This window comes from Vigna angularis, chromosome 2 (assembly GCF_016808095.1).
Source record: "Vigna angularis cultivar LongXiaoDou No.4 chromosome 2, ASM1680809v1, whole genome shotgun sequence".
Taxonomy (NCBI): Eukaryota; Viridiplantae; Streptophyta; class Magnoliopsida; order Fabales; family Fabaceae; genus Vigna; species Vigna angularis.
This window is the reverse complement of record NC_068971.1, coordinates 14739798-14883976: the sequence shown is the minus strand read 5'-3', so window position 1 is coordinate 14883976 and position 144179 is coordinate 14739798. Positions and strand designations below refer to the sequence as shown.

General features: G+C 33.1%; 5 protein-coding genes, 1 long non-coding RNA gene, 2 other non-coding genes and 1 pseudogene across 9 annotated transcripts in view; 5 read left to right on the top strand and 4 right to left on the bottom strand.

Moving 5' to 3' along the window:
* Positions 1–4328, bottom strand: part of LOC108327300 (receptor-like protein 6) — a 6843-nt gene extending 2515 nt beyond the window's left edge. Inside the window, exons 1-2 of the mRNA XM_017561019.1 lie at positions 4014–4328; positions 1–686 (exon numbers count right to left, since the gene is read on the bottom strand). The exon at positions 1–686 is cut by the window's left edge and continues 2515 nt beyond it. Of these exons, the coding sequence (XP_017416508.1) occupies positions 1–686; positions 4014–4328 (1001 nt within the window). The remainder of the gene's footprint in view (positions 687–4013) is intronic.
* A 10092-nt stretch (positions 4329–14420) lies between these two features.
* LOC128195290 (receptor-like kinase TMK4) lies at positions 14421–43866 on the top strand (annotated as a pseudogene).
* A 3605-nt stretch (positions 43867–47471) lies between these two features.
* Positions 47472–48784, top strand: LOC108329282 (uncharacterized). The gene is made up of 2 exons (XR_001832221.2): positions 47472–47746; positions 47852–48784. It is a non-coding gene; the product is annotated as an uncharacterized LOC108329282 (long non-coding RNA).
* A 332-nt stretch (positions 48785–49116) lies between these two features.
* Positions 49117–51504, bottom strand: LOC108329281 (ferritin, chloroplastic). The gene is given in 8 exon segments (NM_001329818.1): positions 49117–49166; positions 49293–49356; positions 49657–49722; positions 49810–49871; positions 49992–50079; positions 50186–50246; positions 50345–50428; positions 51212–51504. Coding segments are annotated over 8 exon segments (768 nt in total).
* A 23154-nt stretch (positions 51505–74658) lies between these two features.
* TRNAG-GCC (transfer RNA glycine (anticodon GCC)) lies at positions 74659–74729 on the top strand. Its single transcript has one exon. It is a non-coding gene; the product is annotated as a tRNA-Gly (tRNA).
* Positions 74730–75202: 473 nt separating this feature from the next.
* Positions 75203–83375, bottom strand: LOC108329331 (transcriptional repressor ILP1). 2 transcript variants are annotated; one of them, XM_052872785.1, is made up of 7 exons: positions 82074–83375; positions 80318–80485; positions 77706–78370; positions 76725–77013; positions 76456–76520; positions 76231–76321; positions 75203–75872 (listed from the first exon to the last, which is right to left on the bottom strand). In XM_052872785.1, exons 1-7 carry the CDS (start codon positions 83163–83165, stop codon positions 75795–75797), a joined length of 2448 nt encoding a protein of 815 aa, XP_052728745.1. In that variant the 5' UTR covers positions 83166–83375; the 3' UTR covers positions 75203–75794. The 2 variants fall into 2 exon arrangements, with proteins under 2 accessions (XP_052728745.1, XP_017418988.1); XM_017563499.2 differs by having other exon boundaries at positions 76231–76520.
* A 13503-nt stretch (positions 83376–96878) lies between these two features.
* On the top strand, positions 96879–96949 carry TRNAG-GCC (transfer RNA glycine (anticodon GCC)). Its single transcript has one exon. It is a non-coding gene; the product is annotated as a tRNA-Gly (tRNA).
* Positions 96950–97495: 546 nt separating this feature from the next.
* Positions 97496–101165, bottom strand: LOC108326784 (uncharacterized protein At5g01610). Its single transcript, XM_017560346.2, has 3 exons — positions 100949–101165; positions 98746–98800; positions 97496–98021 (listed from the first exon to the last, which is right to left on the bottom strand). The coding sequence occupies exons 1-3, from the start codon at positions 101033–101035 to the stop codon at positions 97651–97653; spliced, it is 513 nt and encodes a 170-aa protein (XP_017415835.1). The 5' UTR covers positions 101036–101165; the 3' UTR covers positions 97496–97650.
* Positions 101166–129448: 28283 nt separating this feature from the next.
* LOC108327862 (abscisic acid receptor PYL4) lies at positions 129449–130461 on the top strand. The gene has a single exon (XM_017561585.2). The coding sequence runs from the start codon at positions 129616–129618 to the stop codon at positions 130171–130173; it is 558 nt and encodes a 185-aa protein (XP_017417074.1). The 5' UTR covers positions 129449–129615; the 3' UTR covers positions 130174–130461.
* The last annotated feature ends 13718 nt before the right edge of the window (positions 130462–144179 follow it).

Here is a 144179-nt window from a genome sequence, read left to right as displayed (position 1 = left end):
AAATGGCCACTCAACCTGCAACTGCTAAGCTCCAAAACATTCAAATTGGAGAAATTTGCAAAAAATTCTGGCACAGAGCTTGAGATACTGTTTTGATTCAGTCTAATGACAGTGAGTCCCTTAAGAGTTGCCAATGAAGAATCAATTGGCCCTGTGATATCACATGATGACATGCTCAACACTTTAAGCTTTTGAAGAGAAGACAAAGCATGACACCACTCCTTTCCCACAGCAGATACCCTTACACCATCAAGATATAGTTCTGAGAGTTTGGTAAGATTCTGCAAGAACATGCTGATATTTGGCTTCTGCAGTTTGAAAAAATGTTGCCAGACAAGTGATGTAGACAAGTCAAGTGTCGTCAAATTTGTCAGTTGAGAAATCTGGGAAGGAATCTGTCCATGAAATCCAGCATTTGACAAATTCAAAGACCTCAAATTCTTGAGCTTGTCAAACTTGAAAGGAATAGAAGAGTTGAAATCATTGTAAGCTAGATTCAAATGCAGCAAATATTGCAGATGAAATAGAGTGGAATCATGTAGTTTTCCAGAAATAGACTCCTCACTCAAGTCAAGACCAGTTACATGGCCCTTGCTGCATGTTACTCCATTCCATTGACAGCAATCACTACTTTGGTTCCAGTGAACCAATTTGTTGGAAGTGTTTGGGTTGAATACAAGATTTTGCTTTAATTGGAGTAACAAGAATTGGTCATGGTGTAGACAGTGGCATGTTACTATGTGGGTGTTGAAATTCAAGCATATCAGGCAAAAGGGTATGAAGATATTGAAGAAGATTTGATGGATTCTCATTGAAGATGAGTATTAGAACCAGATGGTATAGATTTGGTGTTTGAAGTTTGAAAACACATACTCCATTTATAGACACTATGAAACTCACTCATTGTTGACTATATTATGTATTACATAAGCATTGCACCAGAGTGAAAGTTCTTAACTTACCATTATTATTCTTTTAATTTCTATGATTTACGTGATTGATACACTCATAAAATTAAAGAATGACTATTTTTTGTCCAAAGAAAAAGTATATTATAAGGATTATTAACAGGATGTATCAATTATGAATGAATTTCAATAAGTTTTAAACAAGGACAGAATAATGCGTGGTTTTGGCTATTATTGGCGGGTGATACAAGTTAACAAGCATGTAATATAAAATCGAAAAACGGAAATAGTATTTCTCCAAACATTAATTAAAATTTTCTCTGCCAATAGGACTAATTTTATCGCTAAGGATATTTTTAGTCAATAATGATAAAGGGTTATTCTTTGGTTGATATTACTCTAATTTTTACGTGTTAAAATTCGCGATCTAATCACAAATTGGAGTTAGATTGAGGTAAATTTTTTTTTGTAAATTTTGGTTCATAATAAAAATGAATCTGGTTAACTAAAAATCTAACTCACCAAGAGTTTAACTCAGTAAACTCAGGTTGACTCGTTAACCCACCCATAAATTTTAAATATTAAATTATATTAAAAAATGAAAACTCTAAATATGTTTTTATATCTAAATGTATTTGGATTGTATTGCATTTTTGTTATTTTTTATTATATTCGGAGTTTAACGAATTTTATTTAAATTTCAATTAGAAAACAATGGTAAATTTTTTGGGGATTGAAGAAAAAAAATTGTAATGAGGTGAACCAATCCGTTTAATCTACCAACCCATGGTAGGCTAGGCCGGGTGAATTTTTTGGGCTCGCTAATAAGTGAATGAGCGTTGCTTCCTCCACCACCACGACATGCTCATATATCTCCTCAAATTCTTTTATTTTCAAAGCTATCCTTAGGTTAAAGGTTAAAACTTTTTTTACTTTTACCACAAATTTTTAATTTATTTTCCAAACCCTAATTTTACCTTATTCATATTCTCTGAATGCAACAGTTGCACCCCTGTCAACTCAATCTTCTTCTACCTAGTTGTATCCACATCAGATGTGGATTTTTAATTATCTATTGTTGATGAAGTACATAAAAATATAATGTATTCAATTATACCTAATAATTATTATTGAATTTTAATTAATTAATCTTTTAAATTTGAATGATGAAAATAAAATTAATAATGAAAACCTATAATCATATAAGAATAATTTAAAATTTGTGTTCACATATTTCTATTTTTTTATTTAGACCTACAAAATTGAATTTATTTTGTAAGAGATTAAATTTTTTGAATTTATATTTTGATGCAATTCATTTAAATTTAATTTCTAAAAAAAGTTAAATTTATTTGCACTAATATTTCATATAATTTGATTTGAATTGTACTTAAGTTTTTTTAATCTAATCTAAGTTTATATTTTATTTTTTAAAATTAAAAAATATAAAATATATATGTGGATATCCAATGATATAAAAAAATACTACAATATATTTTTAGATACTCAACCAATAACATGATGACTAACGGATTTGTTAAATTAGGTACAACTAGGTAGAAGAATACTGAGTTGACATGAGGGTGGGGTGCAACTAGTACGTTTAAGGAATATGAATGAGGTAAAATTAGGGTTTGGAAAATAAATTAAAAATTTGTTGTAAAAGTAAAAAAAAATTCACATTTAACCTAAGGATAGTTCTAGAAATAAAAAAAAATTGTGGAGGTGCAGTGAGCATTTCGTGGTGGTGGAAGGAGCAACTCTCTAAGTGAATTGTGTTGGATTGACTCACGAAATAATCAACATGTGGTAGACTGGATCGGGTTGGGCTAAATGGTCCGTTTTAACAGCTCTATATTTGTCAATGTTAGAAATATGTATTTCTTGATTAAATTTTGGGTTAAGTATGTTTTTGATCCATCAACTATAATGCGATTTTGGTTTTAGTTGAGTTAGAATATATTTGAGTATGTTTTAAACTATCTTTCATATATATATATATATATATATATATATATATATATATATATATATATATATATATATATATATATATATATATATATATATATATATATATAATATCTTGGCTTCCTGTAAAGTTGAGTCAGAATACCCAATGATCTTTGATTGGTCAGACCTTTTATACGTGAGTCTATAATCCTTTGTTCTCTTGAAATACCTTATAACTCCTTTGGCTGTTTTCAATTGATCCATTCATGGATTGCTTAAATATCTGCCTAAAATTCCAACTATGTATATTATATCCAAGCACATACATACTTTGATCAAACTCCCTACCTCTGATGCATAGAGAATTTTCTGCATTTTCTGAATTTCTAAATTTTCTTTTGGACATTGATTGAGAATGAGCTTGTCTCCCTTAGAAACATGAGAATCCCCTTATGTACTATCCTTAATGCAGAATCCTTTAGGTATGTCATCAACATACAATATCAGGAAAATATATTTGCTCCCATTGAAATTTGAGATACACACAATCATCAACAATATTAATCTCGAAACCTAATGAGATATTACTTGATGAAATTTTTGGTACCATTGACGAGATATTTGTTTTAGCCCTTAAATGAATTTTGTCAATTTGAAAACCATATTATTTAGGTCTCCTAACACAAAGTTTTTTGGTTGCACCATATAAATCCTTTGGTCAATGTTGCCACTTAGAGAAATGTCGTCTTCACATCCATTTGATGAAGCTCCAAATCATAATGTGAAACAAGAACCATTATTTCTCTAAAAGAGTCTTTCAATTAAACTAGAGATAAAGTCTCTTTAAAAAACAACAAACCCTTTCCTTTTGAGCATAACCCTTCGCCACAAGATAAATACCTTTCTACATTATCATTAGAATCCCTCTTGGTCTTAAATATTCACTTACTACTAATAGGCTTCAGACATTCTGGTAATGAGACAAGTTCCCAAACATTATTGTCTTGTATGGACTTTACTCCTCATGAAGCACAAGTTTTTAAGGATCTTGAGTATTTTCTTGTAGAGATTATGAACTTGCTAAAGGTTCTAAACTGCTTCATCATAAGCAACTGTATGAATTGAATCACTTTCACCAATTCTTCCTCTAACCTTATTCTTCCCTCCAAACTCAATATCCTCAAAAAATGTGGTGATTCCTGTCTCAAAAGATATCTTTAATTTGGGATCATAGAATTGATAACCCTTGATATTTTTGTTTAGGTCTATGAAGCGATCATTGAACGTCGTTGGAGCTTCATGCGTCATCACTACCTCATCAAAAAGCGCAACTTGCGAATCAGATCTGCATTGAGCCACTACAACATCATTTGAAAGCCACCTCGCCAACAACGAACCTGGAGCCAAAATGCAACAAACCAGCATCTTGCCATCGCCAACCATCATTGGAGTAGATGTGACCATCATCGTTAGCCACTACAAACCATTGCAGTAGTAGATTTGCCAACAATGCAACAAGTATGTGGAAACCACATTCGAAAATGTTTTTTTTTAATTAAGGTATTAGATTAGTTGTTCCAAAACCGATGTAATATTTTATTATATCGGCTCATTAGATCAGTTGTAGAACCGATCTAATATATCATCTAGAACTGATATATTATATTTATTTTGCACTAGTGAAAAGTATACACAAAGTTAAATACAAACTTAAAGTGTTCTTGACTTGGGATGACTAAAACTATTAACTTAGAGTCTATTATATAATCACTAATATTTACTCATTTGCTTATTTTATATGATATCAGACTTTTCAAGATGTATTATTTTCATCAACCTAATATATATATATATATATATATTAGTGTTTCGGTTACATTTGTATGGGGTCGGTCGTCCTTCTTTGCTATGCTCCGATCGACCAACTCTTCAAGTAATCCTTCCCGACTGGTGGTTGATCTGTAGAAAACACTCCGACGCTCAAGTCATATATGTTTTATAAAGAGGTCTATATTTTATTAGGATAAAAGAAAATGATTATACCTGGACATCCGTTATCTACTTATAAGGCTTGTGACAGCCACGTCTCAGTGCAGTATAATTTTAGGGAATCAAACCCAATAATCAATAATTAATATCGTATATTTGTAGAGCATAAGGTAATATGACCTATTAATACCTGATAATTGCTCATGAATGACCATTAACTCCGATCGATATAATTCATATAGTACAATTAGTAATAATATTCTATATATATATTAGTAATATTCACTAATAATGTTTCTTATGGTAATAATTAAAATATTTTATATAAATAAACTAATTAAAATTTAATATATTTCAATAGTCTTAATTAAATAAAATATTTAAATTTTGATGAATTTATAATCAAATCCAATCTTTTTTTTTTGGAATGGTAAAATTTGGTATTCAAATAAGAGAAGAGGTTAGTATAGAAAAAGAGATGTATAAAATTGTTTTTTTAAAAAAAGAAATAGGGAAATTAAAAGTGAGGATATTTAGAAATACAAAATAAGAAAATATAATATTATATAAAAGAGATGTAGTTTTTCATTTTTACGTAGGCGACTGGGTCAACCACCTCCAATATTTCAATAGTTTTTGCATTTTGACGTGTTCAAAGGGGGAACTTACTCCATTTTCTCTTTCAATACTTTAATTCACTAACAATTAATTATTTATATTCCTTTTCAAAATATATTAAAAGAATAAACATTATAACATAACGAACTTGTTAAACATAATTTCTTAAGGGAGAATAATTCATATGTATACCTAACGTCTGGTTTACACAAGAGAAAGAGAAAGGAAAATTATATGATGATTTATAAAAGAAAACATATTAAAAGAATTACCTGAGTCTTCTAATATCAGGTTGATTATTCCGCTAATGTATTTGTCAAAAAGAAAAAATATTTTTCAGAATTCTTTCCTAGATTCGGAAGAGAATAATAACTAAAAAGTACATCATACCTTAATTTAATTGGGGTTTGAATGATGGAGGATTTAGATAAAAAAAAATAATTATTATAACGATAACATATCTAATAAAATCATCCCTTGAATTGAGATTAGTCAATATTTTCCATAGTAAACTTGTTAATTGGCAATTTTTCTCCAATCATCTAAAAATAAACATATGTTTCTCATTTATGTTTCTACATTATTTTTAATCCAATTCAAAGTCATTTTTATTTTTATTAAATTTATTATAAAATTGTGAATATTACTTATTTTATAAAATAAATTTATAAATCTTATTATTTTAATTAGTTTAATTAAATAAAAATAAAGTTATTAAAATTGTTCACCTAATATTTTATATAGAAGAAAAAGTTAAAAATAATTACTTTTTTTTGGGGCTGCATATGTAAAGACATGTAAAGAACTGATTCATGTGTCATGTTTTAGTTATGTACTTCATCCGTACTCGCATATTCTAACGTAAATCAAATTTCATGCATAAATTTTCTATCTCAATATTTCTATAAGATTATAGTGACTGTTATATGGTTAGAATTGTCCAGTTAAATAATCTTATAGTGCGGAAACTTTAGGTTTTCGATTCAAACCAGCCAAAACTCTGAAGTCAAGCAAACAAGATTAAAACATTGTAGAAGGAGAATATAAATAGTTGGAGATTAGAATTGCAGAATAAAAACAGACATAACATGACAATTAACGTCAGAAAACAAACAACGACAGGGGATCGTATATCATACGATGAACCATTAAATCAACTAAGAATTCTTATGAGCTTTTAATTTAAAAGTTTTCTTCATGTTTACAGGATTTTAAACATAAAATCATAATGTGATACAACTCCTAATACATTATCAATCAAGCTAATTAATTATACCAACAATTAGCCGCGATGGGAGAATGTGAGAGAATATTTCTTGAATCCAGCTTTTCTCCTGTTTTTTTCTTTTTCTTTGAGCATTAAAAGTATATTAATAATTTTTTTGATATATTTTAAAACATTCAAATCAATATGTTCATCAAGTATTTTGATTTTGAAGACATATTAGAATGATTATGCCAAAAACTTATCAAAAGATTCAAATTCAAATTCCAGTCTGTTGACATTTTAGACAGATTCAAGACAAATGAATTTTAAATAATTTCATGTTAGACGTTTAAGACAATCAATTTGTGAATATATCTTTTTATATATTATTTATTGTATTCATCTTTATCTAATTTTACATTTGAATTTTTTACTTGTTTAATTTAATCATTTAATTAGGTTATTATTAAAAAGCTAACGAATTAAAATGGTCAAGATCGTGTCAAAATAATAATAATAAAGAGATCAAACAAGAGGATGGATTAATTTAAGAGATTATTTTAGTAGAAATAATTATTTTTAGAAATTATGTTATAAATCTTTTAATGATAAATTTTAGAAACAGTCTTGATAATTCTTTTATAATAAAGTGCTTAATAAAAGGACAAGAACACTATGAAAGAGACGAAGGAAAGAAGAAAAAAAGAAGACTATAAGATATTTTTCAGAGGTTCAACTATCCCTTAACTTACATCCCATTAATCTCACATATAGATTGCTTGATTATTCTTAAAAATTAATTAATTAAATTTCATATCTACAGCACAAGCAATATGCAACACTCAATGATAACTGTGTTTTTTTTGAAAAAAAAAAAACTATGAAGAAAATATATAACCATTGTAAAAACTTACTATATGAAGATGCTATAAACCTAAGGGCGAAAAACAATTTAAAAAACGAGAAAAGATCTAAAAAAAATACTACTTGATGAGTGAATTAAGAGTAAAAACAAAAAGAACCCTTTCCTAGAGAACTTGTACATGCAACTTGGTTCAAGAGAATTTATTGATTAAGCACAAAAGATGCATCTAAAATAGAAAGAATATGGAAGATTTCTTGAAAAACTTTCTGTAAAGTGTTTTTATTTTGATCATTTCTCTTCTAATATCAATTAAATTTAGGTTTCATTAGTATTATTTTTCAATGAATTTTTTATTCACTAATATTATCATAACCGATAATTAATCTTAATAATTGATAATTCCTAAATTGGACATGTACCTATCAAAAGATCATACTTCAACTCATACAAAAGCACAACGCGAGCACCACATATAATGGTTATAAGTGCCTAATTCAAAGCTATTTCATTCTCTCAATTAGATGACTTTAGAAAGAAAAGTATAAAATAAAATCATGACTGTCTCACACTTTCTCTAAATGGAAGTCTGAAAATGTTGAAAAGTATGATGTATCATCTTACTCAAATGCACATTTCAAGACATACTTAATCTCTACATTTAGGATATAATCTTTTGTTTTGTGTTTTTTTTTTCTATAAACGAGGTTTTCTTTTAGTTTTTTGTTATTAAGGATGCTTTCATATTACTATTGTTGAATAGAAGGTTAGGTGTAAATATGGAATTGCGGCTGGAAATTGGACGGGTTTGGTGGAAGAAAAAGAAGATGTTGATGTTTAAAGGAAGTTCGGTTAAGCAGCAATAAGGAAAACAAACAGAGGATTCCATACGAAGATAGAGGTTTAAATTAATAAAATGATCATTTGGCACTTCTATAACATAAAAATTCAATTCAATTTTTTAAGACAAATTACTATAATTCAAAATTTAAAACCTTTGTATAATTTATTTTTACAGGATATTCAAAATAAAATTGATAATATATTTATATATTTAAGTCTAAATTAGACCAAAGTAGCTTGTTTATTGACTAAGCACCAGTATATGACAAGAGTAATGATTTATGATGAACTCATGTTTAAAATTCTGTGATTCTTGAAAGAGAGGATCTTTATTATATTAGCTTACAAACATGTAAAATCATTTGGATACATGAGATCGGTCAAAGTTTTACATACATATGGTTTTCTTTAAAAATGAAATTTATATAAAACTCTTGGATGGTTTAATCTCTCTGATAATACAAATTCTATAAAGGAATAATAAATCTATTTATATGTCTTAACACCTGATTTCGTACGTAAATAAGATTTATTTTCGAAATTTGTAAAAAAATAGGTATTGAATAAAAAGAAATAAAAATAAACTTTTTATAATATATTTTGAAAACAAAATGATTTAAAAAAGATTTTTTTTTAAATTTTTTTTTAGAATAAATTTTTGACCAATTTTTTGTTGGGGCTAAATCGACTGAATTTCATCGACTTTCAGTCCAGATTGTCTAACCCATTCGTGGTCGTCACAACTGAATTTCACTAATTTTCAACTAGGTTAGGACTGAGTTAACCGAGTTTCGACCATGGTTATTCCAATCTAATTTGGTTGATTTTTTTACTGGGACTGAGTTGACCGAATTTAAGTTGAAACTGACATGACAAGTTCGTCTGTGACTTCTTGGCCTAATTCGATCAATTTTAGGTCGAGGCTTACTCGATTGAGTTTCAACTATGACGATCCTGAGACCAAATTTTGATCTCAACCTATTTCGACATTTTGCCCGGTTTAACCTGTCTCAATCTTAGGCCTGACCAACTTGTCTCAACTTTTTAATTTTGTTATTTATAAGAGAACCTATGTTTTTGAGTAAAGACAAATCTTTCCTATTTACTTAGTTAACTTTTCTTTTTTTTCTCAATAATTTTACATAATAGTTCAGTTCAGTTTGTTAGAACAAAAACTTTTTTAATTCAGTTTATCTAAACTAATTTTCAATTCAGTTCAGACAAACTATTTTTTGGCTTAATACATTTTTAACAGTTTAGTGCAGTTCAATTAGTTTTGTCCACATTTTAGTTTCTCTGTCATCTTTCTCTCGTCTTCATCTTCACTCGATTTCAACCAACACCCATTCACTACACCCTCAATCTTCATGTCACATTTCTGGACTCATCATACCTCTCTAGAACCATATTACTACGTCTCTTTCAATCACCATTTTCTAACAAGAATTCATTACCTCCATCCACCCATACATAAAAAAACAAAAAACACAATTCTTGGGTGTTGTTCACCTCATCCATCACTTCCATTGAATAGACACCATACATAGGACAACCAACATTAAAAAATAAATAAAAGAGGAAGGAGATAATAATTGCCAGCGAGTCGGAGTTTCAATCGGAGACACAATGTGATGGTGGTGAGGAAGCAATAACCTTGGATAATGTAGCTCTTGTTGGTATCAAAGATAATTCTATTATAGAAAACGTAACAAGTTTTTGAAAAACCAAAAATACATAAACACAACACTAACTCTCAAACTCTCAATATCATAAAAAAACAACACAGATACACCTCACAACACAACACATCCTCTTTATTTTTACTTCTTCACCGTGCTAGAACACACATTATTTTTCTCTCTTCTCGGCACACATACTCTCTTGACAATGGTGGTATTTATAATAGCAAAACATCCCTTATCTTTGACATGACATCACAACAATATGTATCACCATCACATCAAGGATGCACCAAAGTCTTGCAAGGTACAAAAGGCGTGTCTACCATCATGATAAAGAAACAGTATGGTCCCAATAACTTTGGTGACCCACATGATAAACCTCGCCCTCACTAATTAATTGGGACCATGGTCACAAACACCCTCATAAGCTTAAATGTTTTTCTTGTCCTTCATTCCAATCATCTTTTTGTTATTTTGGAACAAAATAGTTGGCAATAGTTTTGTGAACATATATCTAGCTTATGCTCAACTTTCTACGTACTCTAACTCCACGCTTCCCTCTTTTTCTTGTTCTCAGATGAAATGAAATCGCACATCAATATGTTTGCTTCTCTCATGGTTGACCAGATTCTTTGCTAACTTGATGGCTGACTTGTTGTGAATCTGGATCAAGGTCCCTCGTTCTTGTTTCATCTCCGGTTTGCTTAGAAGATTTCTAAGCCATACTAAATGATATATACTCCAGGATGTATTGCAACATACTCGGCCTCACAGGTTAACAATGTCACTATAGTTTATTTCTTAAAAAGTCAGTTGAATGTCATGTTCTCGATAAGGAAAACATAGCCTGTCATGCTCTTTCGGTCATCCGTGTGTCTGCACCCATCATTGTCTGAGTACCCACTAAGATGATAATTATATGTCTTAGTGTAAAACAAACCAAGTGATAATGTTCCTCTTACGTATCTCAAAATTCATTTCAACGCCTATTGAGACTTTGGCTACCAAATCGTTTCAAGTAATAAATTGGTAAAACCGGATATCGTTTCCCTAGATACTCGTGTCACCAAACAATCGTATAATTTCTAACTAATTTAGACTAAATAATGATTCCATAATTTGGGTTTTAGTGCAATTAAAGTAAATATAAGACAAGAATGATAAAAGTGAACTTTGGTAACTCAAACACTTAGGAATGGAAATATTAGAAATGGTATTGTTGGGGCTATGATTTCACCTACTTCACTCTTATGCATGGAAAATCACTTCCTCTTCATTAATATGCCAATGTCAATCTACTAATTTACTCCAACCTAATCCCTTGGTAGAGAGAGCCTACACTTCCTTATTAGACTCCAATCCCTTGGAAAACCTAACAATTATTTCTACATTAAGAATGGAGATTCAAGACAATCAAAGGTCCTAGTTCTATCTCTAAATACAATTTTCTTTAGGTGTATAATCCAGTTCTAGATTCATACAATATTTCCCAATATCAAGCAAACCCTAAAATCATCCCATGGATAGCAATTTCACAACAAGCATTAAGAGAAGGAATTAAACACTAACAATCAATGAAAGAGACATATAATCATTCAAATCAACTGTAATATACATAAGAGATTCGTGGTTACATCAATTCCCAACAATAATGAAATTAGCTCTGCATTGTCATAGAGAGCTTAAGCTTACAAATGGTGAAATGGAAGAAGGGAGAGAACCCAAGGAAGAAGAAGGATTGTTCCCACAGCTCCTAGCTCGCCTCCAAGTGCTCCAACAGAGAAAAATAGGGCAAATATGTCATGTCAGCAAAGTTGGAGCTCAAGCGCCCAGAAGGAGGGGCGCCCAGGCGCACGTTAATCGTGGTGCACTGGCACTCAAGCGCCCTTGAGCTAGGGGCGCCCGGGCTTGACCTTGTTGTTCTACTTCTTTTTCTCATTATTGTGAAACTCTACTTGCTTCTGTTGTTGATTCAGTTCTCTACATTGAAAGAGGTTCTTCCAAGCACAATTTAGCAACAAAATAAAGAGATTAAAGATGAAATTATATCAAAGTAGCCCAAAACACAATTATTCATAAAACTGAGACAAAAGAGATAATTAAGCAAGCTACAAGCTAGAAAAGAGTTGATTTTGCTACTAAATTGATACTTAGATAATGTAAGAATTAACATTATCAATTCCTTTTAAGGTTTGTTCACTTCTACAAAAACTACTATTCACTTAAACTTGTGAAGACGAATTGAAATTAAAAGTCGTGTTCGTTTCGATTGATTTATGAAGAATGAAGGGCGAGTGAATGTGGGATTGATGTTTTCTTCAATCATCCCATAAGAGGTATTATTTGCAGGGATGATGAGAAATTATGATGTCTACCTTTACTACAATTGATAATTCTCAATGTGAAACAAAGTTTCAATGGTGTTTCTCTTTTTTTATTTGCTCATTCTCGTCTTTTATAATAATAATAATAATAATAACAATAATAATAATAACAACAACAATAATAGTAATAGTAAAAATAATAATAATAATAATATTAATAACAATAATAATAACAATAACAATAATAAAAATAAAAATAATAATGATAATATTATTAATAATAATAATATTATTAATAATAATAATAATATATATTATTATTATTTCAATTTACTAAATTACCATTTTTTTACATTTTAAAACTTAATTTTTTTTTCTTATAAACATTTTTACAATGATATAATATAACATTAACAATTATCATTTATATTACTTTTAGAACTACTTTCACAAACTTTACTTCCAAGTCCACTTTCACTCATTTACAAATCCATTCAAAAAAATAACAATCAATTTCTATTACCTATTCCCCAAATCCCTCTCTTAAACGCACACGCCCTTAAGCTTTTCACTCTTAAGGATAGGAAATTTAAATTGCATTCTCTCGATTTTTTAATAAAAAAATTAGTAAAATAAATTAGGTTTAATATAGAATTTTATTTGTTAAAATATTACATATACAGACAATGGTGGACGGACACACTTATAAAGAACATAATTTTATAATAATAAAATTAAAAATATTATGTAAAATAAGTGTTTGACACAATTTTATAATAATAAATAAGAAATAATATGTAAAATAAATTTAGTAGTGTGTCAAATATATGTTCTCTAAATAAACTTTTAATTCATAAAATAATGATTTTGAGATTATTTTTTTAAAATTTAAATGCTTTTAATCCATAAAATAAATATTAATTATATTATTACAAAACTAACAACTAAACTTTGGATCTATAAATCTACTATAGCAAAAACTATATATTTTATCACATTTTATTTGAGAAAAGTTATAGATTGCTTTTCTAAAATATCAGCCATGTATTTATTGTTTTCACTCATTGAAATAAGTTAATTTTTTTTATTTCTTTCATATTTATTTTTATCAATCCAAGGGATATATATATATATATATATATATATATATATATATATATATATATATATATATATATATATATATATATTATTACCCGTAAAATAATTATAACAATCATCGGTTCTTCCCTTAAGATTTTCACTCTAAAAGATAAAGGAAATTTAAATTGCATTTTTTACTTCAACTTTTAAATAATATGAAACTATTAAGTATAATAAGAAAATTTTGTAGAACTTTATTTGTTAAAATATTAAATGAACCAGTGGATTGACACACTTATTTATTTGACATAATTTTTATATGACATAATTTTTATAATTTTTATAATAATAGAATGAGAAATAATGTGTGAAATTAGTGTAACAGTGTGTAAAGTATATTTTCTCTAAATAAATTTTTAATTCATAAAATAATGATTTTGAGGTGAAAAATCATTTTTTTAAATATTAAATATTTTTTTAATCCATAAAGTAAATATTAATTATATTATTACAAAACTAACAACTAAACTTTGATGTATATTTTATTATTACAAATCTACTAGGGCAAAAACTACATATTTAATGCAGAAATAAGTGTTATTCTTATTATTCGGTGAAATCATGTGGATACGAGGACAAAAGGTTCCACAAATAATGGGTCTATTCATGTGTTCTTTCGAGTTATAAGAAGTTTTCCTATTCTTATTATGTTTTTCTTGCATGTTATAGTACGTATGTTAAACGGCATAAGTGTGTTCCAATCGAAGATTTTACTGCTGTGTTTTTTGTCACGGTGGTTGTTCTTGTCTTTTGCATGTACCATACCAAAACTAGCATTGGACATTGAGAAAGGTTAAGAATCTAAAAACGAAAAGAAAGTTGTTCTGAGAATTGAGGATCAACGTATTACCATGTCAATTGAATTTCTTCGGTAAGTAATGGAAAATTTCAATGAAGAAAACATTTTGGGTAGGGGAATTTGGAGTGGTTTACAAAGGAGAATTGGATGTTGGAAGTAAAATTGCTATGAAGAGAATGGAATGTGATTCTTGTAGAATGGGAACTAAGAGAATGAATGAATTGGAAGCAGAAATTACAGTTCTGAGTAAAGTGAGACACATGCACTTGGTGGCATTTTTAGAAAATTGTATTGATGGCGATGAAAAGCTTTTGGTATACGAGTATATAAATCAAGGGACTTTAACTCAACAGTTGTTCTCTTGGCACGAAAATAGCAGTGCTCCTTTGACTTGGAAATAAAGGGTAACAATAGCTTTGGACGTAGCACGAGGAGTGGAATATTTGCATCGCCTACCTCAGCAAAGGTTCATTCATAGAGACTTAAAACCTTCACACATACTTTTGGGAGATGACATGATACCCAAGGTTGCAGATTTTGGTTTGGTTAAAATTATTGCACCAGACGGAAAGTAGTATGGGTGTACGAAAACAGAACGTAACAAACTAACAAAAAGTAAACTAAATTTACATCTAATAGTGGTTGTGCTTGTCTTTTGCATGTGTCATATAGAAAACTGGCATTGGACATTGGGAAAGGTTAAGAATTTAAAAAACTAAAAGAAAGTTGTTCCAAGAATTGAGGGTCAACGTGTTACCACTTTAATTGAATTTCTTCGGCAAGTAACGAAAAATTTCAGTGAAGAAAACATTTTGGGTAGGGGAATTTGGAGTGGTTTACAGAAGGGAATTTGATGATGGAACTTAAATTTTTGTAAAGAGAATGGAATGTGGTCTTGTAGAATGGGAAGTAAGGGGATGAATGAATTAGAAGCAGAAATTACAATTCTGAGTAAAGTGAGACACATGCACTTGGTGGCTTTTTTAGGACATTGTATTGAAGGCAACGAAAAGCTTTTGGTATACGAGTATATGCCTCAATGGACATTAACTACACATTTGTTATCTTGGCATGAAAATGACAGTGCTCCTTTGACATGGAAACAAAGGGTAATAATAGCTTTGGACGTAGCACGAGGAGTGGAATATTTGCACCGCCTTGCTCAACAAAGCTTCACCTCACAAAGACTTAAACCCTCAAACATACTTTTGGGAGATGACATGAGAGACAAGGTTGCAGATTTTGGTTTGGTAAAAATTATTACACTAGGCAGAAAGGATTCTGTGTGGACGAGTGACGGGAACATTTGGATATCTGAAACCTGAATATGCAGGCATATAGAAAGCTTTTGAATATATGTTTGTCTTTATTTGATTTTATTAATTAATGTGATGTTGTTGTTCACAGCTACTTGAAGAGTGAGGAAAAAATTGGATGTGTAAATAATGGATGAAAAGTGGATGTGAGGACTTAATTTTCTCCTTATACCATGTTATGAGAAAATAATTGATGAAAAGTGTAAATTGCATTGAATGTTAAGCAAAGTACAACTTATATACAAGGTAGCTTTAGTTATGTAAACCTATGCAAAATTGTACGAAAAAAAAATGTAATAAACTACCAAAAAGTAAACTAAATTTACATCTAATAATAGTTGTGCTTGTTTTTTGCGTGCATCATACCAGAATTGGGCATTGGACATATGGAAAGGTTAGGAACCTAGAAAACTAAAAGAAAGTTGTTCCAAGCATTGAGGGTCAACGTGTTACCATGTCAATTGAATTTCTTCGGCAAGTAGCGAAAACTTTCAGTGAAGAAAACATTTTGGGTAGGGGGATTTGGAGTGGTTTATTGAGGGGAATTGGATGATTGAACTAAAATTGTTGTGAAGAGAATGGAATGTGGTTCTTGTAGATGGGAAGTAAGAGAATGAATGAATTGGAAGCAGAAATTACAATTCTAAGTAAACTGCGACACATGCACTTTGTGGCTTTTTTAGGACATTGTATTGAAGGCGACGAAAAGCTTTTGGTATTCGAGTATATGCCTCAAGGGACATTAACTCAACATTTGTTCTGTTTGCATGGAAATGGTAGTGGTCCTCTGACTTGGAAACAAAGGGTCACAATACCTTTGGACGTAGCACGAGGAATGGAATATTTGCACTGCCTAGCTCAACAAAGCTTCATTCATAGAGACCTAAAACCCTCAAACATACTTTTGGGAGATGACAAGAGAGCCAAGGTTGTAGATATTGGTTTAGTTAAAATTATTGCACCAGGCGGAAAGGATTCTTTGTGGACGACTGGTAGGAAAATTTTGACATCTAGAACCTGAATATGCAGGTATATAGAAAGTTTTTAAATACATATTTGTCTTTATTTGGTTCTAATAATTATTGTGATGTTGTTGCTCGCAGCAACTAGAAGAATGACGAGGAAAGTGGACATGTATGCACTCGAATTAGTTTTGATGGCACTAATTAGCGGTACAAAGGCATTAGACAATAGTTTGCAGATAACAAATTAATAATTGAAACTGGAAAAGATAGAAGATTGATCTTATTTTTTTGAATCATCGTGGTAGAATTATATATATATATATATATATATATATATATATATATATATATATATATATATATATATATATATATATATAAAAGGAAGTAATAAATTTTAAAATAAGAAAACAAAATAAATAACAAATAAAGATAATCAAGTATTGTAATAAATATAAATTAGTTAAAATCTAATTTAACTAATATGACGTGCATTAGCCTACTCAAGCTGGAGAATGTATATTAAGCATTCCCAATTAAAAAAAAAGATCTAAAAGGTGCAGGCATCAAAGATTTTATATAAATGTCAGCCAATTGTTGCGATGAAGGGACATGCAGAAGATGAATATGGCCTTGGTTGAGTTTTTTCGAATAATGTGACAATCCAACTCAATATGTTTTGTACGTTCATGGAAGCTGGGATTATGAGAAATATGAATTGTTCAGCGGTTGTCAATAAAAACTAACACAAGAAAAAGTTCACCAACTTGTAAATCCTGCAAAAGATAAGAGATCCATTGTACTTCACACATTATTGCTACAAGTGTGCGATACTCAACTTCACATGTGGACCGTGCTGCACTAGTTTTCTTCTTGTATCTTGCAAGGATGCGAGAGTAACAGAGGAAGTATCCATAGAAGAAGAAGAAATTGCAGGGAAGCAAAAAATGATAGTTAGAAGATGAAGATCGTGGCAATAACAGAATCGGTTGCAGAAGAACGTGATGAAGAATTAATTTTCTCTTGATACCATGTTATGAGAAAAGAATGGATGAAAAATGTAAATTATATTGAATGTTAAGCAAAGTACAACTTATATACATGGTAGCTTTTTAGTTGTATAAACCTGTGCGAAACTGTACGAAAACAGAATGTAACAAACTAACAAAGAGTAAACTAAATTTACATCTAATAGTGGTTGTGCTTGTCTTTTGCGTGTGTTATACAGAAAACTAGCATTAGACATTGGGAAAGGTTAAGAATTTAGAAAACTAAAAGAAATTTGTTCCGAGAATTGAGGGTCAACGTGTTACCATATCAATTGAATTTCTTCGGCAAGTAACAAAAATTTCAGTGAAGAAAACATTTTGGGTAGGGAGATTTGGAGTGGTTTACAGAGGGGAATTTTATGATGGAACTTAAATTATTGTAAAGAACATGGAATGTGGTCTTGTAGAATGGGAAGTAAGGGGATTAATGAATTGGAAGCAGAAATTACAGTTCTAAGTAAAGTGAGACACATGCACTTGGTTTCTTTTTTAGGACAAATTATTGAAGGTGACAAAAAGCTTTTGGCATACGAGTATATGCCTCAATGGACATTAACTCAACATTAGTTATCTTGGCATGAAATGACAGTGCTCCTTTGACTTTGAAACAAAGGGTAATAATAGCTTTGGACGTAGCACGAGGAGTGGAATATTTGCACCGCCTTGCTCAGCAAAGCTTCATTCACAGAGACTTAAAACCCTCAAACATACTTTTGGGAGATGACATGAGAGCCAAGGTTGCAAATTTTGGTTTGGTTAAAATTATTACACCATGCGGAAAGGATTATGTGTGGACGAATGGCGGGAACATTTGGATATCTGAAACCTGAATATGCAGGCATATAGAAAGCTTTTGAATATATGTTTGTCTTTATTTGGTTTTATTAATTAATGTGATGTTGTTGTTGACAGCTACTTGAAGAGTAACGAAAAAAGTTGATGTGTACGCATTCAGATTAGTTTTGATGAACTAATTAGCGATCAAAAAGCATTGGACAATAGTTTTCTAGATAACAAATTAATAATTGAAAATGGAAAAGATAAAAGATTAATCTTATTTTATGAAATCATCGTGCATAAATGTGCATAAAATTATATATATATATATATATATATATATATATATATATATATATATATATATATATATATATATATATATATATATATATATATATATATATATATATATATATATATATATATATATATATATATATATATATACATAAAAGGAGGTAACAAATTTTAAAATAAGGAAACAAAATAAATAACAAATAAAGATAATCAAATACAATAATAAATATAAATTAGTTAAAAACTAATTTAACTAATATGACATGTATTAGCCCCCTCAAGCTGGTGAATGTATATTAAGCATTCCCAGTTTGAAAACAAAAAGCTCTAAACGGTGCAGGCGTCAACGATTTTATTTAAATGTCAGCCAATTGTTGCGATGAAGGAACATGCAAAAGATGAATATGGCCTGGGTTGAGCTTTTTCGAACAATGTGACAATCCAACTCAATATGTTTTGTACGTTCATGGAAGCTGGGATTATGAGCCATATGAATTGTTGATCGGTTGTCACAAAAAAATGACACGGGAGAAAGTTCACCAACTTGTAAATCCTACAAAAGATAATAGATCCATTGTACTTCACACATTATTACTCGAAGTGCGCGATACTCAACTTCACATGACGACCGTGCTACAACAATTTGCTTCTTGTATCTTGCAACGATACGAGAGTAACAAAGGAAGTAGCCATAGAAGGCGAAGAAATTGTAGGGAAGCAAAGAACGAAAGGTAGAAGATGAAGATCGTGGCAGTAACAGATTCGATTGGGAAAGAACGTGATGAGGAATTAAATTTCTCCTTATACCATGTTATGAGAAAATCATGGATGAAAAGTGTAAATTGTATTGAATGTTAAGCAAAGTACAACCTATATACAAGGTAGCTTTACAGTTGTGTAAACCTATGCGATACTGTACGAAAACAGAATGTAACAAACTAACAAAAAGTAAACTAAATTTACATCTAATAGTGGTTGTGCTTGTTTTTTGCGTGTATCATACCAAAACTGGGCATTGGACATTGGGAAAGGTTAGGAATCTAGAAAACTAAAAGAAAGTTGTTCCGAGCATCGAGCGTCAATGTGTTACCATGTCAATTGAATTTCTTCGGCAAGTAACGAAAAATTTCAGTGAAGAAAATATTTTGGGTAAGGGGGAGTTGGAGTGGTTTACAGAGGGGAGTTGGATGATGGAAATAAAATTATTGTGAAGAGAATGGAATATGGATCTTGTAGAATGGGAAATAAAGGAATGAATGAATTGGAAGCAGAAATTACAGTTATGAGTAAAGTGAAACACAAGCACTTGGTGACTTTTTAAGGACATTATATTGAAGGCAACGAAACGCTTTTAGTATACGAGTATATTCCTCTGGGGACATTAACTCAACATGTGTTCTCTTGGTGTGAAAATGGTAGTGCTCCTTTGACTTGGAAAGAAAGGGTAACAATAGCTTTGGACGTAGCACGAGGAGTGGAATATTTGAACTACCTAACTCAACAAAGGTTCATTCATAGAGAGTTAAGACCCTAAAACATACTTTTGGGAGATGACATGAGGGCCCAGGTTGCAGATTTTGGTTTTGTTAAAATTTTTGCACTTGGCGGAAAGGATTCTGTCTGGACAAGTGGCGAGAACATTTAGATATCTGGAACTTGAATATGCTGGAATATAGAAAGCTTTTGAAAACATGTTTGTCTTTATTTGATTTTGTTAATAATGTGATGTTGTTAGCAGCAACTAGAAGAGTGACGAGGAAAGTGGACATGTACACATTCATATTAGTTTTGATGGAATTAATTATGGTAGAAAGGCTTTGGACAGTAGATTGCCAGATAATAACTTAATAATTGAAACTGGAAAAGATAGAAGATTAATCTTATTTTATTTAATCATCGTGCATAAATGTGCATAGAATTATATATATATACATAAAAAGAAGTAACAAATTTTAAAATAAGGAAACAAAATAAATAACAAATAAAGATAATGAAGTACTATAATAAATATAAATTAGTTAAAAACTAATTTAACTAATATGACGTGTATTAGCCCCCTGAAGTTGGAGAATGTATATTAAGCATTCCCAATTTGAAAAAAATATATCTAAAAGGTGCAAGTGTCAAATATTTTATATAAATGTTAGTCAATTGTTGCGATGAAGGGATAGGCAGAAGATGAATATGGCCTTGGTTGAGTTTTTTCGAACAATGTGATAATCCAACTCAATATGTTTTGTACGTTCATGGAAGCTAGGATTATGAGCAATATGAATTGTTGAGCGGTTGTCACAAAAAATTGATACAGGTGAAAGTTCACCAACTTGAAAATCCTGGAGAAGATAAGAATCCATTGTACTTTGCACATCGTTGTTGGAAGTACGCGATACTCAACTTCACATGAGGACCGTGCTGTAGTAGTTTTCTTCTTAGATTGCCACGAGATTAAAGAGGAACCAATGTATAAACAATACCCCGTAATTGTTTTTCTATAGTCAATGCAACCAGCCCAATCAGAGTCATTGTAAGCGGTGAGGTTCTGAGTGTTTGATGATGGATAGAAAAGGCCACTCCCAGGTGAGCCTTTAATATAGTGGAGTACTCTGTGAGCAGCTGCTTGATGTTGATCTGTAGGGGAAGATAAGAATTTACTAAGTTGATTCACCATAAAAGCTTTGTAGTTGTAAGATAAAGAAGTCTTCCTATCAATCTTCTATAAGGGTGGATGTCTGAGAGTGATTCGCCAATAGTAGCTCCCAACTTAACAGAGCTATCCATGGGTGTTGTTACTACTTTACAATAGAGAAGACAATAATCTGATAAATGTTCTATGGCATATTTGCATTGGTTGACCACTATGCCTTTGGAAGACTATAAAATTTCTAAACCCAAAAAGAACTTGGCTTCTCCAAGATCCTTAATGCGAAATTGTGCATGAAAAGACTGTTTGACCTTATTGATTTCAGAAATGTCATTTCCTCCTAACAAGACATCATAAACATATAAAAGTAAAGTTGTGAATGATTTCTCTATTTTCTTGTGTCGCAACCGGAATCGTGACGGGACGACGATCCAAAAAAGAAACGGGTTTGGAAAAGAGATTTTGGAGTCGCCACCATAGTTTATTCTGGAAAACTACGGAAAAACCATAAAATAATAAGACACGGTCCACGAAAACCAGATTCTAGGTTCGGGAGTCGGTTACGCGTAGGGAAGGTATTAGCACCCTACAGTGCCTACCCGAAGGCAGTACCTTTAACTAAATGCGCGAATGTGATGTGGTTTTCAAAATGTTTAACTATCCCCTAAAATAAAATTCTAAATAAACAAAATATATTTTTTAGGTTTTTGGACCCGACAAGGATTGACCTTGCTCCTACGTATTCTCATTCAAAATGAGAAATCAGGGTTACGTAGTTCTTTCGGAAACTGTTTGAGAAATTTGTTTGGAAATGATTTTGTATTTTTGGGAAATGAACCTGACAAGGACTGGCCTTGCTCCTACGTATCTCCATTTTTGATGAAGAATCAAGGGTAACGTAGTTCTAGCTGAAAGATTGTTTGTTTGTTTGAAAGTGTTGATGTTTTTAGCTTTTGAAGATTTTATATATTTGTTTTTGACATTTTCGAGAAAAAGAAGGTAATGAGTACTAGGCCGACGCGAACGGTCACACGAGTACTCATACCTTTAGAATGGTATTTAAATATTTTTAAATATTTTTTTTAAAAGAGAAATAACGATATTAAGCACTAGGACGATGCGAACGATCACACGAGCACTCATACTGTTATCTACTTATTTAGGAAGACTTAAGAGTATTAAGTGCTAGGCTGATGCGGACGATCGCACGAGCACTCATACCATTATTTAATTTTTTAGATTGAAGATATTAAGTACTAGGCTAATGCGGACGATCACACGAGTACTTATATCATTATTTAACTATTTAAATAAGAGAAAAAAGGTATTGAACACAAGGACGATGCGAATGATCTCACGAGTGTTCGACCTTTAAAACATATTTTTGTAAATTTATTTAAGAAAGAAGAAAAGGTTTTTAGCACAAGGACGATGCGAACGATCACACGTGTGCTTAACCTTAACCTTTGAAACATAGTTTTTTTGTAATTTTATTTATAAAAGAGAAAAGGTTTCTTGCACAAGGACGATGCGAGCGATCACACGTGTCCTTAACCTTTAACCTTTGAAACATAATTTTTTGTAATTTTATTTATAAAAGAGAAAAAGTTTCTAGCACAAGGACGATGCGAGCGATCACACGTGTGCTTAACCTTTAAAACATATTTTTTGTAATTTTATTTATAAAACATTTATAAATTTTAAAGTCTTATCTTTTTTCTTATTTTGTAATTTTTTATGTAAAACAAAAAAACAAGTTTAATAGATATAAATAAAGCAAAGGGGTGGGTTAATTTGGGCCAAAATCCTCTTTTCCAACTTTGCATCTGCAAGGGGGGCAAGGACGAAAATGGAGGTGCATCCTGAAATAGCGTGCTCAGCCCAATTCTTTCTCTCCTCCTTTTTTTTTATTTTTTTTTGCACAAAATGGGCTTAAGCCTGAACGAAAATGGAGTGTGAATGGAATTGTGCATGTGGCAGGAGGAAAAGGACGCGACCCAATAGCTAGGTCCAAAGACTCTTTATTCAGAATCCCATTAGGGGTCTGCTCACACCTTCTTCATTCTTCCATTTTCCATTTGCCAACTACGAAACCAAATCTCTCTTTTCCCAGCCAGGAACTCCGATAAAGGGGCGTCGCCTCCGCACACACACTGCCGCCTCCACCAGATCGGCCGCCGCCAGCCGCAAACCAGGACGCCACCAGTGCGCTGATCGCCGCCACAGACCCCACTGGTTGCCGCGCCAAGCTTCTTCGAACCAGACCACCGTGAACCGCCTTCGTGGCGTCACCGGTAACCACGCGCACCGCCGGAGCCAGCGTCAGCCCAAACTCCAGTCCGTCAGTTCCTTCTCTTTCCGCGTGGCGACAGCCGTCCGTCGAGCTAACGCCGCTGCTCCCGGGAAACGTTCTCTCCGACACCGACGAGGTCTACTGCCGTTGATGTAGGGATGGTTTCTGTGAGCAAGTTGTTCTGTAAACTAAGGATTCAGAGCTGGTCCAGTCGCGTGAGCGTATTTGGGGAAGAAGCAGTGGTCGCCGAGAAAAATGATAGGTGGGAAGGCTTGGCCGGAGAGTAAGAACTCGTAGAAGGGCGCGACAAGGAGCGGCTCACGGTGGCTGGCGAGGGGATCGGTGGATTGGATGTCTCCGAGCTTGGAGGCCACGAGCGGTGGCTCCCTCTTCGTCTCTCTCTGTGATTTGTTTTGTACTTGTTTTGTTTGGGAATGAGGTGTGTTGTAATGGTGATAGGAAGCAGGGAAGGGGTTATGAAGTGAGTGAATTCTTCCTTATTTTTCCAATTGTTGAAGAAGAGGAAGATGTTTCTCTATGCGATAAAATAGAGGAGTTGAGAGTTGTGGCGTGTGGCCAATGATGGATGATGGGTGTTGGAGGTAAGGAACTTGGAGTGAAAAGGAATTGTGGTTGGGATGGTTACGGGTGAGGGGAGTCAAGGATTTTGAGGTTAGGCCGTGGTATAAGGTGTTGGAGATGAAAATGAAGAGGAAAGGGATGAAGATGATGGACCGTGGGCATGAGGTTATGATGGATGATGATTCAGTGAGTGTGGGGAGGGTGACGATGGTGTTTGGTAACAATGGCCCGTATACAAATAACCATGACACAATCATATGCAAATTTAACAACAACTTAACAGAGGTATATTCATGGGAAAGTAACCAACTCAGTAGAACATGGAGTGCAAGGCATTACTTACCTCCTGAAGATCCGATTGCTACTGCCAACCTTGCGCCTCCAATGAATCTCTCCTTTCCCTTTGACTGGCTTCTTCCTCCATTTCCTTGTTGAATGGTGTCTCTTGTTTTGCTTTGCAGGTGCCAATGTCTCCTTCTCGGCAATGGATGATGATCCAGTGAAGATGAAAATCCCCTGGAGCTCTCCAAAATCCCCATTTCTCTATGCTTTTCTGTGCTTTTTGTGCCACTCTCTGCCACTCTCTATGCCCCCCAAATCGCTCGTACCCCCCTTCCGTATCCTCTAAAACAGATTGTACTAGTATCTGCAACCCGCCTCTGCCATCCCCCTTTTACTGCAGAAACGGTTTTCTGCCCCTCACTCCCCAACACACGCACACATTTTTCTTCTTCTTTTTTAGTTATATTAATTATATTAAAATAAAATAAAATATAAAGAGGTAAAACAAAACAAAATAAAATAAAATAAAATAAAAATAAAAAAAACGAAAATAAAAAAAAACAACAATATAAATAAAAATAAATAAATAATAAAACCTAGGAGAATAGACTACAGTAAAAATCCAAAAATGATCCGGAAGAAATTGGGTGTTGACAGCTGCCCCTCTTTACTTAGATATTACCGGGTAATACGAAAATTTGATATTTTCGTATTATCTGAGTAAAAGCTAAGTAAAGATTGAAACACTAATTTCGTCTGGATTTCCAAAAGAGAAAGATGGAAGAATAAAAAAAACTTATCCAAGCAGAGACGATAATTGAATTCAAAGAAAAGTGTCTTGATGCAACACAGAGGGTTCGACCATTGCATAGCAAAGGGTCGATTTACCAAAAGGAACCTAGATTTGACCATTGCCTACCAGAGGGCCAAAATCAGATAACAGAAACTTGGATTTGACCATTGCCTCGCAGAGGGCCGATAACAGAAAACTAAAACCTGGATTTGACCATTGCCTCGCAGAGGGCCAAACTCACAGAACAGAAATTTAAATCCGACCATTGCCATGCAGAGGGCCGATAACAGAAAATTAAAACCTGGATTTGACCATTGCCTCATAGAGGGCCAAACTCACAGAACAGAAATTTAAATCCGACCATTGCCATGCAGAGGGCCGATAACAGAAAATTAAAACCTGGATTTGACCATTGCCTCGCAGAGGGCCAAACTCACAGAACAGAAATTTAAATCCGACCATTGCCATGTAGAGGGCCGATAACAGAAAACTAAAACCTGGATTTGACCATTGCCTCGCAGAGGGCCAAACTCACAGAACAGAAATTTAAATCCGACCATTGTCATGTAGAGGGCCGATAACAGAAAACTAAAACCTGGATTTGACCATTGCCTCGCAGAGGGCCAAACTCACAGAACAAAACTTTAAATCCGACCATTGCCAAGCAGAGGGCCGTTACAAAAAGAAGAAACTTGAGTTTAGGGTGCCAGGCGAAACTGGGCTTATGGGCCAGTATGGGAACTGGGCTTTGTGGGCCAGGTGAAACTAGGCTTTGGGGGCCAGTGTGAAAACTGGGCTTGGGGGCCAGTGTGGAAACTGGGCTTGGGGGGCCAGTGTGGAAACTGGGCTTGGGGGGCCAGTGTGGAAACTGGGCTTGGGGGCCAGCGTGAAAACTGGGCTTTGAGGGCCAGTGTGGAAACTGGGTTTGGGGGCCAGTGTGAAAACTGGGCTTTGGGGCCAGTGTGAAAATTGGGCTTTTGGATTTGAAAATTCTTGAAACTTGTAGTTTTGTGAAATAGTTTTTTTTTTTTTTTTGTAATTTTTGACAAAAAATTGATTTTTGAAAAGACATTAGTGATCATTTCCAAAGAGAAGGTCCTAATATGAGGATAGGAGAAACAAAGTGTAAAGACCATGGTAGAATGTTGAAACACTAACTTAAAGGCGGTGAACAGAGTGTAAAGATGTGGGTGTCAAAACCCCAAAATGAGAGAAAAAACATGATCAACATGAAACAACATGACTTGAAAGGGAAAACCATAATGTTATTCTTTTTGTATTTTTGAAGAAGGATTCGACAACCATTCATATCAATGAAGAGGGTTTCGATCCAAAAGATTTTCTTTTGATGGATGAATGCACACATATGGAAAACATTTGCTTTATTTTGTGTTTTGTCTCTTTTTTTTTTGCTTGAGTCATTCATCTTACTTGCAATCATCATCAGACTGATATTTATTTTCAATGTTTTGTGAAAGTGAGAAATGTCATACATTCGAGGTCTAATGTTTGATATGATTACATTTTGACTTTTTCTTTCGTGACATCAATGCACGCATGCTTGAATTTACTGGCAAGTGAGAAAAATGATAGATGTTTAGGATGGTTTGAAGAAGACTAGGACAACCACGTGGGCACATCATTCCTCATACACTCCTTGCCGAAGATGTGATATGTGAATGTCAAAGTGAAACGGGATATCCCGAAAGTTGCCCCAGTTTGGTGCTTGGGAAAATGAGCATAGGGTATGGATCTTTGAAAATTCGGGTGAAAAGTTCAAGTGAGATTCGCAAAGCTGCCCCAGTCTTGAAATTATGGGTTGATAAATTTCAGGGCGAAGATGCGTGGTGAGATCTACAAAGCTGCCCCAGTTTTTTGGCCCAGGGTTCAGTTTGGAAGAGGTAGTGGGCATGAAAAGGATCGGTTAAAAGGATGACCCCAATTGGTCTGATTTTCTTTTACATGCTTTTGCCTCGTTGGCAAAGAGATCCCCTCTTCCTGAGACATTACTTTTTTCTTTCTTCTCTCTTTTTTCATTCATTTTCAAATTTTTTGTTCTTTTTGTTTTATTTATTTTTTTTTTTGGGCACATTGCAAGTCATTTCGTCTTATCGTAAAATTAAGCTTTATGAAAATTTGAGCAAACATTATTTAATCTGTGTGGACTTTATTAGGCTTGTAATGTGGCTAGGGCTAGAAGGTATTGGAAGAAAGGGTTAAAGGCCCAAATGAATGCTTATCAGATACATTTTTTGAAACAAGGGTTTTAATCTATCACTGTGTCAACTATTTGACCTTTTGAGCACTTTGTTTTTCTTGAACTCCATTTTTTCATTTTTTTTCATCATCACTTTGTGATTTTTTGTTCTTTTTTGTTTTTTCTTTGTTCACTCTTCTTGATGAAATTTCTTCGTTTGATCATTGAGTGCTCTTCATTTGCATCATGAGTTGACTCCTACCTGATGACAACCCTTGCTTGGGGATAATTTTGAAAAATAGTTTATTTTTTGCTCAAACGGGGTGACAATGGATATATATTTTTTGCTTTTTAGATAAAGAAAAGATGGCCACACATCATTTCAAATTCTGATTGCTTTATTTTCAAAAGATTAATTCTACGACTAGATGACCTCAACATGAGTTCTTTTTTTTCTTTCTAGACTGCCCTTTCGGGTTTTCAATCTAATGGGCTTATTCTCTTTTTGAAAATTCTTCTGTTTGTCTCAATGGATTCAGGGATCACCCTACTAGCACAAGCGAGAAAACTTTTGGCCAGACCAATCTGCCCCAGTGTAAAGGTTTTTGTTACTGAGGGCAGTGACAGTGTTTGTTGGGGAAAATCCTTTATTTTAGAGAAAGTGAAGGGTGAAGGCTTTCAAGCAACACGTGCACAAACATCTCAAAAGGAAACATCAAATTGTTATTTTTAAACATTTGACCTCAGAAAAACTTGACATCCCAATTTTCTTTTTGATTATTCATCATTTTTCCCTTTTTTTTTCTATTTTCGAAAAACAAGAGTTTGATGATTCACAAGAAAGACAAGTGACTCAAGATTTCCTTCATTTTTTTGTTTTTTCAATTTTGTTTTCCTTTTTTTTTTCGTAATACCCTTTCAGGACTCGATTTCTAGCACTACTTGGAGAAACCCTGTAGTGAATGTTTGCATTGCAAGTCATGGATGACAGTGTGATATCAATGAGCATACTTCTCCATAGCAAGACACTTCACAACATCGAATTCACTTGTACAATGACTTATGCTTTCTTATGCGATCTTAAAGCCCACTTCATTTCTTCATGGCATTTGTAGAGGCATTCACAAGCCTTGCCTTAGTGTCTAGTTGACTTTCTTCATACTTTAATCATCTTGAATGTATCAAAGTTTGCCTTTGCGCTTGAACCACCAGCACTTTTGGTGGAATGATCGATAACCCCTTCATGATAATCACCTTTTGTATATGATGCATCACGAGTCTTGTGGAAATGAGGCTTTACAGGCTTCATGTAACAAGTAAAGACCAAGCTTTTTATGCAGAAGACTTGGAAGAAATGTTGCATAAGTCAGAAGGTTAGGAGTGAAACTAATAAGCCCTTTGTCTTGATCAACATGTTTGCCTAACAATTTGGTGGGAAATTGAGTTTGGGTCGAGTCCAATTTTGCCTCAAAGCAGTTTCAAAGGGTAGGCCAACGGTATTTGAGCAGTGGGATGTGATTGAGCTCTTTCTTCTCTCCTTATCCCAGGCTTAGACCAGACTTGTTCACATTTGTTATCATAGTAGAACCTTGTGCGATCTTTTCAGTCTTCACACCAATTTCAATTCTTTCTTGGATTATCACCAAGTTTGAGAAGTTTAGGGAAACACTGCTCATCATGGTCTCACAGAAGGGTGATTGCAGAGTATTTAGGAATGTGTCAACCATCTCGTTATCACTCATAAGAGACTTTCCTTGAGCAACAATCTCTTTCCACCTTTGGGCGTATCCTTTGTATAATTCATACTCCTTCTTCACCATGCTTCGTGGTTGTAATCAATGAGATGCCACGTCCATGTGGTATTTGTACTACCTCAAGAGAGCATCCACCAAATCTTCCCAAGACCGGATGCACGAAGATTCAAGATGAGTGCCCCAGTTTGGTGTCATGCCAGCTAATCTACCTTAGAAGAAACGAATTGACCACTTTTCATCATAGGAACGCACAACCATTTTCTTTCTGTACATCATGAGATGGCTCTTGGACAAGTGGTGCCTCCGGGTAATTTAAAATTTGGGAGGTATCAACATATCATCTGAGACTAAGCATAACCCTGCAACATTTGCAAACTTAGAGCTTCCTCCCCCTTCCATGACTCTTATCCTTTTTCCAGTATTTCAAATTTAAGCTTGTCAGCATCAACATCCACTGGTGCAACGACATGAGGGAAAGATTTCAACTCGGGTTGCTTCGTCATTATCTTGCTCACAAGGCGTGGCTGAATCATCTCCTAGGGGACTATGAAAGTGGTTGTCCCAAGCTTGTTTCTTCCTTCAACTGCGTTATTTTCTGCCTTTTGAGTGTGAACATGCCTCAATTCCACTCCCAAGAGTGAAGTGTAATGTAGGGGAAGACCATATGAGGAGAAAATTTAGGCCTCTCGAACTCTGTATTGTAGTCGTGGTGCACACGAATCTCCAGGGCTTTGTAAGGCATTCAAAGCCTCTAAGATTTGGCTCATTTATCCCTTCAGTTGTTGGATATCGACTTTCATCCCTTCTTGAACTTCTCCTTGGTTCTCCAAGATTTATTAACTGGTTCGAGTCCTTTAGGGTATCTTGGATGTTTAGTTATATATTTTTTTATAGATGAAACAATTTAAGAAAATGAAAATGAAAATGAAAAGAAAAAGAAGAGACAATGTAGTTCAAATACTCTAGTCGGAAATTATAAAGCTGTGAAACATTGCCCCGGTATAGTTTGGAAATTAACATGAAACAGAGTCAATAGGGTGGTTCATACAATGAAACATCCACCACCTTTAGAAGTTCACAAAATGTGAAGCATAGAAAGTCCTTGTCAACCATCTCGGGCCTTAGCCATCCCATTCTTCATTTCTCTAGTCAGCTCTTGCAGCAATTGAGGAAAGTTCAATCCCCTTAGGCAAGTTAAAGATTGACACTGCGGACTCAACATCAGTTAATAACTTCAGAACACCTTCAATGGCTTCATTGGCGAGGGAAGCTAGTTGTGAGAGACCTCTTTTTCAATTCCCCCTTGCTCTACAATATGCCTCTTCATTTGAGTTATCAATTCTTTATGTCTCCTTTTTAGCTCGATGACATTTCTTCTCCAGTTTTTCCACTGTTGCTTTTACATTGTTCATCACTATGAAATTTCTTTTCACAATTTGGGTCAGGGGAGATTAACTTGAATGGCAACTGGATTGTTTCTACGATCCATTGGCTAAGGGAATCTTTCATTAACAGTCCATGATCTTGGGCCTCTTTCGCAGCGAAGAACATTGCCCCAAGCGTCCCTAACTTGATGAAGCATTTCAGCAAAGGTTCATTCCTCATAAGATTTGCAATTTGGCAAGAGATGCAGGCGTGGGCCTTACCCAGATTGCTTTTATGCTAACACAGTATTGTGATTAGTACAACATCGAATACCCATGAGGGGTACATTAGGGAACTTCCCGCAATGATATATGATATGCGGTCTTCGCTGCCAGGAAAACACATCATTTAAACCTTTCCTCCTCTGAGGCTGCACAGAGTTGCGCTCATTCATTTTCCTCTTTCATCTTCGGTTTACACCGCAATGACTCCTCCATGTGACATGTGGCATTCAAAATGGCCTTACTTATGCGAGAGATCTTCTTTCTACATGGCTCATAACCTTGACTAAGGGTCTTGGAAACTTCAGTTAGGACAATACTGACTGGATTCTTTAGAGCGAACTTTGTATCCCACAAACACATTCATGACAATGTAGCCGACAAAATTCATGAAATTAGAAAAGAGCATGACACCATAGAGGATAAGAGCTAGTACATTCGTAATTGTTTCCAATTTTCAACGCAAGTACCACTCTAGGTATCCTTGACAAAGGCCCTTCACCTTACCCTTAAGTGTGAATTCACTCTCCAACTTCATAAGGGTACTTTTATAATTCTCGCTCGTTGCAAGACATGGGTATACTACCCAAGATAGTTGCATAGAGTTTTTCCCTCGGGAGGTGTATTTAAGATTTGCCCAAATTCTTCCCCTTTAACAGGCTCACCAAATTCTTATACCCCTTCTTGAATGCATCCTTCAAGGTTACCTTTTTCTCACCAGATCCCTTGATCCACCAGTAATACCGTCCTTTGCTTTGATGTATATCAAAATGTCTGAACTCGAATACCCCCGACTCAAAATCACATGTTAATTTCCAATTTATCTCAAAGGCTTAATCACAAATTTATAATTTTCTGACTAGAATCAGCGACAAGACCATAAAAATGCATGAGAAAAAGAAAGAAATAAAAGAAAAAGGTGTATATATAAAAAAAAGTATAAAGATATGTACAAGGTGCTTGATTTTATTAAGCAAAAATGAGGGTTATAAGACTGCACACATCTCCCTTTGTGCCCTAATGAAGGTTGAACACTTAAGATCTAAGGTTAAGTATATGGAATCTCACAAGGATGGTTACCTGAACCTAAAGATCAATGGCCACTAGAGCTATGGCCCCCTTTATAGTATCTCCACAACAGTCGAGTAATCAACTAGGTGTGGAAACACATGAAGAGAACAGACTCTAGCTGGAGTTCTCACGATGGCCAAACAGGAAGTACATCCCAAAGTGACACCGCTACACAAATCCTCTAATTCTAAGTTACGCTCAGACCCGAGTATAGGGCCCCACTCATGATATGCCGAAAGTGTGTGTGTGAAGGGAGAACATGCACATCCAAACCCTCACCTGTAAAACAACCAGAAAAATTCCCAAGCAGATATGAACATATTGTCTACCCTAGGGTTCAATATTCAACAGTTATTGCAGTTATTCCTAATATCAAGCATAGATAGAGAAAAGGGAAAGAAAAACACAAAGCAAAACCACATCGAATTCGGGCATCTAATTAAATGGCTCGACTCTCTAGCAGTCCCCAATGGAGTCGCCATCTGTCGCAACCGGAATCGCGACGGGACGACGATCCAAAAAAGAAACGGGTTTGGAAAAGAGATTTTGGAGTCGCCACCATAGTTTATTCTGGAAAACTACGGAAAAACCATAAAATAATAAGACACGGTCCACGAAAACCAGATTCTAGGTTCAGGAGTCGGTTACGCGTAGGGAAGGTATTAGCACCCTACAGTGCCTACCCGAAGGCAGTACCTTTAACTAAATGCGCGAATGTGATGTGGTTTTCAAAATGTTTAACTATCCCCTAAAATAAAATTCTAAATAAACAAAATATATTTTTTAGGTTTTTGGACCCGACAAGGATTGACCTTGCTCCTACGTATTCTCATTCAAAATGAGAAATCAGGGTTACGTAGTTCTTTCGGAAACTGTTTGAGAAATTTGTTTGGAAATGATTTTGTATTTTTGGGAAATGAACCTGACAAGGACTGGCCTTGCTCCTACGTATCTCCATTTTTGATGAAGAATCAAGGGTAACGTAGTTCTAGCTGAAAGATTGTTTGTTTGTTTGAAAGTGTTGATGTTTTTAGCTTTTGAAGATTTTATATATTTGTTTTTGACATTTTCGAGAAAAAGAAGGTAATGAGTACTAGGCCGACGCGAACGGTCACACGAGTACTCATACCTTTAGAATGGTATTTAAATATTTTTAAATATTTTTTTTAAAAGAGAAATAACGATATTAAGCACTAGGACGATGCGAACGATCACACGAGCACTCATACCGTTATCTACTTATTTAGGAAGACTTAAGAGTATTAAGTGCTAGGCTGATGCGGACGATCGCACGAGCACTCATACCATTATTTAATTTTTTAGATTGAAGATATTAAGTACTAGGCTAATGCGGACGATCACACGAGTACTTATATCATTATTTAACTATTTAAATAAGAGAAAAAAGGTATTGAACACAAGGACGATGTGAATGATCTCACGAGTGTTCGACCTTTAAAACATATTTTTGTAAATTTATTTAAGAAAGAAGAAAAGGTTTTTAGCACAAGGACGATGCGAACGATCACACGTGTGCTTAACCTTAACCTTTGAAACATAGTTTTTTTGTAATTTTATTTATAAAAGAGAAAAGGTTTCTTGCACAAGGACGATGCGAGCGATCACACGTGTCCTTAACCTTTAACCTTTGAAACATAATTTTTTGTAATTTTATTTATAAAAGAGAAAAAGTTTCTAGCACAAGGACGATGCGAGCGATCACACGTGTGCTTAACCTTTAAAACATATTTTTTGTAATTTTATTTATAAAACATTTATAAATTTTAAAGTCTTATCTTTTTTCTTATTTTGTAATTTTTTATGTAAAACAAAAAAACAAGTTTAATAGATATAAATAAAGCAAAGGGGTGGGTTAGTTTGGGCCAAAATCCTCTTTTCCAACTTTGCATCTGCAAGGGGGGCAAGGACGAAAATGGAGGTGCATCCTGAAATAGCGTGCTCAGCCCAATTCTTTCTCTCCTCCTTTTTTTTTATTTTTTTTTGCACAGAATGGGCTTAAGCCTGAACAAAAATGGAGTGTGAATGGAATTGCGCATGTGGCAGGAGGAAAAGGACGCGACCCAATAGCTAGGTCCAAAGACTCTTTATTCAGAATCCCATTAGGGGTCTGCTCACACCTTCTTCATTCTTCCATTTTCCATTTGCCAACTACGAAACCAAATCTCTCTTTTCCCAGCCAGGAACTCCGATAAAGGGGCGTCGCCTCCGCACACACACTGCCGCTTCCGCCAGATCGGCCGCCGCCAGCCGCAAACCAGGACGCCACCAGTGCGCTGATCGCCGCCACAGACCCCACTGGTTGCCGCGCCAAGCTTCTTCGAACCAGACCACCGTGAACCGCCTTCGTGGCGTCGCCGGTAACCACGCGCACCGTCGGAGCCAGCGTCAGCCCAAACTCCAGTCCGTCAGTTCCTTCTCTTTCCGCGTGGCGACAGCCGTCCGTCAAGCTAACGCCGCTGCTCCCGGGACACGTTCTCTCCGACACCGACGAGGTCTACTGCCGTTGATGCAGGGATGGTTTCTGTGAGCAAGTTGTTCTGTAAACTGAGGATTCAGAGCTGGTCCAGTCGCGTGAGCGTATTTGGGGAAGAAGCAGTGGTCGCCGAGAAAAATGATAGGTGGGAAGGCTTGGCCGGAGAGTAAGAACTCGTAGAAGGGCGTGACAAGGAGCGGCTCACGGTGGCTGGCGAGGGGATCGGTGGATTGGATGTCTCGGAGCTTGGAGGCCACGAGCGGTGGCTCCCTCTTCGTCTCTCTCTGTGATTTGTTTTGTACTTGTTTTGTTTGGGAATGAGGTGTGTTGTAATGGTGATAGGAAGCAGGGCAGGGGTTATGAAGTGAGTGAATTCTTCCTTATTTTTCCAATTGTTGAAGAAGAGGAAGGTGTTTCTCTATGCGATAAAATAGAGGAGTTGAGAGTTGTGGCGTGTGGAAAATGATGGATGATGGGTGTTGGAGGTGAGGAACTTGGAGTGAAAAGGAATTGTGGTTGGGATGGTTACGGGTGAGGGGAGTCAAGGAGTTTGAGGTTAAGCCGTGGTATAAGGTGTTGGAGATGAAAATGAAGAGGAAAGGGATGAAGATGATGGACCATGGGCATGAGGTTATGATGGATGATGATTCAGTGAGTGTGGGGAGGGTGACGATGGTGTTTGGTAACAATGGCCCGTATACAAATAACCATGACACAATCATATGCAAATTTAACAACAACTTAACAGAGGTATATTCATGGGAAAGTAACCAACTCAGTAGAACATGGAGTGCAAGGCATTACTTACCTCCTGAAGATCCGATTGCTACTGCCAACCTTGCGCCTCCAATGAATCTCTCCTTTCCCTTTGACTAGCTTCTTCCTCCATTTCCTTGTTGAATGGTGTCTCTTGTTTTGCTTTGCAGGTGCCAATGTCTCCTTCTCAGCAATGGATGATGATCCAGTGAAGATGAAAATCCCCTGGAGCTCTCCAAAATCCCCCTTTCTCTATGCTTTTCTGTGCTTTTTGTGCCACTCTCTGCCACTCTCTGTGCCCCCCAAATCGCTCGTACCCCCCTTCCGTATCCTCTAAAACAGATTGTACTAGTATCTGCAACCCGCCTCTGCCATCCCCCTTTTACTACAGAAACGGTTTTCTGCCCCTTACTCCCCAACACACGCACACATTTTTCTTCTTTTTTTTTTAGTTATATTAATTATATTAAAATAAAATAAAATATAAAGAGGTAAAAAAAAATAAAATAAAATAAAATAAAAATAAAAATAAAATAATAAATAAAAAAACAAAAATAAAAAAAACAAAAAAAAACAACAATATAAATAAAAATAAATAAATAATAAAACCTAGGAGAATAGACTACAGTAAAAATCCAAAAATGATCCGGACGAAATTGGGTGTTGACATCTTGGTATACAATGTGTTATTAGTTTGACTTTGAGAATAACCAAGAATTTACAGAGCACAAGAGATAGTATTGAACCATTGTCGATTAGCTTTCTTCAACCTATAGAGAGATTTCTTTAATTAACATACCCGGTGGGCTTGGACGTTGAGAGACCTTGCAATAAAGCCATATAGATTTCTTGATAGCGTCCTCCTCGAGCTAGGTTGGGCCAAAGCGCGAAGATGAAGCTATGGAGGTGGAATTTGTGCGGAAGTAATGGATATGGTGGTGGGCTCACAATGTTGGTGAGGTTTTGGTGAGTATTTGTGGTAGGATGGAGGTGTTTGATGGATCTCCGGAGAGGTTGAGCCAACTCTAGAGAAGGGTTGTTAGAGGGACCTCATGGGATGCTCTAGCCTTGACTTGAGACAAGATATGTTTGCACACATTTTGGCATAATAACATTCAAATTCATCAAGTGATTTTACAAGGAAGGAGACCCTTCTATTTATAGAGAAAGGTGTCTCCTAAGTAGACAAGAAACCCTAAAAACTATCCACTCTTAAAGAAACATGTGGCAATCCTCTTTTACAAAGTTTCTCCACTCTTAGAGTGCCATGTGGCAATCCACTTTTGTAAAGTCTTCTCCACTCTTGAAGTAGCATGTGGCAATCCACTTTTGCAAAGTTCCTCCACTCTTAAAGTGCCATGTGACAATCCATTTTTGCAAAGTTTCTCCACTCTTAGAGTGACATATGGCAATCCACTTTAGTAAGAGTTTCTCCACTTAGAAAATGACACATGGCCACTTCCTTCTTAAGAAAAACTCTTCACTTAAGAGCTTGCCATGTGGCCATCATGTCTCATGGTGGGACACACTCTTTAAAAATAAGATTACAAACCATACAATACTTAGCCCTTAATACAAGGCCTAAAATTAAATACTATACTATTTGACCCTTAATACAAGGTCTAAAATACACACAATTTTACTAAGAACATGTTGATGGCTCATGATGATTAGAGCTCGGACCCACCTTTCATAGATGAATCCAACTCTTCTTAAGTATGCTTAACCATGGCTAGGGCATATGCCATCATACCCTCCCTCTTAAAAAGGATTTTTCCTCAAATCTTTAAGTTTCTTCAAAAACCCTCTTCTTCATATTGATCAACTTATGTATCAACAAAACCCTCCGGGGTCAAATAACTTTCTGCAAAAAATAAGAGATAAAGTAAGTGTTATTAAAATAATCAACCCAATTATGTAGTTTCCCTTTAAGTCTCGGCTTATCTTGTGTTGAATGCATATGCATTTTGAGTGACTTCCTTTTTTACCACCAAGTCTCATTTGGTCTTGTCTTTCCAATCTACTAAAGGAAGATGGAAAGAATACCCCTTTTGAATCTTTACACAAGCCTGTGGCCCTTAACATGAAGGCTCTTTTGTTGGGACACTCATTGGACATGTGTGTATTGCTTTGACACTCTGAACATTTGATTTTGTATATGTTAGTGTCATCTCTTTCCTTTTCTCTCTTATTTTTCATTTGTACTTGGTCTGTTTCAACTTGAGATGGTGTGAGAGGATGAAGTACAAACTTTCTATCTTTATGGTTGAAGGTTATCCCATTGGTACGACCATGATGTATGGTTTCCTTTTCAAAAAGCCAAGGCCTTCCTAACAAGATGTGACAAACTTCCATAGGTACTATGTCACATAGCACACTATCTTCATAATTCCCTATGGTAAACTTAACCTTCACTTGTTGATTAACTATCATGTCTTCACCATCATTAAGCCATTGAAGTTTGTAAGGTTGGGGGTGAGGCAATATAGTTAAGGCTAACTTTTCAACCAACCTAGTGCTACAACAATTGCAACATGAGCCACTATCCACAATAAGAGAACACGTGTTTTCTAAAACTTGACATCTTGTATGAAAGATGTTCTCTCTTTGGGTTTGGACTTGGGGACTAGGTTGATTCTTCAAAACTCTTCTCATTATGAGGAGATCTCCCTCGCATGGGTAGGAATCTTCTCCTTCACTCTCATCCTTACTTGTGCCTTTCTCCTCCTCCTCTTCACTACTATATGAGTCAACATCCCTCAAGATTATGGTCCTTTTAGTGGGGCATTGTGATGCCATATGACCTCTACCTTGACACTTAAAACATTTAATTTCACTAGTGCGCATGGATGATGATGATCCTTGATTGGGCTTCTCTTTCTCTTTCTCAAATTTCCTTAGGGTTTCCTCTCTTCTCACTTGTTTTCCCTCCCTCTTGTAGTCTTTCTTAACATATGATTTTGAGTGGTCAATTTTCAAACTTTTTCTCAAATGTTGTTGCTCTACCTTTATGCAAATTTGTACCAAATCATTAAGATCTTGATAGGGCAACAATTCCACTCTATCTCTAATATCAAGATTAAGACCACTTAGAAATCTAGAAATTGTGGTTCCTTCTTCTTCCCTAATTCCCGCCCTCATCATGTAGAGTTCCATCTTTTGCCTATACTCTTCCACACTCATGGTTCTTTGTTGGAGCCTTTGGAGTTTATCCATAAGCTCTCTATGGTAGTAGGAAGGTATGTGTCTTCTTCTTATAGCACTCTTCAAGTCATTCCAATATTGGACTTGAGGGGAATTGGAGAGTCTTCTTTCTCTCACTAGGGCAGTCCACCAATACATGGCATTCCCTTGAAAGCTTAAGGTGGCTAGGGAAACTTTCCTTTCCTCTATTATTTGATGACACTCAAAAAGTTGTTCTACTTTCATTTCCCAATCTAGGTATGCCTCAACATCTTCTTTCCCATGGAAATGAGGAAGGTCTATCCTAATCTCTCTTGGTGGTTGTTCACTCTCCCTTCTATACCTTCTAGGTGGAGGATGTTGGTAGAATTGTGCAGCAGTCCTACTATCTTGTTCAGGGTATGTGTTTTCTATGGGAGTTTTTGAACTTCTCCTTGAGTGACTCCTACTCCTACTTTTCTTTATCTCTTCTTGGACCTTTTCTTGTTTCTGGGCTAGAACTCTAAGTTCTTCTTCTAAGGTTTCAAGATATTGTTCTCTTTCAACTCTCTCTTTTTCTTTCAAAATGGATTCTTGCTTTTGCCAAAGTTTTAGTGATTTTAGTTCCTTAGCCATTTGTTCTAAATTTGGTTGGGCCTCTTCACTATAATCACTATCAATTTGGTAAGAAGGTTCCTTAGACATTCTTAAAAAAAATTCAAAATATGTAATGCACACACAAACTTATATTTCAAAAGTAAATTCCTTTAGAGATTTAAGGAGGCAAAATAATCTCAAGTTCACTTCCAGGAAAGAGAGGAGAATCACTAAGGATCACTTAAAATCCAAGCCTTTCCTAGCCAAAGTTTACCTCAAGTTCTCTTGCACCAAACTTCTCAAATGGAATTAGGTTTGATACACAAGTAGACACACAATAAATTATAAGCAGTTAAAGACAACAATTAAACTAGACTATGCGGCCCAATGGTAAAGTTAGAAGGCACTTTGGAACCTTCAAACTTTAACCAACTAAAAACGTTTTCAATATGGTTTACAAGTCTTTGTTAGGATATGGGATTGAGTATCACAGACTACCCCAAGATACCTAACAAGGTTATGAGTTACAAATCCAAAAGCAATACAATTTTACAACTCAAAAATGCGTAATACAAATAAATAATGTGTGTTCCTCTCTAAAGTGTTTCACTCCTTTTCTTCTTGTCTCTTCCTCAAGGTTTCAAGGTCCAAAGAGGTCTCCGATCACCCAATATACTATGTCCAATTTCGTTTTTCCTCCAAAGAATATCCTACACCAAATATCAAACCAAATCCGAAAGGTAGGAATCCAAAGAGAATGCAAATCAAGGGCCAATTTGAACAATAGCTCTTCAAAAGGAGTTATGTTGAGACAAAACAGAGAGTAATGAACAAGACAATCAAGAAAATAAAGCTTAAAAACAAAGGCTAGGCACTCAAAAGAATTACCTAAAGAAAGGCACTAGAATAGATGAATAAAACCAAAAACAATTAGAATAGAGAATTATTACTTCTTATCTTTACAAACACTTAGCTAATGGTGCACTGTAGGCAGAGACAATATTTTGTCAAAAGTGTCATGTCCAAGTCTCATATCCAAGGGTCATGTCCAAGTGTCATGTCAAGGTATTATGTCCAAGTATCATCTCCGAGTGTCATGGTAAAGTCTCATGTCAAAGTCTCAAGTCAAAGTAACTTTTTTTTTTTCACTTTTGCTTTTGCTTGTACTTTTACTTTTTTTTTTTTTTTACTTTGGCTTTTTACTTTTGTCTACACTTTTGTTTTTCAACACAAATTAGATCTGGACAATTTGTTTGGGTAGCTCAAAGTTCATGACTCAAAAAAACAAATGGAAGAAATCTTACTAGAATAAAAAAATAGAGTATGAAACTCAAAGAAACACAAGAGAAACTTAACTCTAAGAACTTGACAATGATCTAATGACAAGCATGAACTCAAATATGAAAGAAAAAAAAACACTCAAATGGATGTATATAGTGTAATTTCGAAATCCCAATGGGACATATTTTTTTATGATTTTTGCAAAGCCCGAACTAAGAGAAAATGACATAAAAATGACTACACATGACTCTAGACAACATGGATGGAATTAAAAATAATTTATAACCCAAAAATGACATTAAAACAGAACCAAATATATGAAGAAAGACTAGTGGTAAAAACCGAATGGTTCCGCAAAAGAACAAACTAGAACAATAAAAATAACATATATGGATGTAAACAATGGAAGACAATAAAGAACAACACAATAACAACAAGAAATACACAAAGATAGGTAAAGGACCAAGATACTTAGCTCTTGTAGACCCAAAGCTCTTGATACCAAATGATAGCGTCCTCCTCGAGCTAGGTTGGGCCAAAGCGCGAAGATGAAGCTATGGAGGTGGAATTTGTGCGGAAGTAATGGATATGGTGGTGGGCTCACAATGTTGGTGAGGTTTTGGTGAGTATTTGTGGTAGGATGGAGGTGTTTGATGGATCTCCGGAGAGGTTGAGCCAACTCTAGAGAAGGGTTGTTAGAGGGACCTCATGGGATGCTCTAGCCTTGACTTGAGACAAGATATGTTTGCACACATTTTGGCATAATAACATTCAAATTCATCAAGTGATTTTACAAGGAAGGAGACCCTTCTATTTATAGAGAAAGGTGTCTCCTAAGTAGACAAGAAACCCTAAAAACTATCCACTCTTAAAGAAACATGTGGCAATCCTCTTTTACAAAGTTTCTCCACTCTTAGAGTGCCATGTGGCAATCCACTTTTGTAAAGTCTTCTCCACTCTTGAAGTAGCATGTGGCAATCCACTTTTGCAAAGTTCCTCCACTCTTAAAGTGCCATGTGACAATCCATTTTTGCAAAGTTTCTCCACTCTTAGAGTGACATATGGCAATCCACTTTAGTAAGAGTTTCTCCACTTAGAAAATGACACATGGCCACTTCCTTCTTAAGAAAAACTCTTCACTTAAGAGCTTGCCATGTGGCCATCATGTCTCATGGTGGGACACACTCTTTAAAAATAAGATTACAAACCATACAATACTTAGCCCTTAATACAAGGCCTAAAATTAAATACTATACTATTTGACCCTTAATACAAGGTCTAAAATACACACAATTTTACTAAGAACATGTTGATGGCTCATGATGATTAGAGCTCGGACCCACCTTTCATAGATGAATCCAACTCTTCTTAAGTATGCTTAACCATGGCTAGGGCATATGCCATCATTTCTTCTTCTAGATTTGCATGCAAGAAGGCATTATCTACATCTAATTGGTGTAAAAACCAATTTTTGGAGGAGGCCAAAGCCAACACAACCTGTGGAGTGATCATTTTTGCCAATGGGAAAAAGGTATCCATGAAGTCAATACCTTCTATTTGAGTGTAACCCTTCACAACAAACCTTTATTGTATTGTTCGACTATACCATCTTGTTTATGCTTGACTTTGTAGACCCACTTGCAACCAAGGTTTTTGTGAGATGGTTTATCAACCAAGACCCAAGTATTATTTCTTGCCAGCGCCAATAGTTCTTAATCGATGGCTATCCTCCAACATTCATGTTTGGCGGCCTCAGAATATCTGGTGGGCTTAGGTGTAGTAGTGATATTCATGACAAAAGACTGATATGATATTCAAGTGTTAAACAATGATAGGAAAGTACTTGAGAAAGAAGATAGAGATTACCTTTGTTTGAAGATGGATGTGGTATACAATAGTGGAAACAGCAAGGGAATTTGAGATGTGACACTTTGACAGGTAATATATGCCTATATGTAGTAAAGTAACCAAGGGAATTTGAGATGTGATTTGTGGCACCAGTGTCTGCGATCCAACTAGAGATTAGTAGATTACCATTGTTTGTTGGAGTTGAATTAGTACAAGCATTCACATGAGTAGTGGGTGGTGTTAAGTCTCTCCGATCTTGTTGTGGCAGTAAACCCAATAGATTCTGATATTGGCTTACAGTAAAACCAAACCATGCACTTTCGTGGGGTTTTTTCCTAATGAATCTTTGATCTCATTTTCTTCAATTACCACCATATATGCAAAACTTGGAGCATGGGTTTTGGAATTTACGAACTTAAAACCAACAGGGAAACCATGCTTCTTATAACAAACGTCAATTGTGTGACACATTTTTCCACACCACGAACACTTCTTGGAAATGTATTTGCTATTCCAAAACATTGTCATGCCCTTAATTTTTCTTGGAGTATGAAGCTTCATTACTAGCCGCAATAAGAGCCTTTGATATAGTAACACTCTTAGAGGTAAAAATCTAACCACTTGATTCTTATTTTTCTCCTCTTCAATTTTCTGGATTACACCACATGAACATTTGGGGTTGCATGTGCAAACAGGAAGGGGATTCAAAACATCTAATTCATCCCATTAAGTTTTCAATGTAGTGTAAAATTCATATAGAGTTATCACCTTGCCTCAGGCTGAAGATTTCTTCTTGAATTTCTGAAATTTTGAATAGATCAGCATGTGAAAAACGCTCGCGGAGCTCCCTCCACACATATGAAGCCTTCTCACGCCAAAGAATGGATTGGGAAATATCCATGTTCATCAACTTTATTAGCCAGCTAAGATCAAGCATGTTACCTCGTTCCTATAAAGGAAAAGTTGCATGATTCTTTGGTGGTTTCGCAATTGTGCCTTCAACGAATCCTAGCTTGTTCTTTGTTAACAAGCTCATTTTCATTGCACGAGACCAACTGTGATAATTCTCATATGTGACCAGTGGTGAGACAAGGACAATGGAGGGACTCTCATTTGAGTGTACATATAGTGGATGCGATGACTTGCAAAGTATAAGGGTAAGATGCTTCATTAGTCATTGGTGTAGCAGAGTTCTCTCTAAGAGAGCTCTGATATCATAACAAATTAACAATTGAAACTGAAAAAGATAAAAAAATAATCTTATTTTATTGAATTATCGTAGAGGGGTATATATATATACATAAAAGGAAATAACAAAACTTAAAATAAGGAAACATAATGAATAATAAATAAAGATAATCAAATACTATAACAAATATAAATTAGTTAAAAACTAATTTGACTATGACGTGTATGACCAAAAGCAATGCCTCATTTGGTTTCATGGTTCTGTAGGATTATAGACAACATGGGAAACATTGCACTGGTAACTGATGAAAGTCTGAATCTTGACGACGAAAGCATAGAGAGCATGTGGCTGAGCTGGTAGCTCATTGCACTACTCCTGAACCCCATAAAAGGCCTGATATGTGGCATGCAGCGAATGTCTTGGTTCCTCTAGGGTTGCAATGGAACCTCGCCTGCACCCATAAACAACATGAAGAAGAAGGTTGTGACGTGATCTATGAAGGACATTATAATATGTTCATCTCGGAAATTCTCTATGGTCGTTGATATGTCTTTAATTTTATATATGTCAATTAATTCATTATTCGTTGAGATAATGTGGATATTAGAAAAAAAAATGTCCTACAAATTAGAAGAGCTCTCATTTGCACACTATAGTTATCAAAGTTGACTTTCTTTGTCAACTGGGATAAAGACACACTATTTGTAAGATTGGTTATCACTTATTTTTTTTTAACTCTGACACTCAGACATTCAAACTCATAGCTATAATACCAATTTGTTTACCAATTTTTATGGTATAAAGATAATTCTATTATAAAAAACATAACAAGTTTCTGAAAATCCAAAAATACATAAACACAACACTAACTCTTAAATTCTCAATATCATAAAACACAATAAAGATACAGCTCACAACAGAGCACCTCCTCTTTATTTTCACTTCTTGACCGTGCTGGAACACACCTTCTTTTTCTCTCTTCTCAGCACACATACTCTCTTCACGATGGTGGTATTTATAACAGCAAAACATCCCGTCTCTGAGAAGGCATCACAGCAATATGTAACACAATCATATCAATATCAAGCATGTCTTACAAGGTACAAAAGACATGTGTACCATCATGATAAAGAAATCATGTGGTCTCAATAACTTTGGTGACCCACGTGGCAGCTCTATCTCGTGAAGAAGATGAGAGGTCACGTGCTCTTCATTCGCACTAGTGGCGTCCATGAAATTTTCTGTGGTTGCCAGTGTTACAGATGAAGTGTCCAATAGTTGTCGGGTTCGAGGCCTGCGATTGTAAATACTAGTGGGGGCTTTGGTTTCGTGTGAAGCTGGGAAACAAAAGAGAGAAATGGACTGAAAGTTTGTCACGCTACACCTACCCCATCTTTCATATTCAACACTCTTATGCTTTGTTATTGGAATGTATTTAACTTACTCCTTGTACCCACATATTTTATTCACCACGCTCCCTGATGTCTGTTGTTTGGCCCTTTTATCAATATTTACTTTCTACACCTATCTTTCACTTTGCACACCTCACTTTAATTGCTCTGCCATTTACTATGCATACACTTCCATTTTTAATTTTTCTTTTTTCTAGCATTTGGGCTTTACTTCATTTTCAGGTTTTCTCATATCCCTATGCCATACCTTTTAACTAACATAATTATTTTCTTAAAAAATAACAAAAATATTAAAAATTAAAAAATTAAAAAATTAAAAAATTAAAAAGATAGTTTTCATTTTTATTTCATTGTATCTCTGCATGCATCGTGTCACTCTCACTTTCAAAAATACAAAAAATATTTTTCCCTTTTCACTGTTTTGTGTTTGTTCAACCACTTATATCGTCGGAGTGATACTTAGTTTCAAATTCATTTTTCTAAAAATAAAAAAAAATATAAAAGATTAAAAGAATGAAAAAAGTAATTTGTTTTGTTTATCTTTTGGTATCCTTGTGTCATTCGCGTCACGTTATAACCATTTTCTGAAATACAAAAAAATTAGAAAATTTTCAAAATAAAAAATATCAGCACTCTTTTACTTAAGCTCAAGTTTTGGTGGTCCAATTTCGCAAATAGTCAATACGATCTACGTGATATTTAATTCTCCACTGTAAATGAAAATATACATGAGTAAGACTAGTTATTGTTGGTTCACTTTCAAAACATCAAATTATATTTTAAATAACTTTTTAAAAAAGTACGTAATTTTAATTTGTTATTTTTAAATGATAATACGTAAGGGTAGTATAGTCAATCTTTATTGGACCCAAAAATCAAATAATATTTTTATTTTTTTATAGTATTATATTTGAAGAAAATTAAACATTTTTAAAATCACTTTAATTTTGTACGTGTCCACAGGTGGAAGATACTAATATTTTTCTTACGCATAATTAATTCTTGAGCCCAAAAATTAGTTTTCACAATTTTATTTTACGTGTCGACTTTAAAATTTATTTTCTAAAACTTTTTGTTTTCATCGTCCTGATTTCGGTTATAATAATATAAATTAAAGAAATTAATTACGTAATGTAAATATATCTTAGTAAGTATGCGTAAAGAGAAGGTTATAAAATTATTTCATTTGTCCTTATTTTTATTAGGAAAGATAAAATAAATGAATTTCTTATAATTGTTTCATAGTGGTTGTTTATGTATATTACAATCGCTTAAAAAAATTGAATGGAAGGATCTTCCAAAAACAGATGGAATGATTAAAAAGAATATAAGATATTTGTTTACATCAAGAAGTTCTATATGTATATCTTTTATCCATTATGTCTCCAATGGTTACAAGGTCTTAGGTATAGATAAAAAAGAAGATAAATTCATTATATCTATTATTAACTGTTTTGTGATGTGTCAAACTTATTCCACGAGTAAAGTTCTCATGAAATTTAAATCCATAAATAATTCCAGCTGAGTAAGGATCCTAAAAACAAAAACATTGTAACATCTTTATTTGTTAGTTTTGTATAAGAGAACCTGAGTTTCTCATCTTTACGCCATAATCGATTTCTTTCCCTTCAATTTTTTTTTTCTCAACTCAGAAAATAAAATAGTGAAAGTCATCTGAATGACCAAGAATATGCACTAAAAATATTCCCATCTACACTCTCATCCAAATAAAACACACAGACATAGACAACAAGAGAGATAAATTCAAATTCAAACCATCCATGTTGGTGAGATGTCATAAAAAGTGGTTGATAAAAACTTCAAAAAATAGCTCCTGAACATGCCACGGTCTAACTTTTAAATTTCACTCACCAAAATTAAACTATACATAGAAAGCGATGGAAACGGTATCCAAATGATGGTCCTATTAAATTGTGCCAATTCAAGAACCTTGGCTTTTTAATGTCAACCACTGAGGATGTTTAAGTCTCTTCCATGGCATAATAATGAATCTTATTTCTCTTAAAAAAGTATCAGATGAATTGAATCTCAACAACTTGTTAAGATAAGAACAGACTTCATAGAATTAATTCTACAGTTTTGTTTCACAGAAGCATACTATATTTCGAGTTAAAAATGAAAAGATTAAACAAAACCCAAAATATCATTAACATTAAAAATGGAACTGGGGTTCTTAAAATGCAATTGTTTCTGATAAAAAATCAAATCTTTGTTTTGGATTAAGGGTAACTCAGTTGTCAGAGATATAATGGATGTATTCAATTTTATTGATAAAGAAAATCTTTATTTTGGTGCATAAAGAGTACAGAGAAAGTGCAAAACAAACACAAAGACATTGAAGATAAATCAACCAACCGCTTCAAAAGGGGCCCACAACCCACCGTTTTGCTTATAGATGCAATTAGATTGAGAATATTTTGAATAAGTAGGGAAGAAAAATCCAAATCAATTTCCTCCAACTCATTATTTATAACTGTTGACCTGCATCATCTGTCATAAACTATAAAGATCCAATTTTTTCTACCGTCAAAATCAATTTACAATTTCTGGTAAAATTTAATGAGAATGTGAAAATAATGTTTCATATACCCAATGTTTACCATGACTTATTTTTCTGATATGTTGAAGAAGTACCGTAAGCATGAATATCTTAACTTTTAGACAGTATAAATATAGTAACAGTTATGATGTGATAATCAAGCAAATGTCTTCTTTATAAAACTCAACAAGTACACAAAAGGCCCTGTCTTTTATTTTGTTGCTTTCTTATATGGAAGGATTCATCTTGGTGTTTTGCTAGAAATCATTGTATTATTTTTTTAAGGGCATATTTCACACATATAAAATGGAGGGTGCAAGGAAGAGAAAGCTAGCTATCTGCTCCAGAAAATGGGGAACTGGAAGGGTTGGAGGTACTTCAAGAGGATGTCTATCTACCCAATTAAGAGTATCCTCCTTAAAGTGACTTCAAATTTCATGTTCAAATCTAAAGGTAAAACTACTTTGAAGTTGAGATGCTATGATTTCACCCAAAATTCTGAATCACATAGTTAACTTTTCTTTGATATTGTCTTCTTATTTATGGAGTTGAACACAGGAAACAGAAATGGACTTCTGAATCTTTATAAAGATATGGAGTCTTGTGGAGAATACTCAGATATCCAAGTTATGTGGAAGATGATTGAGTCTTCCTCTCCTCAAAACACATGTAACAAGAAAAGGATCAACATGTCTTCGTACTGGGTCATGTGTTTTAGGCCAACTTGAAATATTGTTGTGTGGTTATTTAAATGGTGATGATTTTTACTTGATGGATGGATCAGTCCAAAGGTTTATTCAAAGTATCATAGGTAGATGTATGAGAAAGGGGAATCAAATTTTCTTCGAGTTCCATTTCTTCAGCTTCTACTTCTTCCCACACATCATTAATTATGTTTCCAAGGGAAGTGAAAGTGAATTATCAGACTTTGAATTATTCAGTATCAGCTGAGTTTTAGTCTATATTTTGGGTCTACATTTCAGAAGTAAAGGTCTGCATTAAAGTTTGTAAATACAAGCTCGAGTTATGTTCATTTTGCATACTATATGCTTTTAAAGCAACCCTGATGTTGCTTTCATTTGAAACTCAGTGTGCGAATTACTAAACAGGAAACCAAAACATCCACAAATGAAGTTTGGTAAGACAAATATAGCTCAACAATACAGCTGAACAGAAATCAAAAGTAGCACAAAGCATTGCCATCCATTTCCTTCAGAAAAGTAGAGCTCCTCCATAAAAGAACCAGAAATCACATAAACTACGCATTTATCTGGTTAAGTTAATATAGGTGTTACCAGTGCAACTCTTACAATTTACCAATATCCAAATTGCCCATTTCTATGTGTATCATTTTCTTCCGAAATACAGATTTATGCTTTGATTTGAACCAGAATGTATAGGTATAAGTAAGAAGAGTACTGCTTTTGATACTTGTACTTGACAGATGGCCTTCAATTGAAGACATTGTGTGCTTACACTCGTTTATTGTCATAGCTTAAATTGAATAAGTTGTTTTATATAGAAATACATTAAACGTATGTTTTAGGTATATGGTTTTAAACAAACGTATAATTTGAACTGTATTCTCATTACCAAGATTATAAAATTTTTCATGACATCAAGTCAAACTAATTGCAGTTGAAAAGAGAAAGAAATATCAAATGATATTGCATAACATGTAGTCTTTTACATACTTGCTGCGACAACACTACAAGTTCTTACACCTCAATACAGAGGAAAAACATTTAAATTCTACTTCTAAATTAGAAAACAGCTCAGAAGGCAATGGAAGAACAAATGGAAACGAGAACTATAAAGACTATTCAAGCAGCATGTCCATCATGAAGAAGACTTTGATCAAAGTGCCACACACCTGCAAGCCATAAAGTATAATGTAAGTAGAAGTAATAGGTATTGGGAGAAAATTACCATACTAATGGAAATGTACACCAAAGGCATAGTTTTCAACAAATATGAGAAGTAATGTAGCAAAACATACCGTGACCCTTTCCGACCCTCCTCAGTTGAGCCACATACTCTGATATCTTCTTAATTGCTTCAACCTGTACAGAAGAAAGAGATATGTTTTATTTAACGCATAAAACACATTGGTAATATAAGCAAGATACAATCTCAATTTGAAAAATCAAGCTCAGTGTTCACTACACAGGTACAAAAGTAATGAGTTTCAGTTTTTATTAGCCTCATTCAACAAACACCCCCATTTAGTGGTTTGCTTTGGAAAAAACACACAGTTCATCTATATTCTTTTTTGGCAATTTCTTTCAATTTCCTAATATATATTGTTAAATGCCGAAATTTCTATGGATACACAACCACTCTGCAGTTTATATGAGTTTCACCTGTTCAGACAGAAACTCGCTTTCTATGAAGTCAGCCAATTGAGGGTCATTGTTGCGATCTGCCACCTGTTAGATCAAATAATTTGAGTTCCACATGAAAAAATAATTAAGAGAAAAACAAAAACTAAAAGCAGAAAAGTAAAGACGCATTACACTGTGCACACTCCGAAGTTTCTCATTCACCAACTTCTCCAAAGACAAAGCTAATTCCATTGCTGAACAAGAAAATAGAGGAAAGTCAGCATATATATTCCATTGACATCACATGAGACCACATTGCACAGTTTCAGAACTTAACAGAGTCATTAAAAGAGTAACTAAATCAGCAAGCTCACCATGTAATGCATCCCCCTTTTCCACATGCTCAAATTCTGAGGGTACATTCTTGATGGAGTGAAGAACAACTCTTCCACCACGAGTGTTCTAAACAATTTAACAAGAACCACATTTATCAGTATATTGTCATGTAACATTAGAGAAGTTAATTTTAGTTGGATGATTTGGAGTTAACAGTTAATTATAATTGAACCTGATATTTCATAAGCTTTTCAGCATGCTCTCTTTCTTCTTCACTAGATTCCTTGAAGAACCTGTTTTGAACAATAAAAGCTCGAGAAATGAACATCCGTTTTGAGAAATGGAAGAAACTTTAAGGGAAAGAAGACACAAGGGGTTTAGAGTTAGTTACTTGGCAAATCCCTTGAGAGCTACGTTGTCCCTGTCAAAGTATGCAAACAAGGAGTGGTACACATAGGAAGCATTGTATTCCACACTGAGACACAAAACCGAAGAGGAAAAACTCTTAGCAGGGCACCAGTATTAGAAGCAGCAAATAAAAAATTATATAAAATTTCACTCTTGTTTTTTGAATGCGTTTTTAAAAATCCCAAAATTTTATCAAATTTGTTTTTAATACATCTTTTAAAAGTGATGGTTTTGGTCCTGATGTTGTGAAAAATTACTGCTTTGGTCCAGATCTTGTACTTTCGTTTCGAAGTAATTAAGGACAACCACCGCACCTCAGAAATGATATGTTAAAACCAAAACCACAATTTTTATAGTACAAAAACAGAGGATTTTATATATACATATTTTACCCTTTTTAATTTCAGGATCAAAACTCGCAGAACAGAGATCTAAAAAATAGAAGCAGAGTGATTGTTAAATGTTAGATTCTTTTATGAGATCAATGATTATCATTCGTGTCCTTATAATAATCATCATGCGATTTTTAATTTATAAGCCCTAGTACAAGGAAAAGTTAAATCACTCAATAACGCAAAAGACTCACTTTATATATTAAAATAATCGCTTGATCTGCTTAAATTAAAAAAAAAAAAAAACTCTTAAAAGTGTTCTTTTTATTTCTGTTCTCATCTGTCTATTATAACCTTTTCAATCTGTTTAAACAAATCTCTTTAAAAAGGGGACAGAAAACACAATAACAGATTTGTAAACAAAAACATCACAGATAATAAAAACAAAAAGAATAGAATCACAAGTAATTACTCCAAAATTAACCAAACAAAGAGGTGAAAATCAAAGAAGTGCTCACTTAATCTGCTCGTTAATCGCAGATTCGCAATCATCAGCGTAATACTGACGAGCCAACGAAACCTGTGGAGCAGTGGGAACAGCGAGCTCTTCCTTCTTAACCTCCTCAAAGGGTTCAAAGATCACCCCAGTGAGAGGCGCAGTTGAGGCAGAAACCCCAAGGTTTCTGCTTTCCCCTTTCTTATTCAGAAAACTCAAAGAAACAGAACAAGTTGGGTTTCTCGCGGCACCCCCAACACAGTCTGAGAGGGAGAACCCAGAAAAGGGAGAAACTTTAGAAGGAGCGAGGGCCATGAGATCAAAATCTCCAAAAGGGTAATCGAAAAAGGCTGAGAAACAGGGAAAGGAAATGGAGAAGGAAGTAGAAGAGACAATGGCGGCTAAGAATTGAGGTCTGAGTTGTGGTGGTGGTGAAGCTTGCGTGGGACAAGAAGGTATATGTAGGTGGAGGGAGGGGTATTTTGGGAGTTTTGAAAAGTGAGATCTATATTTTGGAGCGTTGGATGGAAAACAGGTGGACGGTTAGGATTTATTGAGGAAAGGGGCGTGTGGCGAGCTCGTGGTGAAAGTGTGAAAGGAGAGATAAAGGAGATATTGTTTCCACGTAAGAATAGTTGGCATCATTCGTTAATGTAGGGACAGGTGTTTCCCACTATAATTCACAAGCATCTTAAACCAATATAATATTTTATATTTTTTATACACTTTTTAAATTTATAGAAGGTTTAATCCTTTTCGACATCCCTATTTATGTACCAATGTCTCAATTGGGTCCTCGTTTTCTAAAGTGTGTCAAAATGGTCCCTAATTTTAAAAATTGATATAAATTGAGTCCTTTCCGTTAAGTTGGCTGGACGGCGAACGAACGCTCGTCCACTAGAGAACGAGCGTTCATTCGTTATCTCAGCATCCACTCATCAATTTTTTTAACGCCGTCCAGCCAACTTAACGGAAAGGACTCAATTGATATCAATTTTCAAAATTAGGGACCATTTTGATACACTTTAAAGAACGAGGACCCAATTGAGACATTCGTACATAAATAGGGATGTCGAAAAGGATTAAACCTTTATAGAATTCAAAATTATAATCTAACTGTTACCTATTTCTTATTTAATCATTCAAATTTATTTTTCAATATATTAGGTTTAATATTTGTAGGGAATAACCTTTTAGTTAGTTATTGACCGATGGTCTACGACATTAATATATTAGAATTTGAATTAGTTAATCGTTCCACTTTAAAGATGGTAAAACTGTCGTAAACGATTAAACATGTAATAATATTATTTATAATTAAGTTTATAAATAAAATATGTTTATAGATATTAGATTATGATTACGTCGTTTATTTTGATATTTATAAATTAAATTTTTTTAAATTCATAAATACAAATTTAAAGTAATAATATAAATAATTATATTTATTACAAATTTAAGATTTTTTGCTAACCAACCATACATTCGTATATAACTTGAAAAAAAAAATTTAAAGGACTTTATAACTAGCAAAAATAACTTCAAAATATTTAGAAAAAAATGGGGAAATAATATTTTGATGGTATCGGAAACTCCACATCTAAAACAATATTATAATGTTGAATCATTGTAATATTTATATATTTTGAAATTATCATTGTAAGTAATTCACATAAATACGCTCTGATTTAAGAATGTATATAAATATTAATTTTTATTTATGGGAACTTAAGGTACTTTTAAATCTTTGATATTTTTTCATTTTAAGCAAAGGTCAATTGGATCTGTAATAGGCATATGCAATTGCATATATTTTCATATAAAATATAGAAGATTCACCGATTTCTGGTTCTAAATCACATTATTCTTTAATTTAAAACAAATCAATTTAAACAATTAAAAAATTACTTATATCAAACCAAACACATTTTAAAACAAAGAATCATGATTTCTGACCATCATAACTTTTACACATAAAAACCCTACGCCTTTAAATTATATTAAATGTTAAAATAAAGGCTAGTTTCATAAATAATTAAAAATAAAAATTTGGTAGAAATATATAAAGGTCTCCAACGTCCTAAATTTAATAACTTACCAAATAATAATTAGAGTTGCTTAGTAAGTTAAATAGTTAATGTTTCAGCTGGATCCGGGCGGACCCTGCAAAAACACACGAGCTTACTGTTGAAGGCGGACGGGCGGACGACCTGTTGTGAGTGCGGACGGACGACCGATGGCGGGTGATCCTTCACTCGAAGATGAGCCGGGTGAACGACGAAGACGCACTGCCGGGCGGTTGAGAAAACGGGCGACTGATGGTGAATACTGGAGCCGGACGTTCGCTCCCTGCTTCAAGCGGGACGGACGTCCTCCCCTCCTGGCGGATGATCCCTGGCATTCAGTTCCAAACTGGACGGGCGTCCCTCTTCTCCTTAGCGCTGCTTCACCCTCCCAATGGGGAGGGGCCGGGTACCTGCTAAAGGCACTCCGACGCTCAAGTCAGTAATATGACAGGGCATTGAATAATGCATGCATGAGTTGCGTTCTAAGCAATCTGTCCAGAAATCATACCTGAGACCTTTATTTATACTGATCGTAATGGGCTTTTACCTTTTGGGGGCCTTCAAACGGCCCAATAACATCTTAATCTTTATTAAGGACTTAATGTGTCATTAGCATTTATCCCGCGTAATTAGCGAAGTACATAGGCTGGGAATGAGGGTCGGCCAGGGATGTTACCCTGGGTGGGCGTCCAGCTCTTGGGCGGACTTCAATTCCATGGATGGACGTCCAATCCTTAGGCGAACGTCCAGCTCTTGGGCGAACGTCCTCCTCTGGGCGGACGTCCTACTCTGGGCGGATGTTTCATACTGTCGGGCGTTCCACATTGGGCGGACGTCCAGCACTTGGGCGAGCGTCCACTTCATGGGCGGACGTCCTACTTGGGCGAACGTCCAGCACTCGGGCGGACGTTCCATATTGGGCGGGTGCCCGATATTGGGCGATCGTCCTTGGGCGAGCGTCCACTCCATGGGCGAACGTCCGTCCAGCACTCGGGCGGACGTTCCTTATGCCGGGAGGGCCTGTCGGTACAGTTAACTTTTAAGTTATTTAAATAATTTGACTAATAACTTTTTTAGTAAAATATTTAAAATAATTTATTTTAAAATTTTCTGTCTTATTTTGGATGACTTATCATTTTTATTTTATTTATTTTTTTCAGATAGACTATTTTACATGTTAAATATTTTTTATTGTCTTTATTCTTTTATCTAACATTATGTATTTCAAAGTTTATAGGTACAATTAACTATTGTATTATTTTTTTAGTATTTTTTAATTACTTTTAATTTTTATATAGTTCAAATTAAAAATTAAAAATTAAAAATTATTTCACATTACAGAATATGAAAAATGAAAACTGCGCACAATAAAAATTGTAAGAAAATATATAATATAATAATAGTTTAAATTGGAAAATAAAAAATTAAAATAAATAATAATTAAATTTAATTAATAGTTTTTAGATGAATTAATTTAAATAAAATGACTTATTCAAATAAATAAAAACATGTATAAATTTTTAAAAATAAATAAAAATACTAAATTTTTTAATAAGAATTTAATTATTTAAAAATTTATAATTATAATTAATATTTAATATGTTTTTGTCTGTTATGAAATTAGTTCATTTTCATGGATTAATTTAGTCTCATCATTAGAATTGTGTAAATTTAATTATGAAAGTATAGGAAAAACACTACAGGAGATGAATAGTGTTTTAAAATCCTTTCCCCAGCCACATCTAATAACTTGTATAGGAGATATATAATTGTAATATGTTTAGACGTTGATTATAACAAAATAAGTAAATGGAAAAAGTTTTAGATAATTAAAGCAATAAGCTACAAATTTTATACTAGTTCTGTAAAGTCTATTAAAATTATCTATGTTTAATAAATAGTAGCATTTTTAGTAGTAGTAATTTTAAAGGTAGAAAATATAATTAATGAGAAAATTATGATAAGCAAAAAATTAAAAATTTATGATAATGGATTATAGTAATTTTAGAAGAAGGAATTTAAAATTTTGAAAATTTTATTTTAGAATGTTTTGTAAAAAAAGGGTTTAATTATTCAGGAAGTCCCTATTTTGGAGGAGAATCTCAATTTCGTCCTGTTCTTTTTCATTTTCTCAATTGGGTCCTAATTTAGTAAAAATTGCAACAATTGGGTCCAACGGCGTTAGTGTGTGGTTGATGTGGCATGCTGGAACCCGTTTCTTAATTGACGTAGCACACTGAAGTAGGGGTGTAACACCCCTTATAGGATATATTAATAATAATAATAATAACCTTGAAGCATGAATCTTATGAAAGTGTTTATTTATTTATTTATTTTATACCACACATAAACAAACCATACACACATCATAAGTTCATACATTACAACAAACCAAATCTTAATTGTTTCTTAAAATAACAAAATCAAACGAACATAAATAAGAAAACATTATAAAAATCCCAATAAGTTTTATTCCCGTCTCTCTCTCGAAGAGCTATTCCAATCGAGCTTTATCTGCAATACCATCTACTCCCGTACAAGTACGATCATCGTAGGTGGAAACCACAACCACAACATTTCAGGGTGAGAAACCAGAAATATCACATCATAAACACATTACATATAAATTATATAATCTCCATGATTTAATATAAATCGACACACATGATATTGCAGACTAGTCTTTCATAAACAATGTCGTTTACTTGTAATTCGTCGTCATAACCTGCTCTCAATAACAGGCGACCCGAGCCGTCTTCCATCGCGACTTCAGACCTATCTCCCCGACTCCTCAAGGACTAACGAGTAAAAACATCGATACTACGCGTAACGATGCACTATACTCAACACAAGCCGAAGTCATTGGGCGAGACATTCACCTCCTCGCGCAGAAGAAGGTGACACTCAAGTCTCAGTCTCACGTATGAGACTAGCAAAAATGCTCAAAAGACAGACGAAGTTACAAATAAATAACATAGTGTATGTACCACCTCCAAAAGAATAAATGTGCTCAATCACGAATTCATACATATTCTCAATAATATGTATAAATAAACCAATAATGGATCAAAGAAATAACCAACAATTCTCAATAATTGTTTCAAAATACCACCGGAGGAATTACGGATTCATACATATTCGCCAAACGCTATTTGGAAGAGAACTATTCCTCAAACACTATTTTCAAATCACCAACGTTAATGAACGAACGCTGTTAAACGAACGTTAATGAACGAACGTTATTTGCTAATCACCAAGCCGAACGTTAAAAACCAAGCATAAGCCGAACGCTCACTCACGACCATACCATGGCCAAACGCTCACAATCACAATTGCACCAAGGACGAACGTCCAAGATCCACACCGAACGCTCACATATATCCAAAAACCGAACGTTCAGGATTCAAACCTAAAATATCGAATTTTGATCGAACGCTTAACACATCTAAATCACTGGATAATCTCTTGACGAACGTCTAGTATTTAACTGACTCAAGAACGAACGCTGACGCTCGTTACATGAGAATACCGAACCGAACGCTCATATTAGTTTGGCCGACCACTCACTGTTGGGACGAACGTTAAAGATCAAGTTAAGGCCGAACGCTGAAGAACGAACACCAGGTTGGATTCAACACTACTGAGCCGAACGCTAAGATCAATTACCTAGGCTGAACGCTAAACCATTGGACACCATATTTCATCACTGTTTGGACGAGTGCTTAAAGACCAAACATCCTCAAAGAACGAACGTTCGATAAACCATAGTATGACTGGACGCTTATAATTCTATGGACGTTCACTATCTGAGAATAAGGGACATAAGACCGAACGCTCTTTACAACCTAAGGACGTTCGTCTTGAGATCAAGGCCGAACGTTCAAGATTACACTACAAAAATACTAAGTTAAGGACAAACGCTCATTAATTCACTGTTTAAATACGATTTGGACGAGCGTCCCATAAATTAAGACGAACGAACGCGAACGTTCGTTCAGAACCGAATGCTTATGACGACCACTGAGCAATTTGGACGAACGTCCAATTTCACCAGAACTGGACGAACGTTCTGAAGTTGGTCGACCACTATCTGGTCGAGCATTGTTTGGACGGACGTCCAATTTTGACTCACCAAAATTGGACGAACGCGCGTTCTGCAGAAATTCTGCAGAATCGCGTCAGATTTCAGAAACCCCAATTTCATCCCCTTATTCCCAGATTTTACCCAGATTTGCAGTAAACACATAATATCTCAAAAATCAAGGAAATAAATCAACTCCCCTTACCTTCTACCCATCATACAATATACATGCACCATCAAACATACATATACAGTCTAGCTTTTAACTACCCCAACATGCAAACAGCTATATAAATCCTAGTTTCCCCCCTTACCTCTAGTTCCAGTGAGTTTCCACAATCCTTTGAGGTTCAAAGCAAAGACCAAAGATGGCTTTCTTTCCTTGCGTAGTAGTGCTTCCCACAATTCAAAACCATACTCCGAACCTAAGTTTTAGCATAGTATGTATATTCCTCCCCTCTCTCACATAGATTAGAGTTTATATAAGAAAATGGTAGGTTCTCCTCTAAGTCAAAATTCACGTTTTTAATATGCACCATGTAGCTTAACTATATGTTTCCTACTTAACTCTATAATCTATCCTAAACCCTACAAAACAAAAGAAGCTAAGCTATGGAAAAATATTTCAACACCTATTGCCGACAATGTCACCTTCAGAAACTCAAATTATGCAAAAGAGGAAACACAAGTACAAAACTATGCTCTTTCCATTTCACTACCTTACGTAAACTACTTCTCACACCATCCAACTTTTCTTTTCTTTTTCTTTATAATAACATTTCATCTTCCAACATCACGGTCCCACCTTTTTGTCCTTTTCTACATATAATATTATTCATTATTTTATACTACATTAGGTCCACTTCTTCCCATTTCACGTTAATGCCTAAAAGCTTAATACCAACACTCTTTTTTTTCCACAAATAAATGGCTTTCTCTTTCCATCATTTATTATTATAGGTCCCATAAAAGAAAACTTACAGAGGCATGCACCACAACATAATACACACTTCCATGTAACCAAAGAGTTCTCCCACTTCTCAATATATTCTTTTTGTCATCAAAAGCTAAGGCATCAGTAAAAGTATTTTCTAAAATTAAGATAACATTAGTTCTAATTAATTTATTTTATTCACTTTCTTAATATTTTCATTACACAAACAAATCATAATTAATTATTTAGTAACACAAAATATAGTAAAATAAAAGTATATTTTTTTTTTTATTTTACACAGGTCTTACAAGGGGCACCTTAATTGACATGGATAATTGTATTTTTTTTAAGTTTTAATGAAAAGGAAAGTAGGAATGAAATATTGGGATTGGGATTAAGATTCAATTTTATCAAATTAGGGATTGGGAGAAGTTTGTTCTGACATTGTGGGGTTCTTGTAGGGTTCGTGCAAAGTTCAATCAATTTCACAAATTGGGGTATGAATTTGGGGATTTAGGGTTTAATCGAAGTTGACGTTGACAGAGAGCGTGCTTTTGTCGTCGTAGTCGGAGTTGTGGGACCTTGTTCCACTGGAATCTCGAGTGACCAGGTCAGTAAAAGTTTGGTTTTGTATTGATTATTGATTAGAAATCTCATATGTTGTGTTATTTTTATTGCGATGTTGGGTTGTGGTCCCCGTGGTTGTATTGTGTTTCATTTTTTATTGCGATGTTGTGGTCCCCCATGTTTAAAGTTATTTTTGTCTGTGTGTCTGACTGTGTTTTGTTTATGGTGTTAATACATGTTTTGTCGTCATGTGATTGCATTATAGGTGTATAAATACATATATATATATATATAGTGTTTTGCGTCATGGAAGAGGATATTGAGGTTGTCTTTCACCATGGAGGGAAATTAGTTAATGATGGGAAGCTTAAGTATGAAGGGGGGAGACATCTAGGTTTTTGTTTGACCCAGATGTTTGGAGTTATTTCGTGGTTGTTAATGTAGTGAAAGGTTTGGGATACAATGGGTTTAAAGATCTGTGGAACTCTGTAGGAGGGGCTTCAGTGTTGGATGATAAGTTAGAGTGTTTGTGTGATGACACTGCTACCATGCATATGGTTAATTTAGCTAGGCTGAATGGTGAGGTGCATGTGTTTGTGATACACCCTGTTTCTGAACCCGAAGTTATACATATGCTGGAATATGTTGGTAATGATGAAGGACAAGTTGAAGAGAGGGTTGATGTTGATGGTGAACAACAAGAGATGGGTGATGTTGATGGTGAATGGGGAAATGACAAAGAACCTTTCAGAAGTGGAATGGGGAGCAAGACACTTTCGGTGGTGAAGTCAAAATATTATTTTTAATAAAATATTATCAAAGAAAAACCTAAATAGTGCCAAATCTTAGCCTATAAATAGCAAGAAGGGGGAAGGCTGAAATTTGCACCAAATATTGAGAGATTTTGAGAGAAGAGAGAGTTGGAGGAAATTCTAGTGTAAGGGAAAATTCTGGAAGTTTTCGGGGAACAATTTCCATGCAGGAGATTAAGTCTGGAATAGAGGTAAGGGGAGCTACTCTTGAGTCTTTTGTTTTTGCATTATCTTCAATCTTGAACATGCAATCTTTTGCTTTTGTGTGATCTTAAATCTTGAATATGAAGTCTTTTGTTTTTTGTATGATCTTGAATTTTGAATATGAAGATGCTTCTGTGATGAGATCCAAGTCTATTGATGTTGTAAAACGTGATTTTGATTCTATTCTGCTGTGTTTTACATTATTGTTTCTCAAAACGTTTAGTTGTTTCTTTTACATCTTTCTGGAAGGATGAGAAGTTGTCTAACCGGCTTTGCCAGATTCAACTTCTTGTTTTCCCAGAACTTTTATTGTTTTTATCTAGGTTTAATAGGTTCGGAGGTCCCTATATTTGTGGGTTCGTTTCAATTGGATCCTCCAATTTTGAAAGTGATCAATTTGGTCCCTAATTTAACAAAATTGAGTCAATAATACCCTTTCCGTTAAATGTAATGGATGACATTAACTTTTTAAACATGTGGTATGTTGAAGCATCCTTCAAATAAAACTGTGCCACCTGCAAATAAAAGGATGCCTCAACATGTCACATGTTTAAAAATTTAACGTCGTCCATTACATTTAACGGAAAGGGTATTATTGACTCAATTTTGTTAAATTAGGGACCAAATTGATCACTTTCAAAATTGGAGGACCCAATTGAAACGAACCCACAAATATAGGGACCTCCGAACCTATTAAACCTTTTATCTATTTATATTGCATTCTCTGGAAGGATGGGAAGTTGTCTAACCAGCTTTGCCAGATTCAACTTCTTGTTTCCCAGAACTTTTATTGTTTTATCTATTTTTATTGCATCTTTTTGGAAGGATGAGAAGTTGTCTAACTGGCTATGCCAGATTCAACTTTTTGTTTCCCCAGAATTTTTATTGTTCTTATCTATTTTTATTGCATCTTTATGGAAGGATAAGAAGATGTCTAACCGGCTATGCCATATTCAACTTCTTAGTTCCCTAGAACGTTTATATTAAGGTTACTTTTTATGGTAGGATAGAGGAATCTTAAAAACCGGAGTTGGTACATCCCTGATCATAGAGCAGCCCTGGTCTGATCCAATAAGTTGTGGCTAGTCATATGTACTGGCGTTTATGGTGAGTTTGATTCGTCAAATATTTGATTCTTCTCCGGTGACCATTTATAGTAATATTTTATTATTGTTAATTTGTTTTGTGATATATTCATTTTGTATGATTATGTGATGAATGTATTTTATGATGTTGGATATGAAATTATGCTTTGGAATATAGTATGAGTCTCGGGGAGAGACTCTATAATGGTATGGTATTAGTGTATATGTTGATGTTGAGGGTCCTGTTGTTGGTGGTTATCCTAATACTCTAATAATTATCTAGTCTCAAATAGAGAAGGATGTATTATGTGGTAAGAATGGTAGAAGGTCTTAGTCTATGTTCAAGTATGGTCATAGATGTTAACGGACTAACCTTGTGGGTGATATGATATATTGTATTTGGCCAAGATTATGTTGTGAGAGGAGTAGAGGTCACCATAAGCGCATGACCACCCGAGACTTCCATCAACATTATATCCGGATAATAGATTCTAGTATAATAATTGCATCTTACAAGAATTTATGGTGAATGTATTACGTCTAATAATAATGTTATGCCTCTCTTGAAATTTTTCATGGTAGCTCACCCTTACTTGTTTGTTTTTGATGGAAAATCTTATTTTGCGATGGTCATATAATGTATATGTTATACGGGAGCAGATGAGGGAACGACTTCTGAACCAATACAAGTGAAACAGGAGGCAGTAGAGAAATGAAGAGTAGTTTAAGAGAAAGAAGAAAAGAAAAAAAAAATTGAGTATTTTCATGATGTTTGAAAGCATAATGTATTTCCAGTGTGAACTCTTTTACTTCTAAATGGATGATTGTAATATTGTATGATGTTTATATTATTTATGAAATAATTAGTGTGTGAGATGTTTTATTTTTGGGGTGTTACAAGTTCACTCAACTTGAGCTATGTCTGGTCTCCCTTAAGAACTCTTAAGGGTTTCCATTAATCTTTTTACAAGATTTCATGAGTTTTAACTCTTCAAGTATACAATAAGTATTCTCATCACTCCTGGTCAACACAACTTTTAACCACTTCTAGTTTCACTAATCAACACGACTAATTTGAGTTTAACCATTCCTGATTTACAAGTATTTTAACAACTTATGGTCTCAAGTAACCACATATGGTCTTGACACTAGATAAATGTTTTAATTTTCTTCAAAATTTATAACATAAAATGCGTTATTAGCAATATGATAACTCTTTAAGAGATTATATAAAAAATACAAAGATTTTTGTGATTTACTTAAGTTTTTCTCTCAAAAGAAATATACAATGTCGGACAATAATGAGCACAGGGAGCTTGAGTTCACTATATTTTTGATTTTATCCTTCTTGTTATCATTTTTTTCTTCTCTTTAAGATTTTGTCTATATATAGTTTCTCCTAAAAGATGACTCGTTAGACAAGGAAGTTGACTTAAAGAGAATAGGTAGCCTTTAGGTAGAAAGTTAGACTTTAGTCTTTTTTGTCGAGGACATAGTTTTATCATAGCCTTAAGCAAACTGAGCTTGTAGGATGTTAGAGAGTAGAAGGATTCAAGAGAAACATTTCCAAAATGTTTTTTTTCTCTCATAACGTCTTTTTCTTAGATGCAGTGATTCTGATCATATCTTTCTATTTTAGTGATCTGCACAAATATCAAGAACAAAGTATACAAGAATCGAATCACTTTATCGTACATGTATTAAATGTTTTGAACGTTAATAAGCGCTAGATTGATAAAACATACAACATGTATAAACATTATATGGTATAATCATTGGATGCTTCTTCAAAGGCTATATTCTTAAGACGCTTTGCTTGATATAACACTAGAATAAAAAATATCTTTTAGCTTTAGTGTTATAAAAGAGATAAATTTTCTCGTTCATAAGACGATTTCCTAACTCATATAGTTTATTAGATAATTCTATAGAAAGACGCTTCCTTTTCTTAGACGTTATTCATAGTTTTAGTTTATTAGACAATTTGGTCTAAAAAAACGTTATTTAGACGATACAAAATATTTCTTTCTTTAGACGTTGTTTCTTTAAAAGACATACATGCATAACTTTACTTCGTTTAAAGCTTTTTGTTAAACTTCAAAACCTGAGTTGCTTAGACAATTTATTCTCTACACGATCTTGTCGTAAGAAGTCCTTTTAAGCAAACTTTGTTAAGTTTATTTGAGGTTTTAAATGTGTTTCTCAACTAACATTAAAAAATTTGGTTAAAAGAACTAAATTTACACATTTGTAAAATTGATGGACTAAATTGACAAAAGTTTCCAAAAGGAACTAATTTCAAATTTATTTGAAAGTTAAGGGATTAATAACATATTTAACCCTTATAATTACATGATATTTTTTTAAAAAAAATATTTTAAGAAAAATCATAAAGCATAATGAAAGAAGCTACTCCAGTCAAATAAGCTTAACAAAATTTGGTTAAAAACTAAATTCACTAGTAAAAATAGCGTATTTTAACTCGCACATGACGCTTCAGTTTCAGAAAAACCGAAGCATATCAAAACGCAGTGGCAATACCGCAATTTTAACCATCTTATATGCCTCGTTTATTAATGAACTGATGTCAGTAGTTGACCGAATGGCCTCGTTGCCACTGTAATGTACAGACTGAAGAGACCGAACGCCCTCGCTTGTTTGCATAACCGAGGTCGTAGTTGACTGAACGGTCTCGGTTGAGCGCCTAACCGAGGCATTTAGTCTTGTCATCCCTGTGAATCCCTCTGCTGCCACAGTAATGTACAAACTGAAGAGACCCCGACCGAACGGCCTCGCTGCCACTGTAATGTATAGAGTGAACAAACCGAACAACCTCGATTGTTTGCAGAACCGAGGTAGTAGTTGACCAAACGGCCTTAGTTGAGCATCTAACCGAAGCATTTAGTCCTGTCATCCCTGCAAATCCATATGTTGCCACTGTAATGTAGACTGAATAGACCGAACAACCTCACTTGTTTGCAGAACCGAGGTAGTAGTTGACCAAACGGCCTCGGTTGAACGCCTAACCGAGGCATTTAGTCCTGTCATCCCTGCAAATCCCTCTGCTGCCACTGTAATGTACAAACTAAAGAGACTGAACGACCTCGCTTTTTTGTAGAACCGAGGCAATAGTTTACTGAACAACTTCGATTGAGCGGCTAACCGAGGCATATAGGTTTAAATTATTTTCAAAAATGTCATTCACTGAAACTATTACACATCGGTTGACCCAACGACCGAGTTAGTAGGGTGTTTCTGTTTCGGTTAAGTGAAGGAACCGAGGTAATAGAGCATTTCTAGCACTATACGTCCACTTTCGCGAACAATTTTCTTCACACGATCTTTCTTCTTCCTCTAAGCAAAAATTGTTCTCCAGCCCACTGCTCGTGCCTCCCCCTCCGCGTTCGTCGCGCCTCTCGCCCCGCCTCTGTGGCCGCTGTCAGACCGCCTCCTTCGCTCCTCCCTCGCGAGGACTCGCTCATACCTCGTGAAACTTGTGACCTTGTACCTTTGTCGCTCTGTTGTCGTGGGTCGTCGCCACTAGCGTTCATTGTTGCCACCTCCGTTGTTGTCACGCCATTGGTGTCGTCGCTGCTGCCTTCGCCGCTGCTTCCATCTCATTGCCTACATTTCGTGAACGAAGCATCCACCTACATTTCTTTTTAGGCTGCCTGCATTGCTCTCTAGGCTGCACCATTGTCGCCATCGCCACTACCGTGGTGGGACTGTTCTTCATCTGCCATTGGTGTTGTTGTTCTCGTTGGCCCGATATTGTTGCGATATTGGGGTTAAAGTTCAGATTGAGAAAGTTAGGGTTTTAATTTGTGGGAATTTTTTTTTGGGGATCCGTTCGCGCTGTTCTGGTCCGTAAGGGTTGTTGATGGTTGCGCCAGTTGGAGAAGAAGACTTCCCGTGGTGGCTTGTGGTGGTCCGGTATAGGTGGCACGGTTTTTGGGTGGTGGTCTGATGTGAGAATGAAGTGTTGAAGATTGGTGGGCACCTTGTTATCAAGCTTCTCGATAGTGCAAGCGAAAAAGCAACCTAGACGGTGGATGCAGGTCACAACCGATCGGTCTCGCGAGAGGCGGAAAAGCTAGCGAAACCGAACGTAAAAATAATAAAATAAAAAACACTATACTGTCTCGGTTCAGGTTCCAACCGAGGCAGTAGAGTTCGAGATACTGCCTCGGTTCAGAAGGAACCGAGGCGAAAACTTACCCCTTTTTGCCTCGGTTGTGAACCAAGGCAAAAAGTTTATCCCTTTTTGCCTCGCCTATATATGCCTCGGTTCAATAACCACTGCCTATAAGCGAAAATAACCGCTGTCGTTTTTCTTGACTGCACTAGTGATTTACACATTTGTAAAATTGATGGACTAAATTGACAAAAGTTTCCAAAAAGAATTAACTTCAAATTTATGTGAAAGTTAAGGAATTAAAAACATATTTAACCTTTGATAATTTTTTTAAAATTTTTATGAAAAATCATAAAGCATCACGAAATAAAAACATATTTAACCTTTGATAATTTTTTTAAAATTTTTATGAAAAATCATAAAGCATCACGAAAGAAGCTACTCCGGTCATGAATAAATAGTTCATAATAAAATAGATCATACATCTTTCTTAGATAATAATATTTATATATTTATGCTGTTTTATATTACTTATATTTATCAACTAATTTATCAATTCATTTTATCAACCACTCTTGAGTTAAGAAATTAGTTTATCAATTTTATGCTTATAAATCAGATGTAATAAAAGAGACATATTTAGATTATAATTTTGTTAGTGAAAATTCTGTCAAAAGAAAATAAATAAAAACTTGTCAAGAAGAATCAATTTGACAAATGCAATTAGCACCATACAGTTAAAATCGAGTTAATTCATTCCACACTAACCTGTTTTTAATTTTAAATTTATAATTAAAATTAGTTTAAATACATCAAAATCAATTATATTCGAGTTCGCTATTAATAATAAGCTTTGGCAAAGTAATGAAAGAAGAAGAAAATAAAAAACAAAGTTAAATTCTTATTGTTAAAAGACATTGATTTTTTTTCTCATCAATTAAAGAAAGTATATAGTTATTCTTCCTTTCCTCCGATGATACCATATGGGTGAATGTTAATTTATATTTTAAATTAACAATAATTTTAATATAAGAAAGTATATAGTTATTCTTCCTTTCCTCCTATGATATCATATGGGTGAATGTTAATTTATATTTTAAATTAACAATAATTTTAATATAAGAATTGTTTTTGTTTGTACGGTTTTCTTTAATACCAAAAAAACTATTTTCTATTTTAAATACCATTCACAATGTGAATTTCGATTTGTATTTGGAAATATGAACTCATATGGTGATTTATTTTAACCATTAAGAATTTGAGTCCTCCATTCCAATTTTGAACAAATTTTTGAATTAAAATAAGTAAAGTTAAAATTTAGAAAACATTTCAAAATTATTGTAAGAGAATACAAATAAAATAATAAATTAATATTATATATTCATCACTTAAATGGATATGATAATTAATGTATTAATTGCTTATCGAATTAATAACTTTAAATTAATAGAAGGAAGAAGAATAAATTGTAGAATAAAAGCGTACATTAATATAAAAGGAAGACGTTAACGTTAAAGAAAATTATTATAATATTAAATTATTTCATATTACTCATACAACTCTCACTTAAAAGAAATGATTTCTAAATCGAAGGTGATTTACAAAATTCAACCGTTATTAATTGATTTACAAAATTCAGTCACGTTAGACACTACTTTATTATGATTTTACCTTAAAATTGGTTATGCTAAGTAGCAAGTAATATTGTACGCCAAAATTTATTATCTTGATGTCAAAACGATTGGATTCAAACTACTCGATTTCGTATGAGATTCAAACTACTCGACTTCATATGAGGTTGTATTAAAAAAATTAAAATTGTGTACGGATTAATTTTGAATTTGATTTACTTAGATTAAATTTGAAATAAGTTAGGTTAACTTTTGAACTCACTTAATTTTTTTAATAAATAATTTTTATCTTACAAAATATTGAAATGAAAGCTCGTGTTCGTGTAAAATTATTTTTGTATAAAATAATTAGACAATATGAAAAATCTACAAATCTCTACTTAGTAACTCAATTTTTATGCTGAAACAAATTTGAATCGCTGTGAAGTTATTAAAAATTTTGTTATATCTTTGTGTTAATAAAATCTTATGTTTAATTGATCATAAATCTAATGACCCTCTATTTATTTAAATTTGACTTAGAAAATTTTTGTTATTTTTTTAATTGAAAAAAAACTTAATTAAGTGAGGTAGTAAGTTAATCTATTTAATTCACCAACTCGTTTAACCCACCAAACCATGATAACTGTGCTGGGTTTAAATTTTTTTTCAACTCTTAATAAGTGAGTCGGATTGACTGGTCAACCCATGACGACTCAAGCAGAGTCAAACCAGGTGGTTTGTTTTTAGAATACGAACCTAAAAGCCATTTTATTATATTTTAAAATATTTGTACTTTTTATTTTGTCAAGTAATGTAATTCCAACTTCTTCTGAGATGAAGACTTCATTTTTATTATCACAAATGAAAATATGGTCATCTTAACACATACAAAAATATCTTGAATTTTTTTTTCCATAATTGTTTGGAAGATAATAGGAAGGTTCATAAAGTAATATGTAATCTCAAAATACCAAAAAAGTTTTACACTAAAATCTTATTATGCAGGACCTAAAAAAATCCATCCAATGTCAATATTTTGAGTTACCACATAGAATTTTCATAATGATCATGTATGCATACTTTATAAGCCAAATATATAATCTCTCTTCTACCCATATAAATTCATCAAAATGGATTATAAGTTCTTAAAAGTTGAAAATGAATAACAAATATCACAATAGTGTGAAACTAATGACTATTTTATAATGATGATCACCCGTTAGTTATCTTTAAAAAAGGTTAATTTGGAGCTTGTAAACAAAAATGTTATAAATAACTTAAAAGATAAAATAATTCAATTTTATTTTTTGATTACAATGTATTCAAGACATTTACATTTTTTTTCTAATCATCACAAAACTAGAACCTAATAGGAAAAACAAGTTGTGTTAGTTAGGTAACATTTTTTACATGTGTATGTCTCCTACACTAACATGATGCAATCACAACCTTGTGGTCGAGTTTCTGATTTAATTATTTATATGAACATGTCTCTCACACTGATATAAAAGAAAATACATCCTTCTAATTGAACGTCTTGTATAATTTTTTTAGTGTCTCTAACATCCATGTGAACATAAATACATAATTGTGATTGAACCTATGGTACAATTTTCATAAGTTCACCCATCCTATCCATGAAGGTGAAACAACACCTAAGTTATTTCACAAAGAAGATGAGCTAGACTAAAAATTTAAAAACTCCAAGACATGTATATCAAGTCTAACTTGTATAATAACTTATCAAACTTACACATCATTAGATATTTTATATTTATTTGATAATTTTTAAGTAATTCTATATTGACAAGTATGAAATTATCTTGAGCTTGACTCATGGCTTGAATATATTTAACTCGACATGAATTTAGCATATGAAGTTGAACTCATGCCTAGGACATTTATGCTCATCTTTATAATCTAAAGATTTTTAATATAGTCTCGCATCTTGAGCATTTTTAATTTTACTTCATTCCTTTATTAATTTTTACTAACAAATATGAAAATATTGAATATTTATTACTTAATCTCGCACAAAGTTATTTACTAATAAATAAGAAAGTATGCTCTGTTCTTCACACCTAAAGCATCTATATTTCTATTTTATATTTTAAGGATATTTAGTTTAACTTGGTATATTTAAAAACATGAAAGACTTTTCAATCAAATTTTTTATTTGTATTAAAATTTAGGCTTAATACCTTCTTTGGTCCCCAGTTTCAGTGATTAATGTCAATTAAGTCCCCATTTTTGAAAGTGTTTGTAATATGTCCAAAGTTATTCAAATTTGCGTCAATTTTGTCCCTTCCGTTAACTATTAGGAAACGTAGTTAATGCGTTGATGATGTGGCAGTAATTATTGGCAACGTGTGAATAGATTGTTGTGTGTGTGGTGACGTGTATGTTACTGATAGCAGTAATCGTGCTGTAATAAAGATTGGGTAGGGCACTGATTTAGGGCACACAAAAAACCAATAAGGGTCTTCTTCTCCATTACGACACAGGTACAATGGTAGGGGTAGGTCTTCTTCTTGAAATTTGTCTTCTTCTCCTCTGTGTTGTTATTGTTTACGGTTTGGATGTTATTGTTGTGAGTTGGCAGTAAGGTGGTGGTTCGTCTTTGGCGGTTCGTCTTGGGCGAGTTCGTGTTTGGTCGTTCACAGTTGGTTGGCGAAGTGGTTCATGGTTGGTGGTTGTCTTGCTTTGAGCTTCGCTTTTAACTGGCAATGTCTTTCAATCAAGGTTGTTCGTCTTGCTCATGGGGGAGCTTTCGTGGTGCTTCATAGAGGGGATTCGTTGCAAACCAAATATGCCATTGCGGGGAGGTTGCTGTGTTGAGAGTGGCAAGAACAGTTAAGAACCAGGGGAAACAATTCTGGGGTTGCCCTAATTACAAGGTTTGTAGTTTAATTTTTGTTATAAATTGTTTTGGTGATTAACTAAATGTTTATGGTTGGATACTTTGAACAGCGGACAATAAATGAAGAATTTCAAGGATGCAACTTCTTTAAATGGCGTAATGATGATAATGTAGATGATGGTGGTAGTATTATTGCTTGGCAAAGGAGAAAGATTAATAGTCTGGAGAAATCTCTTATGGGTTGTCAAAAAAGGGAGAAGATGTGGTTAGGGATGGTATGTTTGATGGGGTTGATGAACATTATCGTTGTATGTATTTTTTTTAGTAGTCCATGATGTGTTCTACTATGATTAATGTTGTGAAGAGCAATTTGTCATTATTGTAATATGATGTTTTGTAATGAATGAGAAGAACACTTTGGCCTTATTGTGAAGAGCATATTAATTTGTGGTCTGAATATACATGTTGTCTCATATATACAATATAAGCACGCTAAAGTTTAATTTGAAATTAAAATAAAATGAAGAAGTTGTTTAAGCATAATCATGGTTTAAGCACATCATGAAGAAGTGGTTTAAGGACAATCATAAGTATCTTCAGCTGCCTTATATGCACAATATGCATACCATGAACATTTTTCTTTTGCCCCACAACATCTGACACACACTCTTCTTTTGTCATTTTTGTAAACTTTTAACTTCCTTCCATTCTCTACTCCATACGTTCTTATAGCTTCTGTAAAATCTTTTTTCTCAGCAAAATAGGTGCTCACTTCCCATTGATATTGCTCCTACTTTTGGGCATTGAAAAAGTACTGAAATCACCATACCCATCTCTATCATCATCATTTGTGTTATCACTTTCAACAACACTGTTCAAACTCTCAGATTCCCAATCACTTTCTGATAAACCCCGAGGTCCCCCAAGTTCTATTTGGTTACTAGCTTCAAATATATCACATTCCACTTCATCTCCATCGTCAGTGAAGACATCCTCTTCGGACCCAGTCCAACTTCTAACATCATACTCATCAACATTTACATCACCCTCACCTTGTCCATCCACACCATTACCCTCTACCTTAGTCACTCCCTCTACCTCAACTTGTACATGAGGCTCTACATAAGCCACTCCCTCAGCCTCAACTTCTACCTCACCTTCTATCACACCATCTACATCAGCCACTGCCTGAACTTCAACTTGTACATAATCTTCTACAGCACCATGTACTTCAGTCACTGCCTCAATTTCAACTTCTACATAATCTTCAATAACACCATCTACATCAGCCACTGCCTGAACTTCAACTTCTACCTCACCTTGTACCAGAACATCTACATCAACCACTGCCTCTACTTCAACTTCTACCTCACCTTCTACCAGAACATCTACATCAGCCACTGCCTCTACTTCAACTTCTACCTCACCTTCTACCAGAACATCTACACCAGCCACTGCCTCTACTTCAACTTCTACCACACCTTCTACTTGTACTGTAGCCTCTACCTCAGGTTGTACATTACCCACTGCTTGAACCTCTGGTTGACCAACCTCCATCTCAACACCCAATTCCAACTCCAGAATATACTCAGGCTCACACACCTTGTGTATAACATAAACGTGACCTTGACCATTCAACATAGCAATATTCACTACATGACATGCACCTTTGTCATCTAATAAAGGTTCCATACAATCTTCTAACACAGGACCACGAACCAATGAATACCACAACTCCTTTACATTCCTATAACCCATCTCCTTAAGAATGCTTAATATTTCAAAATAACTCCATCGATCTGGATCAATTTTTAAAGTTGTGGTTTGACCATAGTGGTATCTGAATGTCTCATTATTCTCAAATTTCCCCGCATGGTGAAACACAATTTCAACGTCTGAGTTGGCCATCTAAACTAATATAAAAATTGTTTAAAGTTAATGATTGCTTAACCCAAATGTTATCTACCCAAAAAACAAGTAAAACAAAGCAAAAACACAATTACAAAAGCACAATTACAAAAATAATCAAATATTGTCCAAAAACCATCAAGGGGGACCACAACCACAATGGCGCAACAAAAAACAAAGCACATGCACAGATAATGGGGGACAATAAACAGATAAACCATAAACAAACTTTTGGGGGGACCATAGTGAAAGCAACCAAACACAGATAAAAGGCTACCGTAAACGAACCTTCGAATCGCGATTTTCGTAATATCCACAAACGTGTCAACGCACCTTCCAAATCCAACGAAGATAGATCTATCCACGATTTCTGTGCTCGCAATCTTCGTCAACGACAATGACTCTATCTACTCTATCTACTCTCGCACATTTCCAATTGCTCTAATCTCGCGTATCAGTGCCCTAAATCAGATTTTCCCCAAAGTACAAATCCCAATCTTTATTATAGCATGGTTACTTCAGTTACTAACATATACGTCACCACACACACAACAATCTATTCCCACGTTGCCAATAATTACTGCCACATCATCAACGCATTAACTCTGTTTCCTAATAGTTAACGGAAGGGACAAAATTGACGCAAATTTGAATAACTTTAGACATATTAAAAATACTTTCAAAAATGGGAACTTAAATGACATTAACCACTGAAACTGGAGACCAAAGAGGGTATTAAGCCTAAAATTTATATATCAAATTACATAAAAAAAAAACTTATATGTTTCTCACAAGTACTAAAAGAAAGTTGTATGTCAAGTTACAGTTTAATATAAGCTATTATGCCTCAATCTTTATAGACAAACCGTATCAATTATGTTTCCCTATTAAATTATTATTGTTAATATATTTGCATTTAATTTATTTTTGTTTTTTTGTATATTTTATTGATATTCGTTGTATTTGATTTTGTTTTTTTATAATTTTAAATTATGTTATTTATATATAACATTATTGCATATAAAATTTAGAGTGTTCATAATTTCTTTGTAAGAAAAACAATATACTTTATGAGATTTTTATTAGTAGAAGGCCTCAAGCCACAATAAATATAATACATTGAAAATACTTTAATATAAAACTTCACTTAAAATAATATTTTCCAAAAATAATAAATTGGTTAATTTTTTAAATAATTATATGAATAAAAAATAGTATATGAATTACGTTTTTATTTAAACATATTTAATTTTGTTGTGTTTTATTTTAAATTCATTCTTTTTGTTACCATATTGTAATGATCTCCGAATTATATGTAAAACAAATAATATTATATACAGAGAAAAAATTTATAATCAGAATAGGATAGTTGTATGTTGTTAGAGAACTATATTAAAAGATAATATTAGATCCTTCAATTTGGCCCCCTTGCATGGTTTGGTCTTAACCCACGTTGGTTGAGGTCAGAAAAATCCACAGGACCAAAAAAGTCCTTCGTAAAAAAAGTCCACGGGTCAAAATATCTTCAAAAGCCCTGTGGGTCAAGGCCAACTCATAGGCCTTTTTTTTTAGAAAAAATGTTCATTTTGAATACAAGAAAAAATATAATTAACTCCTAATTCGTTACAAAAATAGTTACTATAGAAAATAAATTGAAATTTTCATAGGAGGAGAGTTCTAGAATCAAAAAGCAAAAGCAAAATGACAATATTTATTGAGTTAGATTCTCTAAGTATATAATTAAAGGATCATTTTATAAATTTGAAATTAAAATATTTAATTTTGCTTTTTTTAGGTTATAAGTCAGAAATTAATTTTCTATCTAAAATTATCCTAATTGAAATTTAAGAGAAGATTTTCTCTAATTGAAACTCTTAATTTAAAAAAAATGAGGCTTCTTTATTTTTTTAGAAAGCTATTGAAAAAGAAATTAAATATAAATTATTTTCTTTTTCATTTTATACTCAACAAATCATGCTCATAACATAAATAATAAGTAAAAAGAGAAAACTCATAAACCTTGTGCAAGCTGCAGTTGTATTCGCCCATAGGATTCAATCTCTTCTTACTACTCACTCAAAATGTTTACATTTTAAATGTCATAAACATAAACATACATTTGTCATTCTTTAGTACTTTTAGGTTTATTTAAAACTTTTATTTTTTAATAAATATTTAAGAAATTAACTTTCTTTTTATAATATATCTTATGATGATTTTGAGAAAAGATTATCAGAGAGAAAAAATAAAATAAAATATAAGTTTAATTTACACATAAAATATTAATACTATTTATGATCCAAAAATTTTAGATAATAAATTTTTGAATTATTTTTAATTTTAAATAGTTAAAAACAGATTGAGTGATATTTTAGAAGTCAAGGAAACAAAACATTGATTCTTTTTAAGAACTGTAAAAGCAGTACAAATATTAAATCAATTTAATATGTTATTATCTCTCTTTGGGGTTATTTTGATATTACTAATTATATATAATTTTCTAATAATTGGTGTTTGCAATATAAGACATAATTGTATTAAAATTGGCAACAAAATAAAGCATTTTCGTAATATTTTAGTAAAATAAATTTGTAATACTATTTAGTTGTATAAAATTAAGTGTGTGGTTTGCAATTTTTTTTAATTATTTAAAAAAGTGGTTATTTTGAATATTAAATATTCTATTAAACTATAATGAATTAGTTTTATTTAATAATTTGAAATAAGAAATTAATTACATGAATATAAAATTTAGTACTTTTAACACTTACTATGAGAATGTTGAAGTTTAGTTTTCAAAAAAATTTTAGTGAGACTAAACTCACTTTAACTCTTACCCTAACCCCCTTGAGAAGGCTTTTAGGGTTGAGACTTTTTTTAGCTCCCATTTGAAGAACTTCTTAAGAGGAGGTTTTTTCAAAAATGGGTTAGAACTAACTCCAAGGTCATGAGTCAATTTAACATCTCTAAATAACATCATATAAAAGAAATAACGACTCTTTATTTTCCTCGTTAAAAATAATTACAAAGCGAATCTATCCATGGAAGAAGAAGCTTAAAATGTTGCTGTTGTTCAAAACTCAATCATATATCGTATTGTCATTATTGATGTGATCAACCCAAAGAGGATTGAAAATATAATAGTCACAATTTCACAAGTTTGTTTGTTTTTTTAAATATAGTTTAGTCCCTTCTTTCGTCAAAGCACCAGTGGTCTAGTGGTAGAATAGTACCCTGCCACGGTACAGACCCGGGTTCGATTCCCGGCTGGCGCATTTGTATTTCATTTTTATTTTCATTTTTTAAAATTATTATATTTCAGTGACGTCGTCACCAATAGTTTTAAGTTAAGTACTTGGGCTTATAGCGGATCATGAATAACGTATTAAGGTTTTGTAATCAATTTCGAATCTCAGACAGATGTGTAATACAACAATATTAGTATTTTAGTTTTAAGTATCTAAATTTAAAACGCTCATCTAACATTAGAAGCAATATTTTATTAGAGAGAACATTTCTTATACGTTTATAGTCGGTTTGTGAAGTTCGAATGCAGTGTTCCAGCTCCAAAACCAAAATAAATACCATTAATTTCTCACACTCGTATCTTAACCCATTGGCAATGGATTCTTAACTTTTCAGCAGACAGGAATATCATACTTCAAGCTGTGGACAATGCCACCTAATCCAATATTTATGAAGATATCCACCGTAAAAATAGGCGAATTTGAAAAATAAACTCCAAATATTGAATAAATAACTGCAAATTACCAAATTCATTGGATATGTAAAATAAGAAAACTATAAATTTTAATCACAGTATCGACTATAAAGGTATCACATTGGAGGTGATACAACTTAATTCTAGAGGGATGCACTTCTCTACTCATAAATGAAAACCTCAAATTCACTTGATGCATCATACCCAACCTAAAATTTCTATAGCTCACAAATGAACTCTCTAACCGTATTTAACTCTCCTCCTTAAAGAAAAACTAAAAACAAAACTCTCTATTTGAAAATTTTTCTTTTTAACAGGATCTCAAAAGGGCATGCCTGTGTGTGTTCATTCACATGAACAATCATCAAAAAGGTTAAAATTTCAAGCATCATAATCACGTGAATATGTCGCATTCGTTCCATAATTGCACCTGAGAAGGGTTAACTTAGGGCCTGATTCAACGACAAATTGAGAACAAGTATAATGAACATGAATTCCTGTTTCCCAGTGAGCTCATAATGCCTCCTTGAGATGGAAGGTTCTAGCCATGGTCCTAGCATGATCATATTCATTGAGGTCAACAAGTATTTTCTTTAATCGGCGAGCAAGATAACTTGTGTCACTCTCTGGTACATTTCTTCTCTCCAGAATCCTTCCAAGTGACAGCACATAAGTCAGCAGGGGCTGCAATTTGTGTCTGCAATGTGAAGAAGACGGGGAAAGTATTAGACTACTGACCAAAAGTCATAATGCCTCTCATTTTACATATAATGATAAAAGAAATAATAAATGACATGTAACTAGAGTTAAATGACTTCATAGAGGCTGTCACATATTAAACCTAAACCCTCTATTTAAACTCCCACCCATTCCATTAGCCCCCTGCCGTACGTACACATTAAATAAGTACCCCAAATTGCCAAACACAATACCCAATTTGCCCCTAAAGACAGTACCCAAACTGACGTAATGTGAAAAGAGTCTAAAAATGTGCAAAATGCCTTTCCAAAAGAAACAAATGTAATCAACAATTTAACAAATTATCAGCAACATACTTTCTGTCTCCGATGACACTTTGGCCAGTCCAGACCCCAGAGAGGGAAGCAATAACCCGTTCCGTTCTTGTTATCGCATCTTGAACATTTTCTGATATGATTCTTAAGTGAGGAAGAACTTTACCAAACAAAAGCTCATCTAGAGCAAGCTTTTCTAACACTGACATTGAAAATACATCATTCCACAAGCAAATGTTTCTCAACAATCGAACAGACACACCAAACCTATATGCGGCAACTCGTGCAGCATCTGGAACAGCAACTAATACCAGAGGGCTCCATGTGGGGACCTACAAAGTAGACAAGCTGATAAATCTATCCAAAAATGCTTAATAATTCAAAATACCTACAATAAACCCATATATAGCTAGCAATGCAGATCAAACATAAAACGCACAAACAGTTTTCTAACTTTCTAAAGATAAAATAAAATGCATGAATATGTACTTCTAACTAGTAACGTAGAAAGTGTAAAGGCTGATTTGGGAGCATACCGTAAGATTAGCAACAGCATCAGCCAGGCGTGTTCGTATGGAAACTAGTAAACCAGTAAGAGCTTCACTTTCATGAGACACATGATCCACAATCAATTTTGTTGCAGCAATCGCATTCTTTGTTTCCTGATGACTAAGCATGTCCCAGCAATGGGAAATTTCATAGTGCAGAAGAGGAAGCGCAACCTTTTCCACCAAGTTTGGAACTAGTTCAAGGTCAGCATCTCCATCATCATGAACAAAATTTTTTCTATCTTCAGGCAAACCATAATTCAACAATAATTTATACCTGAATAATTCAACAATACGCATTATAAATTGATGAAACATTAAAGGTAAAAAAGATACTCCAGCAATATGCATACATATCAAGGTTATCAAACTGAGATCCAAATCATGAATTGTAGAGTTATTTTAGAATTGTTGTATCCAATTGCGAGATTTAGGTATGACGAAAAATTACTTCAAATATATCATATAGGTGATACATAGTGCTGAATGTAAACAATATAAACTACAATAGATAAAACAACACAAAATGCATTCCACTTTAGATCTAGGTTAGTAAGGTCTTTTTTTCAAAAGAATGGAAACAAGATAATTAATACTAAATGCATTGAATGAGTGAGTGAAAAATAAAGTGGAATAATCAAATAGGAAGTTCACAAATGTTCTTTCAAATTCCATTTCATTTTAGAATATAAGCTCATCGTGCTTCTTTTATTGTTTTCATAAGAATTGACAAAAAAGTAAGAAGCACGAATAGTTGAATCATAGCAGTGGTTAAAATGTAGATACAAATTAGTAGATAGCTGAATTGTATCGAATCATGAATAATAAGATTCTGATAACCATTATATATATATATTAACAAGAAAGGGAATGCAATTAAGTGGCTTGTAAAAAGAAGCCTTTGACCCTATATAATGCCTCTGAAAGGCTTCAAGAAAGAATAGTAACACGGGGAGAATAGTTCAATACCATTTCATCTCTGAAAAATCTATGCCCTTGTGAAGTGGGTCCCACCTCAGAAGTTCTAATCTCACATATGGAGAGAAGACCAGTGGAAGACTCAATGACATATAAGCATCTTTATAGCTTGATGAATACTCTCTTTTCCATTCTTCCATTCTTTCTTTGACCAAAGATAATTGACCATATTCCTCAGAAGCATCACCAAAAATCTCATCAGCAGCCTGCAGCACCAAATCACGTTGTGACTCATATGCTTGGCTCTCACTATCACTCTCGTCAGTACTTGACTCACCCTCTATTTTATGACTATCCAATTCCATTGGTGTCAGCTTATTAGAATCAAATACTTGTGACCTCTTCCGTTGACTAGCCTCAGCCCTTATTTTCATTTGCATCCGTTTCTCAAGATTCAAATCTCTACCAAATTCATCTAATTTAACTGGCAGATCTTTTTGTTTTCTTAAAGCAGTATATGCTTCCTGAGCAGCAAATTTGGCAGCTTCTATATTACCTTTCTTGTTAAATACTGACATTGCAGCTTTTACAGCTGCTTCTACCTCCATAATTTCATCATCATTGTTAGCGGTTCTTCTTTCGAAAATGGTTGATGCACGATCTTCGTGAAGTTTCTTCATCTGCTCTTCAAGTTCTTCAATGTAAAAAGCTTTGTGCTGAAGTAAAATTCATAGGATAACTTAAGTTAAAGCCTCAATGAATGACACCAAACATAAAAACATTCGAAAATGACAAGATAATTAAGTGTCAGCTTTTAAATATCCACCATTAAGAAAACATATATACACTCATTTTCAACATTATTAGAAGTATCACTCATGTTTTCTAAGTCGTTTATAGCAATCCCACATGGTACTGTCACTATCATTGTATTGCATTAATTATGTCTTCAATTGTAGGTAATTTTTATTTTATTTTTCAGCATACAATTGGGATTGGGATTGCAATAGCATTTCAAACATGTAAAAGCACACAATTCTACAAATGGATTATAGTCGATATTTGTAAACTCTAAGACAAACCATTTTAAGTCAAAATTAGCATCTTGCCTACATCTTTCAGCATACAGCAACCGCAGCTGTATCTGCAACTCTAGTTTTGTTTTACTCATGTGTCCGTGGTCATATGCAGACTGCTTTTTGTTATCTATTTGGCCGAGTATGCATGCACAGGAAAGATCTAACAGGTAAAGGAGGCTGAACAAATTAGCACCAATATCCTGGAGTCAGAAAAATGTATCTCGGTCTGTCAATGCCTGCTGGAACCATGCTTCTGACAAACCAGTAACTACTAATCTGGTCATCCATATATTAGTTGGCACGTTGGGGTGTGTTTTTTCTATTACGAAGGAATGCAAGGCAAATGAAGAATGAATAGGTGGATGGGGCTGAACGAAATAAGCTCTCTCTTTGGCATGAAATTATTTCTTTGTTTGCCTGTGTCCTGCATCTGATATACCAACAACCATAACTCTAGTGGCTGTCTGCTATTTGGTAGGTTGAGGGAGTAATTTTCTATCAGAATGGGAACAAAAGACAGTCTAAACGTGTAGGAGGAAGAACGAGGTGTGCTGGCATGGGAGGATTGAAAATTGAAGATGAAGCTAATATGCCATTGAGGAGACTGAATTTGTAGATGTCTCTACCTATATTATGAGTGTTAGTGGTGATGGGAAGACAACCCTTTTGGATGCCTCAGTTGGTAGAAAAACAGGAGGATTATATTGAAGAAAGTACTAGCATCTCAGGTACTTCCTATCACACACATGCATACACATAAAAGAAAGAAGTAGAGAAGATGGAGGAGGAAGCACAAGACTAAGGCACAAGTGCAGCTATTCAACAAAGGAAATCAAGGTAAACGCAGGGGAACTAGGAGGGAGGATGTGCTGTTGGTGATTGAGGCTTCCAAATTGGTTATGGAAACTTAACAAATAATAGATTGATATGGGTTTAATGGTAGAGACCGTGTGCATCAGAATTTTTTTTGCAGGTATACACTAGGAAACATACAAATATATAAAAGAAAGAAGTAGAAAAGACGGAGAAGGGAACACATGACTAAGGCACAAGTGGAGCTACTCAAAATATCTCAGCACCTTTATAATCTTAAACTACAGAAGATAGAATGATGAGCTATCCAGTAGAAGCAGGTAGAATCTGATATTGAAATTTTGAAGGTTCTAATTTTTGGTCTTGCATCGATTGACTGTTAAGTAAGAAATGTTGGGGTCTTTTTTGAGGGTTATAGGTGGTTAATAAGTATTTATACTCTTTATCTATAATATACAAAATATACACCGTTTGTTCAGAGTTTTGGTTTGTATTCGGGCACCCCAAGTGTTTCTTTTATATACATATACATACATATATATATATATATATATATATATATATATATATATATATATATATATAAATAATTCTTTCATGCAGATAAAAATAAATAAACACAGAAAGATGTAGGAAAGAAGAAAAAGAAGGAAACAAATTATATGAGGGTGAAAAGAGAACTTAAATAAATATTATAGAGGAATCCAGTACCATTTTACAGTTAATTATGAAGGATTTAGGAAAACAAAAGAATACAACAAATACTATTACCTGTAAAAAGTCACATATATTTGTGACATAACTTCGGAGTTTTTGCATAAACCTGTACTTCTCATCAGCTACTACTAATGAATTTTCAAGTGCAGTAATGTTCAAAAGTGAGGCAGACAAATTTTCATCAGTTTTACTCAATGATGACATAGTTCTTCCATGAGAATCCTGTCATGAAAAATTAGGAGAAACTAAGGAAACATATCAATCCACTAAAAGATAAAATTTTGTATACATTTCATGCCAGAGTAATATTCAAAGCAACAGTGACGCATACTGGTATCAATCTAGACATTTATCAAATGACAAAATTTACAGGTTTCCAGGATTAAAAAAAAAATTGTTTTTACAATTTAAAGACTTGAATATAACAAAATTCTAACTGCTGACCTTCATACACACTAAACCAAGGGATATTATAACATGAAAGAAATGAGATCCCATACACATGGGCAGATCCATGTACACCTCAGGGTGTACAAATACACCTCATAAAACTTTGATAAAACTATAATGTAAATATCTTAAGTTTTGTATTATGCCCTCTATTATTTTACATCTGAACCCACTACTTTCCGATTTCTATTTCACCTTCAGGCATTTATTTTCGAGAGTAAAATTAAATATTTTCTCCCATAACAGTGGCTACTCTACTATCTAGCTTTATTGCTCCCACTAACTCGGTGTCCTGTCCTAGACCTACATATCCGGTAAATAAAATCATGGAGAAAACTACCTATACAGAAGTCAATATACTCTTAGGCCAAGTCCATTTCCCATGCGCTCATTTATGCTTGCAGTCTATGGGTGATCTGATACACCAAATTTCCTAATGTGAGGCCACTTACTAGTACATATTCATAGAAGTAAGAGCTCGTTCAGATTTCAAATAGACTATGTATAAGTAAATTTCTGTAGATGTTAACATAAATGTTTAAAATGTAGATACTCGTTAGATTTATTTAGCAATTCATTCATTTAAACAATGCTTCATCATAACAAAGCCATACAATTGCTACCAAAAAGAATCATTTTCATGTAAAATTTTAAATAAAACAAGGAATTTTTCAAGGTAACTCTTTTCTATGGACGCATATTGTTAAGAAATGGACTTTAAGCCTAACTCAACCCCACAAAACCGGCTTGTAGGGTGAGGTTTGTACCCACTTATAAACTATGAATTGGCCTTATCTCTAGTCGATGTGAGACTTCCAACACACCCCCTCACGCCGAGGTATATACATCTCGAGCGTGGGATTAGACATTTTTAATGGGTAGTCCGATAACAGGTGGAACAACATGTCCAGCAAACAACAAATATCGCTAGGATAAGCTCTAACCATGGCTCTGATACCATGTTAAGAAATGGACTTTAAGCCTAACTCAACCCCACAAAACCGGTTTGTAGGGTGAGGTTTGCACCCATTTATAAACTATGAATTGACCTTATCTCTAGTCGACGTGGGACAATTCAAACAGAAGGCTATTAGTTAGTTCATCACCTAAATCTACATAAAATACACTTACAGTTGCACAGTGATATTGGTGAAGTCTAGTTGGGATAACTCTACAACCTAACAACAGTCCTAGTACTTAAAGTTTGATTAACAAGATCAGTGAACCAATGACAAATCTAGATTCGAGAATAGATTCCAATACCATCTTAGAATTTGGGGCTTAAGGCCTAAATGTAAGCAAGCTCGAAAATTCAACAAGTAATAACTCAGCCTGACACACAGCCAAGTTTGGGACATACCTTAAGCTTCCTCACATTCTCGACCAAGGCTTTCCTCGCACTCTCGGCTTGCTGCGATATGGACAAGACATCCAAAGCCGGCATCGATTCAATTGCTCCTCCGATGCCAGGACTCACTAATGCAGCGGCATTTGGAACAGAACCATACACAGTTGCTGCAGAGGGAACAACATACTTGTGCTGTTGAGCACTTTGCCCAACAGGAACATCAACTCTAGCAGACCCTTCATCCATTCTCTTCCCCAACCCTTTCCTGAACTGTTCTTCTTCCCACATCTTCTCCTCCTCCTCATCATCCTCCTCTTCCTCCTTAAACCTCACACCCACTCTCCTCTCCTCCACCTCCTCAAAAACCCCCTTCTTCCCACCTTCAACCTTGTCACCCAAAATTGCAATCCGGCCCCGAAACTCCGGCTCCTCATCACTCAGCCCCTCAGCAGCACCATGATTGCTGCCTCCATCCAACGAGATATAATCCGGTGCAGCAGGGCGCGCCTGCCGGAGGCGCTCCCGCTTCGCCCGAATAGCCTTGATCATTTCTTCATCGGGGAAGAACGAGTCCTTCCCATTATGAAGGCCTAAGCCACCCAATTTGCCTTCAACCTCTTTGTGATCCCCCTCGGAGTCCGATTCCCGACCCTGGGGCTCCGAAGCTACTGGTTTGACGAGGCCCTTGATGACGATGACAGGTTCGGCGGGGGGTTTGGGCTCGGGCCGAGAGGAGCTGCTGCTGGTGACCAAGGTTCGGGTGTTCTTCTGAAGCTCGCGAAGGGTTTCTTTTGTGTAGGTTCCAGCTTGGGGTTGAACATTGGAAGGAACCGAAGGGGAAGAAGACGCTATTCGGTCTTTATGAGTGGTGATTTTGTGAGCGGAAGAGGGTTTCGTGGAACGTTGAGGTTTTGCGGATCGTGGACGAGGGTTTTCGTTATCTTCGTCGTCGGCGAAGCTGAGGAGTTTGGGGACTTGAGGCTTCTTGGGTTTGGCGGACGAAGGGGGTCTGGACGAGAGGGTGGAGGTATCGCCGTCTTCGTCGTTGGCTTCGGTGTCACCGCCGCCACGGCGGCGGAAGTTGCGTGATTTGGCGGTGGACATGTGGGAGAGCGAGGGTTCCGGTGGAGGCAACGGTTGATGTGAATTAACGGATGAAGGAAAAGTTTGATTATATTAAGGCAATATAGTAAATTATGGATTAGTGAGAATGTGATGAAGATTATCACAAAGTGTAATGTTGGTTTCAGTATAAGGAAAACCGGCAAGCCCTACATGCAAGAAGGGGGAAAATTGAATATGAATATCTTATAATGATTGCCAGATCCTCAAATTTCACTAGATAATAAAGGAGGAAGATAATGTTGTAAAACAATAAAATAAAATTTTAGAAAAGAAAATTTGAATAGAGTTGTAAATTTTTTAGGGACTAGACAATATGTAATATTTATTAAACACTTAAATATTAAATAATCTTGGAAAACTTTTGCAATTAAAAACAATAAGGCACGCTATTAATCATAAAGGATTACGTAGACTCGAACTGATTAGATAGTTTAATTTTATTGAATTAAATTTATAAATATTTTATTTTATTTTTTAAAAAAAAGATTTAAACTCTCGTTTGATCTTCATATTTGTTTGTCAATTTCAAGTGGATCATCGTTTTTTGTTCGATCTCAATCGGGTCCATAAACTTGTAAACATGAGCCAATTAAGATTAAGTTTTCACTCACGCTGTTTAACTGTGATGACGTGGTTCGCACATTATATGCTGATGTATAAATATTATATTAGGTGGAATTTGCTATTTAAATAAAAAGTGTTTGATATGGCACCAAATGTAATTATTTCGTCCCTTCTCCTTCTTCTCTTCACCCTTGAGAGAGAAGCTCTCTCTCCTCCGTCAATCGCCTCTTGAGCGAGTTCGATCGCCGCCAAGCTCGCCGTCGGTCACCTGTATCATTTTGAAGCTTCTCAAAATTTCCACAACCTGTAGCGAATGGCCACTGTTGGAAGAAGTTATATCGGGGACGCGGAGGAGATCGGAGGAAGAAAGGGAGGGGTTGGTGAGGCGCGCGTGGGGGGATTGACGCATTCGGCAAGGGCGACAGGGACCTCGGCGCGTAAGCCATCGAGCTCCTTCTTCTTGGCGCTGAGGAAAGCCTAGAAGCTAAAGGCATCCATGCGGAGGCAGAAGGACTTGAGTTTGAGGACGAGGCCGGTGGCGTCGTCAACCTCGCCCTCGTGGTCGTCCGCGTGGTCGTCAAGGAAAGAGGTTATGGCAGCGATGCAGCGTGTGTCGAGCGTGCGGAGGGCGATCTGGAGAGTGGCGTCGAGGGATGTTTCGTGGCAGTCAAGGAGGCAGAGAGAGTCAGAGACCTTGAGTATAGAGCACGTTATATATTAGAATTTGCGCAGGCAATTGTTGAAGGAAAAAATCAATTAGAACAGCTTGAAGAGTTGTCGAAAGATGCAAGCTTGTCCTGCTATAAGCAGCTTGGTGATCAGCTCAAGCAAATTAAGGGGTTTGGCCCATTTACTCGCACAAATGTACTTATGTGTTTGGGATATTATCATGCCATTCCATGGGATTTTGAAACTGTTAGACACTTAAAGCAAGTGCTTTTTCTGTTTCATTATGTGTATCCTCACCTCAGGTTTCCTTCTCATTTTGTCTATTATAAAAATGCCCTTGATGTGAATGAGTTGTGTTAATGCAGGTCCATTCAAAAAATACAACCTCTAAGACAATTGAGAGTGATCTTGAAGAGATTTACAAAAAGTATGAGCCCTTGTTAGGCGCTTATTTCGGCAAGTGTACCGAATCGCTTCAAGTAATATAAAATGGTAAGTCCAAGTATCGTTTTCCCAAGAGACTCATAATACTAAAGAATTGTGCGATTAACAACTCATCCAGACTCAAGAACATAACATCAATTTACAAAACAGGTGCAGAAACATAAATTCATACATAATTACAAATTTGGACTCTGGTAGTGAAAACACTAAGATATGAAAAAAAGTCCGAAATGATATGGATCGGTTTTGCTCAAATTAGATTTCACCACTTTCACTCTTGTGCATAAAAAGTTTCATCTCCTCTCCATTAATTATTAATGTCAATCCACTAAAACACTTTACCCGTAATCTCTTAGGTGAAAAATTTTAGGTTTTCCTCATCAAACTCCAATCCCTTGGACAATCTAACAAGTGAACCCGCATTAAGAACTAGGATCTCAGACAACATGTGTTTCATCTTCCATCCCTAGAATCAATGACCCACAAGGATTCCTATTTCAGTTCTGGTTCCATCTTACGTCCCCATAATCCATGAAACCCAAAATTAGTCCATGACATGAACGTCCCCATCACATGCATGCTTTAATCTCGGAAATAAGAATACTAGAAATTAATAAAGCAGGCATATATATATTCAATCCATTCATCCATTACACAAGAATTCAGTAATTACATCAATTCTTAACAAAATGAAACTGGTTCTCCATTTCCATGGAAGAACCTTAAGCTTACAAACATGGTGGATGGAAGAAGAAGAAGACCCAAGGAGGAGAAAAGAGATGCTTCCACATGCCCCAAGCGGCCTCCATGAGCTCCTGCAGTGAAGTCGCGCCTCCACACCTTCGTCCTTGAGCTCTGGGAGGGTTTCCCCCCTCCAAAAACTGCCTTCTCTACCTCTGGTTCGCGTTCTTAAAGAGATAAGTCGTAAGTGATTTTTCGCTGGGCGAACAAGGTCGGGTCGCTGGGCGACTGGTGCAAGCTCGCTGGGCTAGCGTCATTTTTCGCTGGGCGCGTGCGCTCGCTGGGCGAGCGTCCACTTTTGCGTCCTCGCTGGACGAGCGTCCACTGCTCGCTGGACGAGCGTCCTCGCTGGTCGACGAGCGTCCTCTCGCTGGGCGAGCGTCTACTTGCTGATCACGGGCGAGCACTCGCTTGACGAGCGTTCTCTGTTCGCTGGACGAGCGTCCTCGCTGGGCGAGCGTGCGTCCTCTCGCTGGGCGAGCGTCCACTTGCTGGTCTCGCTGGACGAGCGTCCACTGCTCGCTGGACGAGCGTCCGTTCGTCGCTGAGCGAGCGTCCTCTGCGTCTTGTGCTTGCCAGTTCTTTCCAATCCTTATTCTGTTGCAAAGTAAACACACAAAAACACTCAAACTGATACAAAATCAACAATATATACATTTTATACAACTTTTCATGAGATTTTACTCTATAATTCATCAAAGGAGATTAAAATAAGTGCGCAGGATATGCAATTCTTGGCACTTATCAGCCCTATCAGTTCCTAGCATTCTGGTAAAATTAATATGGCTGAGTCTACGTCAGAACCCATTTAAAACGCACTTAGAATTCGTTTTAGTGGAGTTCACGTGTCAAGAAGGGGGCTCGACACTCAGATGACGGACGCCAGGTGTCAAGCAACGAGGATTCGAAAATCAGATAGTGGAAGGCAGGTGTCGACAGATGAGCGGACGTTCGTTTTAAGCAAAACTGAGTTTTTGGAAAGTTTACGCCACATTCTCTGCATGCGATCTTCTCTCCAAATCTTCTGAACTAGTTTATCCTCCTTCTCTATAACTTCTCTCTAAAATTATCAGCTTTTCCTCCATTGAATTTCACGTTTTCTTCGATCTGATCATTCATTAGAGTGCACATAAGGTTCCTGGTGGCAAGGATCCTCCTTTCAACCGATCGTTTAGTGGTTTGAACTGGTAGGTCTTCCTGATTCTAATAAAGTCTATTTTGGGGCACATGCAAACCAAGTTTTTGTTGCATGTGTTTATCTTCTTCTTCTAAGGTTCTGATCACGTTTCTGGTCTTTTGGGTGGTTTGTTTTACTCAAACAGTGAATCTAGGAGGTTGAGTGTTGGTCGTGGTGCAAAGTTCGTATTGTGAGCGATCGGTCTGTTAAGAGGTAAGGGAAGCTATTAAATTTAATTATGCATGTGTTGGCTTTGTGTATGTATGGAATGAATGGATTGATGATTTGTATATGAGCGTATGACTTATATGATTTCTGGATTTTGGTGGTTCTGTATAAGTCGATAAGGATTCTGCAAAATTTCGTAGAATAGTTGGGTGTTCGGTTTCAACCGTTCGGTTATGGTTAGTGAATAAACTATCAATAGAGTTAGCATTTTGGCCTTACCAGTTTGTAGTCGTTCGTTTTATAGGAAGTGATTAATATATCAAGTGTTGATGGTTATATACTTTTATAATCAGTCTTATTGGATTAGGTATTTTAGTTTGTGATAGCTCATATATTATTATTAGTAGACTTTGTACTTAGACTAGGCTTAAATTACGTTCGTTTATGATTTGATACAAGTTTATGGGTATTTCAGCTAAAAGGTCTTAACGTTCGGTTTCCTTAAAAGTACTAGGATTGATGAATAGTTTGTAGGAGTAATTATAAGTGTTCGGTAGAAGCTTTAGGCGTTCGGTTTTTTAAAATAAGTAAAATACCGTTCGGTCTTACACCAAGGATCAGTAGTTATAAGTGTTCGATATAAGCTCTAAGCGTTCGGTTTTGTCAGATAGTGAAATAGCGTTCGTTCTTATTTTGAGTATAGTAGAATATTGTTCGTTATTACTTTGAGGATATTGAAATATCGTTCGTTCGAGTATTGATGATAGTTAAATATGGTTCAATCTTATATTAATTATTTGGTTTAATTAGAGTGTTCTATCCTTAAGCTGTGTTTGGCTCATGTCAAAGTCATATCTATTAAATAAACGTTCGGTTATATTCGTCTGTTGTTTAGATCCTTTCCGTTCATTGGTAACTAAGGGTGGTGTTATTTGAGCGTTCGATCTTCTTATGTGAAATGTTGTTTGATCTTTCAATGTTGATGGTATGGCTTGGTGCTGGTTGTTTATTACCGCAATGATCTATTATGTATGGGAAGTATTATTGGTATTCAAGTAAAAGTTTATGTTTCAAGTAATGTGGAAGAGAATTTCGGGGAGGAATGTCTCAGTGTAAGGATAATGTTGTGGTAAAGTATGAATACGGATAGTGAAATTCACGGGGTTCATCCTGATATTCTGATGATTACCAGTTCTCAAGTAAAGATGGGTAAGTCATTGTGTGAGAATGGCGGGAGGTCCTAGCCCATAGGTTCTTGTGTGAGTTATAACGGACTAACCTCGGGTGGCAGTTGATGGTTTTCCAGTTACTCCACCACCTGAGTGCACGAACGGCCTCAAGCTACGTATTCATACAATCCGGATGGTCAAGTCAAGTGTCGGTTGTATAGTATTATTATATTTCAGTTATGTGTGATATCTATATTGGCTCTTGTATGTTATAGCGTTCGTTTTGTAAGGGCTTGTAGTTATTACATGTGTGAATACATGCTTAATTGAATTATAGTAGCTTACCCTTGTTTTCTGTTTTATCCATGTAACCGCTCGGTTTTCTATTGCAATGATCATCCTTGTTGGATGTGAGCAGAAGGGGAAGAGCTTACGCTAGAGCAGGAGCTGGGTGGTGAGACTCCTGTTGAATAGTTGATGATCGTTCGGTCGTATAGTAATTATAGTTTTGGTGAACCGAATGTTCACCATTTTTGTTCTGTAAATATAACCGTTCGGTTATATGTTGAACGTTCGGTAGTGGTATAGGAAGCTCTTGCAAAGTTAAACGAAAAATTTAATGGGTATTTTGTAATAACTGTAAGTTTGAGGTTCGGATTATAGTAACTGTTCCATCATATTATTAAATGTGGACACCTGTATATAGTTGTGCGCTATATTTTTGGGATGTCACAGTCTACAACTTCCTTTTTGTTCTCTGGTGTTATTTTTTAGGTGTAAATTTTCTTATGATAACAATTGAAAAACTGTTATTTTTATACTTAAAATTGACCTTAAAGACAACCTTTATGACTTAGAAACTAGCTTGGAATCGTGCTTTTGTTTATAATTTTGAAATAAGAGAGTTGGATAGGTTTTATGCTTGGTTTCCTTGTTTTTGCAGGTTTTAAGATGAATTGGATGAAAGAAGTGAAGTAGGAATAAGTTGGAATTAGAAAAGAAAGTGAAAAGTGCACAAAAAGAGAAGATGCAAGTACCACTCAACAGAAATTACCATTGAGCGGCGTTCTTAATCCCGCAGCAACCGCTGCGGGGAAAACGCAACTGAGTGCCAATCTGAAGTGCCGCACTTACCACTGAGCGGTAAAAAACGCTTAGCGCCATTTTTATGGGCCTTGGGCCACTTTTCTGTAATTTTTAGAATACTATATAAGGTCTTAGTCGACCTAGGTCAATCATCTTTTGCTGGAACGAAGCAAAATACACTTTCTTTACCCCTTGGAGGAGGATTTTGGATGCTCAAGCTCCACTCTTCAAATTCTAGGGTTTTATCTTTCATTCTTCCATTGTTTTTCATCTAGTTTCACCATGAATATGGTGAACTAAACCTTTATTGTTGTTGGGGAATCAATGTAATCCTTTGAAACTCACATGTATTGAATTGGTTCTTTAATATATATGCTTTCTTTCATTAATTGTTAGGATTTTTCCTCTTTGCTCAATGCATGCTTTGTTTAACTCATTCTATTGCATGATTATTGATTTTGTCGATATGGACACATACGGGGAAATCTAGATCTGGGGAATCTCTCCCAATAGTAGTATAAACCTAGACATAGGAATATGATGGTTGGTTGCCTTTAAGCTTTTGTGCGAAATAATGGATGAATAATTGCTAGGGAGACAAAACATTGTAAACTAGTGATTGTGAATAGGCTTTCTTCACCAAGACATTGGGTTTAAGATAAATTAGAAAGTGACATTAACATTAATGAAGAAAGATGAATTCTTGAATACATGAGAGTGGATAGGATGAAATTGATAAACCCCAACAACATAATCATTCATATAATTCAAATCACACGTTTTACTTTTTTCCTTTCCATTGATCAATACATGCATTCATATTTACTTTTTAGTAATTTGCATTTAAAATCTCAAAGAATTGGTTTTACAAGTCTTACATAATCAACAAATCACATAACTGTCTAGGTCGTGAGTCCTTTGGGAAAACCAGTTTTATTACTTGATACGATTCAGTTACTCTTGTCGAGGGTTAACAAGTTTTTGGCGCCGCTGCCGGGGACTCGTGGTTGAACTATTCTATTTGTGTGATTATTGATTAACTTTGACTTGATTTTTTTTATTTATCTTTTTAGTTTATCTTTTAATATTTTTAGTTTTTATTTTTTTTATTATCTTCTTATCTTTTGTTTTTAATCTTTATCTTTCTATCTTTTTGTGCTAACAATTGTTTCTAGGAACTTGTTTTCTTGGTATGTAGGATACAGTTCGAACTAGGAGCAGAATCACTTCGGAACCTCTTCTTGAAGGCTTGGACGAAAGTAGAAGGAGGAGGAGAGTTCGAACTTCAAGAGAATTATTCCCTCCTCTGGAGATACTTTTACAACCTTCATCACTAGGGTATAATCAAAGCATTGAAAATATGGCTGAGGAGAATAATGGTAGACGCACTCTTGCAGATTACACCACTGTGGTTGGCCCTCAACATTTTAACAGTATAGCAAGGCCGAGGGTCAATGCTGCAAACATGGAGGTGAAACCGACGTTGATAGAGTTGGTCAAGAACAACCAATTTAATGGGCTATCACATGAAAGTCCATATGAACATCTCACCATAGAGTTGTTTCCTTTCTCATAGGGAGGCAATGCTAAGTTATGGTTGAATTCTTTTTCAGAAGGTAGCTTTACTGAGTGGAAAGTCGTGGTTTCAAAGTTTTTAAATAAATACTTCCCACAATCTAAAGTCAACAAAGGAAAGCAAGAGATATCTTCTTTTAGACAAGGCAAGGAGGAGACATTAGGTCAAGCATGGGATCGGTATAAAAGCTTATTGAGAAAGACTCCCACACATGGCTTTGATGAAGCAGCAATAGTCCTTCTTTTCCTTGAAGGTATTGGTTCACAAACCAAGTTGATGTTAGATGCCTCAACTGGAGGTAATATCAAATGGAAGACTCCAGAGGAAGAAACCGAGTTGATAGAGAATATGGCTACTAATGATAATAAGTTACACAATGAAAGAGGAACTCCAATTCAACAGAAAGGGGTTCTACAATTGTAATCAAATGATGCCTTGCTCGCGCAGAATAAGATCATAACTCAACAGTTGAAGAATTTGACAAAGACACTTGCTCAATTGCCAAAGGAGCTAAAGGGAGTTGCATAGGTTCAACAACAACAGATGTGTGAACTATGTGGTGGTGACCATATCAATGGTCAGTGTGCTTTTCCAATAGAGGCTTTAGAAGATGTAAATTTCATGGCCAATCAATTTCCATACCGCCAAGGTAATTACAGCCAATGGTGGAAACCTCACCCAAGCATGGGTCAAGGTCAAGGACAAGCTAGACAAGCTGGGCAATCAGGGCAATTTAATAGGCCACAGCAGTAACCATCATTATGGCAACAAATGTCTACACTCAATGAAAGATAAAGTTTGAAGAGACTCTTCAACAATTTATGCATGTGACTATTTCCAACCATAAAAGCACTAAAGCGACCATTAGAAACTTGGAGATGCAAGTTGGCCAAATAGCTAAGAAGTTGGAAGATATGTCTGATAGGAGTTTTGGGGCTAATACTGGGGTTAACCCTAAGGAAGAGTGTAAAGTTTTAGTGAGTATTGATGTTGAAAGAGTTGAGTTAGAGAGGAAAGAAGGAAAAGAAGAGAGAAAAGAAGAGGATGAAAGAAAAGAAAAAGAAGAAAAGATAGGAGAGAAAAATTGTGAAAAATGTGAAAAAATTCTTCCTTATTCAAAAGACTGTGAGAGAATTGAGAAAGAGAGACAATTTAGGCATTTTAAAGATATCTTCAATCAATTGGAGGTTGATCTACTTTTGAATGAAGCATTGCAACAATTTCCAGCTTATGTGAAAAATATGAAACCAGTCTCCACAAAGAAAAGATATTTAGATGAGGAGATTGATGAGTGCAAAGCTGTTAAGTAGAAGCCATTACCTCCAAAAGTGAAAGATCCAGGAAGTTTCACCATTCCTTGCGTCATAGGGAAGAAAGAGATAAGGAAAGCCCTACTTGATTTAGGGTCAAGTGTTAATTTAATGCCTTTATCTTTACTTGAGCAAATTGGGGATCTTGAAGTCAAGCCTACAAATATGACTTTGCTAATGGCAGATGGATCTTCAAAGAAGCCTTATGGTGTAACAGAAGATGTTATGGTTTGTGTAGGCAAACTACAACTCTTGGTGGACTTTGTGGTGATGAAAATGGAGGATGAAAGGATTCCAATTATTCTTGGAAGACCATTTATGAAAACGGCCAAGGTCATCATTGATGTAGATGAAGGAATGATAGTGCTTCAAGACCAAGAGGAAAGGGTGGTTGTTGATGTCTTCAAAGAGGAGCAACAAATGCAAAAGGAAGAGCCTAGTCATAAAGCTACATGTCAAGATGTACACATGACTAGCTCTAAAGATGAAAAGACGGACTTCAAATGTAAAAATTGTTTCTTGTCACAGGTTAGGGAAGAAGAAAAAGATGGCAAAGGAAAGACGGTTCATGATGACTTGATGCAAGCGCAACTCAAACTTGGTAAACATGTAAGATTCAAGAAAAGTGCACAAAAAGAGAAGACGCAAGTACCGCTCAGCGGAAATTACCGCTGAGCGGCGTTCTTAATCCCACAGCAACCGCTGAGGGGAAAACGCAGCTGAGCACCAATCTAAAGTGCCGCACTTACCGCTGAGCGGTAAAAATCGCTGAGCGCCATTTTTATAGGTCTTGGGCCACTTTTCTATAATTTTTAGAAAACTATATAAGGTCTTAGTCGACCTAGGTCAGTCATCTTTGGCTGGAACGAAGCAAAATACACTTTCTTCACCCCTTGGAGGAGGATTTTGGATGCTCAAGCTCCACTCTTCAAATTCTAGGGTTTTATCTTTCATTCTTCCATTGTTTTTCATCTAGTTTCACCATGAATATGGTGAACTAAACCTTTATTGTTGTTGGGAATCAATGTAATCCTTTGAAACTCTCATGTATTGAATTCGTTCTTTAATATATGTGCTTTGTTTCATTAATTGTTAGGGTTTTTCCTCTTTGCTCAATGCATGCTTTGTTTAACTCATTCTATTGCATGATTATTGATTTTGTCGATATGGACACATACGGGAAAATCTAGATCTAGGGAATCTCTCCCAATAGTAGTATAAACCTAGACATAGGAATATGATGGTTGGTTGCCTCTAAGCTTCTGTGCGAAATAATGCATAAATGATTGCTAGGGAGACAAGACATTGTAAACTAGTAATTGTGAATAGGCTTTCTTCACCAAGACATTGGGTTTAAGGTAAATTAGAAAGTGGCATTAACATTAATGAAGAAAGATGAATTCTTGAATACATGAGAGTGGATACGATGAAATAGATAAACCCCAACAACATAATCATTCATATAATTCAAATCACACGTTTTGCTTTTTTCCTTTCCATTGATCAATACATGCATTCATATTTACTTTTTAGTAATTTGCATTTAAAATCTCAAAGAATTGGTTTTACAAGTCTTAGATAATTAACAAATCACATAACTGTCTAGGTCGTGAGTCCTTTGGGAAAACGATACTTGATCTTTCTAGTTTTATTACTTGATACGATTCGGTTACACTTGCCGTGGGTTAACACCTTACTCAAGTTCTTCCAACCAGGTCTGAGATATGGGACTTCGTATTTGTGCTTGAGGTCCTCCTCGAGAGAGGAAAAGTGGTCGGAGAGCCAATCTAGGGTTGTTTTCATGAACGCAATCAGTTTCTATGGGAGAGCCTTTTGAATGGTTGTTGGCTCTGAAGCAAAGCAGGAGAACTCTATGAGTGAATTCATTATTCAATTTGAAAGATTTGCTAGAGTTATTAAGGGATTGGAAACAAACAAATTCCTTCTTTCTTTTTCCTTGTCATTTTCCTTTTATTTTTTTAATGATTATATCATTGGTTTTAGTATAAATGGGTATAATTTGATTTCCTGTGTAACTGGCAGAGTAGTATGATCTTCTCGTTGCTGGATGTGTTGTGGGAAAGGTTAGTGTGAGAGAGGTAAGAACTTCCATCAAACTGTAACAAGAAGCTGATTGGTGCAAGGTTTTTCGGCAAGGGCTATGAGGCGGCGTTTGGACAGTTATACAAACTTAATAACAAATTAAATAAAAAATTTCACGTCATATAAGATATATATATATGTGTGCACCATGTCATCACAGTTAAACAACATCAATGAGAACTTAATAGAGAGGACTTAATTGGCTCGTTTTTACAAGTTTATGGACCCAATTGAGACCGAAAAAAAAAACGATGACCCACTTGAGATTGACACACAAATAATAAGATGTTTTACGTATTAAAAGAACACAACAAGAAAGGATTTGAAATCAATACAAAAAATTTATGAAGATTTGTAAAGAGACTTTTCCTTTTCAAATACAAGGGTTAAAGAATGTAAGTTTTAGAAAAGACAAAAGTAAAAAATATACAGAGATAATTCTTTATTTTTATATCTTTATATTGTTAACAATTTTAGGTCATATATATATATATATATATATATATATATATATATATATATATATATATATATATATCCAATTATATATAACAAATCATTAAATGTTTAGAGCCATTATATTTTATTAGTCAATTATTAGGTGATCTAATTAAGTAAATGTGGCTAAGAACATATATGTCATGAAAGGTTTATTGTGTATAGACCAACAATAATTTTAATTTGTTAAATGAGCCAAATTATAATTATTCAAATTAAAGAAAAGTAATCATCAGAGGTACATAAAGGGTCATGGTCTCCCTTTGTGAGCAGACATATCATTCTAGTTTCTTTCTCTTTATCTCTAAAAGAGAAAATCCAAAGAGAACTAAAGGTGCTCTATAGAAGTAAGATCATATACCTAAGTTTGATTATTAATAGTTACTAATGTCTAATCCTTCAAATACGCTTTTGCTTTTCTATCCAATATGGAATTGGAAACTGCTCTATTTGTAAAGGTTTAATGCCTATTAATTTTTTATTTATGATTCATAAACCAACATAGATGTCTTCTCTTATCTTCATGTAGGCCTTTTTATATAGCCTTCTTTGAAAAAGATATTTTACTCAGAGCTTTAACTTTCATGTAAAGATGTAGCTTTTTTGTACTAGGTTAGAATTTATGTTGTGTCTTGTAGAGGTAACTATGTTGTGTACAAAAGAAGATACGAGATTTGAACACGGAGAGAATTTAAAGTTGTTAAGTGAGAGAGATTATATCCAATCACTTTTAAAAGGCTTAATACCATTTGTGGTCCCTATTTTCATTCACTTTGTTCAAAGTGGAACTCGACTTTTTCAAGTGTTTAATGTGATCCCAATTTTCATAATTTTTGTTCAATTTGGTCATTTTTCTGACCGCGTCTTAATTGTTAACAACAGAGTGTCTACGTGAGCAATTAGTGAATGAGGTGTTCGTTTTGGCATATGTGGCCCGCCCATACTAGGTTTTCAAACTTCCACTTTCCCTTTCTTCCCTTTCACATTCTATATCTCATTTGTCTTCAACTCATGCTTTTTATTTTCACTTTCTTTTTACAATTTAGGTTTGCAACTCGAATTTAGTATAATTGCATTTGGAGTATTTTGTTCTGAAAATAGATATAATGAATGTGTGCTCTGATTTTGGTTTTTGGGTAGAATGTTTGATTTGGTTTTGATTATGTGGGAAATAGAAGGAAACATGATAATTGTATTTTGGTTTATGATTCCATGTTGTTTATAAAGTAATGATTTAGAGATCTAATGTTGCTTTATTTAGGGATTTATGATTTATTGCTTATATCTTAGTTTTTGATTTAAAGATTTATGATTTATGGATTTATTTAGAGAATTGCATCTTGGTTTCTAATCTATGCATGTAGGTATTTCATTGTGGCACGTCATCGGCATCGTGCGATGAAGGTGCATGGTAGCTGATGTCGGTGGCTAGGGTTTCTATGTTGGAAGTTTGAAAATAATGATGTGACAATGTCGTTAACGATTTAGATATCGTCATTAAAAAAGATTAAATTGAACAAAATTTATGAAAATTAAGACCACATTAAATACTCAAAAAATTAGTTTCACTTTGAACATAGTGAATAAAAATAAAGATAAAAAATAATATTAAGTCTTGCTAAAATTAGGGGACCAAGAACAATTAAAATTGTAAGCAATAACTAATTTTAATTTTGGATGAGAAACTAAAAACATATTTAATCTATATATGAATTTATATTATTTTAAATTTACTTAAATAAATTTATCTCAAATCTAAATTCATATTTTTACATTAAAAATGCTTTAACATCATATGCAATTACAAAAATAAAATAGAATTCAGTAATTCATAGAAAATCAAATCAAACTAATTTAAAAGTGGAATCAAAGTTATATCAAAAATAGAAATTAAATATGATGTTCAAATTGATTTTATAAAATAAAAATAAATCTCATAATTTTTTAAAAACATAAAACAAACTGAAGAAATATATTAAAATAATATTAACAAATAGAATTTATTTAAAATTTCAGCCATTATACATTTTAAGATGTGAAATTATTTCTCAACTTTCATCGGAATAGGAACATTATAAATTATTACAGTAAAATTAATCATATTTTAATATTGTTTAGTGCGAAAGATTTTAATTTTAGGATGATTATATTGAGTAAAATCTAAACATGTAATCCCTAATATCACAAGCACCAGTGGTCTAGTGGTAGAATAGTACCCTGCCACGGTACAGACCCGGGTTCGATTCCCGGCTGGTGCAGTTTTTCTTTTTGAATTTCTATTTTGCAAATCTAAAACTGCTGTATCGTTGACGATGACGTTTCATACCAAACTTCTACAAATTACAAATGCTATTTCAAATTTGTAGATCCTAGACAAATACAATTAAGGAAACATGGCTTACAATTTAAGACACAGACTTCAACATTTCCAAAAGGGACCAATGTATTTGAATATGACAATTCCAAATTGTGCCATTATTATGAAGTTAATGTAGCACCGACACATTCTACGTTTGAATTGTGCCATTTAACCATTCTCCACACAATTAATAGCATACTCTAATACTAGTGGGGAAACAGTACCCCAGAGTCATCTACCAATTTAATTTTTTTGACAATATCCTCCAGTCATGTTTGGATTACCATTACAAACCCTTCTAAAAGTACTTTCATATTAAATGGTACGGTACAAACTACAAAGAATTTCTTTTTAAATATCATTTTTCTTACTTAAATGGTTATCCAAACACCCACATTGGTGTTCACTAGCACATATGAACCCAAAAAGTAAAAACTGAAACCACTTCACATCCAGCAGGAACAAAGAGGTTCCACTAAATTCCAAATTCCAATTCACTCACTACATTCATATCTAATAGAATAAAATGATCCACAAGAACAGATAACTTATTTTAGTAACCGTAAAACTACTGAACAAGAGTAACTTGTTGTAAATATATTAGAACTTATCTACATTTATACCATCTCTAGTAACCTCATATGCTTCCCTTTTCCTTGTCTTCTTCATGCCGGCCATGAAGTGGAGCTTTGGTCCCTCAGATGAAATGGTGGTTACTTTTACCCAGATCAGCACCTTAGTCTTTATTCCCTCTATTTCTGCTAGCTTTCCTTTCTCCAAATAACCACTCACAATAGTGGAGAACCGCAACACTGATGAATCTCGGTAGCCGACTTCGCACACTTGAGGAATGTAAACAACAAGTTTCCCAGTTTCTTCATTGAATTCGTAGTTTGTTGCATCACGAGGAAACATTCCAATGGGTAGATCATACTCCTTTAGTAACTCCGTTAATGGCTTTTGCATCTTTCCTATGAAGCATCAAGAGGGTAATGTTAATCAAAAGGGAGAAGGGTAAGTTTGGGAAGCGAGATGACAATGGATGGAGAAGAATGTATATATCATCTTTGAATGCCTTAACAGTTGTTTTAGGATTTGTAAAATTGGGATGCTAATAATTTCAATGTCATCTGAATGTACTAAAGATCAAACACAAATATCCTACTAGCTTCCACAACTTACTTTACCTATAGAATGATCAAATACCAAAATTCAAAAGATTTGTTGTACAAGATGACTTTGTCATATATGATGATGAGACGATGAATACCTTCCAATCCATGTTTGTCACATTAATTTCAGTTTAGAATGTTTTGAAGTCCTTTTCAGTGTATCTGGTTCTCTTCAGAAAAAGCAGTGCAAGTATATATCCCTATTCACACTAGAGTACCACCAAAACTCATCCATGCCTACACACACACACAAAGTTGAAAGTGATTTATATTTCAAAATACTAACTTCCCATGTTAGTCCAGTTCACTCATCGTGGAGAATCCCCTTGTATTCAGGTCAAATAAAAATTAGTTACATATATGATTGATGAAATATGTATAATGGCTTTGGCAATCGAAGAGAATATTTTGAAACTTTGATGCATTTATATACTTGGGATTATGAGTTTAAATTAAAAGAACTCTACAAAGCCTATGCTTGCACAAATGTTTGAGCAATACATATAAACATTATGATACAAACCTTTTAATTTGTTGACCAACCATTTGGTTCCCCCTTCAATACTGGTTGACAGTGACTATTCAACAATGGCAAATGTGTTAATAAAACATAAGCAATAAAATGTCCTCTCAAAATTCGTTAAATTTATGGGAAACATTACAAACCCAAGATACACAAATGAACAGCAGGGGCATAAATCAATCTTGAGCATTGCATCTTCCCTAATATTCATATCAACCTAATCTTATACCAAAGCAGGAAGAATTAGAGAACTAAAATCATTAAGTCGTTAAATATCCAACAAATTTTGACCACATTAAGTGAACCTCAAAATTTCCAGCAAAGAAAAATGAATACCTTTCAGCACCAAAACAGAAACTAACTTCAAGCATGCATTGATATAATTACATACTAGTCATCATTAGGGCTTACTGTAACACTCACACTACTTCTAACTTGGTTAGCAAAAATTAACACTGCAATCTTTGTGCATCTCTCACCTGAATCACTTATATAGATTAAAAATTATCAAAATGGTTCTAGAAACATAATCTCACAACATATGGTATGAAATTCTACGCATAAGTTGTGGAGCAAATAGTATGTCTGGTTGTGAAGGGAGTTTGAGGGACCACTTTGGCAATTTCATAACTGCTTATTTTTGGCATCAAAATGGGGGATTTCACAATCACTCTGGCTGAATTATGGGGATTGTTCCATGGTCTGAATTCGGCTTGGGGAAGACGGTATCAAAAAACCCTACTGGAATCAGATTCTCCAACAGACATTACATATGTGATGACAGATAGTTATCACATATCTTTAGAGAGACTAACCAAGTTGCAAATGCATTAGCCAAATCTAGTTTTTTTTTTTTCTAATTTTGCCAGCGGAATTAATGATTTTATTCCTGGTTTATTTTTCTGCACTAGCAGATGCTTCATCCTCATGTCTTTTACTCTAACTCCCTTGTTTCTTACCAGGAAAAGAAAAAACTCATGCAAAAAATTTATAAAGCTTCTCTATTCCTTTGTTTATTCACAACCTAAAATTTCCTTCCTAAGTTACTACTAGTCCCTTACCTGTTGCTCCTTAAAAATATTATTGCCCAATTCTTTTTGAATCTCATGTCCCCTACAATAAAAGTGTCGCGAAATTAATCTTGCAATGCTGAGAACTGAACTCTAATCCTGGACACAATGCCAGTGTTTTGCTCGCCTATATACTTTCTTATAACCTAGTTTCTATTCACCAAATCCATAAATAATGCCTTAAAAAACTAAAAATCTCAGAACTGATGATAACCGTAGTATTTTATTATTTAAGTATCTATAAACATTTCATACACATTTATAGATAGTGATTCTTTTCAGTTTCAGTGAAACTGCTTCAACACTAAAGTAAATATGGTTAGTTTGCTACACTTATCACAATGATAACAGATTGACTAACCACCAGGAAATATATCATATTCAAACATTGCAACCTTCCCCAAGATTTATGTTATCCACATATCAAATGCAGGAGAATTTGAGAAACAAAGCATCATTAACTACCAAATAACCCAGGTTTTATTCAATAAAGAACTCCAAGTAACCAAAAGGGAAAAACGAACCAACATCTACAAGTAAATTCGTTGTGGGTGTGCAAAAGAAAAGAAATACAATCACAGTAAACAGGTACTACCAAGACTTTAAAATTCGGATGAAGGTTACTGCCTGATTTCAAAAGGTGCACCTTCTACTGATATAAACCAAAACCTCAAATCCACTTCATGCACCATGGTTTTACCTTGCAGTTCACATTCCACCACCCATACCAGACCTAAACTTTCTCTAGCACACATAAATAAACAAGCTAAACTAATTTTTCTCATCACTCCCTATAACAACCTAAAAAAACAAATTGAAAATGTCCCCTTTTCGTAGAACCCCAAAAGGGCACGCCTGTGTGCATTATTCACATATATAATCATCATTTACATCTCTATTTCAACCCTTAACCCTCAATCGAAACCATTGCTCCATGGTTGAACAAGAAATTAAATTCCATTTTTTTTCAAAAGAGGGGCAAATATGACATCCGGAACCACAAAATTGAAGCAGTCATACGGTAAAGGAAGAAGAAAAAACTCAATAAAAGGAAATTTTTTGCAGAAAAAAGATAGAAAATTAAGAATGAATCTAACAAAAGATAAAAGGTTGTTAAGGACTGTGGTGTGTACGTTGATATCATCTCCAACAGAGTTAAACTCCTTGCTGGCCTTGCGGCTGAACCAGTATGACCCCACCTTGTTCAATATCTCATCCATAGTTGAGTTCTTCTCTTTTCTCTTCTCTTTTCTCTCTTCCTTCTCAGAATAAACAACTTCACAACATAAATTCTGAGAAGTCTAATCTCTGACCAAACCTCTGCTACGTTCTTTTCACTTTATTGTTGCTTTTGGAATAAACTATTTTTCTTTCTACCCAAAATAGATAGATGGATTATTTTCTCAATTACTTAGCTGCGTGGATAATTCATACAATAAATTTTCTAATTATTTTAAGGTAGAAGAGAACAAAATAATTAAATACAGATTAATTAATATTTTGTTTACTTTAATTTCTTTACAAATTTTACTTTTGGCATTTAAATAAAAAGTTTAGTATTTTTGCCTTGTTTCCTTCTACTAGTGGTTTGATTATCTACTCTTAAAAGTAACATTATTAACTTCATAATCCTACACTTTGAGGACTTGTCATGTTATTAAAGAATTGAAAGAAATAATTATGTATAAAATACTCTTTTAGTAAAAAAAAATTTTAAATTTTTTTAATGGAGAGAAAAAAATCAGAATTAATAGTGTCATATATTTTGTTAAAGATTAAGATCGAGTTTATAAAAAAATTAGGTAGAGACATAATTAATCCAAAAATATATTATAAAATAAGATAAATTATATGGCAAAAAATTATTATTAAAAAGGTGTTTGAAAATGTAAACATAGCATTCAATATTATTCACCACTATTTCATGCTCAAATTTAAACATATAAATAATTATACAATATCACATTAATTTAGAATTAATTTTATCATCCCAATAACTGAAATCATTAATCCTAGTATAATTAAAAGCAGGTTCATTTTGTTGTTTTTCTTAAATATTTTGTTCTCTTCTGCTATTAATTTAAAAAGAATTGAATAGATAAATGTTGAGTCTTAGTATAGAGATATAGAAATATGAACATTCATTCTTTTACAATAAATCAACTTCATTAACTAAGAAAGTTATATACAAATATTCACTCTTGAATTAGATATCTAATTAGATTATTTACTTTTTTTAATACAGATATGTATCCTTTTACAATGAAATTTTGAAGAACATGGATTGAATTAGTCGTTAGTGCACGTGTGTGTGACATCTTGAATATTTAAATATTGTGGATTTGAGTGTTGTTTTGCATGTTTTTAGCATTAGATAGCATGTGTCATGTCTTTTTAACATTGACATAATAGGACTAGATTATAATTAGAAGACCATAGGGTGTGAAAGGAAAGTGATTACTAAACTATTATATTCTTAAATATATTGAATACTTAATTTAATATTTTTATTTTTTTATATTTAATTTATTATTTCACAAACAAATACTCAATTCTACCAACTTCATTTTTTTATTAACTTATTTAATTACAAAGCCAGACATACAGTGTTTGTAGACTCGACATTATTACTTGACGATAATAATGCATTTGCAATTTTCACACATACTATGAACTTGGCACATTAACCAAATTATTAACAAAGAGCATATTTTCTCTTAATAAAATTTATTTATTTATTGATATTTTTCTTAAAGATTGCTAATCCATTAGACTATCTTAAAAATTAATATATATATATATATATATATATATATATATATATATATATATATATATATATATATATATATATATATATATATCACTATTTAAAAATGATATTTTTTTCTTAAGCGTCTATAAATATTTTTAGGTTTAAACCCTCGGATGGTCCTCATATTTGTATGGAAATCTCAGTTGGGTCCTCATATTTGAAACTATTTCAATTGAATCATAATATTTGTAAAATTGAGTCAATTTTATCCTATTTGTTAAGTTGTCCCAGACGGCGTTAAAGTCTGCTGATGTGGTGATACTGATATGTGTGATCTTATTACGTGGAAATAAATTTTAAATAATGACATGGAATTTGATAACTTTTGCTGCCACTCATCATCCTCTCCACAAAAAACCTAATTTCATAACTCTTGCTGTCGTGCGGCAACTTTGTCGTCTGACGCAACTATGCCGCCACCATCATGCCGCAAGGCCGTCGCGTAACCCTAATTTGTTCTCCTCCATCAACCTTCATCAGAAACCCTCCTTTGCGTCATCGTTAAGCTTCAACGCATCATCTTCTTCACAGTACATACAACGCCTACCTTGCCTCAGACAACCGCCGCCATCAACAGCGCAAGACTTCACGCCACCACCCAATTTTCTCCATCGCATCAGACCATCACCTAAACGCCAACGACGCCTCCATGGCCGCTGCGATTCGCAAATCTCCACGAACGCATCCATAATCTCTGCGAGCCAAATCACAAGCCTCTTCTATGACATTCTCCAGAATCGTGCGACCCACGCTCACAACAAGTCACCATTTTCGCAACTCGAAGCCACCAGAAACCAACCCAGAATCGTGCTCTCCCCATCATCAACACAGACCTACAATCAGAAAAACCTCAATCGCAAATCGTCGCGACCATGCACTGCTGTCATTGTGTTCGTCTCCTTCATCTCCATTATCGCACATACCTACACAGCAAAACCCAATATCATTTTCCCCAATTCTCTTGCGAACCCTACGCAGTTATCTCATCACCACCGTAGCACCGTGACCACCAAGCCTCCACCTTCGTATCCCAATACCGGTAGAAAATTCCCTGCAAAATCTATTCATCAAGCTTTCCTAATTTACACCATGAGTTTGATTCACCTGTATCATCTGTGAAATTGCAAAAAAGAGAAGCACAACCATGAATCTCTAGGCGCGGCAGGGGAGAAGAGGCGAAACCCTATTCTCGCATGCATGACGGTGCAACAGTAGAAGCCCCTTTCCCCCAATCTGAAACCCTAATTTTGGGTAGGGAAGGGGCTGACACATGTCATAATTTTTTAATTTAAATAAAAATTCCACCTAATTAAGTAATGCACATCAGCAATAACATGTCATCACAGTTTAACACCGTTTAGGACAACTTAACGGATAGAGTAAAATTGGTTCAATTTTACAAATATTATGACCCAATTGAGACAGTTTCAAATATAAGGACTCAACTGAGATTCCCACATAAATATAAGGACCATCCGAGTTTAAACCATATTTTTAACTTAATATTAATTATAGTATTTTCAATTAAATCCTTCATAAACTATTTTCGACTTAATAACAATCAATTATTTATATCTAAATTTTGGTTTAAGTGTCTTCATCTCAATTTTATTTTAGTAAGAGTATATGTGGTGATATTTTAATCAATACATAACAAAGACTATATAATTAGGAACTAGAGTTGATATTGAACATATATGAGAATTTGTCATGTTATTAATAATTTTTATACCATGAGTGAGAATAATCTCCCACACCATAAATAGGTGGAAATTTGAAAGAAAAAAAATACGTTTTATTAATTCAACCTCAACACTATACCATCTTTCGTTAAATCTAAATCAAATATCTTTTAACAACTCAACCTTAATAAAATATTCTTCAACTTAATCTCAATCAAAGTCTTCAATCTAATCTTCTTTACAATAATTTTATTTGTCACAAGTGCATATTGTTCAAATAAAAAGGTTTCATCCTAACCTTAATCTTAATCAAATATATTCAAAATGAACATCGATTAAATAATTTCCTCCAACCTCTTTCATAATATTTTTAGTTTGATCTCACATAAAATATCTTTAAATCAACCTTGAGTGTTCATTTTTTTTTACCTATTTAGGTTATTTAAAAATATAGTAATATAATTGATTGGTGCACCATACACACTATTAGAAACTCATTGACATACTAATTTCATTTAAAATTGTTAAAACAAAAGTCCAACACAATTTACTTTTGGTTAACTGCTAAAAGTAACAGTATAAACATATGATCATACTTCATTAATCTCGATAGCAAATAATGTAATATGTGTGTATTTTTTCTGATAGATTATATAACACTGTGTAGTTTTTATTTTATATTTGACATAACATATATGTAGATGACTAGCATATAGAAGTAAACTACTTTCATACCAAAAGAAAACACATAAATGCTTATTCTATGTTGTAGGTATTGTCTACTATTTTTTATTGCCAAATAGATCTATTAGATGAAGGACAAGTCACATTTATTTTGGACAAAAAGTTAAAATTAATTTTCTTCAACAACACTGCAATTTTGACAAACCAGGTAAATGCACAATGTCTAAGAAAAATAGAACTACATCCAACTATTAAAATATTGTATAAAGAAGAAAGAAGTGTTTATTCTTACATTGAGTGCATTAAATGCATCCATCATGTTAAGATGGTTAGAAGTTTTTTTATAATTACTATTTTTTTAATCCGGTTTAAAGAAGCTCAAGAAGAACAAGAGAGAGATTACATTGTATAGTGCTAAAACATCGCTAAAATTTTCTAGTCAACTATTTAAAGAAGAATATTATTTGTGTTCACTTAACAAGCTAAAAGAAAGAGCATTTATCTTACATATGCCAACATATGATTAACCTTTCTAGTGAGAAATTTTTTGATCCTCAATTCTCAATCATCAATCATACAAACTACTTATCTTAGTCAAGAATGGTTGTTTGACAAAGAATATTCTACTATTAGACATAAGTGACTAATACTTGTTTAAGCAAAATGTATGTTATTGAAAGAATACTTGAACAATCATACAGGAGTGGACGAGAGTCGAAATAATACTCTAAATTGATCGAAAAGTAACTTAGAAAAAAATACTTGATTAAGTTAGGAGTTACGAGCGACTATGAGTCTAAACAAAACTCAAGGGATTAGTGAGAAGTAACGAAGTCCAAACAATACTCAAGAAATTAACTAGAAATGACTATGAGTTTAAAGAATACTCGTATATTCCTATATATTATTAATAAAAATAATAATATTTATAATAATAGTATTTTTTTAATTTTAAATTTTATTTTAACATAACTTTTATTATTTATATTTAATTTTTTATCATATTTATCTGTAAGGGTAAAATAATAATTATTTAGTTTTATTTATTAAAATATTTTTTTTAATCTATCGTACCAATAACATCTTATACAAACTTTCATAAATTTTCTTTTCAAATTCCTCTATCCATTCTTTCAAATCCTTTAATCTAAACAATACTCTTTATTATCTCAAATCATTTATTCCCTCTCTCGTTCAAATCATCTCCCAGGTTTAAATACTACCTTAGAAAAGAATCATATAGTACTTAAAATATTTTAAATAAGTAAATTAATTAAGCACTTGCCTTTAATATAATTCATAAGTAGAAATTATCATCTACAAATTACTTAATATATATATATATATATAACCATCATTCCTAAAATAATGATACCATTCAATCTTTTTTATTATGTTTTAATTTAAGAATTTGAGATAATTATTATTTTACATGTTAAATAACTTAATTACATTTAATAATTTTTTATAATTTAAATTATAATACTATTAAAAGTTTTAGTTCTACAAATTATATTTTTTGGTTTTCATTTGGATAAATTAATTTTAATATTACACAGTTAATATAAAAAATTAGAAAAGTTAACGAGCCCGCCATTCTATGACCCTAAAGTGGAAACTGTCAATCCAATTCTTATATTTTCTTTAATTTTTAATCTTAATATTATTTTAACTATGTTAATTATAATTGGTTTAATTAATTTTAAAGATAAAAATATTAATTAGTGTATTCAAGGAAATCAAAATATTTTAAACTTAGATAATTTTAAATTGATTTAAGTCTCTAAGAACATTATTCTATCTTATTTTAATCTTAGTTAAATTTTTATTACTTTTAAATAGTTGACATTTTAGTTAGATTTTTTTGTGTATTAACTATAAAATATTGGTTAAAATATGTAACATTCTTAGAAAATGTATATATAAGAAATAGTTTTTATAATACATATTCAATTATTTTATTATTAAAAAAATAATATAAATAGAAATTAGTTAAATTGAGTTTTATTTTAAAAAAAATTCCTTTAAAACCTTTTTCCTCTAACGTTTAAGTCTTTAACCTTTCTACTTACTTGTTTGAAGGTTGAAATATATCATAGGATTCCTAGATGTGAAACATATCTTTCTATCTAATCAATTCGTTAAATATAGTAACTTCTTTTCTTTATTATTTTTAGAGTCTTTTGGTTTTTATGTTGCATTTATAGTATGTGGATTTAGGGTCCAGAATTTAGTTTAAGATATTAAATAAATTTGTACTCTACGGGTCGGACGATCCCTGGAAGATAAGGAACAACTAAACAACTTAAGCATGATTTCGAACGGCCCTAGAGGATAAGGAACAACTAAACAACTCAAAGACGAATAGATACCTGGATTTTGATAAATAGGACCAGACAGTATCAGCAACACCGAACGACTCAACTCGATAATTAGTCTTCTCAGCAAAGATTAAGGTAATTAGTGATTAGCAGCAATGGGCTGATATTGGGCCGAGGTTAAGGTGTCACTAATCTCAGCCCATCTAAAAAACTATAAATAAATGTCAAAGGTAAGAGGTAGGTAATCGCATTTACTATGCATTTAATACTATTCACTAGTACAAAAATAGCGTATAGCGTCACGCGTTCAACGTCCAACCACTAAATAGCCCCAACGTTAAAAATGACTGGTAACATTTTTGTAAATAAATGCAATTATTAGACGTCGTTTATAACTTTAATTCGACGTCAATTTGTTATAAGACATCGAATATTGAGAAGTTCGACGTCCTATTGGATAAATTTTGAAAATATACTTACGTGTGATGTCGAATGCCCTAGAATTAGACGTCAAAAGGTTAAAACATCAAATGCCCTAACGTTAGACGTCAAAAAGTTAGTAAATTCAATAAAAATTTGAGCAGGAGATTGAAAATTCATTCACTTTATCTTAGCACGCGAGTCCCTTTTCTTTGCTCAAACTTTTCTTGAACGAAGTTTGATGGCCATCACATGTATTTTTTCTTTCATTTGATACAAATGCATGTTAAGTAATTACTTTAGGTATGATTTTCGTTTGTTTTGACCGATTATTTTCGTGTTCTTGTCCTTCATAGGCGCATTCTACTTTCTCTCTCATGGGTGACAATACTTTATTCCGACGAACCCACTTTTTGAAGGTTAGTTTTTGTTTTTGTTTTCGTTTTGAAGAACTTATTTGTTAAACTTGTTTGTTGTTATTGTTTGATTGAACTTGTTTGTTGTTTTTGTTTGGTTGAATTGTTTTTGTACCAGGGAGAGTCGGGCGCCGTACAAAGGACGCCCATGAGGTGACGGGCGCCGCCCAAAGGACGCCCATGTCACACCCGCCACAGACAAAGGCTCGACCGCCCAAGTCTTGGCCGCCCAAGTAGGTACGGATTGAACCTAGACTCCGTATAAACTCTCCTACACCAGCAAGTGCCCGGCGTCGCACGTATGGACGCCCACTAATGAGGTCGTCCGACCGTCTCGGTGCCTACGCCGACCACCTGGGTAGAACCTCTGTCTTTAAGAGAAACTTTGAAGAACTCACAAGGAATTCCATCACCACGAGACAGCGCTGCACTCTCCATGCTCACAAAAAGTGTTCTACAGGATGACGCCGAGAGACGAACGTCTGGTATCATGAAGTGCCGGGCGACCGCATAGAGGATCGCCCGCCCAACGAAGTGCCGGGCGACCGCATAAAGGATCGTCCGCCCAACGAAGTGTCGGGCGACCGCATAGAGGATCGCCCGCCCAACGAAGTGCCGGGCGACCGCATAAAGGATCGTCCGCCCAACGAAGTGCCGGGCGACCGCATAGAGGATCGTCCGCCCAACGAAGTGCCGGGCGACCGCATAGGGGATCGTCCGCCCAATGAAGTGCCGGGCGACCGCGTAGAGGATCGTCCGCCCAATTTGGTGCCCGAGTCGTCCATAGGAAAGACGAACGCCCGTATCACTTGGGCGGACGCCCATATCACACTGACCGGCCAAATCACTAATCATTGTGGCTCAAGTAAATTGACCTGTTTTAGAGGTAAGTAGAAATTAGGAGCTATTGGGCTGATTGGGCCATGATTAACTTTTCACTAATCCCAAGCCCATAGCGAAAACTATAAATACAGGTTCACGGTGAGTGGTAGATAGGTTACATTGAATGCACATTTATTGCTATCCCTTGAGAAAAGCCATTGCTCTGAAACTGACTTTGGCATCAGAGAATCTTTTGTAGGTCTCCACCCCTCCGGATCAAGAGGAAAGTCAAAGCTTGGGAAGAAGATCCGCCGCTGAGATCAGATCGCAGGAGAACTGGAAGGTTTAGAACCGCACAGCCCTACACGTCCGAAATAGTTTTGTTGTTGTTGTTTAGTTGAACTTATTTTTTGTTGTTTGTTGTTGATACTCCACTGCACGTTCATAGTTCGTACTTTATAAAATACCAAAAACTGAAATTTTTTGTTTTTCTGTTTTTCCGTCTTCATAGAGTTGTAAAAAAGGATCACAATTAATTAAAAAAAACAAAAAAATTGATTAACATCGTATATTGACAAAATTCGACATTAATTAACGTAACGTCGAATTTAAAAAATTCGACGTCTCCTAATATGACGTCGATCTTGAATTCGACATGAAAGGCCAAAAAACACCAACGTTATATGGTGTTTTTGTACTAGTGATTGCTTTGACTACCACACAGATTGTTTGTTGACTTAAGTATCAGAGAACTTTTGACAGGTACTCCTCCGGACGGAGTGAAGACGAAGACAAGGACGTGACTTCCCGAACGGCTTTAAAAAGAAAATTGTGAAGGTGTTAGAAGTTGTTTGACCCTATACCCGAAACAAAATCTATGTTCAATAACGATTATTAGAGTATGATTAGATATTAATCTGAGTTTTCTTTGTGCAGATACTTATTTCTCTTTGATTAGGAATGCTTAGAGGTATATGAGACTTTGTATTTTGTTCATAGTCAAGTAAGAAAAGTTAAATATTTAAAATTGATTGTATTGTTGTAGGATATTGTTGTTGAATTTTTTATTTAGAGTGGTTGAATTTGATGTATGATGTGATTTTTTTTTGTTTGATAATGTGAATTGGTGAAATGGATAAATTGATGATTTAGGTAAAAATTGATATCTGTATTTTGGGTTTAATGAGGAGTTTGTTTCAAAGATATGTAAATTTGGCTCAATTGTTTCAATTGGTATTACTTGTTTTTGGCTTGGGAGAGGAAAGAAAAATACTTGTTGAGGCCAATTGAACATATTCATAAATCTTCCCAATATGTATACTTTATCGACAAAACTACTGACTAATACCTTTTAAAACATTCCACATATGATTTTATTGACAAATATTTTCGTTGGTAATATCCATCGATAATATAACACAGTATTTCTGATGGATCTATTCGGTTGGTAAATCCAGTATTTCTTGTAGTGAACTTTATCAAACACTAAAACAAAATTATTAAGTAACAACCAAATTTAGAAACAAATTATTAGTTATTATATTAACTAAATTAGATATTATTTTATAAACTAAAAACTATTAATATCTAAATTAGTCTCTATCATTAATAAAGAAAATATAATTGATTTGTGAATTAGAATATAAATATGTTTCTAATATTTGCTACCAAAATTTTAATTACTTATTATTATTGGTTATATAATCTCTATTTTTAAATTAGAACTTTTATTTACTCTTTCAATCGTCTACATTTATTAAATATTCATGAAATTTACTCAAATCTCTATTATATTTTCTCTTTCCAAACATTTGTAAAAAAAATAATAGATTTTGTAATTGTCATAAAATATTCATTTATGAGAAATTGTTATTTCATATCATTACAAATATATATATATATATATATATATATATATATATATATATATATATATTTGTAAAAATGTTATTTAATTAATATTTTGAAGTATAGATGTGGGTATGAGTATAAGTATACTAAGAAAGATGGCATACTAGCCTAATAGAGAATGAGAAAAAATATTAATTTATACTTCAATGATGAGTTTATGTATGAATTTTTATTTCAAAAACAAGATAGTACTGTGTATGATCGAATATCCTTCAACCTTATCAATATTGGTCTCTTCCTAGGACAATTTAACGCAGGGACACATCCGAAGTGCCACTTGTTGAGGGTCGAATACAACCTATCAAAGTTTAACTGCTGCCTCTTGAGGGCCATGTGCCTCATGTCGAGGGCCAAATACAACCTAATGAAGGTTAACTACTATCTCCTGAGGGTCATGTGTCGCATGTCGAGGATCGAATACTACTTGTTGAGGCTTAATTGCTGCCTCTTGAAGGCTATGTGCCTCGTGTCAAGGGATACTTGCCAAAGGTTAAGTGCTACCTACTGAGGGTTATGTGTTGCCAACAAAGACTTGGTGTCATTTGTTGATAGCTAGGTGTCTCCTTTCGAGGGATGCACACCTCCTACCAGTACCATGTGTTGTTTGCCAAAGCTAATGGTGAACTACCTATCAAGCGGTCTAGCCGAGTACATCTTACCAAACCTAATAGTGAAACTTAGCAAAATCTAGTCAATCCTTACCTCATTCAGAGTATGAATCGCATAATAGAATAATTAAGTTTGGACAAGAACTAAGAGGGAGGATGAATTGGTTTCTTTAATAAAATTGTGCTTTTAAATTTTTTTCCCTTTTTATAATCTGTTTTTACAATTAAACTTGATTCCTTTTAAATAATAACAAGAAAAATAAAGAGTATAGAAAGAGAGAAATTTTCACAAATAATTTTATACTGTTTGGATAAAAAAAAAACCCTATGTCCAATTTTTTAATCCTTTAAAGAGGGATTAACCAATCACTAAAATAAACCACAACTTGCAATCGCAAAAAAGATAATTTAGGGTTAGAAAACACCTCCTTTAGATCCCACAAAGGATGAAGACACCTCTACTAAATCACACAAGAGATAACGAAACACTTTCCTTAAATGCACAAGTGGTGAACACTTCTTTAAATCACACAAAGGATGAACACTTTCTCCTAGCAATAGCAATAACAATCAATCACCCAAGAAGCCACTTGGTGAAAGTTATTGCTTTACCTACACTAGGTTTTTCAAAGCTCCTTTTCGCAAACACAAAAAGTTTCTTTAGTAGTCATAACTTTAAACCTCTGAGTGAAAATTTTTTTTTGAAACAAGTTTTGACCAAACTATATGGACTTTCTCTTTTAAAAATTAGGTCAAGAAACTAAAGAGTCAAGTTGAAATTGTCATTGATAATCGATTATCACAAGTGACAATTGATTATCACAAACTTTTATAAAAAATTTTTTTTCTGTTGTGATGATCGATTATCAACAGTGATAATCGATCATTACCTTCTGAAAAACTTGATTTCAATTAGATAATCGATTATTAGTGATAATCGATTATCAAATAACTTTTATGAAAAACTAAAACTCTCTCAATGTTTTATTGCTTGGATTCTATTTTTTGACTTTTTGCCTATTAATTTAACTATTTTAAATAAGATACACATTATAAGACTTCAACAACTAAACTCTTAAATCTTCAATGTATCTCTTGAAACCAAACATTCTTTAATTCTTCAAAACTTCTCCATGAGTCATCATCATCAAAACTACTCTAAGATGTTCATATTATTCTTTTTTCAACAAATGGATCACTAGGTCATTGGCCCCAAACTCAAACTCATTTAGGTAATAAGGACCTACAAGTATTAAATTATGTTATAAATATAATAGTAATCGATGTTTATTTTCACTTTTTTTTATATTAATTATCATTTTGATTTTTTACTAAAACTGAAAGTTGATTTGAATGTCGAAGAATCTTTTATATACACAACTCATCCATCTTACAAGGAACAAGAAAGAGAGGAATGAATGGCTGACGAAGTGAAGATTAAAAAAATACGTGAAATAAGAATCTCTTTGCAAGTTACTTCTTCCACTGTTATGTAAGAACAAATATCGTTTGCGGATGAAAAACAAACTTCATATTCGACGGATAGATGAGAATCATAATGAATATAGATTTTTATTTTTTGAGAATGAAGATGTACGTTACATTATTTCTAAGACAGAAGCGGATAGTTAAATTCACTCTCGTCTCCACCTTGTTGCTATTCTATCAAATACTACTTATTAAAAAACATACGCATTTGTTTCCATAAAAACTCAATTAATTCATGAAAGAATATAGAAAATATTAATTTATCACTAATGGTGTTCACGCATGTTAATATAACCACTTTCTTTTAGATAGGGTGTTTTAATATGGAAATAAATTATACAAGAACATTATAATTTGAGTCTTATAAAAAGAAACAAATTATACATTATGACAATCTTAAAATATACGTACTGTTTTTCGAGAGTTTTATTGTATACAATTGATAATTGCCGTCATTGAAAAATAAAATAAAATAAATTTTAGACAGGAAGAATCATCACACAAGTTGGATATTTATGTAGAGTCTTTTACAATCATATATATCAATTGGGATTTGGGGTGGGGACCTTTAGAATCAGTCTTCTTCTCAAGTGGACCTTGTTGGGTATCATGCTTATTATATTTCGACGGTCAAGTTGAAGAAATAATGAAAGGATAAAAGAGAATATGAACTTCCTTTTTCTATGAAAATGAAATCAACCATATAAAATCAACAACGAGGTGTTTAACACATCTCAACTCATATTAAAAAGCATGCAAGTTGTTTATAAAGTAAAAAAGGATAATGCAACTGGGATTTATAACTTCTAAAACCCGTAATTGATAAAATCCAATAACAAATACCACTATATCATAAAATAATATTTACATAATATATATATTCAGTAAAATTTTTAACTATTTGTATAGTACGACCGTTCGGTTAGTCATGAACCGATGAACCGAACGGTCAACTAGTACGGTCTCATATAAGTCGATTAGTAAATCGATTGATCGGACTAAAAACAGAGTTAACACTAAAAATAATTACATTAACCTTAAATCAGATTATCATTGTTTGTATTGTAATTAGGTCAATTTTAATCAGAGACTCATCCCAAAATTTATAAATACAGGTTTAGTATTTAGGTACATTCATTACACCTTTATTGTTAGCGCTATTAGACAAACACTAACTTTAACATCATAGTATTTTCTGCAAGTAACATCTCAGTTCAACCAACGGTAACGAGAGAGGATTGAAAGTAAAACTTTGACCTAAGCTTGGAGATTGAAGATCTTTAGTGGAAGCATACTTAACCTCAATCCCATAAATCGAAATACTATTTGTAAGAAAATGTTTAAATGATTTGTTATATAAGTTTTAATAGCAATAATTTGTGGTATTATTTTGATTCCTTAAGGAGTTGAAAAGAAGTGGATAATATATATTCTTGGAAAAGGAAAAGAAAATGCAATTAATTAATAGTGTTAGTGAAAGAAAAGTGGTAAAGTGAAGAAGGTGTCACGTGCATGGTCCCATGGCATTGAGAAGGGAAGTTGGTAGAAAATGGTGAGGTCTTGTAAGTTTAGCAGTGAATGGAGGGAAGAGATGCATATGTTTTGGTATGAATTTGATCTCACGTGCATCAAAATATTAGGTCTAAAGTCTGAATTTGGCCTTTGTCACTCCCATCCCATTCATGGTCACGCACAGTTTCAGACTTTCCGTCAAGTCTTCACTTTGAACAACGAAAAATATAAAAAAATCATACCTTTAACCATGAAAAGGTCTTCTCCAATACCATGAACCAGGCTGCGTTCATATATATGAGGAACTCGTCAAACCTATATGCGGCTATCACACGCATCAGTTATATTATATATAACCTAAAATTAATATACTTGTATTATATAACCTTAAATATTCTTAGATTCAGTGAATGTAAACTTAGAGATGGTTTCGAGCTCAAATGGGTTGAAATAGTATTGTCATATTTAATCATTACATTTTATATAGTATCATTTTTAGAGTATGTAACTCACTTTTTTTTTACAGTTTTAACGTGTTTTTAGTTTTTAGAGAATTAGAAGAAAAATATATATTTAAATTATCATTTGTTGCGATTAATTAATAAAATAATGTAAGATTACTATAAACACATCAAAATAACACTTTCAATTGAGGTATATAAATATTTGTTTTTATAATTATTTTTTCATTTTTTAATTAAAAATTAAGGAAATGTGTGTTCATTAATTATTTTTCTAATATTTGAAAAAAATGAAGATTCGTCTTTAGAATCATGTATTTGTTTTCACATATAGACATTAATATGTATTTTTTTTTTCACATATAGATGTCAATATTTTAACTTCTAAAATATCTTTAAATAACATCACTATGTTTAATTACTGTATCTAATATATTGTCTAGTTTTAGAATCTAAAATTTCTTTATAATTTTATTTTAAAAAACATTGAAATATTTAAATTTTCATTAATCTCAACTTTTTAAATAATGTAAGACTAATTACCAATACATTCCTTTCTAACTCATGAAACATTCTTTCTAGATAAAATGATGATAGAGACATCAAATATAAAAGTAGTGAATAATATTTTACCACTTCTAAACATACTAATGAAGTTCAAGACTAGGCATTCTAATATTATATTATAATCGAGAGATCTTGTTCATTCCACTCCAAATTTTCACTTCCCCTTGACCATATAACCTCTCCATTAATTCATAACATAAGGATAATAACTATATTAATATTTTCGAAAATTAACAAAAGAGTTGCATTTTTTTTTCCTTAAAATTTCGTTGATTTTGTAATTGAGTGTGCAATACGTGAACTTTTTTGCTTTTTTTTATTTTTTTCTAAATCCTTTATTATGTTTGAAACAGTAGGTATATGATCTCATAGCTTACGACCTATCTGCAAGTTGATCATAATTCATTTGAATAAACCTCTCTTTCTACATGGTGGCATTTATTCCTGCCTTCATGACTTCATGAAATTTCGGATCTGTCTTTTCCGTAATTTCAATAAAATTTTCGCACTTAATCTTATTCTTTTTATTTTTTTAACTTATTCAACATTCTTTACTTTTTCTTACATGGAAGCCAAAAAAATATTAAACCTATATTCTACAACAATACATGTACTAGGGTTTCTTATTTATTAATATTACTGCGGTTTTGTTTGCGATAAAGTTGACCAATAAATTCACTTATTAAGGATGTTTAATGATCCCTTTGTATTCAGATGAGGAAAATAGATACATATTATCTAACTTGATGTTTTGGGAACTATAACTAGGGTTTGAGTAGATAAAATAGAACACTGCTAAGGTTTTGTTATACTAAAGTTTACAAAATATCCAATAATTAAAATCGTATTTTTCTTTTTCGGGTAGTCTAATAAACTTGCTTAATTTGACCATTTAAATTGCAGCGTTAAATATATAGTATAATTGTAAGAAACCATATAACCATGTTACTCTATATTAGATAAGGAAACATAAATTTTTAAAAATCTCTCATTTAGATTTAGTAATGCTGGCTAAATAATTATTTTAAATATTCCTTGGATACGTGCATCTAATAATTATATTAAAATACCTTGGACACGTGTGTCTGTATGCAATTTATTTAGGTTTTTCCTTTACAATGTGGTCTGTTTCATATTAATAATAGAATTGTCACAACTTTTATCAAATCTAGTGTGTCATTACACAATAACCATCACCACATATGCTTAATATATTTAACACAAATAAATGATGTCGAAATCAGATAATGGAATTTTAATCACATGTATTGATTATGTTGTACGTATGTATTTAATATATTTAAAATTAATATAATTTATATAGTTTGTAAGGCTATTAGTATTAACAAATCAATTAATATCAACTAAAGAATAAAATTAGTTTTATTATATTATTTAAATACAACAATATAATAAGATTTAATAAAATTATGCTATTTTACATGTGTCAGATATAAAAATATAAAATATTTTGCATCATTTACTTTCAACATCCTAAATTTATTGTGTAATTTATGTGTCGATATAGAAAGGAATAAAGTTTTAACATTGATTAATAATTGAAACTAATCCAAACTTAAAAGGTATATGTGATTTAGTTTGGTTTAGCTCGAGCACAACAAATGTCAAACTAAACCAAATCAAACCAGATTTTACACTTTGGTTTGGATCATTTTGCAATTTTACTTTATAATTTTTTATATACACGTGATAACTTAATATTATATTATGATGAATAGTTTTATTTTTTATATTTCACTATAATTGCATAATTATTTTCTTCAACATTGTGTATAATGTTAAAAATTTATTTACACATATTAGCAATTATTTCCTTTTTATTAGCAAAATGAACCAATACAATATTTATTTTCTACATTTAGTACAAGACTAATTTATGTAGAATATAGGGCTAGTTTACAAAAATGTTACAACATTTCTTCTCACACGGAATTCATGTTAATTGATGTAGTTTTTGCAAAGTAAATTGACTTTTTTTTTTTTTGCAAACACCCTTCCAATGACACCCTTGTAGGGTGAATCAATTTTTTCATAAGAGAAGTCAGAAAAAAAAATTATGTTCCAATTATAAGCAATAACTTTTGACCTAGTGTTAAACACTCAATTTAACAAATGATATTATTCTAAATGTCAGAATTCGGTTGCCAATAGGATTGGAGGGGATCTTGTTGTAGATGATTTGAATTATATAATGGTAAAGTCAAGTAAGTTAAGTCTTGGTCAAATTGTAAAGTTTTGTTATGATTTTAAAACAAAATTGTTACACTCTAACTATTACCTATAACCTTTAACCCAATGACAATCCCTCACTCTAACAAACAGAGAAACTAACTTCAAATTCACTCTTTCAACAACAATAATAACCACAATAATAATAATATTTACTCCTTGATTCGTTATTCTCTTGCCCATTTACTAAATTAAACATTAAAATATAATTTGTACATGAACTTTCATTTAGTATTATGCATATTTTTCATTGGCATTTATTCCTTGTTATTATCTATAATGTAACTTCTGATGTCTTGATTAATTACTTCTATCGTATCAATAGAAAATTATGATATAAAATATTGTAATTATATATATATATATATATATATATATATATATATATATTTATCCATTCTTAACTAGGATCCAAGGTCCACAAAAACATACATCAATAAAACTCTATTAAAATAAAACTATAACCATACACCAAAAGTCATTTGTTTGCACTAGACCTACAACAAAATGTGTTATCATATTAATGTCATAAAACAAGTATTGCAAGGTGAACAAATAAATTTAAAATAAAAGATCATATTATCTATAATTTTGTTGCATAACAATTTCTAGTTTATTTGTTACATTTTTTTGTTCTTTATATACTTTTGTTTTTCCTCTTCTTCACATACACAAGATCTTATTTTTCTGCAAAGTCCTTTTCTCTTACTTTTCTTTTCCTATGTTGTCATGAAATCCTATGATGATATCTCAAAGGTACCCGTGGTTGTGACATTTTTTATCATCATAATTATGTTCTTCAACTTAAAGTTTTTTGTCATTCTGATTGGGCCACTTGCCCTGATACTCGACGTTTTGTCACTTGATTCACTATCTACCTGGGTAACTCTCTTATTTCATGGTATTCCAAGAAACAACAAATTGTTTCTCGTAGTTCTTCTGAGGTAAAATACCTATCTCTCACCAGTATCGTTTGTGAACTCCAATGACTCACCTTCTTGCTTCATGACTTTCGGCTTCCCTATATCTCTCTAACACTTGTTTATTGTGACAACCAATCAACAATACAAATTGCCTTTAATCAAGTTTTTCATGAGCAGACAAAACACATTCAAATTTATTGTCATCTCGTTCATGAAAAGGTTATTGCGGGTTTGATAAAGTTACTTCCTATCTCTACATCCTTGCAGATTGCTAATATATTAGCTAAACCTCTACCTCCACCTTCTTTTCATACTCTGCGTTTCAAGCTGAGACTTTAGAATATTTACGCCCAGCCTGAGTGGGATTGGTAACAGTTTTGCTGCATAATAGTTTCTAGTTTTTCTATTACATTTTATTGTTCTTTATATACTCTTGTTTTTCCTTTTCTTCACATATACAAGATCTTTTTTTTCTGCCTTTACTTTTGGCTCCCCTTTTCTCTTACTTTTCTTTCCCTATGTTGTCATGAAATCCTATGATTATCACATTCTTGTACCACATCATCATCATTCTTATGGAAAACAAACACATTAGGCACACATATTATCATGACGAAATATAAGACATCATTTGAAAGACTTTAAATCATGATAAACAAGTCTCACCAAACGGTGACACATGAACACATCTAGAACGATAATAGGGGAAATGTGATGGCCACAAAGATATATATGGTAGTGAAAGGGGGCACAATAATATGTTAGATTTTGAAATAAAAAATTCTTTTATAATGTGGATGTTTTAGTAACTTGTGAAATTTATGGAGGAAACAAGGAGAGATACAAATATTTGAAATTTATTTTTTAAAATAACAAGTTTGAAAAACAAAGTTACTTAGTAGATACTTATAGTAAAGAAAGACTTTGAAGTTCATTAAGAGAAGAAGAAAATTATGTGTCTTAGTTTTTTAATTAATAAAACAATGATCAATTTTGTGACTGAAAAATCGATCACTAATCATTTAAGAAAAATAAATAAATAATTAATTTAGTTACTACTTGACATTTTCAATCATTAATACTAGTCACTATTTGACATTTTCTAGTAGTGTATACCATTTCAATAAATCTCATGACTAACACATATGACTAAGTAGGTTTTGTATGTTATCAATTCATCATTTTCATCACATGTCTAGTCAAATATCATCTTTCTTACAATCTACGCATTTAAAACCAACAATTATTTATAAGGATTATTAGTTGTTTATACCTAGATTGATGCTTAATTATGTCCATTAATCACTTAACAATCCTTTCTAGTAGCTCCACAATCAATTTAGTTCTTAGACGATAATCTTACACAACATGCTCTCTTAACCAAGATATGTCAGACACCAACAATATTCAATATACTTACGAAATTGAATTTTTTTTCTAAGTTTAAAAACTTTATAAACTTCACTAGTTTCATAAGTCCTTGATTAGTTAGAAAAACCATGGTAAAAAAAGTTCTTGTTAGAGAAATTACAAAGAGAGAAATGAATTAAAAAAATAATCAACTTCTATTTATATATTTCATTTCCTATTTATTTTAAAATATATTATTAAAATATGACTGTGTTTTACAATGAAACTTTTATTTACTTATTCCTTCTTTATTATTGTCTTCAACACATATATTAAAACATTAGAAATTTCAACTAAAGAGAAGTTGTAATTTAAAAATTGCACATAAATAAATAGGTCTATATTAGGTTTAATAATGAATTTGTATTATAAAATTTGTTTTTCAAATAATACATGAAATACAAATCCAAATATAAAATGGTGAGCATGATTCTAACTATAACTATGCAAACAAATGGAAAGACACCAAAAACAACTTTATTATGAAATACCCTTGTGTCAATTATTAGTTAATCAATCAATAGACATATTGTTTGTGTTGACACCATTATATGAATATCAATTTGTAAACTACTTACAAAATGTTGTCGCTATATTCTAAGCTATAACTTTCGTTTATATGAGTGTTTTTTATTATTACTAAATTAATGATAAATTTAGATATATGTGCATTAGAATATTATTTTCAAGATCACTTGAATATCTAATAATCTTAATATAAATAAAAACTATATAAAAAATGAATATGAACTAGAGTACATGAGAACTCTAATAATCAATGTTTTGGTATATAACACTTCCTTTACAACTCATTAAGATAGAATTATTTAAGACTAAACTTGTTTTTTCTAGCAACATGACCATCTCCTAATATAGTTTCTTTCATGTTAGATTTTCTTGAAATTATATTCATATAGCTCTTTCATGTTATAATCAAATATGTTACTATTTAAATAACCAATACAAAAGATACATTATTGTTTCAATAAAGGTATTCATTAGGGTTTTAGGAAACCTAATCCAAACACTCACTAGTGCAACGAATGAAAACGGCAACGATTATTTTTGACAATACGCTTCGGTTTTCGAATCGAGGCCTATACAGACGAGGTAAAAGGTGAGAGACTTTTGACCTTGGTTCCAACTGAGGTAATATCCTAAATGATACTACTTCAGTTCTTCTGCACCCAAAGTAGTAAGGAAGAAAAAGAAAAAAAAGGGGGGAGGGGTTATTACCCCGGTTCAACCTAGGTAATAATGTGGGCCTATGACAGCGGTTCAAGCTAGAACCGATGCCAAAGCCCCTTTTTTTTTATAAAATCACATGCACCCTATGGCACTGGTTGTGGTTGAACCGAGAGCATAGATAGACTTTCTACCTTAGTTTTGGCCACAACCGAGGCCTATTCTCCTGGAATTTTTTCAATAGCAGGTATGTTTTTGTTATATCTACTATCAAAAAAATAGACCTGCATATAAAACACAATATATACAACATAGAATCAATACATAATCAATATTTACAACACGTAATGTTTAAAACATAATGTATAAAGTCTAATTACAATAATACAATCATACAATTATACATATTCAACATACAATCATACAATTAATAAGCATTCAAAATGATCAATTCAAACATTCAATAGTACATAATTACATATATTCAACATACAAAAAATTAAAAATTAACAAAAAGAAAATTAATAAACACAATAATAGGAACCTGAGAGCGTGAAAAAAGAGACAAGAATAGAGAAGATATGACTACCCGCGTTTTGGAACGTAATAAATTTCACAGCAAAATCACAATACCTACACACAAATACAATAAAACGTAAGTCTCATAATCTAAAATAATAAAAAGTGCAACAAAATAATAAAAAAACATAATAGAACAATCCGTAAACAGGAAAAAAATGAAGAAACCACAACGACGGTGACGACACAATAATACTTCAATACCGATTTTGATCGGTGTGAATGTTTCCAAAATGATCATGAAGGGCACGCCAGCAATCAAAATCAAAGATGATCGGTGGAAATGCAAGGAAAATGGCGAGGAAGACGCGACGGAGGAGAGTTTGCAAAGAGTTTGAACAATTTCGCGAAGAAGATGAAATTGTTCACTCTCTATTATAATTTTTTAACCTACTTAAATGTTACTACCTCGGTTCATTGAATAACCGAGGCAACAGGGGGGCTATGGCCTCGATTGTGCACCTAACCAAGGCCTAAAGCCATTAAAAAAATTCGAATTTAATTCAAAATGACAGTTTTGCAATTTTTGCTCACCTTTTTTGCCTCAGTTCTCCGCCAAACCGAGACCAAAACCCTAAAAATATGTATTAAATATTTCAATTAAGTCAAAGGGGAGTCAGACAGGCTCTATGGCTTTAGTTCTACAAGGAACCGAGGCCATAGACCCTTTCCCTAAAAAGTTGGCAGTTGAACAGCCTGAAGACAGACACAATGTTAGTGAGTGCAGGGGGTTTATGGCCTCAATTTTGCAAACAACCGAGGTCATATCCTCTACACAAAGATCATGTCAGGTTCCAGAGAAGGAATGTCAGTGGACGTAGGGGGTATATGACCCGGTTTTGCAGGGAACCGAGGCCATAGACCTTTTTCCCAAAAAGTTGATAGTTGAAGAAGGTAGGGAGAATGTCAGTGGGAGTAGGGGGTCTTTGGCCTCGGTTGAGTTGGAAACCGAGGACAAAAACCCCCTGTAAGGACCGTGATTTTTGGGAGTAGTGGGGGACACGGTGGTCACCCACCTTTTGTCATCATAGGGGAATAATTATTGGGGGAAGGGAGAAAGAAAAGGGGAAGGGGGTAGCATTTGGTCACGGGGGATGGAGAGTTCAACGGGGAGCAACCCATTCTTCCTCACTCTAAAAACTTCATCTCCAAATTCTCTCGCTTCTCTCTAGAATTCCAGCACCTTGAACCATAGGAATTCAACTCTGATGCTACCATGGCCTCCGCGGAGTAGAGGGCTTCATTTCAACCGAACGTTTTCGTCATTCTGATCGGGGTAGAGTTCTTGGCTGTAAGATGGTTGTGCTTGGAGAAAAACTAGGTAAGGGGAGCTAGACCTTCTTCTATAAATTGTGGATATAATATGTTTGAAATCGTACCATTGTTTGATGAATAATTTTGTGTTGAGAGTATCCTTCTTTGCTAGAAATTCGTATGAGTAATTGTATAACTTTACTCTTGTAAATCTGGGAATTTTGGAAATGAGAATTTGGGGTTTCTGGGTTTCTGGAAAACGCGATTCTGCATAATTCTGCAGAAACGCGCGAGCGTCCAATTTTGGACAAAAATTGGACGTTCGTCCAAGTTGCTCGACCAAGGTCGGCATGAATGGGTCGAGCGTTCGTCCTAAGTGTTATTTTGAGCGTTCGTCCTTAGTTGTATTAGTGAGCGTTCGTCCTTGGTTGTATTAGTGATCGTTCGTCCAAACAGTACTTTGAGCGTTCGTCCTAAGTGTTATAGAGAACGTTCGTCCAAACAGTATTTTGAGCGTCCGTCCTAAGTATTATTGTGAGCGTTCGTCCTACAAGTGATTCGAGCGTTCGCCCTTAATTGTCAGAGTGAGCGTTCGTCCGTAAGTGATATTGAGCGTTCGTCCAAACAATATAGTGAGCGTTCGACCAAACAGTATAGTGAGCGTTCGTCAAACAAAGTAGTGAGCGTTCGTTCAAACAGTATAGTGAGCGTTCGTTCGAACAGTATTCGAGCGTTCGTCCGTAAATGATATAGTGAACGTTCGTCCAAACAGTATAGTGAACGTCCGTCCAAACAGTGGTATAGTGAGCGTTCGTCCAAACAGAATTTTGAGCGTTCGTCCGTAAGTGATACCGTGAGCGTTCGTCCACACAGTGATATAGTTAGAGTTTGTCCAAACAGTGATATAGTGAGCGTTCGTCCCTAAGTGATATAGTGAGCGTTCGTCCAGAAGTGTTATATTGAGCGTTCGTCTATAAGTGTTATAGTGAGCGTTGTCCGTAAGTGAGATAGTGAGCATTCGTCCATAAGTGAAGTAGTGAGCGTTCGTCCATAAGTGTTACATTGAGCGTTGTCAATAAGTGTTATAGTGAACGTTCGTCCAAACAGTGATCGATTCAATATTTTATTCGGTATTAGCGTTCGGCCTAATAGTGTATTCGGTGAAATGGCGTTCAGCCTGTTGATAAATAGCGTTCGTCCTAAGTATCAATTTTAGCGTTCGGCCTGGTAGTGTAGGATTTGATTACGTTCGTCCAAACAGTGTACGTTCGTCCACGGGTTTTCAGTAAATAGTGCTAGTACAAATGTATTTTTACAATTAGTGTTGGATTCTAAGTTGAATGAAATTATGCGTATAATTGTTTGGAATATAGTATGTAATGTGGTGTTTGATGGTTTAGCGTTCGGTATTAGTACTCGATTTTAGCGTTCGACTGATTAGAGTTTGATCATGTGAGACGTTCGGTAGTAGCGTTCGGCCGAATTATGGGTACTCAGTTTAGCGTTCGACCTATTGAATCTCATAGTGTCCGTCCAATTAGGATAGTAGTGTTCGGCAGTTACGTTTGGTGAATGGTGATCGACCAAATAGTGGTCTACAAATGGTAATGGGTTCTAAGTTCACTTTGCGGTTGTTTGGGTTAAATTAATTGTGTACAATGTTTGATATATATATATATATATATATATATATATATATATATATATATATATATATATATATATATATATATACTCTGATGTGATTTATGTGAATGCATGAGATATAATAAAATTACTGTGATGACTGTATTTTATAATGTTAATGTGAGTTGAGGAATATGAGTATGGTATGAATCTCATGGAGAGATTATGTAATATTATGTCATTATTGTGTATGTTGATGTTGAGGGTCCCGTAGTTGGAGGTTATCCTGATACTCTAATAACCATCCAATCTCATGTAGAGAAGGATGAATTATGTGGTGAGAGGAGCAGGAGGTCCTGGTCTACGTTCCGGTTTGAACATAGTGAGGGGACTAACCTTGTGAATGGTATGAAGTATTTTGGAAGGGTATTTGTAAGAAAAAGTAGAAGTCATCACAAGTGCATAACCTCCCGTGACCGCTCATCAACGTATCATCCGGATGAGTGTCTAGTAGGAATTGTGGTATGTTAGTATATGAGAATGTCTGACCTAAATATTATATGATGTTTTTATTGAAGTAATTACGCATGTTTTATAATTGTTGTGTTGCATGTTAGCTCACCCTTACTTGTTTGTTTGTGCCGGGAAAATTGTATTTTTGCGATGATCGTATAACGTATTTGTTATACGGGAGCAGAGGAAGAATTGTCGCATGATCTGGTGTATATGAAGGAAGATTTGGAAGAACAGAGTAGAGGGATTCAATGATATCTCTGCAGTCAACTATGAGCTTAAAACTTATGTATATATTTAAGTTTGAGGTTACATGGTGTTATTGCAATTGTATTATTACAATATTTTTAATTTTTGAACTTTTAAAGGGAGAATTTTTGGGATGTTACACCCCCTATGGTTTCGGTTATGTTAGAATCGAGGCATATACGTTTGTGAAAATTTCAAAGATGCTATATGCTTTGGTTTTTAGTAAACCAAAAGGGCACGTTAGTATTTTTTTTTACTAGTGAGTCAAGAGTACAATTGCAATTTATGTTACATCTTTTTATCTTCTTTATGCTTAAAACTTGGTGTTCATAGGATGATTTTTCTAGTTTGTTGGATCTTATTCTCCTTATATTATTGATTAAATAATCAAACAAATTGAGATTTTCATATTGGAGATAAGATATTATATATAAATATACTATATAGTAATCAATCTATTTAAAATTGATAAATGATTAAGAAGATATAAATTACTTCGAACTAAAATGTAAAGAAGTTAAAATTATAAACGAGTGATGAATTAATTATTATAAGGATAAACAATCCCCAACTTCAAACAAGTCAAGACATTAAAAACTAAATTCAGATAATTGCTGCAAAATTGGAAGGATACAATTACGAAGAGCTTTCATCAATGGTGCACTTTGCTTTATTACAGAAGCAATTTGTTACGTTTTTGTTTAGAAAATAAAAGAATGTGGTGGACTAGTTACTCACAATCATGTGAACATGGTTTGCTTTAGATTTGCCTAAATAGCATTGGAACAAATCCAACTGGGCAATCTTTATTGATTTAAATAGAGTTTGTTAAATACCAATCAACTTGATAAGATCATTGGAGGGAGTGGATGGAAAGAAAACAAAATGATATTTAAAGCCTTATTAATAACTCCACCTATATAGACTCTAGCAATTTATAAATGATAATTTGCTTGAATTATCAAATTAAGGGTGTGTTTGCGAAAATCAGCAGACGTTTACTTCAAAATTTCAAATTCGGAATCTAGAATTTGAAAGATTTTTAATTGACTAATTAGATTAAAGTATTTATTAAAACTAGTTATTAAAATAATTCATAAATATAAAATAAGATAAAATAATATATTTAATTACTTAACTATGAATTATATCTAAGTAAAAATGTTTTAAATAACTATCACTTTTCATATTTTAACATTATTCTAAATGATTTATCATTTAAAGTTGGACAATAAATTTAAATTTAAATTTATTCCCATTGTAAAATGTCTATAGATTTATATTTGACATTCGATGTATTGATATTTTAATATTTTTTGTTTGTTATTTAAAAATATGGGTAAAAAATATATTTATATTTGAAAATATGAATGACAAAAGAAAGAATTCTATATATGATACCGTTATCTCACAATGCCGATAAAATACGAAAAAAAATATTTGTGCTAAGATCTTATTAGCTTAAACGCTATATATGATACCGTTTGAAAAATATATTTATTACAAATTAATGAATATTTTCCATAACACATTTTTTTTATAATAACGTTTAAGTTCATTAATATAAACTTAAGTTATCTAGGTTGTCACACTAAATTCTTAATATGAATTTATTATATACAAAATAATAAATGAATAGATATAATAATTTTATTTCTAATAGTATTATGGTTATGCTTTTTTTTTTTCTATTTCTAACTCTCTAATCAATTTTGTACTTCCTTTTGGTTCTTTTTTAAATCACCTATAAATTTTTTTATTTTATCTTATTGAGTATAAATGAAAAAAAAATTAAATATAGTTTTGGTTTCAAAATTTTAACATAAAACTAAAATTTGTCTATCTCAAATTTTGATATTTTTTAGTATTCAAATTTTAAAAGTAAACAGATACAAATCTTAATCTCAACAATGTTGAATTCTTTTTATATATTCAATCCCTTTTTATATTAATATTTGAGTTTAAATATGTCGAATTATATAAAGAGATTAAATTTGAATGTATCAAATTATATAAACAGTTTAAATGTTAATATAGAATACAAGTTAACAAACTCCAAACAATGTAAACAATTAATGTAACTGGATTAAAAAATTATATCTATTTACTTTAATATAAATGTGTTTAATAAATTTATTTAAATTATAGATGAAATTAGTAAATAAATTTTGATAATATTATTTATTTATTTTATTAAAAGGTAACTTTTTTAACGTCTGGGGTTTTTAATTATTGTTTTATTATTACTTTTTTATTATTGATTTAATTTTAAACTTATTTATTTATTGTTTTAATTATACAATTATTTATTTTTATTTTAATAAAATATTGATTTATTTTATTAATAAATAAAAATTATATAAAAGTATAATGAAGAATAAAATTTTACATAGGTATTACTTGAAATTTAATTTATATATAGAAAATTATATTTACATTTTTTAATTGATGAATCGAATTGTTCAAATACTCTAAAAGTACCACTAATACTAATTAGTTCAAAGTAAAGTGATTATCATTAATCGAATTACCATTAGATTGTGGTTAATTCAAAACCTATTTCAAAAACTATAAATATGAAGTTAAAATAATAGATAATTACATTTAATACACATTGATTATCTAATAAACGAAATTTTAATGATTTTAAGATCATAATATCTTAATTAAGTAATCTCCATAAAAAATCAAGACAAATGCCATAAATTCTTAATATCGATCCCGAAATAATAATAATTAAAATATGTAATTACATAATATTAACATTTCATTATAGAACTAATGGTATCTTTTTTTTTTCGTTTTACAATTTACACTTAGTTTCATTAAATATTTGTCTACCTCTTTAATTTAAATCTTTCAATTTTTCAGCTAATTTTATTAGATATCCTCAAAGTACTTTATTGAAGTAAACTAAAAGTTACTAAAACAACTATGAAGCCGAACACAAATAAACTAATTTTATCAAAATTTCATCTATCGATTTTATCTACAATCTAGATGAAATGTTTTACAAATAATTAATATTTATATTTTTTTCTCACCAAATAAAATAAAATTTATGTTCAATTTTCACTTCTATGATAATTCTTATCTTTAGTTTTAACTTAGAACGAGACACGCGTAAAAGAAAGAAATGAAGAAAAATAAATGAAAATAAAATTAATTCATTAACCATCATGAAATATATATTATTACTATTCCTCTAAACATTTTTAGGTTAAAGATTCTCAATGTCTTGAAGTAAAAACCTCCATTCATTGCCTTAAATTTCTTAAGAAAAATAGAATTATGTTGAAAAATCATAGAAGAATATATTGAGACATTGAAAAGGAAATTTGTTTTAGTATTATTATCTCACATTACTCCAATAACCTTTCATACATTGAGCCTTTCTTCAACCTTTCTCTCTCATCTCAAATTAATCATCCAATCCACAAATAAGTAAACTTATAATTAAAAATAATTGTTATCAGCTATTCAACTCAATAAAAACAAAAACAATTGAACCTTCCCTTCAGTACATTATCCGGTTCATGCAACTTGACATACACATACGTATACAACCACGTTTTTATTAAAATAATATAACTTTAATAAATAAACATTTCATAAAAAAAATTAAAATTATGCATGATTTGAATTAGGAATCATCCCGCCACCTATATTTTTATACAGAGGAACACATTTTTTTAACTTCACTATTAAATTTAATAATTTTACCTTTAAATAAATAAAATATTTTTTATTTAATAAAATGCACAATTCTCATTTTTCTACTTAAAAATAAGTGTTACATTATATGTTAAATAGTGAAAATTTTATAGTTGAATAAAGAGTAAAATTATTATTTAAATAAAAATATTGTATAAAAAAATGTTTTCTTTGTATAAATGTTTTTATATGCATATAAATAATAATGCAATAACTGCAGAAGCAACTGAAACCTCTTTTGTGCCTTGGTCCCTCCAACTTCACTTAACTTCCCTCTATTCCCTTTAAAACAACAACCTTTCTCTTTCTCTCTCTCTTAAAAAAAAGAAAAGGAAAAACCAAACCAAACCATTCCATTCTTTGGTCACAAACCTTCTTCAATCCAAAAAAATGCCGAATTCCTCTCTCTCTCCGACCACCGCTGCGGTCCCAGACGTGGTGGCCCGCCACCACATCCACGCGGTGGCCCCGCACCAGTGCTGCTCCGCCGTGGTGCAGGAGATCGCGGCGCCGGTCTCCACCGTGTGGTCCGTGGTGCGGCGCTTCGACAACCCACAGGCCTACAAGCACTTCGTGAAGAGCTGCCACGTCATCCTGGGAGACGGCGACGTCGGCACGCTCCGCGAGGTGCGCGTGATCTCCGGCCTCCCGGCCGCCGTCAGCACCGAGCGCCTCGACGTCCTCGACGACGAGCGCCACGTCATTGGCTTCAGCATGGTCGGCGGCGATCACCGCCTCTCCAACTACCGCTCCGTCACAACCCTCCACCCGCGCTCCGCCGCGGGCACCGTCGTCGTCGAGTCCTACGTCGTGGATGTCCCACCCGGCAACACCACCGACGACACGCGCGTGTTCGTCGATACCATCCTCCGCTGCAACCTCCAATCCCTCGCCAAATTCGCCGAAAATCTCGCACGAACGACCAAACTGCATCATCAACAACGGTGACTTCAATCTTCAAACCTCAAACTCGAAACACTGTTCGTATTTCTTTTTTTCCATTCACTCTTTTTCGGCTTTTCTCCTTTTTCCTTTTGTAATTTAGCCATTAAGTAGCTGCTGTATACTTTTTGATTAATATCACAATGTTGTGTGAGCTTGTCACCTGAGAAAAACCCCGAGTTTCTCTTAATTTTACCCTTGTATGATCATTTTACTGTTTCTCTTTGCCGAGAGAAAGTGAACAATGAAACAAGGATTTATGTAATGTTAGGGTAATCTTCGTTCCCTTTGTACTAATTTCCTTGTCCTCAATACAATTGTAGAAATGTTTATCCATAGTTTATAATCCATAATCAGTATGAGCAACATCAAAGTTTACTCATTTTGTATTTTGTTTGTAATCCCCTCACCCAATTTCCAATTTCTCCTATCAGTTACATTGATAGAAGCTTAAGGTTGTTATAATGCATATAAATGTGATGGGAGGGGATAAGAATTACACCGACTATGTAGTTGTTGATGTTTGAGAATTGATGATATTGGAAAGTAGTGGTTGTGTAACTTAGGAGGAGGTGGTGTTGGTGATGTGAATTGCAAGTTTCCACATGAAATGCAGAGCTTTTGATATGACCTTCCCAGAAGTTAAGGCGAATGTGACGATGGCTAGTTGTGGGGAGATGCAAGTTGCAGCATGGGTTCCGTTTGTGCTTTCACTTTCTGACTTGTTTGGGTGAAATTGTGCACGGATCCATTTGTCACGTGTACATGATTTTTTCCATTAATGACAATTTAATTACCAAGCGGAAAAAGGTATCAACATAAATGCTTCTTCCCACAAGTTAGTGGTAAATTTTGAACTGCATAAATTGGGAAGAAAGAAAGAAAGAAAGAAAGAAAGAAAGAAAGAAAGGTGGATGAAATAATCACGCCATGTTGTAGTTTATGGTGCCATAAATTGACCCAGTGATTTGTTTTGTACCTTTGTAAGTAGTTACCTGAATTCTGCTATCCCTATCCCTTGAAATAGAGGTGGATGAAAGACATTTATAAATTAAAAAAGGTAATTAGATTTAGAGGAATAAAGAAAGGGAGAAAAATGAATGAAGAGTGGAGAGGTATCTAGCTGGATTGGGCTGTATCGTGACTTTTTTGGGGGGGTTTGAAAGATGAATATTTTATAATTAGGTTAAAGAAAGAGAAAAAAGGTGCAAGTTGCAGCAGAGAGAGTATTATATTTTGAATATTGTTGAGACACAGTGGTTGTTATTTAATTTGATGGAAAGGGATATAAAATAAAAGGGAAGGAAAAGAAAAAGAGAGAAAAGAAATGTGGTGCAGCATGGGTTGGTTTGTTTGAATAATCACCGAATCGTCGTCGGTTTATGCAAGTTGGTGTGCAAGTGGGTGATAAGTTAACATTTACACGAGATAATAGATGCTCTTCATATCATCCCTCTACTGCACCCTCTACCCACTCTTTATTTTGTCCTCTTCTGCTTTATCAATTATGTATATTTAAAATGCTCATCAACTCACTCCGTAAATAAATAATTTTTTTTTAAATTTTAAAATATAATATTCCTAATTTATTGGATTCTTAAGCTCCTCCTCACATACCAATACAGATTCACACAAATGATAAAATTTCCAACTGCAAACTTTCGTTTCGAATATCCTCGTATCTTTTTTCTTGAGAGAGAACTTTTCATACTTGTGAGTTACTTCAGCAAGTTTTCTTTCAAGAGTTTATATAGTTAGACTGTGTGAAATAAACTATTGGGTGAATTTTAACTTCATATTGATATTAAATAAATAGGCATTCAGAGTGCTTTGTAATATATTTATTCACTAAAAAATAAAATATTTATTGAGTGATTGAAACTTATAATTGATGTTTATGGGGTGACAAAATAAACTAGCTCAATCTATTTTAGCCCAATTTGTCATTGATTTTTCAAAAATAAATTGGGTTTGACTCGTCACAAAATTATGGATTAAAAACTCTAGCGTTGTTGATGGTGATTTAGTGTGATAGAGTTGTTGTTGCTTCTATAGTATTTATTGATGTTTTTATGATTTCTCTTATTTTGAAAGTTAATGCCATGAACAACAAAACAATGTAATATTTTAAGCTAATTCCTTCTTTTTTCCTTTTTTTTCCTTCTCCTCCTCTTATTCGCTTCCTTCTCTCATTTGTACTCTTTTAATATACAAAAACAACTTATTAGACTTGACAATATAATTTATTGCTTATTTTACTCTTACTTCAACAAATTAGAAGAATGAGAATAATTCAAAACATGTTGTAAATAAAAGAAAACACAATAATATAGATTGAATTATTTCTTACTAGATATTTTTGAACAAACTGTAATAATAAATTATTTGTACTTTGATATTTTGAAAAAACAAAATAATAGATACTGATTGAAGATAGTTTATTAACTATCGTAATATACTTGAAGATTAAAATAATAGACGATAGTTTATTAACTGGATTTTCCTAAATTATCGTAATATACTTGAAGATTGATACATTATTATTATTATTATATTAGTTCATTTATATAGATATTATTTTCAATATTTTACTAATTGAATAATTTTCACTAATATTAGTTTTGTTTAGGTCACTATTGACTTACAATAAAAGTGTTATTTAGTAAATCTATCCAAGTGGTACAACATGAATGTTATGTTTATTAATCTCTCAAAGTATCCATATAATTATAAACAATTTTAGTCCACAAAATTACATATACCTTTTAATTGTTATGGATATAATTACACATGTTCTTTTTAGGAAAATTCAAATTCATTTCTAGTTTTCCTTATTCTCTGTAACTTAAATAACATAAGAAATAACATAAAAATGTTGTTGTTAATGTTTTGTCTACAACTAACAACAATCACCACCAAAATAATCCTTAAGGAGATATGTCTAAACATATAGAGAGCTTACAACATGCCTTAAACTTTTTTTTGCAAAGCATATAAACAAAATAAAATCTTTTAAATTAAGGCACAAAGCCTAGTATAAGGATGCATTTTATCTCACAAATCGATCTATGATTTTTTTTATTACTTCATGAGCATACTCAAATACATACCCATGTTACTCCTTATAAATTGCCTTATATTATCTCTCTTGCTTCTTACATGTCTCTAAATATTTTTTTTCCACATATCTCCAAACTCTTTTTAACAATAAAAGTATTATTTAGCAAATCTATCCAAGTGGTAAAGTATCCAAATAAATATAAACAATTTAGTTCAAAAAATTAAATATACCTTTTACAAGTCTCTAATAAAATTTTAATTGTTATGTATATAATTACACATGTCTTTTTTAGGAAAATTCAAGATTCACTTCTAGTTCCTTATTCTCTATAACCAAAATAACATAAATGTTGTTGTTAATGTCTTGTGTACAACTAACAACAATAATGACCACCAAAATAACCCTTAAGGATAAGGGATATGTCTAAACATATATAAAGCTTACAACTTGCCTTAAACTTTTTCTTGGCAAAGCATATAAACAAACATAAAATCTTTTAAATTGAGGCACAAAGCCTAATACAAGGATGCATTTTATCTCAAATTGATTTATGATTTTTTTTAATACTTTATGAGCATACTCAAATACATACCCATATTACTCCTTATAATTACCCTCTATCATCTCTCTTGCTTCGTACATGTCTCTAAATATTTTGTTTTTTTTTCACATACCTCCAAACTCTTTTTAAAGGTAATAGGAAAAACTTGAAAACTAGAATGTAGTCCTTTAACTTATCTTTACCTTTTGTCAATCATTCACTTCCGAGTTCATTCACTTCCACGTTCTTGTTTGATTATATGCACCCTACAATATTATGTTCTTTCGTAAAGGTCTTCATTCTACATCATTCTTACTATAACAAGTTAAAAATAGATAATAAAAATACATTCCTATTTCTAACTCAACAAAACCAAAATAAGAACTATCATTAAGATGTGGAATGCACCTTTTCCACCATTGTTTTCGTTCACCTTTTGAACTTTTAAATATCCTTATCGTATTTGGTGCATACCTTTAGGTCCATCATTATCATCATTCTCACTAGGTATCTTTGGTTGCATATTTTTTTCTTATCAGATAAATTGTCTAACATAGTGTGCATTAAGCAAATTCTAATGTTATGCTTAACTTTTGATTTTTGTCCTTAAAAAGACATAAGTGTTGGAACATTTCCCCTTTGTCCCACATGAATATATTATCTTGAATTCAATCTTTGAAGGAAAATATTCTTCCACCTTATTATTAATGGTCTTCTCCATAAGAGGTGGGACTTTTATAGACCATTCTCAACTATCATAAAAACAAGTCCTCACCACAACCTTCTTCCCTATTAGCAAGCGATCCTTCACCATGTTGTACTTCAACATGTAACTCCTTAATATTATTCTCCTCTTCGACAATTATTTGTTCCTTAATAGCTTGTTTTATGATAACTTTTTGTTGTTAACCTTCTTTTTCTTCGTGTTCCACATTAATTCATTGTTCCTTCTCCTTATCATCTTCACCAATTTCTTGTTCCTTACCATCTACTTCTATTCTATTTTCTAAATGAGACTCAACATCAATAAGTCCTTAGGAACTCAATATAGTAAATGACATGTATATTACATTGGTTGCAAACAATGTAGCATGTAATTTCTACATTTGTTCATCGATGTAGAAATACTATTACACCAATTGCATAACTAATCAATGTAATATGCGTAACTCTTTTAGAGTAGCTCCACCCTTTATGCTTCTCATTTCACATGTTTTGTGCCTTAATCACCTCTCCTTCATCCTACCATTGAATTTTCTTCTTTCTACAACTTGTTTACTTCAACCGTCCTTACCAACAATAGGTCGTGCAATGATTTTTACAAATGTTTATACTCATCTCATTCCTTCTCATCATTGTACTTTCTTCTATCCTTATCTCCTTTCACTACTAACCTGTCATTTCTTATGGAATTTCATTCCTTTACGATGCTCTCATTTCTCATAGTGAAAACCTCATATTTTGTTTTACACATTGGAAACATTTTTAGATGTAGTACTTTTGGTTTAAAGGTACAAAGAGATAATAAAATAGTTATTGGTAATTATTTCTATTATTAGGAGTATAATAAATGTATTGATGAAAAAAATACATTAGTTTTATTGTAATTGAAGAACAATTAAAGGAAAGTTTTTACATACAAATATTTGTACAAAGTAAATAATCTTCATATAATATATTTTTTAATAAATGTTTCATATGAGACAATGGATCTTTTAAGTTTCTTAATCATCTCACTTAACCTTTACAAATGATTAAACTTTACATATTACTTACTAGGAACGAGAAAATCCACCATCAAGAAACTTACTCCATTATCTAGATTTTTTTAATAGAGCTAACGATAAAAAATTAACTTGCTAAGGGCAAAATTTCTATAAACTCAAATAAAAAGAAAAAAGTTATTTAAAAATTTTATAACTTTTAAAGACTTAGTAAATAATTGACTCAAAAAATAAAGTTAAACTTGTCACATTCAAATAAATAACTATTAATTTTTTTATAATGTACCAAAACAAAAGTCGAAATCTAGATTAAGAGATTAGAGCGCAAACTATGATATTTGTCGTAAAAAGTGCATTGGATATTTCATAGATTATTTGAGCCATTAAACTTATGTCTTCAAAATTTATGCAAGTTTTAACAGTTTCCTTAGCTGAAAAAGACAGAGATGTATGAACAAAACATCTTGGGCAAACACTCCACACAGAAAAGGAATAAAAACGAAAAAGATGAATGATGGATGGAGATATATGAGAGAAAGAAAAGAAAAGGTACCACCTTTGATTTGTGCATATAATATTCTATTGTATGTTCTAAGCCATTATTCAAATAAATTTGCTTTCTTGAATCTTCAAATTTCAGTTCCATCTTTCTCTCTCACGTTTGATTTTTTAAAGCATTAATTGAGCCTGATAGCTCCATTATTGCTGCATTATTTTGAAACTGGAAAATTGACCACACAATATCAATATGGCTGCAGCCTGTGTTTCTTCCTTTCTGAACTGTACCAATAGCCTGCCAAGTATACCAAGTACAATATCAAACATTTATTTATCATTAGCTTTTTCAAAAACTTATTCATATGATGTTCATATTAATTTTATAAGATTCTTTCATGGAACCATGGTTATCTCAATTTTTGTGTTTCTTAAAGGACGACACCACCGTTTCTCTGCATTCATTGGACTTTCGCACGTGTATGTAAATGATGACAAGTGTGTTTATATATGCACACAAGTGTCTCAGATTATTCTATTATTTTAAAAAAGTGTAAAAATTATACAATTTTATTTTAAACTATTGGTGTATATCTAACCCTGTTGTCACGTGACAACTTTATCACTTGTCAATGGTCAATTTTTCTATGAAAATGAATATTTTAAATGCAAACTGAAAAGTAATTTTATATTGAGTGGATCGCTAAATTCATGCTTAAAATAGTAGAGAATTAGCAATAGGAGGAAAATTGATTGTTGGCGAACTCTTTTGATTAATTTTAACTAATGAAAGGTGATGTTAAATATAACTTTACCATCTGTTTTAACTCAGTGATGGACGTTTTATTTGTTGAAGGTACGGCTTAATGTTGATAAACAATGTTGATGTAAACAATTAACATGTAATTAATTGAAAGATGAATATATTATATCCACTTATATATGTGTGTGTGCAGTTTGCATTCTGTAACAATTTTTTAAATATTTAATTTCTGTAGAAACAATTGCTATTAATTTTTATTTGAATTATTTATTATTGTTGATTATTTTTCAACTATTTTATGTTAATATTTAATTAGGGATGCTAAATAAACAAGCTACCATCTTTGCTAGATGATTCATATGGATATGAATGTCGTAAGAATATATATAATGTCTAATTTTTAAATTAAACATAGGAATGAAGATAAATATGAATATATTTATACTCAAACATATCATGTCCTTATGTCTCCATTTTAAACTATTAAAATATCTTTAATTAATTATTTAAAATAAAAGATATAATTTACATGAACTTTTCTTAGGTTCTTAAATCCGTAACTTATTTTTAAAGTATATATCATTTTTTTACTCTTTCGATAATTATTTAATCTTACTTTATTGTTATTTGATATTCCTATTTGATATCTATACAATTATAATCATTAAAAAAAATATGTGTTGCTGAAAGGAAAAGCAAACTGATTAAAAACATGTTTGATATGTTTTTTTATGATATTTTAACTATTCTAAACAAGTTAGAAATGTCACGCTTTAATTGAACTAAAATAATATGTTAAAATGCAGAAAGAGGGTATAATCTGTATTAATCGATTATATCAAAAAATATAATTGATTAAAAACACAAGTAACATGTTTTATATATAAATGGGTTTGGTCTCAATTCTGTGCAAGTGAATGTGCTATCCAAAACTCAAATTTTAGGAGAAAGAAAAACAGTCAAGAATTCTTGGAGATCAAAGAGCATGGTTGAATGTGGTTAAATGGTGACTTATTCTGGCTTTAGTGTGACATATCCACACTTTGAGGTGTATTTTTTTCTTTAATTTGATTCTAGTTGTGTGTACTTTTTATGTAGGCAAGAGATATGAATGATTGTATGTAGCATCATCATAAAGGGTTATTGCTGATTGTTAGAGTTTAAGATTGCTTAGGTGAATTTGTATAGTTGTAAACTCTTCATCATTATAGATAAAATCTTTTTAGACTCAGGTTGTTAGGTTCAATTAAGTCGAATTAGTATAAATTCTTGTGTATTTCTTAGCCTCATTTTCTTTCATCGTTTATCTTTGAAAGACTGAAAAAGTCCATTAAAATAGCTATCATATACTGAATTTTAAAGAAGGGAAAGATCTAAATTTTTTAATCCAATTCACTCTCTTTTGGTTGAGATCTATTGATATTAACAATTCTAACATGTGTATCCTATTTAATACTTGATAATATATATTTTCTTTGTTGTGATCTTTATTATTTTTGTAAAAAAATTATTTAATTAATATTTATAACAATAAAGGAATAAGTATGATATACTTGTTATTCGATGGAAGGACGAGACAAAATATCATATATATTGAGTATAAAGATGAATTTTATTTTAGAGAAACAATGAGATAGTTAAACTGGCACTCACCTAGCTCCATTGTTATCTCTAGTCTTTAATTTCATACCTGTCTTAATACTTGTCCCTATCATCATACTCATCTCCATACCGCATAAAATTATTAAAACACATTTACTTTATTGATTAATCTACAAAGCTTATGTAAACACACATTTACTTTATTGATTAATCTACAAAGCTTATGTAAACACACATTTACTTTATTGATTAATCTACAAAGCTTATATAAATTTTTATTTGATTCTTAGTTTTATAACTTACAAGTACACATTTGATTACTTTTGTTTTTTTTTTATAAATAGTTAACCTTTATCAAATTATTATTTGATACTCTTATTTAGATATTTATGCAATTATAGTTTCTTTATTTATATTTAACATTTGAGACAAATTAATACTTGATAATATAATATTTTGCATGGGCACACACACACACACACACACACACACACACACACACACACACACACACACACACACACACACACACACACACACACACACACACACACACACACACACACACACACACACACACACACACACACACACACACACACACACACACACACACACACACACACACACACACACACACACACACACACACACACACACACACACACACACACACACACACACACACACACACACACACACACACACACACACACACACAACACACACACACACACACACACACACACACACACACACACACACACACACACACACACACACACACACACACACACACACACACACACACACACACACACACACACACACACACACACACACACACACACACACACACACACACACACACACACACACACACACACACACACACACACACACACACACACACACACACACACACACACACACACACACACACACACACACACACACACACACACACACACACACACACACACACACACACACACACACACACACACACACACACACACACACACACACACACACACACACACACACACACACACACACACACACACACACACACACACACACACACACACACACACACACACACACACACACACACACACACACACACACACACACACACACACACACACACACACACACACACACACACACACACACACACACACACACACACACACACACACACACACACACACACAACACACACACACACACACACACACACACACACACACACACACACACACACACACACACACACACACACACACACACACACACACACACACACACACACACACACACACACACACACACACACACACACACACACACACACACACACACACACACACACACACACACACACACACACACACACACACACACACACACACACACACACACACACACACACACACACACACACACACACACACACACACACACACACACACACACACACACACACACACACACACACACACACACACACACACACACACACACACACACACACACACACACACACACACACACACACACACACACACACACACACACACACACACACACACACACACACACACACACACACACACACACACACACACACACACACACACACACACACACACACACACACACACACACACATATATATATATATATATATAGGGGTTTGCTAACGCGCGTACGCCTGATTTTCAGTTGGTACATTTTAGCAATGTGTATCGGATTTTAGTAGACAAAAATACCCTTATATATCATGGATTCTAAGTTTTAAGGTTAATGGTATTTTAATAATTTTCATTCTCAAAACTTAAAAAAAAAAAAAACCCCAAACCCTTACTCACCTCTCTCATTCCTCTCAATTCTTTCTCTTTCATCTCTCTCACTCCAACCTTTTCTCTGTCATCCCTACTGTAGCTCCAATTGAAAAATTCAGAAACATTTGCCTTGCCTTTAAACAATTTGCCTTTGTAAAGAGTTGAGTCATTGACATATTCACCTTCAAGCAAAGGTTCATTCAAGATCTCTTCAATTTCACCATCTTCACTAACCTCTCTAATTTCATCATCTGCATATGTTGAATCATCATCTCTAAAAAAAACCCTCCAGGCCAATTACCAATTCTTTTGGATGTCATTATGCTTGTGAAAATTAGATAAAATTATATACGACAAAAATTATAAAATGAAAACTCATTATAAAGTCATTTTTTGTAAGAAATTGTTTAACAACGAGTGTTTCTGATTTTTTCCAGGCCAATTACCAATTCCTTTGATGTCATTATGCTAGTGAAAATTAGATAAAATTAGATAAGACAAAAAGTATAAAATAAAAACTCATTATAAAATCATTTTTTGTAAGAAATTGTTTAACAACGAGTATTTCTGATTTTTTCCAGGTCAATTACCAATTCCTTTGTGCTTGTGAAAATTGGATAAAATTAGATAAGACAAAAATTATAAGATGAAAACTCTTTATAAAATCATTTTTTTGTAAGATTGTTTAACGACAAGTGTTTTTGATTTTTTCAATTGGGGCTATAGTAGGGATGACAGAGAAAAGATTGGAGTGAGAAAGATGAAAGAGAAAGGGTTGAGAAGAATTTTTGATTTTTTCAGTTGGAGCTACAGTAGGGATGACAAAGAAAAGATTGGAGTGAGAAAGATGAAAGAGAAATGGTTGAGAGGAATGAGAGAGGTGAGTAAGGGTTTGAGTATTTTTTTTTTTTTTTAGTTTTGAGAATGAAAATTATTAAAATACCCTTAACCTTAAAACTTAGAATTTATGATATATAAGGATATTTTTGTCTACTAAAACCCGATACACATTGCTAATACGTACCAACTGATAAACAGTACACGTGTTAGCAAACTCCATATATATATATATATATATGTATGTACATATATACATACATATATATGTATATACATATATATGTATATATATACACGTATACGTGTATATATACACGTATACGTGTATATATACACGTATACGTGTATATATACACGTATACGTGTATATATACACGTATACGTGTATATATACACGTATACGTATATATATATACGTATATATATATATATATATATATATATATATATATATATATATATATATATATATATATATATATATATATATATATATATATATATATATATATATATCGTGAGACAAAAATTTCACTTTAAGATGATAAAATTTTAGTAATAGAATATAGCCAAAATCACATTCATCATGTCCCATATTATACGGTGAGAAGTTCGATCTCATTATTGGTAAAATGATCTAAACAAGTACTAATGTAAAATAAAATAGATATAATATGAATTGTTAAAACATTGATAATCATAAATTTATTAATTTATGTAATAAGGAATAACTGTGTTAGGTAACATATTTGTTAAGTAAAAAAACATTATTGAGTGAAAAAAATTATTTGTGTTAAAAAACATAAATATATTAATTTGTGTAAAAGAATTTCTTTTGAGTTAGGTAACATAAATATAGTAACATCTTCTTACAACTAGCTTGCATTTGTAAATTATTTAAAAAATTTCTTTAAATAGGTTTATGTTATGCTAAATTGGTATATTTAGTATTAAGTTTTTTTTCCTATCCTACCATATTATTTTGTAATTTTAAGTGACTTATAATCTTCTTTAATATTATAATCTTCTTTTAATTTATTTTAAAATTTTCATTCTTCACTTAATTATTATAAATGTTTTGGTTTTTTTGACTAAGAATTATTTATTTCAATTACAGATTTGGGTTTGTGGAAGTTTTAAAAAAATAATTTTTTTTTACATTAATTAATTAAAAAACTGATGTAAAATATAATTTGTTATCTTGCAGTTAGTTCTATTAGGTAAAAATGTTAGAAAAGCTTTGGTTGGTTATGGTGCGGTGAGCTTATTCCCATCCATCTACCACATAAATTGTAAATAGTTTGAAACAATTTTATAACAGAAGAATAAATGTGTGACAATTTCCTCATTTTCTCGAATAACTCACAATATTGGCTAATTCTACCCCTAATTAGCATGGAATTGATCCACAATATTATTTAATCCATATTCTAAAAACATGCATATATAATAATTTAATCCAAACAAATTTTACTAGATTGGACGTTTGTGGTGACATAATATATAAATTCAACGACAATATTCGATAAGAATATACTATTATACACTATCTTAAAATTAATTTAATTATGTACACTAATTCCAATTAACAAGGAAACACAAGCTTCATATAACTAAATTTAAACGTAGAGGCATCTATAAAATGGTATTGTGTTAGATTACAAGTAACTCCTCAATTTCTTCACATAAGGTTGCTTGAGCCTTGAACCTAGTAACTCACGGTGAAGACTTTGAAGTGCAAAAGTCATTAATAACCAAACTGAATTAAAAATGTTTTGCCTCTTTATCAAGTAAAATTGATTGAACCCTTCATCCATTTTTTTTTATTACTATATGTAAAAAAGCACTTCACCCGTTTTGATTCATGATTCTAAGGCGTGAATGATAACAAAAATTTATCTTAGAATATGTACAAATATCTTATAATACAATTAGATTTTTTCAAAAATTTCAAAGATATCAAACTAATAAATAAGAGTATATACCTTTATTCTAAAAAAACTTCTATATTCATGCTACAATGATTGTTTTTGGGAAAATTTTCTTGGGAAAATTTATAAGAGTATATACCTTTATGCTAAATTTTCTATATCCCTATTTTTTTTTCTTCTTTTGCCATATTTTATTAGTTCATAAACCTGCTTACTGCGCAAAGTTTTATTATAAAAATTGTGCATTTCTTAAGATTTGTTTTTCCTCTCAATTTTCTTTTCTTTCTTCTCTGTCATGAGAGAAAACCAAATAAATTTAATCTGAAGGATATCTGATCTGTTATCCACTACAAGATGAAAAGACATTGAGAAAAATATTATTATATGATAATTGTTAGTTGATTTTTAATTTAAACTATGTGGAAAGCACAACGAGGCTTCGAGCTTACTTCAAGCAATGTTATCGATTGGTCGATTGGTGAAAACGTCAACAACACAACCTAAAGCTATTTCAATCGTTAAACTGGGCCTGCATCTAAGTCATATCATATAAAAGTTGCAAACACTAAACACCTAAAAGTGCTGCTTTTAATTTATTTTAATTTATCAACTCAAAACCTAAATTCCAAATCTCTAACTAATCACCCTCTTCAACCTCACACCGAATAGCCTGCAAATATCAATATATATAAATGCAATCTTTCACTTTTCAGAAATAATAAGCATTCATTAGCAGGTTAAAATTTATGAAAGTTGACATATATATGTATATATTGAGAAACTCACTTTTATTTTTATGGTTTTAATAAATTTTATCTAATAATAGAATGTATTAGAATCTATTTCTAACCCTTCACTTCAATTTTGGGGACACTTTTCTCGCTTGAACGTTGTTATCAATTATAAATAAAAGTGATGTAGCTTCACCATTTCTTTTTTATAAATATAGTGAAGTTAGAAAATCCGTGTACTTATGGAGAAAACCAAGTATAGAATTGGAAAAGTTTATTTAATTAAGAAGTTAACTAAGTTCTTTTTTTAGGAAAATATATATTTTTTGACATCCCTTGAACATGTTGACAACTATTTTTAGGGGTATTTTGATCATTAAAAAAATTAACTTTTGTACTTGTTAAGAAAAAAAGATTGAAGAGTAAAATAATAAATGTAAAGTGTGGGTAAAATTTTTTTGAGTGTAAAAATAA

Coding starts and splice junctions, on each gene's coding strand:
- LOC108327862 (XM_017561585.2), top strand. CDS start 129,616: ATGCCGAATTCCTCTCTCTCTCCGACCACCGCTGCGGTCCCAGACGTG.
- LOC108326784 (XM_017560346.2), bottom strand. CDS start 101,035: ATGGATGAGATATTGAACAAGGTGGGGTCATACTGGTTCAGCCGCAAG. Junction 98,801..100,948: donor CTGTTGGAGATGATATCAAC/GTACACACCACA, acceptor ATTGTTGAATAG/TCACTGTCAACCAGTATTGA. Junction 98,022..98,745: donor GTTGGTCAACAAATTAAAAG/GTTTGTATCATA, acceptor GATGCTTCATAG/GAAAGATGCAAAAGCCATTA.
- LOC108329331 (XM_017563499.2), bottom strand. CDS start 83,165: ATGTCCACCGCCAAATCACGCAACTTCCGCCGCCGTGGCGGCGGTGAC. Junction 80,486..82,073: donor AGAATGTGAGGAAGCTTAAG/GTATGTCCCAAA, acceptor TTTTCATGACAG/GATTCTCATGGAAGAACTAT. Junction 75,873..76,230: donor AGTGTCATCGGAGACAGAAA/GTATGTTGCTGA, acceptor TTCACATTGCAG/ACACAAATTGCAGCCCCTGC.